The following is a 144179-nucleotide window of genomic DNA, read 5'->3' as shown; positions in this document are numbered from 1 at the left end:
CAGTCATCAGACCAATAACGACATACTCGGCATAAACACGACCTCACACAGAGAGGACAAAAAGGATGTTAGAAATAGCAGAGATGAAAACACTTGAAAAAATTGATGGTAAGACACTATGGGACAGAGCTAGAAGTACAGATATACGACCTAGATGCAAGGTGGAGAAAATCAAGAATTGAGTAAAAAATTAAATAGTAGAATGGAACGATCATATAAGCCGAATGACAACAAATAGAGTAGTAAAGACGGCAAGAGACGGTTCCCCAATAGAAAGCCGATCAGTAGAAATACCACAGAATCAATGGAAAGACAAGTTACTGGAGGCACATTGAAAAACAGACAGAGTCATGTCCACATAAAAAAAAGAAGAAGAAGAAAAGAAGGCATTCCTATAAATCAGGAATCCGAAGTGCTTTTACCCATTACAAAGTGAGATGCAAATACGGCCTTAAAGGAAAGAAAGAACCATCAGTTACCGGAGGCGTGCATCTCCGATATAAATTGACAATCTAAAGGATAATCGAATATGAGGAGGAATTCAATGCCGTATGACAAATACCCAATAGCAGAAGTAAAATAGAACGACACTAAACCAGAGACAATACAAAAAAGTAATTGTACTCGTACCGAAAAGTCATTAATGCAATCATATAAATTGAAAAAAGAAGAAATTTTTAATTATCCTTTAAAGCAGCCAATAATTACCAAATCGTATAAAAAGCAGATTAGTTCCTGGTAGAAAAGTGTCCGACAGGTTCTTCGGTATTATGGACCAGAGAAAAGTTTATGACATCAGGAGAGAAATAGCAAGAGGGTGAAGAATATGAAGGATACAGAAAAACGAAGCCTTTTTTAAAAAAGTATCTTATAATACATGAAGTGGAAGCACAGTGAAAAATCGATGTAACGACGTGACAAAAATAGAAATGATATCCTACCAAAAAGGAGTTACAGAGAAGGTTTGGTATTACAACGAAAACAGAAGGACCAGGCAACATAAAATATGTACATTGAATGTATGGACATGTATGGTATATTTAAAAAAGCTATAAAGGAAAGGTAGATGGGATGACTAAATAAAACAAAAAAGAAAAAAAGCATTCCCCACGAGTGGACCGTAAGAATAAAAAAGCCCTCTTCTAATTAAAACTCCGTTCAGATGAAATATGCTTCACAATTCAAGGTACCGTCGTTTCCATGGCAACAAACCAAAAACCCTTACAACAAGCACCATCCTCCAGGTTCTCATCCTGAACAATTTCAATTCTGACATTCAAAATACTTACACATCAACTGTCATTCAAAACACTGACGTGACATACAACACAAAAATTACTAACACACCACAAAGATACCCCACGCATCTAAATACACACCAAAACTCATCACTCATAGCCACCTGACAATCACAGAGTATTACCACAACTACAAATTTTACACACACACACCTTTAACACCGGTAGCCGTTCAAAATACGAAATCGAACACATCACACAATACATAAACAACTTTATATCACAAAACCCTCATCTCAAGTTAGAGCCCATAAAAATAATTACAGTATTTGAACAGGAGGTTGATAGTCAGTCGGTATGCTCACGTTCATCCCGTTTGTACTGAGTATCCATTAGTATAGATGGATGCCCGATTCAAACAACTAAGGAACTCAGGGAAGCAGCAGTAAGTCTACGCAACGATTACGATTACCTGAACGACGAGTCCTTTAAATAACGTGACGTAACACACTCACACGACACAAAATACACGATAAACCACATCTTAATTAAATTCTGCAGCCAAACCCCATTAATTCTAATCATTCCGGTCAAGAAAAAACTTAAAGTTCTTCCCGGAGCCAAATACCTTACCACCACGAACAGATCCAACCAAAACACCCACCCCATCCCCCACTACAGTCCCAGAAAACATCACATAAACATACCTAAACACACGCATTCGTTTACAATTCTGCAATCAACACAGATTCAACCGATTATTTAAAACTCAAAATCTACCCGGCTCAAAATTTGAGTCCCTTACAGTCAACACTCCCGACAAATCTGCCACACTTACAACCAGATCCAAAATCAATACATATATATATATATATATATATATATATATATATATATATATATATATATATATATATATATATATATTTATATATATATATATTTATATATATATATATATATTTATATATATATATATATTTATATATATATATATATATATATATATATATATATATATATATATATATATATATATATACCCGGTATTTTACGCGTCACGCCCTTCCGGTAGGGATCTATGGAGGAGTATCACCGAGCCGCAAGCCCTTATCTCTTGCCGTACTGCTCCACCATAGGCCGATCAGACACCAGCATATTCTAGTCTAAGTCTAAAATCAATACAGCATTCCTACAAAAACACCTTACATCCCATATCGAAGATGATTACATTACAGTTACATATAACACACAACATGAAACTGCGACACAAACAATACCTACTGAACCTTTACCCTCCCAACTTATAACCAACATACACAAAATGAAATACATACGACTCAAGCTACACAACGATCAACTCAAACAATCGATACGAACTATCCCCTACAGCCATCACACACAGGCAACACAAACACACAAGACAACCCAATAGGACGCATATAAATACCTTATAGAACACATGCGGACCACATCCATACCATATAGAACAAAGGACCGTTTTTCCAACAGAACTTGTACGTAGTTGCCGGCTTGGTCCAACCGGCACCCAAAGGCAAGAAATCCTTTTAACACTACTGCTTTACAGCCACCACTTAGTTCCAGAGAGCAGCAATATGCAAATTGACGTTTACCCAATAAAAAAACCCCACCCTTGAAAAGGCGACAAACCCTAAACAAGGTAAAAACACGTATTCATTCATAGTTTTCATCTCTACGTGTAACAGACCAAACCATTGCAGTGTTTTTTCTTGAATCTTTTTTGAGACTTAAGTCACCTCGGCTCTTTCTCTAATCAAGTCGTTCCTGATCTTGTCCCTTCTAGTCTTACCCAACATCCGCCGTAAGATTTTTATTTCAGAAACCTCCATCTTCTGTTCCTGAGTCTTACTTACAAGCCACGCTTCATCGCCGCACACCAATGCAGGTCTCACCACACTCTTCTATATCTTTTCTTTCAGCCTTTTGACGATCAAAAAGTACCCTGCTCCTTCGCGTCCAGTTAAACCAACCAGCCTGTATCCTGTCGGCAATTTCTCGTAAGAGCCAAGGTATTTAAATTCTTCTATTCGTTGTACTCCTTTTCTCTAAGCAATTCTATACATCCAACAATTCCTCTTTCTAATGGAATCTTCCTGTTTGAGATCAATGTACATTTAAAAAAAGTTGACAGTTTTCCTTGAAGTCTTACTTTCGAACAATGCTTTAGATTGGAACAATCGTTCCAATTGTATTAGAAAAAATACTTTATATCCTATGTTAATAAGTAATATAGCTCCATAGTTTGTACAATACATTTTATCATCACTTTTGTGTATGGGTACTTGCTTTTATTTCTACATTGACAGATCAGCCTCAAATGGGTTAACACTCTGGACTGAATCCTCTATTTTTCAAGTATGTATGAACATTAATAAAAATCATTGTGAAATACTTAAGATGAAGGGAAGAATATCATGGATTATTTTTATATTTACCATAAAATTACTAACAGGAAGGTACTCTCAATCCCAGATATTGAACTTGATATATAGTACCAACATATGCTAGTCATATAACATCAGTTACTAATCAAATGAAAACTATCAAATTAAAGTCAATTTCATGTAATCAAATGCACTATCCTTAAACATAGTCATACAAGGAAACGAAACCCAAAAATATTAACAATATATTACAAATTACTTAAGCGTTAAAAAATAAAAAAATTAAAGAATTGTGACTAGAAATAAGGGAGACATCTATAAAAGAAGCAGAGCAGCATAAGCTCATAGCATGAGAATGTTGCCTCGTACTTTTATACAGCAATTTGTTGTCACAATATTATAGTTTTTTGAAAAATAAACTCCGATTTAAAAATTAAAACGTCAAATAAAATAAAAAAACATATTGAATATAGACCTATCTCCTACGCCGATATATATAATTGAAATTTTGTACACTTAATGTAACTATTGATTTGCTTATTATCCTTATTACTAAACTTATTTACTTTTCACAAACAAACTCTTTAATACCTACAGTTATTACTTATTACTATACAAGTCTAATTCGAAATCTCGTCGAAAATTATTAATAGTCAGTATGTAAAATTTAAATATTTAATGAAAAGTAAAAGATTAGCTACTACCTCTGGGGTTCAAAGAAGAAGCCTTCACGAAGATTGAAGTACTAATAAGACCCCCGAAAATCATGCGTACCCTAGGTAATGATTAATTAATTAATCGCCTAATTTTTCAATCACCTGTTCTATATGATTTTGTCAAATTGGTCCTTTTTAGGACCAACTATTCTAATTATGTCTATAAATATTGCGGGAATATCTAGACATAAAAAAGCTTTACTTTAGTTAATCTTATTAGACATATGCTCTAAATACAAATGTGACGTATTTCTTATGCAGGAAACACATTGAGGAGTGAATTACGCCAAACCTAGGGTTTTTGGTATTAAGCCGATCGCTGAAAACCACATGGTAAATATGGAAGTACTATCTCTGCCGGCAAAGAAACAAAGGAAAACTCCAAGTGCCATTAACAATGGCTTCTCCGGATGATAGACAGCTGTATTCAAACTATGCCGAAATTTAAAGTCTGGATACAAGCCAAAGTTCTTGCCTTGCTTAAACTCCGACGACCACAAAAGCTACCAGCCAATATCTTTATTTTGTCAGCTATTTAGAATATTTTTGCACATAATCCTTAACATAATTTCACCGATAATAGAAGAAAACCTCAATGTTCATGGTCTATTACCAATAGACCAAAGCAGTTATGGACACAGAAGATTATATAAGTCACATATACTAAACCTTATCTAACACAATGAAGACGGGTACAAAATATATCAGGTATCAGGGGTGGTATTTGTAAATCTTAATGCCGCTTACGACACCTTAAATTAGAGGACATTTCTCCAAAAAACATATCACATCCCCTTAGATAATAAACTCACTTGTATTATCCGCATATGCCTACAGAACAGAAGATTTTTAGTATCATGGTATCAAAGGTAACAATAGCAGATGGAGAATGCAGAAGAACGGTCTCGCTTGGAGTAGCGTAATGGCACCTACATTGTATTATATATACAGAAACACTCATCGAGTCATCACATACCGGTTGATACTAGGACATTCATATACGTAGACGTTACCTCTATTATTGCACAATCAAAAACTTTTGTTGCTGAAGTGGAGAAAAATCTAAAGTATATAAAAATACACCACGAATCATTTTAAGCCAGACTTCGAAAAAACTCAGAAGTGCTCCTTCAATTTCCGTAACAGAGACGCTTTCACAAAACTCAAAATTTAATAGTGGAACTTTGAACCTCCTATTAATACCTTAGAGATAGTTTATATTGCACGCCGTTAGTTACGGAACATTGGTCAAAACTAAAAGGCAAACTGAAGACCAGAAATAATATTTTCCGCAAGCTGGTCAGCTAAAAATGGGGCGCACATCCTTTCACCCTTAAAACGTAGACGCTTGCACTCTTTGCTTCTGCTGCCGAGTGTACCACCTCGCCAGTATGGGTAATATCAACACACACTTGACACGTAGATTTAGTTATAAGTTTATGTTTACGTGAACGTTTATATTAAAAATCACATCCATACATAAGCTATACCCTATCGTAGCTATCACCCTATCTTATATTCGAAGACAAGTAGCCAGAGAATGAAAGAAACAAAACCTAGATTCGTAAGATCCACTTCACGGATACCAGCCCATTATATGACGACTTAAATCGAGAAAAAACTGACCAAATCAAAAGATTTGTAAGAAATACCAGAAAAACTTGTCATGTCAAAAAAAGAAGCTGCTCCTCGCCATCTGAATCCTCAAGAGGAACTTCCTTCTGGTAGTTATCTTCCTTATTCTGCCTGGAGGATTTTGTCCGCACCGATAAGCTGTGAGAATGTGGGGTGGTACAAGATTTATTATATCTTCTTAGTTGTCATATGCTAGAAAAAGCTTGCACAGAACATGATCTTCTGCACGCAATTGACTTTGCAATTCAAAGCGCTCTTTTCTAAACGTACAATGTATTTGGACTCAACATGTAGAGTATAGTCAGTAAGCTATTGTTTATAAAGATCATTGCAAATTTGACACTATTCTACTTACATTGATTACTTATTACCCATAAATAGGAGACAGAACATTCAGAAGTGTGCAATATTGGTAAAAATGGTATATTCTTGTTAGATAAATTAACCATTTGTTCTTTTTTGGCATGAACACTACTACCCATTTTAACACAAATATCTGTTTTAGCACTTAAGAATTGTTGTTTTGAGATAACCTTCTATCCAGATATCGTATGTAATACACAAATTAGACCAGAACATAACTAATAAAAAAGCTATATACAAAATATCATAGAACAATGGATGAAATAAAAGCAGTTTTTATTATATATAATAATAAATAATAAAGACAAATAAATTATAAAGACATACTCATGTTAACAAAATACATAACGAAATTTCCGCAAACAAAAAAACCTTTAATTCGGTAATAAAATAATAAAATTATGATAAAAAAATTAAATTTTTAAAAATACAGAGAATATCAACAACATCCGGAAAATATTTTTCAAAATTTAAACTCAATGTTAATAAAGATCTTCAGCGAGATGTTATTTATAAAATAAATTGTAAAGACTGAAATTTAGCATATATAGGACAAGCACATAGTATCTACATAGAAGGGCTGTTGAACACAAAAATCATTACGCAAAAAACAATTCAACACAGCCTTGAGATTTGGACGGAAACAAGGATATAAGACTTAGGCGAAGAAAAAGGACTTTGAGAATAGGTACATGGAACATACAAGGAATTGTAACAAAACAAAATGAAATACTCCCAGAAATCGAAAGACTAAACACAGATATTATAGTCTTGAGTAAAACAAAAAAGGGTCGAGGAGAGAAAATTATAAGGAAATATACCAGAGTCTGCAAAAGGAGTATCTATATTAATAAAATATAATTTTAGAAAACACATACGAGATTACTAGCAAATAAACAAACGAATAATGGAAATTAGTATGAACATTTTTGGACAACCAACAATAATTGTTTGAGTATATGCAATAAATAATGCGACCATAAGGGAAAAGGAAATTTTTTTTCAACCCACTAAAAGATCTGTTAGATAAAGTAAAAGGGAAAAGAACATATTCTTCTGAATGGAGACTTAAATAACCACATAGGAAAGTAAGATGATGATATGGTGGGACAATTCGGAGAAGACAAAATTAGAAATGACAATGGAAGTCGGCTAACTGAAATATGTCAAGAATACAAGTTCGCCATAACCAACACAAGATTTTAGCATAAAAACGTAGTAGAAATCAAAGAATAATTATTGATTTAATCCTTTCTGCATTCAAAGTTAAACATAGGCCTCCCCTAACTTCTTCCAGTTCTGTCGGTTTTAATCCTCTTGCAGCCAATTCCCGGCGATTCTTTTGATGTTATCTGTTTATCATGTAGGTGGTTTACGTCTGCTTTTTCTGCCTGCTCGTGGTCTCCAAACTGTAATTTTCTAGGTCCACCGCCCGTCATTCATTCTGTCCACATGGCCCGTTCAGTTCTAGTTTAGCCATGCTATACGCTCTATAACATCTGTAATGCCTGTCTTTATTTCTTGGTTTCTAACTCTGTTTCTGACTACTCTTTGGGCTACTCTGAGTTTGGTTGCTGTAGCCTGGGTTCAAAAAAGTGTTTTAGCGCCGTAAGTCATGACTGGAAGCACACATTGGTCGAACGTTTCGTACTGGGAGAGAATGTGCTGAGACATAGAAAATACGATAGGGTATAACAGATAAATAAAGGATAGAAAAAAAATATCAGAAGTAATAAAAGAAGTAAGAATATTATACAGATAATTACATCAAAGGAGTGGACAAAGCATTACACAAAATTATTGTAGGAGAATGGACCATAGTATCTCTCACAAGATCCTGTGACAATAATAACAGAGGAAGCCGAAATCACGGAGGATGATAGAACTAAAGCACTAAATAAAGCCAAAGACAATAAAGCACCAGGAATAACGAACATTAAAATGAAACTATTGAAATTTGTAGGCAAAAGGATTATATCATTCATACGAGTGTTGTTTAATGAAATCAAGGCAGGAGAGGAAATTTCAGAGAAGTAGATTCTATTATTACGTCCTCTATTTTTAAAAAAGGCGACAAAAGACCAAATAACTATAGAGTAATTAGTGTAATGCCCCCAATAGCAAGGATTTTTTGCATGGTAATAAAAAAAATAGAATAACACTTGGAGCATTATGGCAAAGAACAATCCAGACTCCGAAAAGCCAGATCATATCTATATAATATATTCATCAGTAAACAAGTGATAGACAACAAAAAGAAAAAAATATTGAAACACATTTTACCTTTTTAGACTTGGAGAAAGCATATGATAGCGTTCTCAGGAAACAACTATAGGAAGCAATGAGAAAAATGCACGTTAGAGAGAAATGGGTGAATATAATATAACAACTATACAAAAAAACAGAGGTGCAAATAAAGTTAGTATAGATTAGGCTTCGAAGAGATGGTTTAGAAAATGCGGAACAATGGGCATACTAGTACAAGAGAATAATATATTCATTCACTACTTATCGCAGATGACCAAGTCATTTTTGCACAAGACAGTAAGTATATGGAATGTATGATAAGGAAATTAAAGGAAGAATATAAGCTATGAGGACTCAAAATAAATATGTGTAAGACCAAATACCTATGTATTGTATCCGAGTTTGCATATTTAAACTTAAGTTTAGAATAAGAGACTATTAAGAATTGTAAAACTTTTAAGTGTTTAGGATCAATAATAAGCAGATATGGTACTTGCATAAAGATATAAAAATTAAATAGCATAGGGAAAACAAGCCATGAAAGCACTCCACAGAATGATATGGAGCAACACCCTAATTAAAGAAAACAAAAAAAGTATCTTTCAGAGCACATTGATGAATATTACCCTATATGCAGCGGAAGTAAGGCCAATGACAACATCAACACGAAATAAAATAAAAACAATTCAACATGACTTTATGAGAAGTCGAACAGATTACCAGAGCCAATAGAATAAGAACAAAGGAAATATGGAACAGATTGGAAGTAGAATGTTCAATTACCAAAAAGTTGGAAAACAGAGTTATGCAGTCGTACGGATATGTACAAAAAATGCCAGAGCACAGGTGGCCAAAAATAATATTGGACTTTTACCCGCCAGAAAAAACACAGAGAGAAAGACCTCTACAGGATGAAAAACATTTAGAGGAAATGATATGAAAAATAGAGACCTTAGAGAAGGTTACTGGGAAAATATAGCACTGTGAAAGACGAAAACAGCAAACTCATAATGGAAAAAGCCTAAGAAAAAGAAAAAGATAACAGAAATATGGCGCTTTATAAGAAGTCAAAGAGTAAAGGTAAAGAAATTAATAGATCCAAAATACATCGAAAACGATTCATGAATTGACTATCAAAAGATGTTACATACAGAAGAACAATAAAGAACGTTAAAACCACAAACACCTGAAATTACCATAAACAAAGAAGTTTTCATAATCAAGCATGAAGTACAAAAAACACTTTAAAAACTAAAGAGCAGAAAGGATGCAGGTAAAGATGAGATACCAAATGAATTGTTGAAATATGGGGGAGCGATAATGACGAATTAATTAACGACATGAATAAACAACAATATATAACACAATAAAATACCAGAAGAATGGAGGGCAAGCAAGCTAATCATATTATCCAAAATGGGTAATAAGAAGCCGACAGGAAACTACAGCAAAGTTTTGAAAAAACGAATAAATCAGCTCATAAGGTTAGCAGACGAGCAACAAGGTTTCCGTACAGAAGGTCGTGTACAGATGCAATTGTAGTCATAAAACAGATTACAGAGAAAGCATTAGAATACAATAGATCCATATTCCTACGGTTGATGGACCTGAAGAAGGCATTTGACAGAGTAAGAACTAAAGACATAATACATCTCTTGTATAATAAAGAAATCCCACTGAATATTATAAAATCAATTAAAAATGTCTATAAAAACAATAAGATGAAATTCTGAAGGAATACGGAAACTAAAGATAAAGGCAAATAAATAAGACAGGCTGACTCACTAAGCCCTATGCTGTTTAGTCTAATCGTGGATAAAGTTATAAAGAGTGTCAATAAAGAAAGAGGATACATAATGAAACTTGGAACAATGAAATTTAAATTCTCTGTACGGCAGACGATGCAATTTTAATAGCCCAAAATAAAGATAGTCTTTAAAGACGGGTTCACAGATTTAATACAAGAGCAGAATAATTTAATGTGCTGATTTTAACTCAGAAAACTAAAACAATATTAATCAGTAAAGAAGCAATAAGATGCAAACTTAAAGTCGATTGAGTAAGCATTTAACAAGTAATGAAAGTAAAGTACCTAACATTGGGGATTACACTGTCCAGCTAGGAAGACGTTTAAAAAGAAGTAAGAGATCAAGTACAAAGAGCAAATAGATTAGCAGGATGCCTAACCAACATATTAGCTGTGCGATGAAATCAAGAATTTATAAGTTCAGTATAAGACCAATAATGACGTATACATCAGAAATAAGACCCAACACAACCAAAGCACAAGGAGTGCTAGAAATAACGGAAATGAAATTACTCAGAAAAATTAAAGGAAATATAATAAGAGACCGAATAAGGAGTGACGAGATCAGAATAAAATGTAATGCACAGGTTACAAAACGAGTGGAGAGTAATTAAAAAAAAAGAAGGCTACACGTGGCAGAAGGAGTATCGGCCGACCGCGCAAGAGATAGAGTGATAATCTCCGTAGAGGCCACCAACCCTCCAATGAACAAGCAAAATTTCTTGTATAAAAAAAGAAGAATAAGAATTATAAGTTGAATATGATAAAATTTGTACTGTTTTTTACCTACCTACCAGATTTGTAAATTATTTACGGAGGTTGCTCTGCAGAAGGTAATAAAATAAAAGATATAAAATAATAAAACATTTTAATAATGAAATATACAAATTCGTCAATAATCTTAGTCAATTAAGAAATTGTTACTATTACAATTTACAATTTACTAATGTTAATCATATTTCTGCTGGCATGCATATTCATTCGCCTGTAGATAATCTTGACTATATTTTTTAACTTGTGAATACTGGCTACATTCTTTATCCAGAATATCAGTCAAACAGTGCACGGCAGGTAAAAATCGCCTAAAAAGTAAACATGAGTTGAATGAAAAGCTTATAATTATACCTGAATAAACACTTGAATTACTCTGGACGAACTCTTTTAAGTTCCATAGAAATCGAATACAAAAAATGTAAACAATTACATTATATTTCACTTATAACCTTGGGACATAGCTTTGTTCGGTCTCTCTTAGGCGTCCAGATTTTCTTCTTTCTTTTTATTTTTTTTACAATTTAAAAAAACTAAATCAAAAAATTAAATTTTTTTTATAAAAAAAGAAAGATATTGACTTTATTAATGGATACACCAAAGCAATTAAAAAAAGCAACTATTTTTTACAGAAAGAGCTCAACTATTACGATGAGAAAAACAAAAAACAATATGGCTTTCTATCTATGAAAATCAGACTTAGTACGAAAAATCAACTGATAAAAAAAATACTCGTTTAGACAGGACAGAATAGAAAAGTCAATTTTTTTTATATATAATATAAATCTGATTAAAAAGAAAGGTTGCAAATATAAGGTACCGATGACCATTGACACGAAATTGTGTTGGGGAACCATGAGGTTCCTTTTGGAAAAGATTTTACATCGGATGCGAAGTGTGAAATTTGCTGAAGTTCTCGTTGAAAATGAGAGCTTTTCAATCTCTACAGTTTAGAGAGGAAGTAAAGACAAAATGTAAAGAAAAGAAAAAGCCTTTTTACAATACAGAACACAAAAAACACAAAAGGCATATAACCTCTATAAACGAATCAGAAGTGAAACAAATACTTTAGTTAGACAAATAAAAAGGAAACACTGGCGGAGCTTCTGGAAACAGATGGAACACGACTTCTACGAAACACAAATATAAATGGGGAATGATCAGGGTACAAAAAAGGAGATAAACAAACTAATAAAAACAAAACACATTCAGAAGGAAACATAAGTAGATTACTTTTGATCCCTATTTGCTGAAGGTGACGATAATGAACCACGAACACCATAGGTGATGAAAAACGAAAAAATAACTATTGAGAAGGAAGAGCTCAAGGAAGTGTTGAGGAAATTAAAAAATAGAAAATCACAAGGAGAGGACAGAATACCGAATGAACTTATAAAGTACTGGACCAGATCTAACCAAACAATTATTAAAACTAATCCAAAAAATAATAGAACAAAACAGAATTTCTCAAGAATAGATCAAACATCCTAAGACCTCTCTTCCACAAGGGACACAAATTGGATACGGAAAATTACAGAGGACTTAGTTTATAAAATACAACACTAAAATTAACAACCAAAGTGATAACTAATAAAATGAATAAAATTATCACACTAGCAGAAGAACAACAAGGATTTAGGTCGGGAAGATCATGCACCGGTGCTGTATTTATAATAAGGAAAGTGCACGAGAAATCATTAGGTTACAACAAACCGGCATATCTATGTTTCATGGACCTTAAGAAGGCATTTGACCGGGTCAAATTAAAGGACGTTATCCACTTACTGTACGTAAGAGAGATGCCTCTAGGAATAATCAAAACAATCAAAAATATCTACCCAGACAACACAATAAAAGTAAAAGTAGAAGAAGAACTAACCTACCCTATTGAAGCTGACAAAGAGATAAGACAGGGAGATTTCCTGAGTCTTCTATTGTTCAACCTGATTATGGATGAAATATTAAAACTGTAAAAATTAAGAAAGGATGCTAAATGGGAGAAAAATACCTAAAAACAATCTGCTATGCAGATGACGCAATACTACTCCCTCAAAGTGAAGACGATTTACAACGCATGCTGCACCAATTTAGTTGTTAAATTTGTTTAAAAATTTAACATGTTAATTTTCCCAAAAAAAGACAAAATGCATGGTTACAACAGCAAGTTTACTAAGATGGAGCTGGAAGGTCAGATAATAGAACAAGTGATGGAGTTTAAATATCTAGGTATTACATTATATAGCTACGGAAAGCTCGAAACTGAAGTGGAAAATCAAGGGTAAATAGAGCAAATAGAGTTGCAGGCTGCCTGAATGAAACATATTGGAAAAATAGAAATATCGGGAAAGAAATGAAGGGCAGAATTTATAAAACAGTCATCAGTCCAATAATGACATACGCGCAAAAACAAGACCTGACACAAAGAGGACAAAAAGGATGTTAGAAACAGCAGGGATGAAAACATGGTAAGACACTATAGGACAGAGCTAGAAGTACATATTATACGACGTAGATGCAATGTGGAGAACATCAAGAATTGGGTAAGAAATAGAAGAATAGAATAAAACGATCATATAAGCGGAATGACAACAAATAGAGTAGTAAAGACGGCAAAAGACGGTTTCCCAATAGGAAGACGATCATCAGAAAGACCACTAAAACGATGGAACGATAACTTACTGGAGACTTACACATTGAAAAACAGACAGAGACATGTCTATATAAAAAGAAGGAGAAGAAGAAGATAAAAAGCCAAGGATTGGTTTATTGTTTAGTATATCCTCAGCTTTTCTACCATGGATATGTTTTCTTTTTACTTTCAATAATTTGTGCAGAACTCCAAAGGTTCTCTGTCCTTTCTTAATCAGCTTTTAAATTTACAGTTGTTTTCCCTTCTAGTTATTAGGTTCTCGAACACCTAAACTTTCCTGAAACAATATTTTCTTCTGTCTTTGTTTGTGTCTGTATTCAGTTGCATGTATCCGTTTGTATTTTGTCACATCTCCATATTTTCCGTTTATTTATTAGAAATCTGTTCTACTGAGTCTTCTCAATTAACTTAAATGCCTCAGTAATTAGTTTCTCGTTTTTAATATTAGTACAGTATCATTAGTATATGTATAAATAATAGCACTACATATCACCAATTGTATATAGCAAACAATTCAGTTTGTTTGCATTTTGCTGCTGTTAAAAAGTACAATTCTCAATGGTTTACTCCCATCTTTTCTGTCAGAGTTCCTTCTATCATCTTCCTATCGTAGGTACTCAATAGCATCTCTTTGACTTACCTTATTATTTTTTTTAGAATTCTAAGTGTATTACACGGTCGCGTCAGATTTCAATACAAAGTTAAACCAAGATTAAAAAGAAAAATTTAGACTTGAACTAGGGTGCGTTTAACTTAAAATCAAATTCTTCTAATAATTCGAAACTTTTCCAAGATATAATTTTACGTTTTTATAGCTTGCTGTTATGCCTTTTTTGCAGTTCCATTATTGTGAAAACTAACAAACTTTCAAGTGGTATGAAGGAGAAAATCTCGGACATTGACGTAAAAATATTACATGTTTAGGTCATAATTTTTAAAATAGAATTAATACTCCTTTATCGATTCGCTAAATCACATAAGAGAGAAATATTATTTGTACAAAGAAAAATTTTCTTTCCAAGAGAAAATTTAATTTTCAGAAAAAGTTTCCTAGAAAACCACAGAGTTTTTACATATTTGACTGAACTTAATTTTATCTTTTAATATATATAAGAAACTCCACCTCCGGTAAGTGCTGAGTGGATTGAGTACCTCATTAAATGCCGGTGCCGGTCCCAAGTCCGGATAAAAGAGGAAGGTTTAGGAGATGGGCTAGCAACTCATCATTTGTCAAAAGAAATAAATGCTAAAAATTTTGACCAAAAACCTCGAAATACAAAGGATGGATCAAAACAAAGACGACTAATGCAACGGAAAAGGAAAATGATATTGGCTACATGGAATGTACAAGGTCTTAGAACCAAACAAACAGAAGTATTCAAAGAATTAGAAGAAAAAATTAGAGGAAAGAAAAATAAATATATGTATTCTCACTGAGACCAAGAAAAAGGAAAAAGGAAATGAAGAGATATGAGAGTATATACATATCTACAGTGGAGTGAGTAAAGGTAACAGAGCTAAGAGAGGAGTCTCTATTTCCATTCAAAAAAATCTTAAAAACAATATTAAATCGTGGACTGAAGTAAATGAACAACTGCTAATACTGGAAATAAAAAAGAATGGGCACAACATCGTAATTGTCGGAGATTATGCCCCAAATGAAGATGCAGATCCAGAAAGTAAAGACGATTTCTACAACAAGATGAATGACATACTCTCTAAAGTTAAAGAAAACTGTGAAATCTTTATACTAAAAGGAAATTTAAACGGCAAAGTAGGGAGAGAAGATAATAACAAAACCGTAGGAAGATATGGGGAACAAATAAACAATGACAACGGAATGCGTGTTAGAGATTTTTGTGAAACAATGTCTCCCAAAATTATGAATGGATTCTTTCAACATAGAGACATCCACAAATTTACATGAATACAACCTACCAGGAATCTGCGCTCGATAATCGACTATGTAATCCAACGTCAAACTTCCCAGCTGAAAAGAACTGACGTAAGGGTATACGGTGGATCAGAATGTGGATCCAAACATCGTTTACTTATGACCAACGTGATAGTTAACTATAGCAAAAACAATAACACTCAGGTACAGAATATAGAAAAGAGACAAGAAGTAACATCCCCTAAGTATAACCTAGAAAGCCTAAAAGAAGATTCAACGAAATTTCTTTACAAATTATGACTGGCCACAAAATTAAAAAATGTGGATCGAGAATATATATCTGCGAAAGAATTATACCAGCAACTTAAAAAATGCATTCATGAGGCTAGAAGTGAAGCTTTGGACTATAAAGACAAACATAAAACAAAAAATTAAGAATGGGGATCGGAGAATATGCAAACGTTAGTAAACCAAAAGAAAACTGATTATTAGAAATGGAAGTCAATAAGAAAGGAGAAAGATTACAAGATATATATAAAAAATTAAATCGATATGTAAAAAGAGAAGTAGTGAAAAGTTAAAATAAGACGTGGGATCGGAGATGTACAGAAGTGAATAGGTATATGGGTAAAACAAGAGTTTTACTCATAGCCTGGAAGGTGATAAAGTCCAGAGGAAATAAAAGGAAAAATCTAACTTACAGTTAATAGATCTGAAACAGTGCAAACACCATTATGAGGTCTTACTGACAGAGGATAGATATAAATTCCAAGAGATCGAAATGGAAGAAATATCCGAACATACACAAGTAATTGAGATAACAACCGGAGAGTTAATCAATGCCTTCAACAGATCGAAAAACGGTAAAGCAGCAGGACCTGGAGACATCCCAATTGAGTTGGTAAAGTATGGGCCAAAAATATTACATGAGATGTTGGTTTAACTATTCAACAAATGCTTAAAAGGACAAAATATCCCTGATGATTGGAATGTTGGATACATCAGCTCAATATTCAAGAAATGGGATAAACGCAAATGCACTAAATATAGGGGAATAACTATTATCAGCCCAGTTGGAAGGTTGTACGATCGAATAATAAAAGAAAGAATAGAATCAGAATACGAAAACATAGAAGAATAAAATGGATTTCGTGCAGGAAGATCGTGGACTGATGGAATATTTATTCGGCAGCAGTTAATCGAAAAACGGAAGGCTAAGAATCTATCTACCCACCTATTGTTTGTATTTAGAGAAGGCATACGATACGGTACCTTTGAAAAAAATGTTTCAAACTGACGAAAGTAGGTCTTAGTAGAGAGTATGTGGATGCTATCGCAAATATATACAATAATGCAAGAAGTGTCGTTAAAGAAGGAAACTTTATATCTGAATCATTTCCAATAACAAAGGGGCTCAAACAAGGATGTTGTCTATCTCCGACCTTATTTAAAATATATATTCAATCATCGCTAGAGCAGTGGAGGAAACAAGTATCCGGAATGGGAATAGACATAGGTGGTGGTAAATGTCTAACAACTTTATTTTTTGCAGATGATCAGGTAGTCGTAGCGAATGATGGGAAAGACATGGACTACATGTTTAGAAAACTAAAGAAAGAATATGAAACATGGGGCCTCAATATGAATATGTCTAAGACAGAGTATCTTAAAATAGGAGATGATGAAGAAGATTCATAGTTAGAAATAAGAAACACTAAAACATGCAATGAATACAAATATCTCGGATCTATAATATCTAAAGAAGGCACTACCAAAAGAGACATCGAAAACAGAACGCAGCAGGGAAAAAAAGCGGTAAATATTCTAAACTCTTTACTATGGTCCAAAGATATTAGACAAGAAACGAAATTAACAATCTATCGAATCTTGGTAGAGCCTATTATGACTTATGGGGCAGAAGTTTGCTAAATCACAAAAAAAGATAGAAAAGGAATAGAAATAGTAGAAATGGGTTTTCCAAGGATAGCGTGTGGTGTATTTAAAAAAGATTACATCAGGAATGAAGATATTAGAAGGAGGACAACTACTATATATTCCAGTGTAGACAGAATTGAAACGAGACAACTAGTGTGGTATGGTCACGTGAAGCCAATGAATGAAGATAGATGGCCAAAGAAAGCTTTAAATTACATACCACGACAAAGAAAAAGAAGGGAAAGGCCTTCAGTTGCGTGGTAAGAAAATATACGGCACATAATGAGAGATAGAACCATCAAAGAAGACGAATGGACGGACAGAAAACGATGGCGGTCGAAATGCCGGAAGCCGCAGAGGCTGTAGGAACCTCACTTATATATAATATATATTAATATATAAGTGAGATATATATATATATATATATATATATATATATATATATATATATATATATATATTTATATATAATATATATATATATATATATATATTTATATATAATATATATATATATATATATATAGTACATATGGAATAAAATCGTGTACAACCTTCGTCGGAAATCCGACGGTCTATATTTAGAGCTTTATATAGACGATATCTTATCACCCTAGCGCAGAGAGATCGCAAATTTTTGTCATAAGTGCTTTCTTCCCCATACTGCAAAACTACCTTCACTTTTATGATTATTTTAAATTTTTGACTTCTCTAGTTTCTAGCTTTGGTTATTCATTAAGCTTCTTGTTGAAATAAGGATAGTAAGACCATTTCTTTTTTTGTAAAAACTAAATTTCCCATTGTCATCTTATTAGGTGGTTTTATTTACTCCTACAGTATTTCTGAATTCTTGGGTGTTGTTTTCTTCTTGTTTTCGCCTCTTAGTAAAGATTTCTTAAACTCTCATTGATATAAAATTCTTTAATTTCATGCAGCTTTCTCTTCATATACTTCCTTTTTGTGCTAGATCTTCCTTATCTTTCTCCTTTTAAGTTTAATCTCCTCAATTTTCCCCATAGTTGTGTTAAGTTTCATAGTAAATCGTGCTTATTGATATTATTTATAATAATTAATGTTAATATTTTTCATAATCTCTAAAATAGCTGCCATTAGGATGGTGTTTATTATCAATAATTTTTAATAAACTTATGTTATTTTATATATTTGTTTTTTTTTTATCTTATTCAAATAATTTAAGCTGCATTTTAATCCTAGCTCTTCCAAGAAATGATCAGTTATACTTGCAGTTCGTCTGTCTGTGGTTCAAAATTTAAAATTTTGTTTTTAAATTGTTTTCTTGTATTAACTTTGTATCAGCTACAAACACCAATTTTAATTAAAAATTACTTAGCAGTTGACTCTTCGAGTTCCACATCAGAAGATTTTTTGTCCCATTTTGGTTGTTACTAACAGTGGATCTTTTTCGAAGTCTATAACTTGGAGGCCATTTTAAAAAATTGTTGGTGTTTGCAACTTTACCTACTTGTTTCAACATGTTGATAATTAATACAGTAGGGTTTTCTAACGTAATTCTTGCTTTGTTTAAAATCTGCGTATTTGTATCTACTAAAGTTAACTCGTTTGTCACCTTTAAAATCATCTTTACTAGTTATCGATATTTAGGTTCTTTTTGACATTCTCCTAAAATATTCTCTAAAATATTTAAATTATTTTCGTGTTTAATTTGTCAGTATAATATAGCCTGCTTTCTAACATGTAGAAATCAACGAAAAACTACTGCATTAAAGGTATCTGGTGACATCTCTAATACAGCTATCATGGCAAATACAGCTAACTTGGAAATACTAATCATGGAATACGGAGGCCAAGATTCAAGCCTCAAGTCGTTACCTAGCGAAACCACTGCGGTAGAACTAGAGGAGTGTCTGTAAGAACTTTAGAGTTGATTATTAAAATATGTACCTGGAATGTAAAGACAATTTATTACCCTCAAAATCTTCATGATAGCATTCAAGAAATATCCAGACTTAAAATAGGTACAATAGGCATAAGCAAAATGAGGTAGCCAAATAGTGGTGCTTGTATTGTTGAAAATCGTATGTATACTAGTCAGGAAATAATGACGGTTAACATATGTATGGAGTTGGAATAATCATGTAACCTCAATTAAGTCATTTCAACTGAATACTACTCCGGTGAAATTAAATATTGATTTGATTAAGTGTATTGCTTTACCAGCGATATACCAGACGAAGGGAAAGAGCAATTCTATGAGTTGTTGATAAATGCACTTAAACAATTATTATGGAAGATTTGAATGCAAAAAATACTAAAGTGAAAATTGGCGATTTTATTTGTGATTTTAGTCTAGGAAAGCAAAATATGAGGAACGAAAAAACTGTTTGTAGAGTAAAAAAAAAATACATTCTTCATCATGTTTCTGTTGTTGGTAATTTTACTTAACGATTTAACGCGGTAACAAAATAGAATAGTAACAAAAAAAATTTATTATGAGAATACTAAAAGGCAATGAAACAAAAAAAAACAGTCGCACGGATTCTTTCAGAAAAGCTTAGTTACATGGAGCACACAGATATTGGAGAAAAATCACTCTTGGATATGTGTGAAAATTTTAACACGATTAGAGAAGAACATCTAATGGAAAAGAAAAAAAAGAGGAAAAGTTGGATGAATGGTACTGCATTCAACAACAACAAAGGAACTTTTTAAGTTTAATGAATGATACATATGCTATTTTAATACGTGTCATAATTTCTTTGGTTTGGTCTACATTTAATGTTATCCATGTTCCTAAGTATTTGTAGGTATCCACACTCTCAATTAGAGTAAATTCAACAATCAATTGAATGTTTGTATTTGCTGATTTAGTCATGATCATGCATTTAACAATCTTTACTGAAATCAAACGTCATCTATCCGTACAGAGACAGAAGAATCCGATGCGAACGTGGTGTCGTACAGGTATGTATAGTATCACTCCGGCTATTTAACATGGGCCCTGAGGAAATCTTTCAAGAAGCAATAGAGGATGTTTAATGATGGAAATAAGAATTAATAGAGAAGATATTCCCATTTCCTAGATATCAAATGTAGGATAGAGAAAGCAGATCTGCATTTCATGATTTTTCAATACCCATAACAATCAGGTTACCACGATGTTATATCTTTCATATACTGTTATACGGAGTTAAGACGTGGACTCTTACATATGAGATGCTACCTGTAAGAAAATTAAGGTTTTCGAAATGTGGCTTTATCGTCGAATCTTTAAAATATTTTATGTCGATGACGTTATATCGAGAAACAGTGAAAAATAGGGATTTCTGCAACTAATTTAACAGGTAAATATCTAATTCAACTAATTTAACAGGTAATCTATAAATGTCCTCAAAGCACTGTAAAAACAGGAAATACTTTCTCAAGGGTATTTACAGTAACGAAAGGCTTGAGACAAGGATGTTGTCTTTCTCCCACGCTATTCAAAATATATATCCAAGAAGCACTGCACCAGTGGAGACAAAAATGTGCGGGAATGGGGTTGAAGCTTAACAACCATCATCTGACAACGCTGTTCTTTGCAGATGATCAAGTACTAATTGCAAGCTGTGAAGAAGATGCAGATTATATGCTTAGAAAGCTCAAAGATGAATACGAAAAATGGGGGATGAGTATGAATATGTCTAAAACAGGATATTATGCGAATAGGCAGTGAAGACAAAGACCCGGATTTGGAAATTAGACAAATAAAAAGGTGCTATGAATACAAATATTTGGGAAGTATTATCTGCAGTAAAGGAACAACGGAACGAGATATAGACTATAGAGTTCAACAAGGCAGGAAGAGTGTTCAAATTCTGAATTCGATACTTTGGTCCAACAAAGCTACTATGAGAACTAAAATGACTATCTACAAAGTAATTGTAGAGCCCATTTTTACATTTGGAGCAGAATGTTGGCAAATGACAGTAAAAGAAAAGAAAAAAGTTGACACGGTTGAAATGGACTACCTGAGAAGAGCTTGCCGTATATCAAGAGTAGAACGTATACCTAATTCTGAAAATAGAAGAAAAACAGATAGATTACGTACAACTTCTGAAAGAATAGAAACTAGACAGTTAATATGGTATGGACACGTAAAGAGGATGGACGACAACAGATGGCCAAAAAGAGCTATGGAATACGATCCAAGTAATAGAAGGAAACGAGAAAGACCAGCCAAGTCTTGGATACAAGGTGTTATGGAAACCATGAAAGATAGAGCCATTGATGAAGACACCTGGAGAGATAGAAAAAGATGGCGATCAAAATGCGGGAAGCGGAAGAAGCTGTAGGATCCCCGCTTATATGTATAAATTAGAAGGAAGATTAGAATAATTTTCTGGCTGAAGAATCTACGTACGTTGGTCAACACAGTAACCACAAATCTTTTCAGCGCAGCAGTATCAAACACAGATGGAAACGGATAGGCACTACAAAAAGAAGACTTTCAAACTGAGCTGCATGACATTGTACATTTCATAAAGCGTTTTGTCACCTTTTATCTATTCTACAAATCAAACTTTTGGTCAAGTGTATAGGTATTTCTTTATTTTTGATAAGATTTAATTAAGTTCGTATATAGATTTTTGTAGTTTAGGTATTTTAGTTAAACCATAGACCTAAAAATCTGCAAAAAAAATCTTAAGGGAATATATACCAAAATTTGTATAAATTTGACCTCGGTAATTGAAAAAAAGCATCGGATGGCAATGGAAATAAATGGGATTGAAATACATGAAAAAGTATATTTAGCGAATTACGCTTAGTAACAATAACCTTGTTTATATTTATTATAATTAAATAAAATATGTAAATACTTACGAACAGAATGTTTCAACGGAGTCGGGAATTATAACGGTATCATTTGTTCTTCTAGAAGTATCTGATAGACATTTTACGTAATTGTACGATATATCAAATTTTTCAAAAACCTTCATACAAGGGGCCAAGTAAACTACAAATATAATAAAAATCTTAAACAACTAGTCATATAGAAGTATATTATTAGATTAAAATTTGATAATCATTTTTATAATGAAAACAACTTTGTGTAGGCTTAATAAAAATTAAATGTTTAAATGGCGAAAAAATTTTAGTAAGCTTTGTCTGCTTATCCGTCTATCGATTCGTCCGTCCGTCCGTCTATACAATAAACTCTTGAGAGAAAAGTCCTAAGTAGTGTCTTAAAACTTATTACATACTCTCCCTTTAATGTAAAGAAATGGGTTTTTACTACTAAATTTGAATGACAGTTTTCCTCCTTATACTGTACCTTCTCTATTTCTTGAAAAAAAAAAGTTTTAGTGTTTTGAATATTAAAACATAAATTCCTCTTAATGTTATGAAAAATACTGTTAAATGTAAGTTCAATAGAATTTATTTTTTTTTTATTTTGATGTTTTTCATAGGATCGAAAACCCGAAAATTTACAAATCCATTTTGGATAATTTTTAAAAATTTTAATAATAAAATTTTATACCATTTTACAAAAAGAAGTTCTTACTTCATTGTAAGTTTTTTTAATTTTAAAGACTTCTACTAAATGTAATTTTGAATAGGAATATTACAGTTTTTTTCTGTAAAACAATTCCTGTGTTTTTCTGTTATTTTTGTTCGTTTTTAGAATATTTTTGTCAAAAAAATTATTTTTCACTTTACTTTAGATGTATATGTATGAAAAGTGTATATAATTCACACAAAAATGCACCCTAGTGTATTGAGACAAATTTACCCCTTTCTCAAAAACACAACCCTGCGGGTTGCACTCTGCAGCTTTTTCATATTTGGAAGTCCATTGGGCATATTATGAAATAATAAAATCCCTTTAACTTTCTAAAGTACATACTCAAAGTAGATACTTCGACAGCGGAGGTCGAGCAGTGCAGACGTGTTCTTTAGTAGGAGCGAGCATAGCAAGGTTTAGTAGTCCTTATTGGGACTAAGGAGCGGAGACACTGCGCGAACCTTGGTGACTTGTGATTATTAAAGCGAAGTGTGGATGCGAAGTTGTTTTTAAATAAACTGTCGAGGAGCTACCTTTATAGGCTTCTGGCAGAGGTTATTTACAACTTAGCGTCAGCGAAGAAACGGGTTTATCGCATGGTGTCGACTGGGATGATACTGTAAGGCTTGTAAGGGAAGACGCAGGGAATGAATTCACATCCCCTGCGTCTGTGAGAAGAGAACAGCAAGTGGATCCCTCCCTGGGAAGACAGGCAGTGAACATCCGTGGAGGTACCTGGGGAGAACCCCAGAAGCTGATGGACAGCGGTCGTCAGCAGAAAAAACATAGTCTTTGTAGCAAACTCGTTAATATCTTTGAACAATAGTTCACCGCCTTACGGCAATTATGAGCGATTTCCCTCCCCGGAGTGTGATAACATGCAGGTGTCATCACAAGAAGCAGAAGAAGATGACAGCCAGTCATCCACCCACTCAGTTGCAAGCTACATAGGGAGATATAATGATTTTTTAAATAAAATTAACCCAACCGGGACCGAAAAAACTGATTCCCACGTATGTACCCCCAATGCGATGAAGACAGCGACGACGGAATATACGTCCAATCAGATGAAGGTGAGGAGACAGCCCCAGCTCCCACGGTAATCTACGAGCGCCCCCTCTCAAACAGCCACGGAAAAGCAGAAAAAAAGGCAAAGAACCCTAGGAGACTCCTCTGACAAAGAGGAAGATGCCAAAAGAACAAGAAAAATGGCGGAACAAGAAAAGTCAAACGAATTAAGTAGGTCAGTCAATGCACTGGCCAAACAAATTAAAGCCATGAAGGAAGAGAGCCGTATCCGCAAAGGGAAAGCAAATAAGCAGATAGAAGACCTTTTAGATTAGCTTAGAGAAGCTAAGCTTTGAAAAGATAATCATAGAATGGGCCGAGAGTTCAAAAAACTAGTCAACCATATTATGACATTGACAGCCACCGACAAAGAAAAACCCTCCGAGCCTGAAAAAATGGATTCAGAGAAAGTAAACATAAGGACATTAAGTCTACAACCCCCGCATATCTACGGAATAGTAGACAAAATAAACAACAAATCATCTGGAAGCAAGGGCAAGCCCCAAGAGCTAAACAAAACCGATGAACCTGCAGACTGGACAAAAGTCCAGAACAAAAAAGAAAAAAACACACAAAGTTTGCACAAAGTGTGCAAACTGCAATGGAGCACACACCGCCATTTACCGTGGGTACTTTGAACTCTCATTGAAAACTTTCATACTGAGTAAAATAACAAAATGTTGGAGTTCTGTGCTATGATCGAGAAGGCGACGCAGATAATGACAGCATTTGGAGAGACCGCCCGAAAATGTTAGTACACCAAACGGAAAATCTACGCATAGGGCCATGGAACTCCGGTGGGATTTTTAAACTGATCAACCTTCTAGACGAAATCACAAACAGATTAGAGCTCGATATCGTAGCACTTTAAGAGACCAAATTAGTAGAAAGAAAAAAGACAAAATTTCCATTCTACGATATCTACAGAACGGATCACAGAGCCAATTCTAAAGGAACTGCTATCATGGTGAAAAAAGGAATACAACTCCAACACATTCCAACACCAGATGGCCTGGACACAATAGAAGCCACGATCATCCGGCTCATGGCCAATAATGAAACACTAAAAATAATATCTGCATATTTCAGACCTAATGATCCAATATTCAACGAAGACTTGAGCCTAATACTGAACTCAGAAGAGCCCACAATAATAGTATAAGCGACCTGAATACGAGATCTCCCAATTTGTTCGACAGGGAGACCAATCGTAATGGAAAACTGCTGTGCGGCTATCTCCAAGAAAGACCCAACACATATGTAATCGGACCAACAGGTCCGACATGTTTTCATGGAATACTTCCCACACATCTCGATATTTCTATCCTACACAACGTGGGTCAACAATACAAAATATATTCGTTAATCGAAGGCGATTCGACGCACAACCGAATCGTCCTGACCCTGTCCAATCGTCCAACCTAACCGTCCAAGACAAGTTGGCCAAACTTCAAAAGAATTGTGAGCAAAAACATCGGTACTATCCCAACAATTAACAATATCACAGAACTCGAAGAAAGCGTAATACATTAGCGAAGAGCTTAAAAACCTAATTAAAGAGAAAAACAGGAAAAGAAGGAGAGCGTACCAAACAGGAACAAAGGAAGAGAAAAGGATTGCAAACTAGCTAGACAGGGAAGTGAAAAACAACTCCAAAACCACAGAAACGAATGCTGTGACTTCTATATCCAAGAGATAATCCAAACAAATCCGCGTCCTGAAAATTCTCTAAAATCCTCCGATAAGACAAAAAACCAATTCCTCCCTTACATGGAGAAAATGGCTTTGTTCACACGAAAGAAGAAAAAGCAAAAGTCATGAAGGACGAGCTAGAAAGGGCCTGTAATAACAATGAACACTCGCACTAAGACCTAGACTTCACTGAAAAGGTAGAAAGAACTGCAAGAAGAATAAAAAAGGGCAGAATAGGCATAATGCATACCTCCCCTGAAGAAATCAAAAAACTTATAAAGTTGACAAATGCAAAGAAAGCCCCAGGACCAGACAACGTAACAAACAGAGTGCTGAAAAATCTACCAGCAAAAGCTATTGTAAGAAATGACATCATGTATGACATCTCTTGCGCTTTCCGACTGTTCATTTTCTGTTTTTGTTCTCCTTGTTCGAATAGGGCAAATTTTTTAGACGTTATTGCAGGATGATATGAATTCCTGATGTTTTTGAACTTTGTCGAACCATGTGAGGTAAAACTAATGCACGTCACAAGTTTTTTTGTTCGAATAACATTTTGATCATAATTCGATCATTGTTAAAATATATTACCTCAGCATTAATTTCACTAATATTGAGCATAGCGAAAAATTCCACCATTCACCAGCGACGAATTTTTCTAGCTACGTTGTGATGCACACAATTTATCTTTTGTGTAAACTCCACTTTTGTGTGATTGTAAAAGTTGATAATAGATGGATTCTTTTTATCTCCTGATTCAAGATCAATAAAGGAATCTTCATGTAGACTTAAAGCCAAAATTACACATTTTTCTTTTTTGTAAACATAATAAATCAAAGTGCACTTATCTTTGAAAACAAAAAACCTACTATTTTTAGCTCTCGTCTTATTTGGGAGGAATTCAGGTGAATTTTTGACTTAATTTTTATTTTAAACGTGCCATCGTAAGAAAGGTTTATGGAATACTGGTGAACCAGTTATTCGCAGTAACATTTCGTCCTGTCTAATTAATAAGTTGGCGAGGTCGCAAAACAACATCCGATGGTGAATTACTTAATCGAAATGGACATTTAGGTTATAATCCTGCATATGTTTTCAAATTATATAAAGTAAACATAAGAATCCACAGAAGTTGAATTATTTATTGCCGACAAATCAAAGAATTAAGTCTTTTCTTTTAAATGTAGTTGTATTAGTTTTTTCGGTCAGCCTTGGGTACACCTTTACTTTTCTAGTACATAGCTACCATACTTTTCCAACGATAACTTTTTTCACATAGTAACAAAAAAAACCACTTTATTGTTACTAGTTAAGTGTTTTTGTTTAAACATCCTAACTCTTCAATTCTAAGCTACGGTAAGATCTCCAGTGTTTTTAAATAGATAATATATGGTAGCTAATTATAATTTCTTCTCTTTTAGCCCTGAAGAAGCCAAATTAATTATCTTTGGCGAAAACGTTCGGCGAAACAATTGATACTCATTAGAGTCTTTCTTTCAGATTTCCCCAATATTTATGATCAATTTTTTGAACTACCTCGTCCAGTACTGTTTCTGTTGATTTTCCTTATTGATAGGCATGCTCTTTGCCATTGAGCTGACGATCCTTCAATGGCTCCTGCTTAGTATATATATCAATCATATGTTCTATTGCCTTTAAGAGCGTAGGCGCAAAATTTCGGGCCAATTCTTTTTAAATGCATTCATTTTTTTCGAATCCTGAGAAAAGTAACAAATATTTTAAAAAAATTTAAACGCAGAATGAAAGATTACATTATTTCTGAGGGCCGAAAGTCCCCTAGAATAAACAAAAAGTTTTTTTAAATGAGATATTTGAAATTAAAAATTACACTCAATTTTCTCTTTTTCTTTTCACCCCTGTAACTTATTAAAATAAACATAATAGAAGTTTTCAGGGACTTTCAGCCCTCAGTAATAATGTATTCTTTCATTCTGCGTTTAAATTTTTCAAAAATACTTATCAGTTTTCTCAGGATTCGAAAAAAATGAATGCATTTAAAAAACATTGGCCCGAAATTTTACGCCTACGCTCTTAACAGTAATACAGGAAATATTCCATCCTTCCCTCGAGATTTAAATGGAGCAAAGTGGTGTATGGCTCACTTTACATTCTTTGGTTTGAACTTTTTGTTTTTGAAACAATAGTTGTTTATCCTGAGGAGTGGCTCTGCAATAAGAGCTCCAACCTTTTCTTTTTAGATTTATTTAAAGTACATTCCTGGTAGAACCTCCTCCAATACTCCCTATTTGCTCTTTTTTGCTTCTTTGTTATATTCTGTAAGAGTTTTTCCGTATGTAACAGTTCCCCAATTCTTTGGCTTTATTCGATAGCCTTCCTACTTTACTTGGTTTTTTAAATTTTCTTCTTCGAAAAGGCGTTTGTCAATTATGCGTCTTAGCTTTAATTGGACTGTTATCCTAATACGATGTGAGAATTGCTTCTCTGATTCCATCATTCAGTCATTGGGTTAAATTTAGACGAAAAAATTGTAGACATATTTAGACAGAAAATTAACATGGTGAAAATTGGCGCGATTAACGTAAATTTATCTAAAACAGGCAGAAATAAAAAAAATAGTTACTTACTTGTTATTATGTTAAGATCATTGTAGCCAACCTCAACCTGTTTTCTTTCCATATTTAAAAGAAAGTCGGGAAAATAGCTTTGTTCCTTCGTCAGACAACTTTTTATTTTCTTTGTAGGTATTACGCTGCATTCTTCAAGATTTTTTAGATAGTTCTCCTTCGTATCCACGTACAATCTTTTCTTTTGAACACATACCTCGAATTCTTCGAATGCTTGCTAAAACAGAGTAGGTACCTATTTAAAACATAAATAACTTATAGTAAAAACTATAATGTATGAAGATTTGTATTATGTTGTGTTATTCTTATTTACAGAAACTTAGACAATAGCAGCTTTTTGTGTTTTACTACTTCTATTTAATAGTTAAAATTCATTTTCTTTGTAGTTTTGTCTTAAACTAGTTTTGTATTATACTTGAATATTTTCAATATTTATTCACCCTATTTTTTCAGTATAACTTGTTACAGTTTCACAGCGTTATACAAATAATCATTGAATATGAAAATGAAATTATTTCTACGTCTTACTTGTAACACCATCTAATTGCGGCAGGTAATAATAAAATTAGCAGAGCTCCACTAGTTACAGGGATTAAACATCATCAGCGCTAACCCTAGCGCACCACCAGTATTTCCCGAATATAACCGTCACCACGCGTGGAAAGTCAGGGTTTGATTTAAACATACTATGTGCTGTCAAAGTTACATTGTTGCTGTTATACATCAAGTACATTTACTTGTATAACATTGTTACACAGTATGATGCAATTGTATGGAATAAATTCATTATTTCAGAAGTAGACGACTTTTAAAAAAATCTTAAAACCAGTAGTTTTAATTTTTGCATGGCCATCAACTGCTATATAAATGTGTTGGACGTCATCAGTGTCGGCGTAATGACGTAATCGACGATTTTTTTAAATACACACTGAGGTCACGCGACAGCTCATTTAAAAGGTCTCCTTATCGCCTTTGCAACGTAATAATTATTTGAATATCTATTTCTACAGGGTCAACCAAAACTGTTGGTTTATTGATACAATTAACTTAAAATATATGTTTACTTAAATGCGATTAAATTACAACAAATGTTCAAATTTACGACCTTTAGCAATAATACAATGTGAAAGATTGGCAATAAATTCTTTACTAACGTTTTCGATGACTTCAGGTGTAATTTGTGCAATTTCCGGTCTGATGCGCTCCTTCAACTGTTCTACATTATTCGGTCGAATTTGATATACTCTGCTCTCTATAACCCCACAAAAAAAAGTCTAACGGAGTTAAATCTGGAGACCTTGGTGGCCATTCGATGGGCCCGCTTGTACCTATCCACCTACCTGGGAAAACGTTATTAAGGTAATTTCGTACCTCAACGCCGTACTGTGGGCAAATTATTTCTATTTGGAAATACCTGATTCTGCTCCTAAAGATATTCTAGATAACGAAAAGCAGTTAAGTTTTCCTCAAAAAAATATGGCCCTACAATTTGATTGTTTGTAATGCCGGCCCAAACATTCACCTTCTCGGGATATTGTGTCCTATACTCTTCTATATAATGTGGATTTTCTTGCCCAGTATCGATACGTGACCGTTCAGCATAATAGACCCATCATCAGAAAAAAGTACCTTTTGTATGAAACCCTGATATCTGTTACATTTTTCCATAACGGTTTCGCAGAATTCGATTCTTTTATCAAAGTCATCTTCTAATAGCTCCTGGGCTAGATGTACTTTGTATGGATGTCACTTCTCCTTTTAACACTCTTACAACATTTGATTGGTGAACATTATTATCTAGTGCGACCTGCCTAGAACTGGTATGCGGATTTTCTTGAACAGTCAGTACAACGTCCAGTTTCATGGCTTTGGATAGTGATTTTCTACCACTTCTGGGAAAATCGTTAACATGGCCCGTTTCTCTATTTTTTTTTAATTTAACTTATTGTTGATTGAGAATGTGAATGTGATTGAGTTATGAATTTACTCACTCTATCTCCATAACCAATCATGATTAAAATCTCGATGCGTTCTGTTTCTGTTAGTTTCATTTTTGTAAATGCTGTTAATAATGTCGGCAAAAAAACTCGAAGAGTAAAAATTTTACGTTTATTATTTGACAGATTTACAGATCATTGACAAATAAAGACGAGTCAATGAAAATATGAATTTAAATATTTTTGAAAAATATTTTTGAAAAATATTTTGAAATACTTACTACAATAGTTAATTTCAAATTATAATGTAGCATTGTTTGTTACCAATGTATTTTGTTTTTTTTTTTTCGGAACCAGCAAAAATCACTTTTTGTTTTATTCCCAGTGGCGTTCCTTAGTGTATTTTAGTTCTGTGGTTTTTTTTAAGTCGTCTGTTTCTGAAATAATGAATTTATTCCATACATTTGCATCATACTGTATACATTTGTTGTGAATTTATATAGTTTTGCTGAACTACTTCATTATATAATTCAGCAAACATTCCAGCGTGTCTGGAAAGAAAAGTATTTATTCGGTGCATTCTGTCAGTAATAACCCATAGTACAGAAACCCTAACAGTCATAAGGACAACAGTGGGTAACTTGCAAACTGCGAAAAGAGAAAATGGAGGGAAGAGTTTTCTCTACGGGACAAAATACCTAATTCTATTATACGCAAAAGATCAGAAGTAGCAGATATTATTGAAAGAATAAGAACAGTAAAAGGAAACTGGGTAGTTAATAATCAGTATGCGAAAATAGTTTCAGAATAGAGACCTGAAACACATGCTAACAGACACAGATGTCGACTCCTAATGAGATAAACAAATTACATAAACAAAATGACTATAAATTTAATTCAAATGGCGCAGAATTGCACTAAGTAAAAAAGCATGCAGGAGACATATTATGTTAAGCAGAAGAATCTAAGGAAAAATAATAAGTCGAAAAAAGACAGGACATAGTAGACATTCATTGCTATGCAATCTGCATGAATAGTTGATCTGTGGTCAATGAACAAGAAGAGAACGCAAAAGGAAGTAGGATACAGAAATAGGATAAAAAAAGCTTTTAAATACACCTTAAAAGTCTTCCGGGTTAAACTGAGTCGATTATCCTTGCGCCTATTTTTCGACATCCTCTTTGATGTCTTGTTTGGGGCTTCTGAGTCCTCAGTCTCCTGAGCCTACAGACACTACTACACTGATCATTAACCAATGCATTACTGGTCCAAAGGTGGGCAGCGTGGAAGTTAGCATGGTGGAGTTAGGAGCTGGTGCAAACATTTCTAACCGTACGCCGTCATCTCTTATATTAAGACAATTCGGCCTTCTTTCAATTTCTATTCCTTCTCGAATAATTCTTAGTTTAGATAAGCGGATGGGGGCTATCGTTCTGGAGATTTCAAAATCAATTTTGTGGCCTCTATGAAGATGGTGTTGACCTAGAGCTGAGACTGAATTGGAATCGGAATCTTTCAAAATATTTTATTCGCCTCTACGGGGATGAATTTTGAGCTTCTCCGTAAAGCTATTTATTTCACTAGACAAAAACTAAATGTCACAAATATCAATATTTTCAATACCTGGTCATCTATTTATTACTTCAATGTACATCGTATACTATGGGAATGTTTTGACCGTGTCAACATACGGACAGCCTTAAACAATGTTTAAAAACCACAACTTTGATACTCACTACAGTGGTTCATAAATTTTCTGACACCCCTATTTCGACAATTGCCACTTAAGTTTTATCAAAAGGTTTCAATTGCTCTGTTACCATCATACCAATTGAAAAAATCATCTGTCAAACTGAAGCAGTCATCTCCAGTTTACCTTCCTAAGATGCTGAAATAACTGGAAAATACATCGCTAGAGTTCTTAGAATCTCAAAGCCTCCTACTCCAAATATTAGCGAATCCGAGAAAAAGCCCTGAAATAACTTCAGTTTAATCAAACTCTAGTAATTTTTCCCGTACATTTTTGTACAAACTTAAATGTGGCGACTGCCCAAAAATTTACATTGGTCAAACAGGTAGAAATTTTAATAAACGAATAGCAGAACATAAAAGGGCTTTCAATAATAGAAAAACAGATTCTACATACGCACTTCACCTTCTAGATCATAATCATTCTTTTAATGACGAATTTAAAATTCTACGCATTCAAAATAAAGGCCATAAGCTATCTTTGTTAGAATCTATGGAAATCAACAAATTAAAAAACACAGACATAATTCTGAATGACCAGCTTGAGACAAACAGTTCTCCCCTCCTCAACCTATTTCATTAGAGACTATAAAGTGTAAACTCATGCCAAAAACAGATCACTTGAGAAAGGCAATCAGCCGAAACAGCTGTAGTGATAAGAATTTAAAATAAATTTTGTGGAAGTTTTGAAAACAAAGTTTTCAGTGTTTTATTGTTATAAAGAATACTGTTAAAAATAATACCTAAAATGAATAATTTTTAAAAACATTTAAGGATAATATTTATAACAAATTTACAATTATTTTAAATAAAAATTATACGTTGTTAGCTTACCCGTAAATCGTCTTCAACATCTACAAATCCATTTTCAACACAATTTGCTATTATTGAAGTTTTCATCTGTTGACTGTAGGTAGTAGTAATTTGTGCAAACGTACTCCTTACCACTCTTTTTAAAGCTAAAATTAAAATATTTAAACTCTTTACTAAAAATACGAAAGGAAAATATTTTAATAATATAGAAATAACAATATTGTATTTATAGTGATATTAAATTATTTAAAATGTTATATTTTCTAATTATATACTCTCTTACCTGAGCGTTTTTCAATGTTTGCTAAATTTTGACTTACGCCTAAAAACAAAAGTACTATATAAGACACTTATTTATATTTAACAAAAGGGTTATAGTTTGATCAATTAAGAAACATATAATAAAGGATAAAAACATATACTATAGTCTGTATTCTAATAATTTCAACGAGGGACTATCTTTTATTAGTCCTTTTAGATCCTCATAATTCGTCATTGACAATAATTGAAAAGTTAAAGCATACATAATTTTTTTAGAACAATCTTTTGGCAGTTGTTTTTCCAGAAATTTGTGTTTGTTTTTCTGAGTTTTTTTTGTTTCGAAAGCTGTCTTTGATGCAGCTGGTTATATAGCAGCGAATCTTTGTCTTTCAGAGTTGATGTGATCACTTTCTTTAATTCCTATTTCATCTACTATGACTTGCAGATTATGCTGACCTGCACATTATTTAAACATTATTGCCACATTTTATTTCTGCTCGTCTTCTTCGAGTGACTCCTACTCTCGAGGATCTGCAACACTTTTGTAAACTCTCTTTTTCTCTTCTGAGTCATCCTCAGCAAATTGTTATTTAAGCTCATGCCTGTATGTTCTCACGTCAGAAATACAATTTGCAATCTTGTCCACGTCTAGCTAAAAAAATCTATTACGTCTTAATGTATGACTAACATCTGAAGTTTTCCGCGTTTAAGTGATTTTTCTTAACTCACGATATCAAAAATAGAGTAAGAGTACACAAGGCATTCTTCTTCACTCAAATTCACTTTCACCTTCTCTCCTAGATTTGTATGGTTTGAGACAATAATAAATTCCTATGAAAGAATGATGATTCTTTTCAGACCAACACTGTACTGTTTTAAAATACTTGTTGCAATTTATAATTCCATCATATGTTACTATGATTCTGTGCTTAAAGACCTTATATTAGATAGTACTAGATTAATAACTAAAAATATTATGATGTTGACAATAATGTTCAGAGCAATACAGTAATATAATGGACCGAATTTTCGAATTGTTGCAAATACAGCCAGTATCTTTTAGTGTTTACAAGACTGATTAACTGTTGTTTTTGATAACTTTTATTTTTAAACAATAATTAAACAAACCAGTTCACCTTAGAGTTCTTCTTCTTCTTTCAGTGCCTATTCGTTCCGAATATTGGCAATCATTCTGGCTATAATTATTTTATTGACTGATGCTTTAAATAGATTCGTTGTTGTTGTGGAGAACCATTTCCTCAGGTTCTTCAACCATGATATTCTCCTTCTCCCAATTCCTCGCTTTCCGAATACTTTACCCTGTAGGATTACCTTCAGTAATCTGTATTTAGTGCTGTTTCTCATTATATGTCCGAGATATTCCAACTTTCTCCTTTTAATGGTATACATCACCTCTCTTTCTTTGCCCACTCTTCGTAATACGGTCTCGTTGGTTATCTTGTCTGTCCATGATATCCTTAGAATTCGCCTGTACAGCCACATCTCGAAGGCTTTAAGTTTTTTCTCCATTGCTTCAGTTAGTGTCCAGGATTCAACTCCGTAATACAATATTGAGAAGATATAACATCGTAGGAGCCTTACTTTTATCTCCAGATTAAGATTGTGGCTTTTAAAGAGTTTGGCCATGTTATTGAATGCACTCCTAGCCTTCTCTATTCTACATTTTATTTCCTGTGAGTGATCCCATTGTTCATTTACTGTTGTTCCAAGATAGGTATACTGTTTTACTCGGTCCACTGGTGTATTATTGATAGGTAGTTGAGCGTCTCTAACTTTATTTTTGCTGATGATCATAAATTTAGTTTTTGAGTTACAAGTTTGTTTTTACAGGGTTATTTTTTTGAGATAACGACTGGCTCAGTGTTTGAAAATATTGTTTCAAATCAAGTTTTATTTTCAATCGAATATAATATTCCAAACAGTGACAATTTACTATCGCCACCTGGGAACGAACTTTAGCCAAATGTTCAATTAGGTAATGACGAAAATATTATTCTACTACCGAAAATTGCAGCAGAAAATTCTACTAGTTTTGTGTAATGTTAATAGAAGAATAAATGTGTAGGGTTACAGAGAGCTATAGTGATGGACAGCAAATAATAAGTAACAGTGATAGCAGCCCTTACGATTTGATAAATCCGATGGTCAAAAATAAAGACCACGACTCTCTAAAGAATAATGGAGAAGACCCAAATGACAAGTATTATGAATCTAATTTTAGCTTGTTGAACGCAGACGCACATTTAGAAAGCAGTTTGAAACAAGATGAGCCTAATCCTAAAAGTAACAAAATAAGTGAGCAGACGTTTAAAGGGACTACTGAAAAAGATTCTGAGTAAAGTGGAGAATCTGGAAAGATTAACTTAAAGAAGAGACAATAAGAGAAATCATAAAATGTCCTACTTGGCGAAACGACAGAGACTAGCGGCTTGTCGCTGCCCTGCTCGAAATAAAAATCTAATATCGTCATTATGTTAAAGAAGAAAAATAAAAATGAAAGCTTTTGGGACAAGAACATTAAGAAAATGATAATAACTACAGGAAAGTCTTACAGAACCAAAACAGAGTCACTTGTGGATAAGAAAACTCTAAAAACTGGCTGTGGTGATAAATTTAGGTTGAAACGTTAAAATTAAATTTAGATGTCCGACAAAAATTTTTAGATGCCTTTTTTAGTCTTCATGATGCCAACTGAAAAAGAGTTTTTGTATCTTAGTCAATGGAAGAAGTACACCCAAAGTATAGCTACAAAAAGGAGAAATCTCATGCAACTAACTACAAGTACCATTATATTGTAGCTGAAAAGAAACTCCAAGTTTACAAAAGTATGTTTACCGATATTTTTATTATTAGTGCAACCTATCTTACTACTATAAAAAAGCAAACTACGTCATCTGGTATAATATTGAAAAATCGAAGAGGAAAATATCAAAACCAGCCACGCTAGATGAATTGACAATAAAAAGTAATTATGACCACATCACTTCATTTTCTAGAATTAAATAGAACTACTGTCGAGGTGATAATAAAAGAATAATTATAACAACTACATTCTGCTTCCCATCAATAGATCCAAAAATATTCGTCTATATACTAAAGACACCGTCCTACCCTCCACGAAATATCTGCCCTACAGGTTCGCCAGTGGGAAGATACTACCTCGAAACTAGATTACAGAGATGGGACTAAGTTCTGGAACAAATATAAAGTCCTAACAAAACAAAAATATTCTCAACCATCACAGCTGTTGATCGATAACCAAATAATCAGCTCCCCGGAGCTAAAATCCGAAGCATTCAAAAATTCACTTTATGAAAATTTTCAGTCCCCAGACAACCCAAACTTTGATCGCTAATTTAAACTCATCACCGAATTCATAGTAAGAACTACTCTTATGCACCAAATCCCAAAACATGATTCGATCATGAACCCTAGTACTGACAGAGAAACGGTGAGTTATTGTCAAATCAGCAAAAATAAGTCTCCTGGACCTGAAAATATCAGTAGAAGATGCCTACAACAACTTCCAGAGAGTAACACCCTGCTTCTTACAAAAACTATTAATGAATGCTTGAAAAATAGCTACTTTTCTACTCCTTGGAAAGTAGCTAACACAATCAAGATACCCAAACAGGGTTACCCTCGTACAAATGTGAAATCATACAGACCAATATCTTTAATCAATACTCTAGGGAAAGTCCTCGAGCTTATCCTCAATGAAAAGCTCAACGACTTTCTCGAAAGCCATAATATCATCCCCAAATTTCAGTATGAATTCCATGCAAACAAATCAACACAAAATGCATTAATTGACTTCACTTTACATTTAACACAGTTACTAAATGACAATTCCATCGCTATCGCCACTTTTCTGGATATACAAAAGGCCTTCGATCAAGTCTGGCATGACGGACTGGTTCGGCGACTAATTGACATCAGGATACCTCTACAATTTATAAAAATTCAATTTCAATTATCAATTATCAACCCCATTCACTCCACGTGCTAAAGTTTTCCAAAGTTCAGTGCTAGCACCCCTATTGTATTTTATATACAACAGTAACATTTTCAATCAAAACATACCAAAAACCTAGCTGTACCTCTATGCAGATGACACTGCCCTCCTCACCAAAGCGAATGGCTATTTTCCAGAGAGAACCCTTAGAATAGTACAAACTCTTTTAAACGGTATCGAAGAATGGTGTAATAAGTGGAGAGTTACTCTAAACGCTGCAAAAACACAAACAATTGTGTTTCTCAGCCTAAAAACATCGTTCGGAATCATTCGCAACAGCGATGATTAATTCCCCCTGTATCTGATGGGACAAAGGCTCGTTACCAGCCTGACAGCTTCCTATTTGGGCGTCCTATTTACTAGGACACTCAACTGGGAACCTGATCTAAAGGCAACTTTAGATAAGGTCAGAAATCGAGCCCGACTCCTAGTACCACTTACAGGGATTTTTGGAAAAACACATACAAAAACTCTTATTTACACTTGTAAGACATTTATTCGACCCGTTATAGAGTATAAGTCTATTTTATATTTCCTTCTTAAAGACTATCAAAAGAAAAATCTGATCGCTGCGGAGCGCAGTATTCTGCGTAGTGCTTGCAGAAAACGTTGGTATTTACCATCCCGTGAAATCCATGATACAGCAAGTGTTACTTTAATCATCGAGAGAATAAAATCTCTCAACAGGAACTTTACTCTCAGACTCATAAACAACCCCCAACACCCAAGACACCCTAAAAAGCTCCTGTTCTTTCCATGGTCACGTAAATTGCCGAAAACCTAAAAACAAAAAACTTCACGTCCTGTTTATTCTAATGCAGACATGCATTGATGAACTTCCGGAGAAATACGCTGACATTCTCGAAGCTACTCCAATAGCTTATAGAACCCACCTTTAACTTCCAATTCCTTTTCCATACCCCGGACAGGGGAAGATTGGTTTTTTGCGGTTTCCCAACCTCACTATTCAACGATACCTGTCCGTCCCTGAGAAAATAGCCGCAACTATTTTTTCACCTGAACTGGCAATTGCTGAAACCGTGTATCGAACTCCGACGAGGCCCGGCCGTTAGCGAAAGCGACCAATAACAGAATTATAATGCAATACACTAGTTCTGAAATTGGTCGCAATCACAAAAACGGCTTGCAGGAACAATGGTCACTAGAGAACACGGTTTTAGCCTCTGCCGACTCAGACTTGCACACATTCAACACTTAAACATATTTACACAAATCACACTCGCACTAATCCAACAATGAAAGGGGTCCTCTTTCTGCTATCGAAGCATCCTCATTACCGGGACCCCCGGCCGAATGCCGGGGGAACCCCCGTTACTTAACACGGGGTCTGTGGTCGGACGGGGAAATTCTAGGTGATTTGACGGAGCCAAGTAACATCGAAATGGTAGCGTCCATCACTCTTGGGTTAAACTCACACACACATTCACACTGGGCAAAATGCGACAAGTCGACTCTCGACAGCTGAGGGCCTCCATTGGAGAGCACGCTCGACTACAAAATTACAGTGCATTGCACTGGTTTTGCGATCGAGTACAAGCTCGAAAATGACACAGAAAAAATAGTAACTAGAGAACCGGCTCTGTCGCATCTAGCTCAAAAAACACACACACTCTCTCTGGAAAGAACATCACAATCCAGACAAGCCTTTCGCCTCTGATTCGAATAGTAACTCTATCTCAACAGCCTCCAAGATGTTCCACCAGAAGAAGAAGAAGAAGAACGCTAACACCCCAGCGGGTTTTCGGACTGTTTTGCTTTGGCTTTTTAATACATTCAACGCAAACCTGAAGAGGATCAAACGATCCTAAACGGGTACCTACAAATTGTTCATTCCTTTTCGAAATAAAGCTATCCTAACCCTATCCCACAAAATGAACATTGACTGACTACCCTCCGCAGTCAAGGTCCAAGAACATCTTGACTCCATCGTCAGATCGTGAAACAGATCGAATATAACTCTAAATTCCACAAAAACAGCTATTCCTATTTAGACATTTTAAAATATCCCGCAAACATCCTACTTAATTATCATAATTTTACCAATATATACGCCAAATGTTTTATTTCCTATTAGAGGAATATAAAATTTTAGTGGATAATTGCTTTGTATTAAAATAGTGTAAACATTTTTTAGATTTTGCCGTAAGATTAACACTTGTTTTACTTGCTGCACATACAGTTGTGTTAAATATACCCCTTAAACTAAATATGTCTTCTGTTAACCAGTAAGACAGTAAGTACTTTTTGTGTTGATTTTTGTTGAACTAGAAGTGAATAACAAGAAAATTTAGTTTGTCCATTTTTATATTTTGTGAGTACATATTGTTACATACCAGTATTTTGAAATATTTCAGTTTACACCTGTTCATTGTTTAGAATAGGTCTAAAAATCTAAAAAGTTGTTCTTAGAATTTTCTTAAAAAATTGTTTAAACAAATCTTTACTACTCATTAAGAGAATAAATTTTGCACTATTTTTATTATTATCATTAACGTAAAAATCATTAATAACAATGTGTACTAAGTTGTAATTTCTGGTTGTAAAATGCTTTTAGAGTTTTGTTAAATGATAACATTAAAATGAGAGAATAACAACAGTATTTTAAGCATTGGTAATATTTTTGTAAAATAATTATTATTGCTTGTGTTCATTAAACCAAACAAATTATTTAATCACTACTCGACTTGACTCAAATAGGTACACTAACCCAATTGGTGTCTGCAAGATGGTTTATAACAGACGGCTTTTAGAAAAAAATACAAATATTAAAAAAAAATTTAAATTTTGAAACATTTTTATAAGTAGGTATGTTTAATATAAGGGTAAATTTTTATCAGGGTATATAATTTTAAATACCAGCTACAAAGCCTTCTCCTTTTTATATGCTTAAATGGTTGTAAATCAAAGCACAAGAATTTAATTTTACTTCCACAAGATAATACCAAGTATGCTTAATACAGAAATAAGGCCCAAAGAGGAATTATAACCAAATAATAATAAGAAAATATAAGACAATACAATATTCATGGGAATTAAAAAAATACAACAAAAATTAAAATACGACAAACAATTAGAATATGACTCCACAATATATTCATTATTTTAAAACTAGTTTTAAAAGTTATATAAACAAATACTAAGACTAGAAATTTCTTTTAACATTTCAGATAGAACCATCGAACTTTAGGTAGCGTTTCACTTTCCAAGGTATAGCTGCTTTGTAGCTGAACGGAGTTGTACGTATTTATTTAATGTTGTTTTAATCAATCTTATTGGTTCCTTCTTCTGATCTAATATGCCTATTCGATTATAATACACATGAAAATATAAACACTAGTATAAAACAAAAAATGTTTAAAGAGAAACCTTATAATTTTTGTACATACCTAGAATTACCAAAAAACACGAAAATATAAAAAACTTCATTTTTATGTTAAACTTTACACAGCTTATTTAGTGTCAAATATTAAAATGAAGAAAATGTTTATTTTTGTGCGTACTTATATTATTAATTTTATGATTGAAATCAATCTAACAATGTTGCCACATAATTCATTTTTCAATAATTATATATATATATATATATATATATATATATATATATATATATAATATATATATATATATATATATATATATATATATATATATATATATATATATATATATATATATATATATTATATAGACAGTTAAAGGTAACCGGGAACGGCCCAATACTAAGAAAGCAATAAAAAAACGGGTGCTTCTAAGTGAGTGTCTTTTATTAAAAATCAAGCTTTCGCCACATAATTTTGGGCTTCGTCAGAACTTGCTGTAATGGAAGAACATTCTTTACAATCATTATAATTAAAGATGTTATTTTTTATTCCAACCTTAATGTGGACACCATCTCTTAGTGTATAGTAAAATCGATATGAAAATACACATAGTTTTAAAACCAAACCAATCACATCTCCCAATTGGAGGAAAAATGTCAAACAAAGCACTTGTTAATTAAGTCATGTGTCGTTTTAACTGTCACTTATCGAAACGTCACCTGTCTTAATCACTTCTTCTTTTTGTTAACATAGAACACTAACATCTTGTGTCTGATGAACGTGCCATCTTCATTCGATGCATGTAATGAGATTTTTGATTGAAAGTTTGCACAATCTTTGAAATTGTTAATCTTTATTCTTGGGAGGGTATCTGCATTTCTGTTTATTTTTCCTGTACGATGTTCTATTTTATTATTGTATTCTTCGAGTTTTAGGCGCCAACGCGCTAATCGGCTTCCGGGATCTTTTATCAAGAAAAGCCATATAAGGGGTCGATGATCGGTTATAAGGGTGAATTTTCGGCCAAAAAGATATGGTCTAAAATGTTTGACTGCCCATGGGATAGCTAATAATTCTTTCTCTATAGTCGAATATTTTGTTTCGGCACCGCATAATGTTTTGGAGGCATAAGCTATGGGTAAATCTTTTCCAATAGGGCCTTGAGATAGAACGGCTCCAATCGCGAATGCACTAGCATCAGTTGTTAGTAAAAATGGTTTCTCAAAATTCGGATATAGAAGTATTGGATCTGATGTTAAAATATTTTTGAGTTCGTTAAAGGCTTCTTTGCATTCAGAATTAAAAATAAAAGGTACGTCTTTCTGAAGTAGTTTCGTAAGTGGTTTAGAAATTTTGGCAAAATTTGGAATAAATCTTCTGTAGTAACCGGCTAAGCCTAAGAATGATATTATTTCTTTGGTGTTCTTTGGTTCCAGGAAGTATTTGATGCAAGATATTTTAGCTGGATTTGTGTTTACACCATTTTCTGTTACAAGGTGGCTCAAATATGCTACTTCTTTTCTTAAAAATTCGCACTTGTCTGGCTGTCTTTTTAAATTTGCTTTTCGTAACCTTTTAAAAACTTCTGTTAATCGTGACATGTGATCATAAATAGTGGGTGAGTAGATAATTATTTCATCCATATACACTAAGCATCTTTCGTTTTGTATTCCTAAGGTTATGTTGTCAATTACTCTTCGGAAAGTAGATGGAGCATTCATTAGTCCGAATGGCATGCGGACAAACTCGTAATGTCCATTTTCGAAGAAAATGCCGTTTTCTGGATGTCTTGTGGCTCGATTTCAATCTGGTTAAATCCCGACGCTAAATCTAGTGTTGTGAAGTATTGGCATCTTTCTAGTTGGTCCAATAGTTCTGATATTTATGGTACAGGATAACGATCTTGTACTGTGAGTTCGTTAAGCTTTCGATAATCAATAACAACTCGCCAATTTTGTTTTCCTGACGCATCTAATTTCTTCGGTACGACCTAGACTGGACTCGTCCAGGCGAGACGCTTTTCTGGATAATTCCTTCTTCTAACATTTTATTAATTTGCGTATTTACCTCTTCCTTATGTATTTGAGGATATCTATATGATCTAGTGAAGATAGGTTTAGCGTTGTTTGTTTCGATTTTGTGCTTGATTTCGTTTGTGAAGGTCAGTTTGTCGCCTTCGACATAAAATATATCTGCATATTCAGTACATATATATCTAGAATTAGTTCTTGTTCTTCGCAATTTAGATGATCAATTCTTAGTTGTTCTTTAATTATTCGTGTTCTATCGACTACGGGTTCTTCAAAATCATTTCCGTTGTAGGATAGGATTGGTTTCGAATTTTTGAAAGGTGCGATTGAAATGTCTGAAAATTCGATTGTCTTTGGCATAGTATTAGCATTTAGAACGAAAGTTGAGAATTCTCCATTTTCGTCTATGAGGTAATCTAACTTTTTCTATTTCTTGAGCTGATAATATGGCATCTGTATTTGATAAGTTGCATTTTAGTCTGCATATTTGTTCGGTCTGGCTGTCAATTATAATTCTGTTTTTCCCTTTTATTCGTTTTCTCTCCGGTCTTTCAAGATTTTTGTCTTGATCTCGGTTTTTTAAGAAAGTGTATTTTTCATTCATAGGGTTCTCGTATTTTAAATTTGATTCCTGTTTAGAATCTGATTTAATTTTTTTAGGTTCGTTTTGTCTTGTTTCTGTAGGATGTGTCGGTGATTTGTCTTTAGGAGGTGTGTTTGTTTCGTGCCCTACTTTGTGAAGGGTGAGAGTTTTAAAATTTTTATGCAACTGTCGGTATTTGAGATCTATTACGCATTCATAATGATTTAGAAAGTCTAGGCCTATTATGCCATCGAGATCAATGTCTAAATTGAAAATAAAGACTTTGTGAGGATTATCGTTGGTGAATGGAATCAGGACAGATTCTGTTATTAACAATTTTAGATCGGTTATACCTTGAATAGTAATGTTTTCCGGAAATCTATTATGATAATTGCGTGCTGTGTTTTCTTTGAAAACTGTGATGTCGATTAGCACCTATGTCGATTAAAAGTTTAAAAGTGTTGGTAGCATCGTTAATGTAATATAAATTTTTGGAACTCATTGTATGAGATGAGGTTACAGAAATGTCTGTTCGGGAAAATTGATATCCGGATGAAAGTTGTTTAAGTTGAGTGCTTGAATTTGTTCTTGGATATTCGTAATATCCGTTGAGTGGTTCGTATGATTGGGAGGATGATTTTGATTCTGAAGTGAAAGAAAATCTTGATAATTTTCTGTGTCGAGTATGTTATTGGTTTCGTAAAAGTTATCAGTTTGTGGATTATTTTCTGTATAATAATCTGTTTCATAAATTTCATAGTTATCGGTATTATAATTATTATCTGTATAGTAATCGTCTGTATAATAGTTAGTCGTCACTTCATTAGGGTATTTGTTTAAAACATGTGCCCTTTGGAAGTTTGGGTTTCTTTGAATAACAGATGGACGATTTTGATTTTGATTTTGAGATGAAAAGTAAGGTCTCTGTTGGTTGAAATTTGGATTGTTGGAGGAATATTTATTCCTATTAGGGTTCTAATTGTTCTGATAGTTGTTAGGTCCATTAATATATTGGTTTTGGTAACCGTGTGGCCCCGAAAAAGTTGTTTGGCTGTACAAAATGTGAAGAGCGGCATTCAGAATTTAGATGACCAATGCTGCCACAATTTGCACATTTTGTAAATTGAGATGAGGGTCTTCTCATTGGTTGAGTTTTTGATCTGGGGATAAATTTGCTATTTAGATACAGGCGTGCATTCAGAACTTGTAAGCGGTTAAAGAAAGTTAGAGCAGATTCGTTAGATAGTTGTCTTAGTCCTTGTAAGCCTTGTATTAAGGAGGTAGAAGATCAGGTCTCTGCTGTCTCCGAAATGTAGATTTAGTAATAGTTTTATTTCTGTATAAAAAAGTGGTTTTCTAGAATTAATAAGCTGTGCAGCTTTAGCTTTGAGTTTATTTTTTACGTGAATCGTTAATAGAACGCGCTGATCGCCTGTGGCCATCTTAATAGCATAGTCGCACGCATCTAAAAATGTAGAAAGAGAAATCGGATCGCCTTTAAATTCTGGGAGAAGGGAAAATATTTCCGAAAGCTTATATGATACGATTTCTTGTTGAGTTCGGGAACGTGTCTTGGGCATTTTTCGAGACATTTTTAAACGAAAATAAAAAATAGAAGTATGGAGAAATATTAAATGTATTAGGGAAAAAATGTGGTGGTGTATAAAGGGCAAAAATGTATCAATAAAAGTTAAAAAACGTTATATAAAGACAAAAATGTATTAATATAAAAATATAAAATAATATATCAATAAAAATGCATCAAATATATCAAATAAAAATATATCAAAAAAAAATATACCAAAAATATAGCAAGTAAAAAAAATATGTCAATAAAATATCAGTATAAAATAGTACAAAAGAAATATGTTAATATCAATAATTCATATAATATTAGATAATCAACTTGTATTTCTTTATATGTATCTTGATTAATTGACTTGCAGTATAGACAATTTCGTAAATTATTATAACAAAATTATTAACGAGATGATTCAAAATCCACTTACATAAAGAAGAACATCGGGACGCCTTGTTCACTCTGCTCAGCTACCAGACGCTTCACTAGGTGTTCCTTTCGTAGATTACAGGAGTGAGTACTTCCGTAGATTCTTTGTTCCGTTAAGGAATGAGAATACGCCGTTGCCAGTGAGTATACACGTGTTCTAGCTACGTTAACAGGATCCTACTGACTGCGCCAATTGTTAGATTACTAATCACGTATTTGACTTAAAAAAAAAGAACTTTATTTGTTACACATTAAATATTAAACAATAGTACAAAATTAAATTAATTTAAAATGACTACAATAACTGGACTGGTCGAAGTTGCAGCTAAGTGTGTTTCCGGCATCTGAAAATGGTAATTTATAGGTTTGGTATGAAGTGCTGAATCGCTAATGGTCTCATGAATATTAGCCAATGGTACGTACAAAAATCTTCTACTGCGTGCCCAGCGGTTTCTATGGGAACGGGATGATGAAATCTGAAGTCGGCAAACTAAAGCTAGTTTAAGGTTAATATTTTCTCATATATATATATATATATATATATATATATATATATATATATATATATATATATATATATATATATATATATATATTAAGTTCTGGAGAAGAACCGTTAGTAATTTGAAACTCGACGTTTCGGCACCCGTTTCGAGTTCGGCTCAATTAGGCTCAATTCGGGTCTCAATTTGCCTACTCCCCTCACTCGTGACGTACCAGTATCTTGTTCTGTAAAAATACAAGAACCGTCAAACGGCACTGAGCTCTAAATTTGCCTACTCCTCGGTGTCCAGTCACTCGAGTCATCAGTACGGTGCAGCCAATTTAGAACAGAAACAAAATATTTGCTACTGTATGATCCTTTTCAAAGTTAATTTGCTCCTGTTAAATAACAAAAGAAACAATAACAATATATATATATATATATATATATATATATATATATATATATTTATATCTATATATATATATATATATATATATATATATATATATATATATATATATATATATATTTATATCTATATATATATATATATATATATATATATATATATATATATATATATATATATATATATTCCTTTTATTTCATAAAAATTATCTCTGGCATTTTCAATTTTGCCATTGTTAACTAAGACAGTGGGTATAGAAAACTGTTGTAGGTAAACTAATGGGCAAAAATAGAGAAAAGCGCTTTTTTTTATGACAACCCTATGAGGTTAATTGCATTTTCATCAAATTAAGTGTTTAGTAGAGATATAAAAATAAGGTGAGGATTACTATATCGATATACAACTCAAACTATAGGAGATAAAACTTAAACAAGAAGATCTTCACTGTGTTCAAATTAATGAAAGAGAAAAAATAGGATTTCGGAAAAAAGGAAACATAAAAAAGAAACTATCTTTACTGATCTGTAAGAATACACTTCTAAATATACCTAACTTGTTTGCAAAATGGCATACAACAAATTAAAATGTTTACCGGTATATAGAAAATTGTTAGCTAAAAATTGGCAACATTGTTCCTAAATTCTTCTTGATACTAATTATTTTGTCTAAAGCATAAGATATTGTTTGTTTGTAGGAAAAAATTAACTAAGAATTCGTTTCTGTAATATTGTGTTTAATATCGATTTAGGGAAACCCAATCTGGATTAGGAAATAATTATATTTTTATTATGGTAGATTTCCTATTATATATAACAAAACACATGCAACAGATTTTATCATTTGATTCTTTTTTAATTATTACGGATATGTTTTTCAAAGTCAATTTATACTTGGGGCTGGAAAAATTGTATTTTCAACTGGTTCCTTTTATTTCACACAAAGTGAACAACTGCTATTTGGAGTTCTATGTATTTGTTGTTCCAAGGTTTAAGTTAAAAGATTCATAGAAAATTACGCGTAGAATTTATGTCCTTTTTTATTGGAGACGATGAGTACAATGCCTCAGCAATTTTTTTCTAAGTTTTCCTTTTTCGTCCACCATCCTTTCATATCCTTACACTGCTCCATACGCACCTTAACCTATACAAAGTAATGCTACAGAACACAGGTTATCTTCTGACCGGCTGATGAGTGGTTGCGCTGATTTCTGTTTTAAGTCCTCTATTGATTCGTGGCGGATTCCTTCTAAACCGGAGTTGATTTTTTTTAAACAAAAGTTACAAGGGCCTAAATCTGATAAATATAGCGGATACTCTACCACTCAGACCTCGGTTTTGATCAAATAATCCTTGACAGTGTACATTGTGCGCCGGCGTGTTGTCGTGAAGGAGGATTCGGGAATTCTCTTTCCAAATTTTGGATATTTTTTGCGAAGTTTTTTTTGGGCTAATCGTTATCCCTTTATAGGTGAAATATTTATTTTATTTTTGATGTTTTTATTGTTATATTATACTAAAAAAACATCAAAAATAAAATAAATATTTCACCTATACATATTCTTGTATGCATAACTGGTTGCATACAATTAAGACAGGTGTGATAGTTTAATAATTAGAAATAAAAATCTACCCAATATGGGCCTCTTGTCTCTTGAAAATAAATACAATATCAAGAACAACCAATACATTTTAATCACATTGTTTTTTCTTTCTGTTCTCTATGTATCAGAGTTAAAACACACTATCAAAAAATGTCATGAAATGAACTAAATTTTACTATCCTGAACAAAAATTTTTAGACTGTATTGTCCATTATTATATTTTATATTTGTGTTGTTAATGTTGAGTGTCAAAGTTTATTTTAAATAATCTTAACGACTATTAAGTTGCACTGACAAATTGTGATATTTTGTAAACATTTACATATTTTTTATCTATATTACAGTGTCTTAATAATAAACAATTCCGAAAAAAAAATAAAACAATTCCGAAAGCTTGACAAAAAGTCAAAAGAGTGTTTCTCTAACATCTCGGCCAACCTTCTGACTGCCGCCCTAATAAACTGGTGGTTTTGTTTATATCGACAGTCACTAATATCCTGTATTTCTTATATATATATATATATATATATATATATATATATATATATATATATATATATATATATATATATGTTACGAGCAATGTCCGAAATTGGACAATCCTAGCATTGTACAAAAAATCTTGTCCACTTCTAGCATTGTACCCCTTTACTGTACAATCTCCGAAATATATAATCGGAGGACAGCGGTCAGTCGGTGGAAAAAAAACAGAGTCGTCTAAGTAGAATTTTCTTATATCTTATGAACTATTTGTTCACTGCCTTACGGCAATATGAGTGATATTCCCCCCCCAGAAAGTGTTGTCACGCAGGTGACAACACAAGAAGAAGAAGAGAATGATTTAGCCGAATCATCAAACCCCTCTGTTGACAGCTCGATCGAGCTATATAATAAATTTATTAAATCGACTAATCCCGCGATCGACGACATAGAAATCGTAATATCTGACGATGACTCCTATCTGCCCGAGTCGGAGGAAGAAAAAAGCGAAATCGACACCGATGACGATATCAATACGATGGACGCCATCGACGAAGAGCCGAGCCCAGCTGCAGAATCGCGCGAAGCCCCACCCCCAACTGTAGTAGAGACACAACCCGCCGTGGACAACGTCTCCAAAAATGAAGCCGAGCCCGAAATCGGCAAGAAAATGAAAAGGCTAAGGCCCAAAGAAGACTCTTTGGAAGACGAAGAAGTAAAGAAAAAGGCCAGAGAAATGGCGGAAAGGGAAAAGGCCAATGAGCTTTTAAGGTCGGTCAATGTACTGACGGAACAGATCAAATCCCTTAAAGAAGAAAGCCGTATCCGCGAGGAAAAGGCAAATAAACAAATCCAAGACCTTCTCGCTCAGATGACTGAGCTGAGAAACAAAAACAAAGAAAAGGACAAGGAGATACAAAAACTTGTACAACATATAATGGCATTAACAGCAGCCAAGGAGAAAGAATAGTCAATAATGGAAATCGACCCGTGGAAAGCCTCCCTCGATAATGACGTTGTAAAGCTAGTGGAACTAGGAATCGGTTCACCTCCCCCCGTAAAGCCATCCGGTAGCAAAGGCAAGCCTAAAGAGCCGGAAAGAATCATAACAACCAAAGAACCTGCAGGTTGGACACAAGTCCAAAACAAAAAAGGAAAAAAGACAGGCACCACTACTGAGAAATCAGACAGTAGTGTGAAAACAAAAATAAGCGTCGCCGAAAAGCAGACGCAGATAATAAATCAGCGGAAAGAAATCGAATTTAACAAGGCTGCGAAAGAGGCTATGAAAGAAGCCAGAAAAAGAAAACTGCCCAAAATAACTTGAGCAAAAATAGCCAAGTTGAAAAAGAAAACGACGTACCAAAAGACTCACCGCAAACAAGCGAGGAGCCTATAGTAAAAGAGCCGAAACCACCGGCGATAATCCTAAAAACTGTAGGAGAACACCAAAAATCCTGCAGAGAGCAGCCAACCAAGGCATAATATCAGTCAATAAGTTTGCACGATCAGGCAGATCGATTGTTATTAACACAAAAACCAGAAAAGATTACCTAGGAATGGTACACATCCTAGAAGAGCACAGTCCAAAAGTAGAATTCATCGCATATCCCATAGATAGCGATAAACTAAAAAGAGTCATTATAAAAGGGCTATCTGCTACTACTAGCACAGTAGCAATTAAAGACGAACTATACAATAAAGGAATAGAAGCAACAAGGGTGATCAATATGATCTCCAAAAAAGCTGATAAAAAAGTACTGCCACATTTCATCGTCACCCTCAAAGAGGAAGACGTTGCAAAAATTAAAAAAATATCTGATATATGCTACATGCGCATCTATGTGGAGGATGAATTCAAAATCACAAAAGACACCCTACAGTGTTATAACTGTCAAGGGTTCTATCACAGCTCAAAGGCTTGCCATTGCGGATCCAGATGTGTAAAATGCGGATAAAACCACATCAGTAACGACTGTGAGAAAAGCCGGGAAACCGACCCCAAATGTGCAAACTGTGGTGAAGCGCACACAGCAAATTATAGAGGATGCTCTAAGGCCCCCAAAAAGAAAACACCTGCCCCAACAAGACCGGTAGGAAGACCCATAAACAGCGCTCCAATCAACAAAGGAGTCAGCTACGCACAGGCAGCGAAAAAATCCGCTGAAACCATCTCAGAATCTCCAGCACAACCACAAGAAGTGTCGGTACAGGACGCAGCTACCCTCATCGCAAACTTCCATACAGAGTATAATAACAAAATGATGGAAATGATGTCCATGATGGACAAAGCAACAAAAATGATGACTGCATTTGGAGAAGCCGTCTGAAAATGTTAGCAAACCAAAACGAAGATCTACGCATTGGGTCATGGAATTCCGGCGGAATATTCAAAAAGATCAACCTTCTGGATGAAATAATAAACAGATTAGAGCTCGATATCGTAGCCCTTCAAGAAACCAAACTAGTGGAAAGGAAAAAAACAAAATTTCCAGGCTACGATATCTATAGAACGGATCATAGAGCATTATCAGGAGGAACAGCTATATTAGTCAAAAGGGGACTCGAACACGAGCACATCCAACACCAGACGGACTGGTGACAATGGAAGCCACAATTATTCGACTTAAGGCCAACAACGAAACACTAAAAATAGTGTCAGCTTACGTTAGACCACATGATCCGATTTTCAACGAAGATTTGAGCCTAATACTGAACTCAGAAGAGCCAACTATAATTATTGGAGACCTAAATGCTAGATCTCCCAATTGGTTTGACAGGACGACCAACCGAAACGGAAGATATCTCTGCAACCATCTCGAGAACAGACCGAACACATATGTCATCGGACCAACAGAACCGACATGTTTCCACGGAGAACTCTCTACGTATCTCGACATTGCAATCTTACACAACGTGGGTCAACAATACGAGATACACTCTCTAAATGAAGGCGATTCGACACATAACCTAATCGTCCTGACCCTGGCACAACAGAATTGAACTATTTGCAGCACCACAACAGAAAGAAAACAAGTTGGCCAAACTTTAGAAGAATCGTGAGCGAGAACATCGGTAACATCCCAACAATTAATAATATTACAGAACTAGAAGACAGTGTAATAAAACTAGAACAAGCAATAAACAATGCTATCGATGCCAGCTCCAAAACCGAAACAATCACAAGACAAAAAGGAAGATTCAGGGATATAAGTATAGAACTTCAAAACCTAATCAAAGAGAAAAACCGGAAAAGAAGAAGAGCCTACCGCACAAGAATGGTAGAAGACAAAAGGATTGCAAATGAGCTAGACAGGGAAGTGAAAAAACAACTTCAAAATCATAGAAATGAAAGCTGGGACTCCTATATCGATGAGCTAAATCCTAACAAATCCGCCTTCTGGAAGTTATCTAAAATCCTTCGAAAGGACAAGAAACCCATACCTCCCCTACACAGAGTAAACGGGATTGTCCATACGGAAATCGACAAAGCCGAAGTCATGAAGGACGAACTAGAAAGGGCGTGTAGAAACAACGAAGACCCCGACGATGACATAGACTTTGAAGAAGAGGTAGAAAGAACAGCGAGAAGACTTAGAAGGAAAAAGGGCAGAATAGGTATTACACATACATCTCCCGAAGAAATAAAGGAACTTATAAAAATGACAAATGCCAAAAAAGCCCCAGGACCCGACAACATCACAAATAGGGCGCTGAAAAATCTACCAACAAAAGCTATTGTTTATATCACTAACATAATAAACAACATGCTAAAACTACGATATTTCCCAGATAGGTGGAAAGAGGCACACGTAATAATGATTGCAAAACCTGGTAAAAACGGCACATTTCCGCAAAATTACAGACCTATCAGCTTATTATCATCTATAAGCAAGATAGCGGAAAGAGTTATACTAAAAAGACTCAATGAAGAATCACAAATGCTAGGAACCATACCAGAGGCTCAATTCGCGTTCAGAAGCGAACACTCCTGTGAATTACAGGTACTACGACTTACAGAATTCATCACCAAAGGATTTAATGAAAAAATGTACACAGCTACAGCTTTTCTGGACGTCAGCAAAGCCTTCGACAGAGTCTGGCACCATGGACTCATCTATAAAATGAATGAATTTGGTTACAGTGAGGCGATGACATGCCTCCTTGCGTCATATCTTGCCAACAGAAGGTTCAGAGTTCGAATAGGGGCAACCCTATCCGAAGTCGGGACCCTGGAGGCGGGTGTGCCTCAGGGAGCGGTGCTGTCGCCGTACCTGTACACCATCTATACGGCCGACACGCCAAAAGAGCCAGGCTCTCTGTTGAATCTTTACGCTGACGACACAGCAATAGCTGTTAGCTGGAGAAACCCGGATCATGCAGCTAATCATCTGCAAAGAGCACTAAACAGATTCCAAAGATGGTGCATAAAATGGAAAATAGCCCTAAATCCAGATAAAACACAGGCTGTAATGTTTAGTCACAGAAGAAGTGTACCAAATCGCGAAATTACAATCGAAAACACCCCAGTAGACTGGACCAACCAGGCTAAATACCTAGGGGTACATCTAGATAAGAAGCTAACGTTCACTGAGCACATCAATCAGCAAATACGCAAAGCCAAAGCGTTGAAAAGTCAGCTCTCAACACTTATTGGAAGGAAAAGTAAACTACGATTTAAAACCAAAATCAGGGTTGCGAATAGTATTATCCTGCCAGTCCTAACATATGCATCCGCTGCGTGGGGACACACCTGTAAAACAAACAGGAAAAAGGTACAGACTACTCAAAATCAAATAGTCAGAGTTGCCCTTAAGATACCAAGGTACGTACCCTTGAGATATGTATATAGAGACTCAGGACAAACAAGAATCCTACGCACGCTAGACGAGAGAGCATATGAAATTTTTAACGGACTAAGAAACCACCCCAGCAGAATGTTAAGAGAGCTGACTAACTACAATGAAAACACAAGGACGGTACACAGAAGACCAAAACAACAGATAGCTCGATATAGGGAGAACCCGAACGAATAAATAAAGAATGAGATGGTTGCAAGAAGAACGAACAAAGAAATGCAGTCAATCAGAAAACACACCAAAAAAAAAACTCTGGCGAGAGGGTACGCTTTTCTTTTTTAGGTTTTTAGGTAATTATAAGTCCAATATACACCGGGGTGTGTGAGAGCATTATACACTTGGGAATGCACACCCCAATACACGCACACAAATAGGATTAAGAAAAAAAGGAAAGAATTGTTGCCCAGGCATTTTATAGTCCCGACGCCACAAGGAAGTCCACAAAAAAAAAACAAAAAACAAACAAAAAAAAAAGTGTTTTCTGATTAAATAACGTAAATTCATATTGATACATTCATACTTTTCATTAAACCATTTAACGTAAATTTACCTTATATAGCAAATATAGAAGGGGCCCGCCAGGCCTTCTATATACCGCTCCGCGGACTAGGCCCTTAAGGCAGATCGAAATGAAAGATCTACTCGCGAAATCCGAGCACTGAGGTCATGTGCGGCATGCATGGGCTTGGTGGCCGGACCCCTCTCGGGTGCTCAGCCGGCGAGGAGAACAAAATTTATTTTGCCAAATCGGCGGCTGAGTGACCGAGCACACACTCTTTTCCGGACATAGAGTCATCAGCTCAGGCTGATGGCTCTATGGTCGGAACACACGCTCTTTTTTCTTTTTTTAGGGACTCAAGTCCCGACGTAAAGCTAGAGTAAAATCAATTGAGTCAGTAAAGTAAATAGGGAGAAAAGCCTAGATGTGGCTACCCCTACAGTTAGGTGGCATAACCACATTCACTAAAAACCAAGGATGTCCTATTACCCAGGGCATCTTAAGTAAATTTCAGATCATAAGCCTCCTCACGTAAGTCACACGATGAGGAGGGGTGGTGGAAAAGCCTGGGGGTCAGATAGGTACCACTTCGACTAGCGAGGTGTGACCGGTTTGATCTTCGGACATGTGGATCCCATTCTTACATTGGTATACACATGTTTCTAGGGGCAGGGTTGATCACTGCGTGTGTGTGTGTGTCGGAGGACTTTGTATAAAAGAATTGCTGTACAATGTTCGAATTTCAATAAGTAGCTATGCGTCAAAGTTTAAGATAATATATCAGATATCGATTCATATCAATTTTTACGATTATTCCCCATTTGTTATTAACGACAAACAAACATCAATTGAGGTTATAAATCCATAATTAACCAGCGTTTTTGACTTTTGGATTCGTAGAATTAAATTATTTTATATTATCATACATCTCTCTTGAAAATCTAAGATGTTTTACAAACATCTTCCCTATATTATAGTGATGTATCTATCTCTTGAAGCTTTGGAATTTTTTACTAACAATATCTCCATTGTAGAACAATTTCTTCTTCGATTCGATTTTTCAATTTTTGATTTGGTGCGTCGCTTGTCAATAATAATCGATTCGAACCGATGAGCGTTTCGACAATTATTTTGATTATTTCGGACATTGTACATTTTGGGGGTACAATGCTAGAAGTGGACAATAATTTGTGTACAATGTTAGGATTGTCCAATTTCGGGCTTTGCTCGTAACATATATATATATATATATATATATATATATATATATATATATATATATATATATATATATATATACCATATATATACCATATATATACATATATATATATATATATATATATATATATATATATATATATATATATATATATATATATGTATATATACATATATATATACATATAAAATGTTTTTGATGGGTTGGAGTCAATAAAAGGGGCTATTGGTTAACTATTTAATATCTCGAGCTTTCAATTGTGTTTACAATTCTTATCAAGAGCTGCTAAAAAAGACAAAATATCTTACAAAGTTGAACTATAAAGAAAAACATTTTTTGTTAACTCACCAAATAAAAATAGTTTCGTTAATAAAAATTGCTGCAAATACATGTCAAAAAGAATTAATACTAAAATGCCCTTATCTAATAAATTCTTCCCTGAAATTTTAATAATTTTGAAAACATTTTCTTAACAAAAAAAAATAATTGAATTTATAAATAGTTTAAAGTAGCAACCAATTACAAATAAGCCTATATTATTGTGATATTTAAAGTCTTGGTGCGCCAAGCAATAATTAGCTAATTAATTTTTTTGATTAATTAAAATTATTTAAATGATATGATTATGACTCTATCACAATTTTTAATTCTTTTATCTCAGGGTTAAATTCGTGCTTCAATATCTATGGTATTACATGTGAAAGGTAAGGTCCAAAGCATACCGGAATAATAAAAAACACATATGATCTAACACTATATATTGAAATAAAAATAATGAAATAATTCACACTCAAAAGTTTTCAATAAACAAATCTCATATAAGGATTCTCAAAATTTTGTTCTCCGTACGTGAACAATCAAAATTATTGGTACAAACAATATTAATTGAAATCTCAAAATCCCAAACTATTCTAACTCTCCTAATCAAAATATTTATATCCTTTCTAAATTACGTGTAAAAATTGTGTTATCAATAAAAGAAAAAACTGCAGAAACAAAAATATCTCTCTCTGATGATGAGTGGTCCAAATCCTTGTTCCTTGTAGACTATATTATCTCCTCTCATCCGCTCCCTATGTAATCAGCAATCTTACACAGATTGTTGCAAGTATGTCGTCCTTAATGATCTCCTTCAAAAGCACAAATCATTCAAAATATGATAGCCTTTCTCCTCTCGATAAACTGAATCTCTCGTTGGCCCGAGTGAAAAATGACTCTTGAAATATCTTCTCTTTACGATAAACTGAATCTCTCGTTGGCCTGAACAGTGACTCTTGGAATATAAGTAGAGAAATATGACTTACAATATTTTGCTGCTTCAGCTTCTGTCAGATACACTAACTCCACAAAAACTCACTAACATTCAACACTACTGCTTGCTACATTTCAGGAACCGCCAGAGAACAATCACTGTTCGTCTTACAGACTTGGAAACCAACTGCTTCTCTCCTCTCTCTCCTCAATCTCCTAAACTTTTTCCTACATACTTATCCCACCTTTTTCAATCTCCGCCAATCAAAACTCGTCACAATTCCCCCATTTTTTCATTTCGATAACAAACAAATTTTTACCTATAATTATAAAATTTCCTAAAACTTATTTACAAATAATATTTTCTATAATTCTTAAAACTAACAATAACCTCTTTCTAAAATCTCTTCTATTTGTCTCTAATCACTGCATTAATGTGGTTCAATTGTCTTTGGATTTCACTTAAAATTATGCGGGTCACTCAAGTATAACAAAGAAATAATTTATGCAAAGCTTACATTTTGTTTAGTACAGGTAATCCAAGAATTTAATAACTTTCCTTCTTAGAAGTGTTTGTTGGATATTATCCTACTTATCTGAATTATTTTAATGTTTTTGAACTTTGAAATATTTTTAAACAAACCAATATTTTTCTTGATTTTACATATCATAACAAATCCCCGCCATTTGATCTGCCGAAAACTCTTTGTTAAATTTTAAAAATGACAAAAGTTTTTTAGGATCAAATTATTTCACTATGTTATTAAAATCTACTTATGATACTGATAAATGTCGTGAATGTTAAAATACCCCGTATATTGCCTGTCTTTATACGGGATTGGATATATTTTCGTTTTAAAATTTTCCAAGTATTTTCCCTTAAAAGAAAGTTCATAATTTTTAGCCACTCGGTTTACTTCATTAACAAGATCTCCATGGTTTCCTAAAATCTTCTCTATTTTCTTTCCCATGTTTTCTCCACAATTTATTTTTCTTTCATCCTCCTTTTGTTCACATGTGTTCACTGTCCATAATACTTCTTCACAAAATTCTGGATTCTCGTCCATCAGTGCCATTTTTTCTTTTGTTTTCTTTTTATCCTTTAATTCCCTTTGGTATTCCGAGCACTATGTTTCTATTCCTTTCATTTCTCTGATGATACCTTCTTTTTCTTCCTGCTTCCATTCTGTTTTATCGTCGGTTGCCAACACTTCTTCTGTACCTTCTATTTCCTGTTTTTCTCTGGTCTCCATCTTCTTTTCCTGCTTTCTTTTCGAACTCTTCTTCTTTTTCTTCCTTCTCTTTTTCGTTTCTGTTAGATCTTGTTCTTGTCCTTTCGGTTTATCCTCTACAGTCATATCGATTTCTTTGCGTTTTTCCTGTGCATTGATCCTTCCAGAATTTGTTTTCCTATCTGTTTGCTTTTCTTCTCCTGTGTTGTCTGGTTCTCCTCTGATTTCCAGTTTATTTTCCGAAAAATTTATGGTGATATCTTTTTTCCTCAATTCATCAATTCCCGCTATCATATCATGATTTAAATCTTCAATCACCACACATTTCATAATATGGAATTTGTTTCCCACTCTTATCTGTACTCCCAAGCCTTCGTTTACTGTCGTCAAATTTTTATTGTTTGCACCCACTAAATCAACCCTAGGAATCTTATACACAAATCTGTCCAAATTTAATTCTTTTACTAGTTTTTTATTGATTAGCGATATCTCCGATCCAGAATCAATCACAATTTTAATCGCTTTATGTTTTATAAATGCATCTAAAAATATTAGATTAGAATTAGAAATTTGTCTTTCGTTTCCTATTGCTACATGATTCATCTCCCTTCTATTTTGTTGTTGGAAGCTCTGGTTATTTCTATCGTCCCTTTGTTCGTTAGTATTCCTATTCGGAGGATTTTGTGCATCTCTATTCCTGTTGTGATTTTCATATGTTCTATGTTGTGTGTCATTCCTGTTATCGTAATTTTGTTGTCTATTGTAATTATTGTAATTTCTCGGCCTATATTCGTTTGTTGATCTGGGATGTCGGTTTCTCTGGTCATAATTTGATGAATACCTTCTTTCCGGTCCATTATATTGGTCATGTTGTCTTCTATTTCTCATTTCTTTTCTTTTCGCTTCTTTTAATTGAAGGAATTGGCACAAACTATCAATATCTTGATAGTTTCTCAAAATCACGTGATCTTCCAACGTTTCCTCAAAATGTCTGCTGATCATTTCTACCAGCTGTTCGGTAGAATATTTGTATTCTAGATATTTTGAATTGTTATATATCTGCAAAGCATATCTTTCTTCAGATATTCCCATTTTTTCGTGAAATTTTCCATTCTGTAGCTCTTGGTTGATTTCTCTCTGTTTATTTTTCCCCCAGAAATAGTTGAGAAATTTATTTTCAAAATCTGTCCAATTTTCAAACTCATCTTCCTTGCTTTCATACCATAACGCTGCTCCTTCTTTCAAATGGTTTCTAATTGTTTCTTTGCAATCGTCAAAATATCTAATATGTTGTAATTTGGTTTTCAAATTTTTAACAAACGGTACTGGGTGTGTTTTCCGAATATCCCCGCCAAACTGTATTTTTATGTCACCCGGACTTTGGATGAGTACTTCTCTCCTGTCTCCCATATCTCGTTGTTTTCTGATATCCTCAATTTGTTTTTCTATTTCTTTCTTGTCTTCTTGTAAAGCCATTTCAAATTTTGTTTCTAACTGTTCTAATTCCTTTTTCTGTACAGTCTTAATATCTTTCATTTTAGTTTCTATTTCTTCTCTCTGCATCTCTAGTTTCCTCTCTGTTTCTTCTCTGACTTTTTCTAAACAGACTTTTACCTCATTTTCATATTTGTCCAAACGCTTTTCCATTTTTCTATCATTTTCTTCTAATTTTTGTTCATAGTTTTCCAAACGCTGCTCTATATTTCTGTTATTTAGTTCTATTGTTTGTTTTGTTTCTTGTTGATTTCTATCCATTTTTAGTGATGTTTCTTGTTGGTTTCTATCAATTTTCTTTGATGTTTCAATTTGGTTTTTCTCTATTGTTTGTGTCTGTATTTGCATCATTGCTAATAATTTTTCCAGCATCCCTGTTTCTTTTCTTTCCTCCATTATTGTGGCATTTCCTTCATTATCCGATCCTTCATCAATAATTGTTTCCTCTTCTATCTTATCCTCTTTCCTTTCTTGCGTTTTACTTTGACTTCTTGTGGTCGACATGTTGTTTCTTTTCGTTACTGTTTTTGTCCCCGCCAAATGTGAAATTTTACAACACTCTATATGTTTCAGAACACGACAATATTTCTTCATCATCATCATATAACGGGGGTCCTACGGCGATTGCCGCTTCCCGCATTTCAGCCTCCATCTTTTCCTATCTCTCCAATCTCCCTCTTCTAAGCCTCTAGATTGCATTGTTTTTGTAATTTCTCTTCTCCAGGAATTTGGTGGTCTTCCCCTTTTCCTTCTTTCTGGCGGAACATACATTAAGGCTTTCTTTGGCCACCGCTCCTCCTCCATTCTCATCACGTGACCATACCATTGTAATTGCCTTCCTTGTATTCTATCTGAAAGAGTATCTCTAATTCCTGTACGGTTTCGTATTTCCTCATTCCTGATTCTTTCCATTCTCGATACTCGACATGACCTTCTAAGATAATCCATTTCCACAACGTCTACTTTATCTCGTTCATTCTTTGTCATCGTCCAACATTCGGCACCATATGTGGTAATTGGTTCTACAATTGCTCTGTATACGCGAAGTTTGGTATGCATCTAATATTTCTTCCCAAATGTATTAAATTTTCACGACAAATATCAAATTAATTTTTTTGATTAATTAAAATTATTTAAATGATATGATTATGACTCTATCACAATTTTTAATTCTTTTATCTCAGGGTTAAATTCGTGCTTCAATATCTATGCTATTACATGTGAAAGGTAAGGTCCAAAGAATACCGGAATAATAAAAAACACATATGATCTAACACTATATATTGAAATAAAAATAATGAAATAATTCACACTCAAAAGTTTTCAATAAACAAATCTCATATAAGGATTCTCAAAATTTTGTTCTCCGTACGTGAACAATCAAAATTAATGGTACAAACAATATTAATTGAAATCTCAAAATCCCAAACTATTCTAACTCTCCTAATCAAAATATTTATATCCTTTCTAAATTACGTGTAAAAATTGTGTTATCAATAAAAGAAAAAAACTGCAGAAACAAAAATATCTCTCTCTGATGATGAGTGGTCCAAATCCTTGTTCCTTGTAGACTATATTATCTCCTCTCATCCGCTCCCTATGTAATCAGCAATCTTACACAGATTGTTGCAAGTATGTCGTCCTTAATGATCTCCTTCAAAAGCACAAATCATTCAAAATATGATAGCCTTTCTCCTCTCGATAAACTGAATCTCTCGTTGGCCCGAGTGAAAAATGACTCTTGGAATATCTTCTCTTTACGATAAACTGAATCTCTCGTTGGCCTGTACAGTGACTCTTGGAATATAAGTAGAGAAATATGACTTACAATATTTTGCTGCTTTAACTTCTGTCAGATACACTAACTCCACAAAAACTCACTAACATTCAACACTACTGCTTGCTACATTTCAGGAACCGCCAGAGAACAATCACTGTTCGTCTTACAGACTTGGAAACCAACTGCTTCTCTCCTCTCTCTCCTCAATCTCCTAAACTTTTTCCTACATACTTATCCCACCTTTTTCAATCTCCGCCAATCAAAACTCGTCACAATTCCCCCATTTTTTCATTTCGATAACAAACAAATTTTTACCTATAATTATAAAATTTCCTAAAACTTATTTACAAATAATATTTTCTATAATTCTTAAAACTAACAATAACCTCTTTCTAAAATCTCTTCCATTTGTCTCTAATCACTGCATTAATGTGGTTCAATTGTTTTTGGATTTCACTTAAAATTATGCGGGTCACTCAAGTATAACAAAGAAATAATTTATGCAAAGCTTACATTTTGTTTAGTACAGGTAATCCAAGAATTTAATAACTTTCCTTCTTAGAAATGTTTGTTGGATATTATCCTACTTATCTGAATTATTTTAATGTTTTTGAACTTTGAAATATTTTTAAACAAACCAATATTTTTCTTGATTTTACATATCCTAACAATATATATATATATATATATATATATATATATATATATATATATATAAGTGGACTCGTAAGTGAATGGGATATTTTCGGTCAATTTGGAGATAAAAAAGACAAGAGTTGTGCTACTTTATCTATTTATTGAAGACGTTTCGCCCACTGTTCAATGGGCATCATCAGTTCATCTAAAAGAGTGTTATTGGCGATACATATAATATGAAAAACAATTAAGTAAATGATCTTACCTTTAAAAGATCTATAGCATTAAGATGTTATTATTGTGAAGAAACATCAAAAATTAATCTAATAAATAAATCAGCAAAAACACAGAAACACAGAACGCCGGAAGATTCCCAATTTAAGTAATTTTATATTAATTTTTTTAATTTAACTTTTGAAAACATTGATTGATTCTAAAATATTAATATTCGTATATATATATATATATATATATATATATATATATATATATATATATATATATATATATATATATATACGAGTATATATTTATATTTACATATATATATATATATATATATATATATATATATATATATAAATATATATATATATATATATATATATATATATATATATGTGTATATATAGGGTGTATATATATATATATATATATATATATATATATATATATATATATATATATATATATATATATATATATATATATATAGGGTCAGGATTCAGGCTGATCATTTCGCTCGCTAAAAAATATTGTATGAAAGTTTAATTATATAATCGAGTAGTCAAAGCTATACTTATTATTTGATTTTTTTTTGTTAAATTTATTATTAGGTTCAACCTGCTGGTTAAATTTAAATTTTGGAGTATTTCAGGGGTAACTTGTGTTTCGTGGTTGGGTGGACGCGTGTGTTAAACTTCCACGGAAACAAAATAAAAATAATAATAATAATATTGAATAAAACGTAGAAAAAACTTAATGATATTTATTTTTGTAAAGCGTAATTAAATCTCGAAGGAAAGGTATTTTTGTATGTATATGCGGACCGATACAAATTGTATCTCAATTATTACTAAACTCAAACTAAAAACATTCTTTGTTTTTAAAAGCCAGACGATAAACTTTTATTATCGGACTGGTCTCTTGTGATGTCATTGCTTACTTCGTATTATATTTCGTTTCCCATAAATGAAAAAATGCAACGTACTCAAAATGTATAATTAAAGTGTCCAGCATATCTGTAGAATAATCAATAAACATATTGAGAAACACATTTCAATTTTTATTTAATTTCTATTTCTTATGTGTAGGTATAACCATTTTTTGCGAAAATGTAAATTTTAATATGAGATCGTTTTATTTGATTTTTAAATACAAAAGTTTAATTAATCTTAATTAGCTTGTCGCTACACTCGTATATAAATATAGTCAGGGATTTATTTAAAATAACTAGGTTAGCTGTACATAAGGAGTGGTGGGTAGAATATAAGAATTGAAGATAATCTGTAAATAATTTATGGTGATCAATAAATTTGTTTATTTATTGGCTAAATATTTTAATCAGTACCCTTCCTTCTGCTTTAACATAATATGCAACAGATACAGTATTGCAATATATCTCGGAGGGTGTGCGTTACCACTTTGCTGGCGCCCACTCATATATTAAAGCAACTTATATATTTTATATTTTCAAACATTCATTCCTTTTTAGTTTACTTGTCATCAGTTTTCATAGTTTACGGCCTCTTTGGGGCATGCAAATTGGCCGAATTCTTCCTTGAGCGCCAAGTTGTCATCCACAAAAAGTGTATAAAGTACGACTGCTAAGTGTGCAAGCAAGACAGAGATTTACATAAAGAATATTGAGTGGCAGAACCAAAATTACAAAGTGAAATACGTGCTCTTGTTTTGAAACTAGAAGGTCAAAATTAATTAAAACAAAAATAGAAACAAATAAAGTTAGTTTGGCATTTTTAGTATTAAAACTTTTAAAAACTGTTATTGTATTGTACATTTTGGATCAAAAAACACATTTTAAAGCAGGTAGCCATCCATTGGTAACTAACGGACTCAGAAACAATTTGTTTATTAAACTGCGTATCTACAATCTACTCACTACATTCTTATTATTAAATAAATTTGTTTACGATGACAGCTTGTTACTAACATGTGCCAATTCACGTTTATTCATTTAACCAGATCTTCTGGCTATTGTGTCTTTAGTATTCTAATCCTTGCTGAAGCAGTGACAAGGGCGTTAATTAGTTCATTGTCGTTATTTAAGTGACTATTCCTGTGTTTAGTTAATTGTTTTTGTATAGTCTCTTTCAGGAACGGTATTCTGAGGTCTTTATGGATAGTTTAGTTGAATACATATCAAAGAGCATCAGCCAAGGACTAGTAATATTTTTGTATTTGAATATTTTGTAAATCCACATAATTCTTTACCTTAGGTACAGGTGGCTGTTAGCATAGTTTTGTATATTATAAGCCTGTTCCCTAGTACTAATTTTAATTTTTGAAAAATAAAACAGTTCATTTGTTTTCTTTTGATATTTAGTTGTTGCTTTTTTGCTTGTTCATTTGAGTTCATTCATGTAACGATATAATTTACCAACTATATTGGGTATCACTTATAGGGAGTTGAAAGTGGGGACTGAGCAATTACTGGGCTGGAGATAGGGTGTGCAAATAAACCAAAACGTTTGCGAACGGCCACTCTTGTTTTGGTTGGAGAGCTGGGTCGTAAGTAAGTGAATAAAGGAGGAACTGGAATAGGTAACTATAAAAAGAGAACTCAAAAAAGACTTACATAGATTTCTTGGGCAACACACACAAGAAGGTTAGTAAACTATTTGAAATGGACGTTGTTTAAAATAATGCTCTTGCTGGATGGAAAGAAAGTCTTTTCTTTCCTAAAAAACTATTAATGGCTGAAAATCTTTTTAAATGAAATAATTCTACAACTCCTAGTTTAGAGAAAAACATTACATATTTATTATTACTGTACATCAATAGTTATTACAAATAATATTAACATAATTGATCAACAAACCTTACAGGTTGAACGACAGTTGTAACAATTTTACAACTAGTTGTAAATATTCAAATAGTTATTAGAAATAAAAATGATCTAAATTTCTCAAAGGAGCTTATATTGAGGTTGACAAATCACAAACGAAAAGTAAATGGTGAGGTTGAGGTTGAATTGTTAAACAAGAAAAACGTTGTTGTGATAACGTCTATTGCAGAAAAACTCAAGGTATTTATAGATAATAAGGCTATTACTAATAATCCTTTGTTTGTAACCCGATCCTACCGCATACATACTTAATAGTAATAAAATACACGACACGGTTCCTCCAGCCGAAAATGGAGACCACTAACACTAACCTCGATCCTGATAAACCTCCTGACCCCCCGCCTGATTTAAGTGGAAAAAAAATTAATAACCAATATAATATATATGATTCCGGTCCTTTCGAAGTATATGTACAGGGAAAAGACAAAAATATAGGGAATTTTCACATCTTAAGTATTGCTAAAACAATATTTAACCTAAACCTACAGCAAATTATTAAATTTAACCGTAAAGGGAAAAACCGGTTAGGTGTTGTTTTTAAAGATTTTAAATCGGCAAATCTATTTGTGAATGATAAGAGATGGGAAAGTTTACAATATGATGTCTTTATCCCAAATCACAATGTCACATGTAAGGGTATAATAAGGAACATATGTAAAGAAATATCTGAAGTAGAAATTAAAAATGCAATCGAAACAAAATTAGTATCCTGTAAAGTAATTGACATAAAAAGACTAAATAGGAGAATTATCGAAGAGGGAAAAGAACAAAACTATGTACCAACAACCACCATATGCGTAACATTTACAGGAAAAGCACTGCCCAGGGAGGTGCTTGTGTATGGATTACCCATGAGGGTTATTCCATATGTCAGCCCAGTCCTAATGTGTGGAAACTGCCTGTCATATGGTCAAAGTAATAATCAATGCAGAGGGAACCCAAAGTGCCAAACTGTGGGAAAAACCAACACGGGGAAGCCTCGATTTGTGAAACATACTGCATACACTGTAAAAATCATGATCATATCTCTAAAGATAAAAAATGTAAAGAATTCCAACGGCAAAAAGAAATAAAAGCCCTAATGTCTTTCTCTAACATCTCATATTATGAAGCAAACATGCAAATACCAAAAAATGAAAACAGGGAATACTCTTTGAACAAAGAGAATTTTCCTGTCTTGCATACAGAATCCAAGCCTAATAATATAATAGATATCACATAAAGAAGAATAGAAGCCATAAAGAATGACACAAGTATACCAAAATATAACCAAATCGTCAAATCTCAACCCACCAAAAGAAGGAAACCAAACATGACAGGATATGACAAAAAACAACATAGTACAAAAGCAACATAAATAATTAATTAATCCGGAGGGAAGATTGAACTGGGCAACAAATTCTCAATCAATGCCATCAACATCAAAAGGTTACAGTGCAAATAAGGAAACTGAACATGGAATCTCCCATGCAATGTCATTACTACCACCACAACATAAAGAGATGGTACTATCTTTTGTAAACAACTTGCTAAGAAACTTATACCCTAACTCATCTAATGTATCACAATATAAAACAATTAAAAGCAGCTCAACAAATAACATAACCTATGAGTTAATGGAAGATGGGACAGTATCTGATGCTTCAGAATATATATATATATACAAGGATTTCCACAGTTTTCACTGTATTCCTTCACTCAACCGTTTTCTCCAATTTTTCCTGTTTAACCAGTCCCCTTCCTGTGCTTCAGAATACTAAGCCCAAAATAAAAATAAAAAATAAAGCTTTCACTCCTTTGACTATAATACAATGGAATATGAGATCATATAATGCTAATGTGGATAACAAAAATAATTATCAAAGAATACAATCCTGACATATTATTGCTAAATGAAACATGGTTAAATAATAACCATATAATCAGATGCAAGGGCTATCAAGTAATTAGAGATGATAGAGATCCTTATTAGGAATGAAGTAGAATTTTATGAAATATCTGTATGTAATAAATTTAATAACAACTCTTAACTGCAAGCAATCTTCCTACCTAAATTCCAAATTAACCTACTTAATGCCTATTTCCCTAATGCAAATACCATATCTACACAAAAATGGATAAAACTGATCCAGGAAATCAACAAACCAGTAATAATAATGGGAGACCTGAACGCCAAGCATGAGGCTTGGGGTAGCCCTTGTAATAATTCCAATGGGAGAAACATCTTTCAAACATTAGATGAGCTGGAACTAGTTTTTTTAAATGATGGTTCATATACCAGAATAGCACCACCTACAAAAAGATCATCAGCTGTGGATCTAACAATAACATCTAAGAATGTTGCTACCAGATCATCATGGCAAATAATTTCTGACCTAGGATTTAGTGATCATTTATCCACAATGTGCAAAATTGGTGTCCAAAACATTACCATCCACATGCCACCAAGGAATAACAGAAACTTCAAAAAAGCTAATTGGAACCAATATACCTCAGTATTAGAGTCATCATTTACATCATTTCCAGGGGAGAACTACCGATCATTTGCAGATCTAATAAATGAAGCTGCACAATTGTCCATCCCATTGTACAAATCAAATGTTAATAAACAGTATCATATCCCATGGTGGGACGAATCTTGCGCTGAAGTCATTAAAGACAGAATTAAGGCAACAAAGCAATTCCAATCAACACCCAACTTACAAAATTATTTAATAGTAAAAAACAAATGTGCTATAGCTAGAAGATTCCTTAAAGAAAAAAGAAAGAATAATTTTAGGAAATTTGCAGAAGGCCTTAATAGAAACTCGCCAATCAAGACAATATGGGATAAAGTTAGGAAAATAGCTGGATATGGTAATAGCCCGATTAACTCCCTTCCTGATCCTAATATGGCACAAGAGATACTGAATTCCTTGGCTCCTCCCAGTATACATTTACATCAACAAAGTATACAAACTAGCAATACAAGTTCCTCTTTTACCTTTAATGAATACAAATTCATAATCAATTCTAAAAAGGAATCTGCTACGGGACTTGACTTAATTTCATACTCTATGATTAGAAATCTACCTCATTCAGGATCATTACTATTATTACAAATTTTTAACAAATGCTTAAGTACAGGGACCATTCCGATTGAATGGAAACAGTCGTTAATAATTCCAATCCTAAAACCTATGAAAGATAAACTCACTGCAACTAACTATAGGCCTATTGCCCTCACCTCTTGTGTAGGTAAAGTTTTAGAATCAATGATCAAAAATAGGTTGGAATGGCGTATAGAAAATAAGGGAATCCTCAGACCATTGCAGCTAGGTTTTAGAAGGGGTAAAGGATGTTTAGAATGTCTATCCTTTTTGACATCTGAAATCCAAAAATCATTTAGTAATAATGAATGTACAATAGGAATATTCTTGGATATCCATTCAGCATATGATAATGTTAATATTGACAAACTGTACTCTACATTAATACATTTGGATATACCACATGATTTAGCTAACCTCATATATGACTTTTTAAAATGCAGAGAACTGTTTGTCAAAGATAACTCTGGGTTAGTACATGGCCCAAATACCACTAGCACTGGACTCACACAAGGATCACCATTAAGTCCAATGCTAGTTAACATATATACCTACTCAATACACGAAGTGTTCCCCAAAAATGCTAAAGTCATACAGTATGCTGACGATTTTGTAATTCTAGTCAAGGGAGTGAATGTTAAAAATATGATATCAAAATTAAACAAATATTTAGTCAATCTTGAAGCCTGGCTGGACAATCATAATTTGAACATCTCTGTGGGCAAATCTAAAGCTATCTTGTTTACAAGGGGTAATACCAAAATAATGCCTGGAAATATCAGTTATAAGAGTCAACATATAGAGTGGGTAGATAAAATTAAATACCTAGGAATGGTTTTACAGAAGAACCTTAAATGGAAGGCACACATTAACCAGCTGGAAGTCAAAATAGGTAAAGCACTGAATGTAATGCGTGCCTTGTGTGGAACATGGTGGGGCAGTGACCCAAAAATATTAAAACTGATTCATGAAGCACTTATCCTAAGTCATTTAAACTATGGGGGTCAATTCCTATCTACGTGCCCTAAATATATATTGAAGAAACTAGATCAGATGCACTACCAAAGTATTCGGATTATCACAGGATGCATGAAGTCAACTCCAATCCAAGCCTTGTTATCAGAGTCTGGAGAACTGCCATTAAAATACAGAAGAGAATGGCTCACCACAAAATTTTTGGTAAAAAACCTAAGCATTAAAAACAACCCTGTCATTCAATCAATCATTGAATTAGAAGCACTTTGTAATATGGACAATAAATACTGGAGAAATAAGGAAAAACCCATATTGATAGCAACTATCAGAAAAATCCAACCTTATTTGCAGAACCTATATTCCAGTAAACTTCTTCCTTGCCATGAATATGACTTGGAACTACAACTTCAACCATTAGGAATTCTGAATGAAAATATTACAAAAAATGAATTCAATCTTATGAATTTTGTGAACTTAGTTAAAAAATTCCATTCATACAAAAAATTCTTTACAGATGGCTCAACGGACACAATGGGAAATGCGGGATTTGGTGTTTTTTCCCCAGATATAAACTATTCATTTTCATCTAAACTACCCAATCATACCCAAATATGTACAGCAGAGGTTACTGCGATCAATCATGCAGTCCAAGTTATACGGGAACAAAATATCACAGAAGCCATTATCTTTTCTGACTCCAAAAGTGCACTACAAAAAATTAAAAAAACAGGGTTTTCTAAAGACACAGAACATATATCGTATTTAACGAAAAGAGGAATTATCCTAGCAAGGAACAATAATATCAAAATCTTACTAGCATGGATCCCAGGACACACTGGTATCACTGGAAACTACAAGGCCGACCAACTTGCCAATATAGGTCGTTCCCTGAATATTCCCATGAATATCAAGCTAGAGTTTTCAAATTTCACACCCTACTTGAAAAGAGAGATTTGGTCTAATTGGGCAGCTGAATGGTACGAAGGATATGGCACAAGCAATTCATTCTATGCCAAAATTAATAAACGAATCCACACACTACCATGGTTCAATAAATTCGCATATATCAGTAGGAGACATTTAACTACAATCATCCGTATGAGAACGGGCCATTGCTCATCCCCTCTTCATCTATTCAGAATTGGAGTCAAAGATGATCCTTATTGCGAATGTGGCCAAGTGGGGGGCTTAAACCATATTTTATTAGAATGTCACTTAAATCAAAACCCACACTTTGACTTGTATGCCGAATTAGCTAAAACTAAACTTCCCACCCCCATAAATATTTGTACAATTCTCACAAATATTAATGAAAATACAATCAACACCTTATGCAACTTTATTTCTACCTTTAATATTAAATTATAAACTATGATATTCCTTCTTTCAGTCCTGGGTGCTTCTACCTTATCCGTTGGTAGCATTTCTGGTGTGTGCAAAGCTTGGACGCTACCCCCGAGCGAGAAAAGTTTATACCTTTGTTGTGTTGTATTACTAATATTTTAGCCTGTGAAGAAAAAAAAACCAGCACAAGTATACATGTAGAATAACCTAAAACAAACAAAGGAAGAATATAAGTGTAGGTAGACACTGATTGCTGAAGCAAGACAAAAAGTGTCTACCCTCGAAGTAAACTGGGTAAATTGTCTAGAACATAGCCCCTAGAATAAGAAGAAGAAGTATATTGAGGTTAACCTTTAAACAAAACAATTCAAATGTATGGTGGTTATGCACCAAATGTCAGAAAAGGATAATACTGACTGTCATGTGTCGAAATGAAATATCAAACCTTTTTGAAATATTAATTTTAATTATTGTTAACTTTATTTAAAAGAAGCCTATTCTGACAATTAGGTAATCTATAAAACTTATAATTTTATGTATTTATAATTGTTTAGTTTGTCATCAAAGCAATTTTTTTTACTAATGAAAAATTGTTTATTTTTACTTTAAATAATTATAATAAAAAGTACCTGGTATCACTGGCTGGTGTATTTCCTTTAAGAAAGTTTTTGGGATTGAAATTGAATTAAAAACACTGCAAACAACACATAATTTTGTCCCACACGAGCTGCAAATAGTCTGAGGTGACCATGTAACATAAAAACGGACAAATCGTGGGAAGTTGAACACTGATTCAGGGTTCGGATTATCCTGGATTACAACAAACTGCAATCTTCAAAACTCGGCCACTCAATTTCTTTTTAAAACCATGTGGACGTCTCAAATGGTTGGAAACGCCGCCTTACAAATCCCTCAGATAGGTAAAAGCACAAACAATTGGTGATTATCTCAACAAAACTGCCAAATAACATTTGAGCACAAATTCACCCCTCAACTTAAAAAAATTGCCGGCTTTGAAGACTACACGCCAAAAGCTATCTCTTCGAAATCCAAATCTCAATTTAAATGTTACTACACTTCACTCTACATTACTGAATTCCCGATAACAAAAAACGAATAACGAAAAACCATTACGAATTTAAAAAAGAAAAATCCGGACTAAACAATGAATTAACCACTTTGGCAATCCATCGTAGAGTGACGTCATACTTTCCCCACCAACCTAAGTGGATATTTATTTGACGCGCAATATTAGGGGGATTTAACATTAATGGAAAGCAATCTGTGTTATCTAAACAAACTGAAAATGCTTATTGTATCAATCTGAGCGATGCAAAATATTGAGAATATTTTTCGGTGTTTTAATACATACAAAGAGAAATCGAAATGCAACATGCCTCACTAGGATCAGTTAGTTAATAATTTTTACTTGAGAAAGTAAGGTATATCTGATCGTAAAAATTATCTGTGTACATATTTTGGTATTTACTTTAATCTTCTACATGTGTGTTACAGTTGAGTTAGTTGTTGGGATATCAGGTTTATAAATTATATACACGTATTTGTATACACGAACTCAATGTGAGTCTATAAAAGAATTCTACGCATGTCCCGAACAAAACATAGAACCAACCTGTCAATTCTGTAAGGGGTTCATACAAAAGACAGGTTATTAAAAAAAGTAAACGGATCATACCGAGTGTAGATAATAATAGAGTGTTACCATATTCTGACAAGTGCTCAAGTAATGTGGAGGAGGAGGATGGTGTAATACGCTGTATTTGGATACTCCTGCATACATCACATGGTAATTGTATTTATCATTGTTTAGTATATTAACAAAGAATATATTAGAGAGATATGACTTTGGTATTAGATTTAACAGGAAGGCATATTTTTCTTAATTTTGAAAAATGAGCTCCGTCTTTCCTCATTAGATTTACTATTCTGTAGCATTGCTGAATGGTAGAGTGTAAAGGCTTCTTTAAAGAACTTTTTCAAATTATTGAGCAGGTATTGAGATATCAGGTAGTTTTCTTCTTTTGTTCTTCTTTGGAGTATTTTTTAAAATATTTTAGACAATACAGGTAGCAGGCTTATAGTCGGTTCCAATTTATCTTTCATTTAGGAATCGTTATTATTTCAGCATACTTGCAATGGGTTGAGAAATAAAAATGATATTTTTTAATTTTCCTAACTTAAGAAGTGGATGTTGACCCTGCCAATTGTCACGGTAAGTTTCTTTGTCGTCTATATTGTCTAGTAGTGTAAAAACATTGTAAACGTTCAGCGTTAACTTGCACTTTTTGTTGTTTCGTTCTGGCCCAACTTACATCAATTTTTATGATTGGAGATACCTATTATAAGAATACTTCTCTTACATTTTTTGGTTACTTTTTATAGAAAGTGATCGTCAGGTGCAAAATTTTATATGCACCTAATAATTAAAATGATTAACTCCACAAATGATTACATTCACAAAATGAAAATTAAAATAGAAAATGCTAGAGAAAATTTCAACAAAATGAGAAGAGTGCTGTGTACAAGGGATTTAAAATTGGAACTAAGAGTTAGGTTGGCGAGGTGCTATGTTTTTTTTACTTTATTTTATGTAATGGAATCTTGGACCTTGAATGCGACATCAATAAAAAAACTGGAATCTTTCGAGCTGTGGGTGTATAGACACGTCACAAACAAAGAGGTTCTGAGAAAGATGAATAAAAAAATAGAAATTTTAAATATAATTAAAACAAGAAAATTGGAATATCTCGGACATATTACACGTGGAGAGAAATACACCTTGCTCCAACTGATTATGCAGGGAAAGATCCAAGGAAGGAGAAGCATAGGGAGGCGTAGAATGTCATGGCTGTGCAACCTGAGAGAGTGGTACGGATGTACATCAAAGGAACTTTTCAGAGCAGCCGTCTCAAAACTCCGAATAACTATGATGATTACCGACCTCCTTCGCGGAGATGGCACTTGAAGAAGAAGAATAATTAAAAAAATTACCTTTAAAGTCTTCAATATCAGCATAAAGTATGTATGTAAGTGTGGTAAAATTCGTGAGGATTTCTTGCATTTTATATTTTTACAAAACTAGTTCTTTGTTGGGCAGGAGTATATTATTGATTGTTGGTTATTGGCCGTTATATATGTAGGGGTTGCCTTTTATACGGCTTTTTGTATAAGCAAAGTAAATTCGTGAACTACATCTTTGATTTCGTTCTATTCCGTAAGTCGTATAGTAACTTTTACATTTAGATTTGAATATTTATTTCCAAAACGTTTTCTAATCTGTCTGGTTAGTACAAAAGCGAGAAATAGGTTCATTATGTATGGTTTCTGTACTTACAGAACAAAGATTTGTCAAGATCGAAGCTGGATTTTATTTCGCAGTTGATAATAGAAATTAGCTTTATAATTGAATGTCAGCTCCGAATAAGGTTGCAAAGTAAACCCTCAATATTTTGTGAATCGGTGTTATTAGCAAAATAAGGTTGTATATTGGTATGCAATTGGTCATACAAAATCACCCGATTTTATTTTTATGTGAGCATTCAAGTAGAGCCGCGGCGAATAAGGTTCTAATATCATTACAAATATTAAACTTGGCGGATGTAGCACGTGCTAACGTAAGTGTAGCACAGAAAAGCAGTTAAATAAATCGCGAAAAAGAAAAATAAGGCTCAGTGAGTGGAACGACAATAAAGAAAAACTCTACGAGACACTGGAAAACAATATGTTTCCAGAAAAGGTGCTTTTGTTCCTGAGAAAGTACCTTCAGTAAACGAAAGTTCGGAAAATTGTATTTATTTCCTGATTGTTAAGTATCGTTATCGTAACAAGTAACTAAATATTTCTATATAAATTAGGTTAACAAGGTTAGTAAAGGCCATTTTTAAACTTTTTAAAATGTTTAAAACTACTGAAGCGTATCAAACTATACATTTTTAAAACGCTTGCACAAAAATGTGTTTAAATTAATAAATTTTAATGAAAAAATAAACTGAAATTTTGTTTGTTGCAACTGTGTTTTGATTCAACGCGGTTTTGTTTTGTTGCAGGCTATAACCTGTCGCTGTAAGTAGGTATATATCTGACAAAATTAACTGGGAACAAAAACATTTTTTTTAACAATTATAAAGTATTAACACTTAGAAGATAAGGATTTTTGTTTTTGACAATGGATTATATACTAATATTGGCGCTTGATTTGATATTCCAATTTTTGTTGTAAAAATTTTTAATTCTGTAAAATCAACTTGGCTTTTAATTCGATAATACAAATCTTAATGTGAGATTTTTCTTAATAAAATAACCAATCGGCTGCTCCATGCCAAAACACAGTAACTGACATAAAATTCGAAACTGCGTTTTTTGCATATATTGTACATACTGTGTTATTGCGCATTTTTAGAGCCGACATATGCAGTATTATCTTGACTGGTTTTGAAGATATGGCTTACTCAAAACACAGTATCTACACTGCTAGTTCCATTTTCCCATGTCAAAACACAGTAAGTGGTTTATTTCGTTTCAAAACACAGTAAATGCCAGTTGCTGTGTTTTGGTATCTGCAATGCCAATGAATTTTATTATTCATTCGGTTTATGCAAATACACAGTATCTATAACAGCAGCAGCTGCGCAGTGAGGTCACACGATGATAGTGTCAACAATGTGGGGGTACGAGTTTCATTTCAGTATCTCGTAGCTTGCAATTAGAGACGTTTGGTGTGTTTTTGAAAGTTTATTGTTTATATTGCGCTATTTAGTATATTTTCTTGCACTGACTAAATTAAGAAGAAGTGTGTTTAGTAATAACTTCGTTTATTTCTGTGACAATTTGTTGGCTGTGGTTATAACTCCGTCACGTAGGTAGTTCCTTACGTTTGCTAATTTAAAACTAAACATTTTTTACAGTAAGCCACAGTGGAAGTCTGTAGTAAAGCGATAAAATTTGAAGTGTTTTTAGTAGTAATAGGGTTGTAGTTTTTACACAACTTTTTTTTTAGCGCTAAAGATGTAGTGGGCAGTGATAATGAGATGACTGAAGATTCCGTTAGCCTAACCAATTTTAGTGACGATAGTATTTTGATCCTGATTTTACAATAAGTGATGTTCACCTTAATAAACAAAGTGTCACTAGCACGAACAGTTCAAGCAATTCTGATTTTGAAGAAGTAGTTGCTACAACAGAAGAAAATCCACTGGATAATATTACAAGGGCTTCAGCAGCTGCTACCACTACTGTTATTGTAGACAGTTTTCCTACTCCGATTAAAAGACGACTTTAGCAAGAGGTAAAATACAAGCGTTTATCTAATCAAAAAAAAGTTGTATGTGATAAAGGAGCACATCCTATGAAACCACCGTGTTCGAAAATGTGTAAAAAAGCATGTAGTTCCGCGTTAATTAACGAAAAACGCTTTAGAATATAAGACGGATATTGGTCCCTACAGTATTTTTTGCGACGTAAATGGTTGGCAAAATGTGTTTAGATAGTACCTGTAAAAAGAAGAACTGCAGCAGCAATCAAAATCATTTTTGTAAAAGGCGAAAGCCGTAAGTTTTTTTTGTCCAAAGACAATAAGAGTATCTCTGTTTGCCGTAAGTTTTTGTTAAATACATTAGGATATTCTACTGATTTTGTGATTACGGAATTGTGTGTCAGCATGAAAAAAGACCCTATGTTATCTGCTGTAAAGGAAAATAGAGGCACTACTGGTAATTACGCAAGAAAGCGTGAACAAGCTATCATTATAGATCATATAAATAAATACAAGCCTTGTGTCAGTCACTACCGACGACACAATGCACCAAGTATTTACCTAGAGAACTAACAATAAAATCTATGTTTGAAGATTTTAAGGGTGAACATCCTAATTACTGTAAATTTGAACTGTACCGACAAACGTTAAAATCAATGCATATTTCCTTGTGTATGCTAAAATCAGATGTCTGTGTAGACTGTGAAACATACAAAATGTCAAAAACAGAAGATGATAGTCAGCCAGTTTTTGCAAATAAAGACGAATGGAATCTTCACAAAACTAAGGCTTTGAAAGCAACAGCAAAATAGCATCAGGATAGTCTTAGTGTCGATAATCCAAACGTAAGAATATACTCAATGGATTTGCAAAAAGGTAGTTTACTTCCTAATATGCCAGCCGTAAAAGACAGCCACTTTTTAAGTCGTCTTGTAGCATTTAATTTGACATTTTGTCCTATAAAACCGAAGTCTTTATGCAAAAGTTATTGGTCTATGTGGCACGGGGGTGTAGGGGGACGTGACGGTCACAATATTGTGGATGCTATTGTTAGAGTTATTGAGGAAGAACGAGATGTAAACGAATTTATTATTTGGACTGATAATTGTACAGGACAAAACAAAAATTGGATCTTGTACACTTCCCTAATTTATTTAATAAATTATGAAACAGGACCAGAACAAATAACTTTACGTTATCTTACAAAGGGACAAACTTATATGACTGCATGGCAACATTGAAAGAAAAATCGCAAAGATTCGTGATTATAACGACTTAAAGGCCGCAGTAAGCTACTCTAGAAGAGGAGTTGTAGTTCTGGATGTAACTGTCTTTCATAAGTGGGAGAAAAAAAAGAGACAAGTTCGAAAAAATAGAAAATGTGAAGACTTTTATGGTTTTCTGTTAACTAATATAGTTAAAGTAAGGTTCAAGCAGGGGTCAAAATGCCTTGAATATAAAAATGATTTTGATCAACTACAATACAACTCAGTGGATTTTTTACAAAAGAAATTCAGTTATGCAAATAAACCTGAAGTTTTATCGGAACGTGCTGTATCGACATCGAAAAAAGAAGATATAATAAAAGTTCTGGTACCTTTGATGCATAAAAATAGATTAGAATTTTGGAATAGCCTAATTACAAACGACACTGTTCCAGACTTAGTCGCAAACAGTGACACTGTACATATCTATGAAAGTATATAGTAGTAATATGATAAACTTGCTTATTCTGTTATTTAAAGGATTTTGTTTGTTTTAACCACCAAAAAGTACATATTGTTCATTTTACTCGCATTTTGTAGATTTAAGTTAGAGATTATAAAATAAAAGTTTTGCAATTTGTAAATCTATTACCAGTTCTCAAATAGGTACCATTTACCTAATAAATTTTTTATTGGATTGTTTCTTTACTATATTGTGCCTTAATTTTGTAGATGCTGTGATTTAAATTATTTTTCATTTTCTCATTTTCTACGCCAAAACCAATTATGTGCCAGATCAAAGGTTAAAACTTAAAATAAATACATTTACAATATAGTAAAAAAATTATATTGTCATCAAATCATTACCCAAAAAAGTTTTGAAATATTTTAATTACTTTTGAACGGAGAAACAAAAACCGCAGCCGCTTTATTTTATACTTTTTTACAAAAAACATATTGTTATATTTAGATTTGCACCATATCTGCTACATGGCACTATTATCTCGATTTTGAATTTTTGGCGCCTAATCCGTTATTACATAACGCGATCCAAGTATCTGAAATAAAAAATATGTGTTTTATGTTCTAAAGTGTAAAAAAATTAATTTTATATTAGTTTTAAAATTAGTTTTGGCGCCATCTATCTGTGAATAGTAGAAATGTATAGATAGAAATCTAGATGCAACTGTTATTTTACAACTATGTCAGTAGGGGGTGGTGTGGGTTTCGTCAAAGCATATTTATTTAAGGTTGTATGAATGAAGCAATTTTTATTTATGTATATTTAAATGAGAAAAGACAACAAAATATAAGTAATTAAAATGGACAAGTTTTGGTAAGAAATAAAAAAATTACACTTTTAATAATATTATAATATATTGTAACTATATTATATTATAACATAGACATATCTACTAAGTCCGTACTTAATTAGCTAGATTTACGGCGTGATATTTTTCTGATTTCAGTTCATCCCTATTTTAAAAGATCTGGCATATAAACCCGGTTTTCCATTCGATAGGAATATTTTTATCATTGTAAAACTTGTGTATAAGCACATGCATTTGTCTAGCTAGGTATTTGTCAGCTAATTTATATATTTCAGAGGGGACGTTGTAAATACCTAGAACCTTGTTATGTTTTCGTATTGCTGATTTGAACTTTTCTATCGTCGGGGGTTCTATCTTTACGGTGACTCCCCCGATATGTTACCTATGCTCGTCTTTTGGGTAGCTGATTATATGCTCTTCTGCATATGTGTATAGATTTTGTTCTTATAAAGTCTGTATCCTTCTCTTACATTGTGTAGACATTTAAACACCTTGCCTATATAGTTGTTTTGAAAATTCCCTCCCATTTTCTGTTTACTACCGTTGTTGTATTTTTTTCTGTCCGGCATATTTTGTTTTCCCTCTGTCTTACTTCTTGATGGATTGTTCTTTGTCTGGATCTTCTTTTCATTTTTTTTTCGTGTGCTTCATTTTTTTCTATATAGTCTCTTCGCATCTTCTTTAACCTATTCTCATTTTGTTTTTTATGTTTTTTTTTACATCTTTATTTTAGCTTATACTAATAGATGGTCAGACCCGCAATGTGCTTATCTTCGACTCTTGTCTGCTTGTTGCGGTTGTTTTTCTATCAAGGTATCAAGACATGATTAATTTTGTAGGAGATTGTTGCTCCAGACATAATATATGTAGCTTTGTGTATAATAAGATGTGGAAAAAAAGTGGACCGCATGATCATTTTCTACTGGCAGAATGAGTAGAGTGTGTCCCAATGGTTTCTAAGGAAAGTTCTACTTTGCCTATTTGCGCATTCATGTCTACTGATACGCTCTTCAAATTATTTCCCGGGGAGCTATCTTATAGATCTTCGACCTCTTCGTAGAACTCTTCTTTTGTTTATATTATGTAAATTCTGTCAGTGTATGTTGATGATTGAGAGGCTAAATAATTTAAATTTCACTGACTAGTGCAGTCTCGTTTAAAATTAGTATTTACACAATTTTATTTTTATTCTTAGCTACATGTTCTCGCATTTACTGCTTTAAAATGGCGTAGGTATTTCTCGCATTTACTGCCCTAATATGACGTATTTCATCTTAATGACAATTATGCACGCTTTTTAGAAATCTTTTTGCTATGTACTATTGTATTCACCTTTGTGTCTGATTCCGTGTACTAGTCATTTTCTGATGTGTCTTTAGTCATGTGTTCCTGATTTATCGAAACGAAGTTTTTATACTGGCGTTGTATTATTTTTTCGATGGTTAAACGTTATTAAACGCAAGTGTCACAAAAGAAGGATCATGAGTCGGAGTCATTGGAATCTTCACGAAGTAGCGGTCTTTACATCAATTCACTACTCTCCACCAATTTGCTTAAATTAAAAAACTCTTAAAGAATTAACCCTGCGTTGGTCGCATGGTGAGCGCGACGCTCACCATTTTACTTTTTTCTTAACATTTTTCACAATTTTACTCACATTGGCAACTGCGCTCATGTAATCCTTCCTACTACTATATTGTGTATAGAATGTTTTACGCAGAATTGTGATCGAGCAACCGTCAGTCTATTCCAAGTATTGATTACCAAGTATTGATATCCAATTTTTGTTGGGTTTTTTTTATGGACTTTGTGTTTTAACTTTAAAATATTATTGTATAATGGATCCTAAAGAAGAGGCCAGACTGTTAAAAATATATGAAGAATTGGAGCAAGAGGATTTGTTACTTGAACAAACGCAAGAGCAAAATTTGGACGATGAAGAAAGCGACATAGATTCAGTAGAAGTCAGTTCTAATTATGAGATAGACTCAGAGTTTTCGGCCGATGATACGACAAATACTATTTTAACGTTTTGGTCTGAAGATAATCCCAAATATATCGGCAGAGACAAAAAAACCATTTGGAAAGTTCACTGTGAGCGAAAAACTAGCCGTATTCGAGAGCCCAATATTATTAGCAAACTACCGGGAGTTAAACATGCGGCAAAGGATGCTAAAACTCCATATGAAAGTTGGAACCTGCTCATAACCGATGATATCAATGAAAAAATTGTGACGTGCACAAATTTGTACCTAGAGAAAATTAGAGACAACTATACACGCGAACGAGATGTTTTAGATACTGACTGTGACGAAATAAAAGCAGTGTTTGGATTGTTGTACATGGCAGGAGTTTTTCAGGCAAAATGCCCCTGAAAAGTTTCTTTTTGTTTCTTTGAGCACTACGTTTTGATAATATTCACACAAGAGCTGAACGCAAATTAATTGATAAGCTAGCTCCAATAAGAAATATATTTGAGAAATTTATAGAAAGATGCCAAGCCTGCTACACGCCTGGTAAGATCTGTACTATTGACGAAATGCTGAAGGGTTTCCGTGGAAGGTGCAGCTTCAGGCAATACATCCCGAGTAAACCAAACAAATACGGGAAAAAAATATTTTCCTTGGCTGAGAGTCGTGTATTTTATACTGTGAAAATGGAGATTTACGCAGAAAAGCAGCCTGATGGTCCATTTTGTATTGACAACAGTCCAGCCAGTGTGGTGAAATGATTGTGTAAACCCATTATGAATTCAGGACGAAATTTAACCTGTGATTACTGGTTCACGTCAGTTCCTTTGGCCAAAGAATTAAAAAAGAAGAAAATAACTTTAGTTGGGACAATTAAAAAAAATAAAACGTGAAATTCCTGAAATATTTGTTGCAACTAAAGAAAGGCCAATTCGTAGCAGTTTATTTGCTTTTGGTCGTGAATGTTTATTAGTTTCGTACGTCCCAAAAAAAAAATAAGAATGTCCTTCTTTTGTCAACCCTCCATGAATATGACGAAATTGACGAGGAAAGTGGTGAAGCTTGCAAACCAGCAGTAGCCCGATTTCAATAGCCATAATCCAATGTGGGGATCTCTAGGAACAAACTCTAAAGGAAAAATCTTGGAAAACTTATAATTTCTAAAAAGTTAAACCTGCTAAACGACGGTCAACCAACCCGATACAATATTCACATGGGTTCCTCATTAGCCATTGATTTATCAATTTGCGATCCTGCATTATCACCAAAGCTTTCATGGGATGTAATACCGTTTTTGTATGGTAGCGATCATTATCCCATTAAAATTTCTATGACAATTAATGACAACAAGATCAGTAAATCCCCGATTCCAAAATGGAACTTGAAAAAAGCAGATTGGTTTTCATTTAAAACCTATATCCAATGCAATTACCGAACATTAGAAGAAACCACAAAAGATCAATCTATCGATGAAATATTAAGTTCATTTACATCACTATTATATACCGCTGCTAACATTTATGTAGGAAAAACAAACATTTTGAAAAGAACTTCTCTTCCATGGTGAAATGCAAATTGTGACCGAGTTATGAAACAATATAAAAATTCTTTTAACAAAATGAAGCGTTGCAAAACTGTAGAAAACATCATCGAATATAAGAGATTACGAGCCCAAGCCAGATATGTTACAAAAACAAGTAGAAGAAAATCTTGACAAGAATGTCTGTCTAGTATTATTAATTCTATGCCTATAGGTACTGTATGGGAAAAGGTTAGAAAAATATCTGGATGGAATAGTTATGAAAAAATTCCGTTCTTTTATGGATACAAGGAAATATTATCATCCGACATTGAAATAGCAGAGTTATTTGCTAAGCAATTCGAAATTAACACTAGTAACAACAACTATTCCAAAGACTTTTTAAACATTAAGATACCTACAGAACAACATTTAGTTGATTTTATTGGCGTGGAAGATAACCCCCTCAACAAACCATTTACAATAGAAGAACTAAATCTACACAAGGATCTGCTATCAGTTCAACACTTTTTTTGATTTCAATAAATGAAATATTAGATAATTTACCAAAACTTGTTCAAGCAAAGATTATATGCTGATGATTTAGTATTATATGCAAAAGGAAAAAATATTTGCACGATACAAAAAAATCTACAATGTACAATAAATCATCTTGAAAATTGGTCAAAAGCTGTGGGAGTACAATTTTCTACTACCAAAACAAAATGTACATTGTTCTCAAAAAATCGACATTCTACAAAGCCAAATCTGCAGATATATGGAAACAGCTTAGAATATGTTGATCATATAAAATGTTTAGGTATGTTTTTTGATAACAAACTCTCTTGGAAAATGCACATTATGTACGTCAAGAAAACTTGCCAAACTGGTCTGAATTTATTGCGAACTCTGTGTAACAACAATTGGGGTTTAGATTTTAAAAGCGCAAGTGACACAGTAGTTTCGTTGATTTTCGCTCCGTAATAAACTTCAAATAATTGGGGAATTACAAGTTAAAAAATTCAACAAAGTTCAAAGAGTTAAAAGTTAAGTGCATACAGGTGATAGTAGTGAATAAAAGAAATACCATCAGACAAGTAAGATATAACCATTTTAAATAATTTTAACAAGTTTTGAGTAAATAAATAATTGCGAGAAATATTAAAAAAAACTGGTTTTGGCGAATGTTTTGAGTCCGAGGGGTCGACCCGCTTAGGCATTCCTACGCGTTTTTTGGTTTCTTGGCAGATAAGAAAGTAATTAGTGCCGACAAAAATTAAATATTAAAATAAAAGCCTCATAAGTTTATTATAAAAATCCAGATCCGGCCTTAGAATAAATTAGTTTAAATTAATTAATATTTAAATGGGAATAAGCCACAATTAAAGGTTAAAATACATTTATTGACGTTTCAATTTCCACTTCGGAAATCGTTCTCAAAATACAAACATTAGTAAATTAGATGTAAATAAAATGCCACAAGAAAATAGCTTCAGAACAAAATTAGTTTAAAGTTAAGATTAGAATTAAATTAAATTAAAATAATAAATATTAATTGTTATTGTATTAAAAAAGTTTAATTAATATAGGAAAATACTATATTGGTGTATATTAATATAGAAAATATATATTAATATAGAAGGTAACAAAATCGAATAAACAGCAAAAGAAATAAACCAGAACACGATAACTCATCCGACGAGGAGGAAGCCTTCAAAAGAAGCAAAGCTACCTTAAGAACACCTCCAAAGGATAACATAAAAAATCGCGAAATGGAAGAACTAAAGAAACTACTAGAAGAAATAAGTAAGGAGATTAAAACGGAGATAAAAGAGCTGAAAACAGAAATGAAGGAAGAAAATAAGGAGATCAGAAGATATATAAATGAAGTTAAAGAAGAGATAAAACTAAATAATGAAGAAATAAAAATCATAAAGCTGGAAATAGAAAGGGTGAAGTAAGAATGGACAAAAGAGAAAGAAGAACTGAAAAGAGAAAACGAACTAACCAAAACCGATAACAAAAAGATAACGGAAGAATTAAATGATCTAAAACACTCATTGGAAAGATTAGACAAAAAAAAAAGAAAGAAGAATATAATCATTAGTGGAGAAATAATAGACTCTGAAGACCCAAGAACATTGAAAGAAGGAATGACTACTATGTTAGAAAATCATCTTGAAGTCAAAACTAATATTAAAAGAGCACAAAAAATAGAAAGCTTTAAGAGATAAAGCAAGAGAAATGAGGGAAAATGGAAAAATGGTCAAAATAGGATACAATAAAATCACAGTAGATAGCAAGGAATGGAGATGGTGCTATAAAGAAGAAAAAGTAGTGGAAATAGAGAGTTCAAAAAACTACCAGAGCAACATAAAAAGAACCAAGGAGAGGTCAAGCAACGAATAGAGAAAGAAGAATTACAAAATAAACCGGACAATGATGATAAATGTTTAGTTTTAAGTAGTAATAGGAATAGGATTAGAAATGTAAATGATAAGTATACCATTAGAAATATGACTTGTGATAGGAATATGGGTATTAGGCATACTGACAGTAGTGATAATATTATAGTTAGGGGGAATATCAAAAATGGGCATAGCATAAGTAATGAAGGTAGGGAAAAATTAAATATTAACATTAGAAATAAAAACGGTAATAAAATAAATAACGGATATAATGTTAATACAAAAACCAGCGAGCATGAAATCAACATTAACACCAATAATGGAGAAGCAGAATACAGTAATAAGGAAATACATCTTAACAAGACAAATCATATAGGAATAGCGATATGGAATGTGACATCTCTGAGCGGCAAGGAAATAGAAGCTGGAAGAAATGGAAAAAATGAACGTACAAATAATGGGAATAAGCGAGACAAAAAAGATAGGGAAAGCACACATCAATATCAATGAGAAATATAGTCTATATTATTCCGGAGTACCACAGGGTCACAGAGCAAAAGAAAGAGTTGGTATAATAGTTAATAAAAGAATAGAATCAAGAATAACAAACTACGAAGCAGTATCATCTAGAATAATCACAGCCCAAATAGAACTAAAAGACAAGATAGGAATAATACAAATATACGGACCAACAGAAGGTAATGAAGAAGAGATAATGATAGAATTCTACAACGAACTCCAAAACGCATTAGACAAATTAAGAGAGACAAGAGAAAAAATAGTAATCTTAGGCGATTGGAATTCAAGAGTAGGTAAGGATATTAACAGGGGATTAGGATGCATTGGACAATATGGGGAAGAAACATTAAATAGAAATGGAATTAGAATGCTGGAATTCTGCCAAACCAATGACCTGATAATAGGAAACACATTCAGTGAACAAACCATTAACGACAAATATATATTTGTGGCTGAAGAGAGAAATGCGAAAAGCTTAATCGACTATATAGTGTATACGAGAAACCTAGAACAAAATATAAAAAACATCTTAACGGAAAAGGAACCCGAACTGTCTACACAACACAGGATGGTCACTGCAAAACTGGAGGATGAAAAAATGGAGGAAGTGGAAAGAAAAGAGTACAAGAAAGTAAATGTAAACAAACTAAAGATACAAAGTGTGCGAGAGTTTTACACGGAGGAAACTAAAAAAAAAATGTGACAAATAGAGCGCTAAAAAGAAACATGGACAATGAAAGAAAGATGGAATACATACAGTGAAGTATTAAAGACAATAGCAACTGAAGTGTGTGGAATCAAAAAATATAATAAACAGTTAAAAAGGACAAGGTGGTGGAATAAAGAAGTGAAGACAGAAATAAAAAATAAGAAAATAGCATGGAAAAAATACCTCGAAACGGGATTAGAAGAAGATAAAGAAAAATACTATAGGCAGAGACGATTGGCAAAAAAGAAAGTCACACAAGCAAAAACAAAAACATGGAAAGAATTTGGAGAAGAACTTCAGGAAGAATATATAACAAATAATAGAAACTTTTGGATGACAATACGACACATAAGGCAGGGAAAACGAAAGGAAATAAACGCAGTAAGAGATACTTCAAACCAAATACAAATAAGCCCAGAACAAATAGCTAGGGTATGGAAAGAATATTATGAGAAAAAATTTGATACCGAAGTAATAAAGGAAGACAATATAATCAATGAAGGAAAAATCTAGTATTAGCATTCATAGACATAAGAGCAGCATTTGACACGATAGAAAGACATATTATAGGGAAATGCTTAAGGAAAATTAACGTAACTAATGCATTGATAAAATTATAGAAAGTACTTACAAAGAGGTAAAAGGAAGGGTACAAATAACAGGGGAAAGATCGGAAGCATTTAATTGGAAGAGAGGTATTAAACAAGGAGATAGTCTCAGCCCTTTGCTATTCATAATAGTAATGAACGAATTGATAAGAAACACTAGAGTCAGAACTAATCAACTACAGACAATAATAGGTTACCGCAGATTACAACCGGTAACAATAGAGTCCTTAATGTATACAGACGACATAGTACTAATAGCAGATTCCGAGAATAAAATGCAGAAACTAATGGATATATGGGTAGAACAAATAGAAGAACTTAAAATGGAGATAAACGAGGAAAAAAGTAAGATAATGATAATCAGCGGCAAAGGAGATAAGGAAGATAATCAAATAAAGATAAAATGTAAAAACTCAGAATTGGAAATAGTAGCAACTTACGAATACCTGGGAAGTATAATAACTAATGATAAAAAAATAGACTGGGAAATAACAAATAGAGCAAAGAAATCAAACAAGTTATATTATGCGTTAGCCCCAATAATGGGAAAAAGAGAACTTGCACGAGAAACAAGAATAAAAATATATAACACCGTGATAGTGATACCGACTGTGCTCTATGCAAGTGAAAACTGGACAATTCTGGAAAAACATAAGAGCAGGATAAACGTAATGGAGATAAGACATCTAAGAAGGATAGTTGGAAAGACAAAATGGGATAGATTAAGCAACGAGACTATTAGGAGAATGGCCAACCAGGAACCGATAATGAACAAAATAGCAAAGAGGCAAATGAACTGGTATGGGCATCTGATGAGGATGCAATCCAATAGAATAACAAGAAAAATGTATGAAGCAAAAAACATTTGAAAAAGAAAAAGAGGCAGACTAAGAAAAAAATGGATACAGAAAGTAGTAGAGGCGGGAAAACTTAAACAAAAATCACTCGAGGAATTGAAAATAATGGCAGGAAACAGCAAAGAATGGAAGAGGTGGGTAAATGGAAATTAAAATAGCTAGCCCAAATCCGACACCCTGTTAGGGTGAAAGGAAGGGGAGAAAGAAAGAAAGAAAGAAAGATTTTAAAAGCCTTATTAATATTTACAAATCATTTATATGATCAAAGATTGATTACGGATCAATAGTTTACGCTTCTGTCAAGAAAACATTACTTGCTCAGCTCGAAACTATACAGAATACAGGATTAAGAATAGCCACAGGAGCTTTTTGTACCAGCCCAATTGAAAGTCTACAATGTTTAACTGGTGAACCACCTTTGAAATTCAGGATAATGTATTTATCGTTAGCTTATGCTTCAAATATTCAATCGATAAAGTCACATCCCGCTCTTCATAACACAATTGGGGACCGTTTTAAAGATATCTATATTAATAAAACTCGAACAGATCCTCCATTCTACAAGAGAATTCGAAGGTTGTTATCCTCTTATAGCATTCAATTTCCATACTTCTTTGATAAGTCGACTACGGCTGAATTTTCACCATGGACAATACCCTCTTTACAATGCGATCTAACCCTTACCAAATACAACAAATTTAAAACTCCTCACAAATTAATAAATCAAAAATCATTTAACAAACTGTCCTGTTTTTCTGATCATTATCACGTCTATACAGATGCATCCAAATCCATTAATGGTGTAGGATCAGCAATCATCACTCCAAATACCACATTGCAATTCAAACTATCACCTATTAGCAGTATTCTCTCTGGAGAACTGTATTCGATTCTACAAGCATTAATTTATATAAACAACCACAACATTTCCAAAACCCTGTTAATTACTGACTCTCTTAGTGCATTACATTCAATAAAATAGCTCTATACCAGTAATCCTATCGTTCATCTAATACAACATCAATTACACCTTATAAACCAGGCAAAACAGCAAATTCGTTTCATCTGAGTTCCATCACACACTGGTTTGGAAGGCAATGAACAAGCGGATCATTACGCTCGTGAAGCAATACAAAATGCATCATCAATAACAGTGAATACAGTGTCTGTGCCGGTTTTTAAATCACTTGTAAAAAAGAAAGTGCTAAGGAACTGCGGGAATAAATGGCAACAAACAAAATCATTTCTAAACACTATTAAGCCTACAACACATTCATGGTGTGAAATAAACATTGACCGCCGGGTATTCGTTAAAATGACTCGATTGCGTATAGGACACAGCAAACTAACTCATGGTTATATTATCGTCAAATCAAATCGCCCTATATGTGATCTTTGTAACTATGATATATCCATACCACATATTTTGGTAGATTGTCCCAAATTTATTAATGAAAGAAACAAACATTCAATACCTCGAAATATCAAGGATGTTTTAGGAGATAATTGTAATCCGAAAAACCTCTTTAATTATCTAAAGCATATTAATATTTTAAACAAATTGTAAATAAGTTTAATTTACTTATATTAATATATAAACAGGTTTTACTTTAGTTACTAATAACACCATATTGTGAAATTAATCTTAACTTAAATATTGTACTACAAACCTACCCACTTAATTGTAATGTACAACTCTACAAATCCTGACTGTTTGTAATTTAATTAATTGTATATTATGTCCTCCCGCTAATAACTCCAAGTAGTTGATGAGGTTAATAAAGAAAAAAACATATTTGTTCATAAATAAAATATGCCTTTTTAGGTTAACCATTTTATTTAACATTTTTTAACAAAAGTTATAATTATAAAATTATATTTTCTTAAAAACTAAACAATATTTTATTTTTCATCAGTCTTCAAGTTTAAATTTTACTCCTAAAAAGATAAAGTTGTATTAGTGCGTATTAAAATTCTTTTGAGAATCTTAATCTTTTCAGAAAATATGTAAGATAAATACTATTTACTGTATAAGTACAATAAAACAAAATACGTAACTGATACTGTAACAGAATTTTAACTATGTTTCCAAAATTCTTTGTTTCTATTTTCAGAATATCTTTTTATTACTCATTAGAATAGCCAGATAGAAATAATCTCTTTAGAGACTACTTCCGTTCATAATCGCGTAATATTTTTCCAGCTTTCGTTGTCGATTGTCGATTAATTGCATAATTCTTTAGCGTTCTGTTTTCCTAAACATTTTGCATTATTATCCGCCACTAAATTTTTCTCGGTATTCTTCTTTTGTTTTTTCTTACCGATATTTCTAGTACCACTGGTTTAATTATTTTATTAATATTATTATTTTGAAATCAATTATAAAATTAAATAAAATTTCTATATTATTGAATTTCGATATATTTAACAAACAAAAAAAAAATAAGTTTTTAATTCATAGACTTTGGAAATACTTTTGTTTTTGGCTACTGTTTAATAATAAACAGGTGTAGAAGGAAATAAATAAAATTCAAATGTGTTCAATACAATTAAATATAATGTTAAAATCCATTGGAAAATTGTTTCACGTAGTAACAAATCACTTATGGCAATGTTCCCTATCTTGAAAAACTAAAACTGTGCAACCCAAATTAAATTAGCTTTAAAAAATAACAGAAATAATTTTAGTTACTGATTAATAAAATCAAATCTTATTTTTATTATTTTTGCTATTAACGGCAAAAAATGCAAAAATTGCGTACGAAATCTGCACTCTTCAACTTAAAACCCATTTAAATTTTTGTCCATAATTCACTTTGATCAAAAGCTCTTAAATTTTTACCGTCAAGTTGATACTAAAAAAGTGTTGATTAACATTTTTGTTCATCCTTATCTCAGATATGTTTTTTGTTTGAAACATTTTTTTCTATGGCGCGCGGCGGGCAGATTCTTGGTAAATATATGTTTTCTGTTGCCCTACCTACGAGGGGCTGTTTTTGAATAGTTTTTTGTGACAAACTTTTTTGTATCTTTTTGGGGTCCCAAAATTGACATTCTTAGTAAAATTGAGCATGTTCGTGTGACTTTGAGAGATTCTGTGGCATTTTCGTCTCCGATCACTGCGACCGGAGTATTATTTCCTCGTACGTTTAGGTTATTATAATACAAATCGTCGCAAGTATCACAATTTGACCAACCATATCTTGATTTCCGTTAGTCCTAGAATATCTAACATTTAACAAGACTATTTTAAAGTATAGAAACTAAGTTTTCTTTTTTATTTAGTAATGTATATAGCTAACGTACAGGAAAAAGTTGTAAGAAATTTAAAAAATAGTTGGCAAACTTCAAAAGCAAAAATCGTTAAAATTATAAAACCGTATCTTGCATAAAGTTAGTCCTAGAAATTTCTTTTACAAATTTATAGAACAATGTTTGCGAAAAAATAATTCTAAATACTTTTACTAAACGTCATTTTAAAGGGGGAAGGATACACTTTTTTCTGTAAAGCCAGGCCTATACCTAACCGCCGTAGAAAAAAGTTGTGGGGCAAAAAAGAAAAATCGGTTGTGTGTCTGTTTTTTCTGCTTCGTTTTTGGAATATATTTTTGTCAAAAAAAAATATTTTTGACTTTAAAAGGCGGCATTTTAATAGAAAATTTAATTTTAAACAACTTTTCTATAGATGTATGCGTACAAAAACTGCATAGAATTCACTCAAATGCACCCTAGTGCATAGGGACAAATTTATCCCTTTATCAAAAATGCACTCCTTTAAGGTAGCACTCCGCAGTTTTTCATATTCGGGGGTTCTTTAACCATCTGAAACAATAAAACCCGTTAAACGTTAAAGACGTTATTACTATTTAAATGGGAATAAGCCACAATTAAAGGTTAAAGTACGTTTATTGACGTTTCAATTTCCACTTCGGAAATCGTTCTCAAAATACAAACATTAGCTTGTAATTTAAAACTAATATTTGTATTTTGAGACCGATTTCCGAAGTGGAAATTGAAATATCAATAAACGTACTTTAACCTTTAATTGTGACTTATTCCCATTTAAATAGTAATTACCTTAAAATGCCACAAGAAAATAGCTTCAGAACAGTTAAAGACGTGGTAATTCTTTGTAGCACTATTTTTTTTAAACATAATCAATAGCCTATTACTTTTATTTACATTCCATGAATATGTTGGACTTTTCTGTAATATTTTGGGATGGTAAGAAGTACGAAAATGAAAAAAAATCACCTTCTATAAATCCAGCATTTCCTCCTGCGTGGAGAATTATTTGTCGTTTCCGTTCCCCACCAGTATGACCTTGCCATATTTTCTTGGCTGCATCCTTTGAGAATATCCATGTTTTGTCTAAATATATAAAAGTTGCCCCTTCTTCTTTAAATTTGGTATGTTTTCTGATAAACTTAATTTTCTTGTCTACAACAAAATTACGCGCTTTTCTTTTACCTTCTTTGTTAAATTTGAAACGTCATGTCATGTTAGATTTGCCATAGTCTCGTTTTTTCCAATGTCAACAAATTTGCTCTGCTTTAATTAAAACACAATTGTATCTAAAGTTACATGATCTTTATTTACACAGATTTGATATATGGTAACTATTACATCATGGTAGTTGTCGTTTTCCGAATAGTTGTTACTATTCTTATTATTATTTTTTAAGCCCTTCTCTCTATTGAGATTGTCGAAAATAGGCCTCTCCTTATTCTCTCCACTTATCTCTGTTGTTTGTAAGACGTTTCCACATTGGTCCTGCAGTTCTTTTAATATCGTCATCATCATCATCATTGGCTTTTACAACTCTTCGTGAGTTTTTGCCGCGTTTACTATTGCCTTCCATTGATTCCGATCCTGTGCTATTATTTCCCATGGCCTTACTTCCATCTTCTCCAGGTCTTCCCTGACTGCGTCTTTCCACCTTTTTCTAGGCCTTCCTGTCGATCTTCTACCATCTGGTCTTTCCCAAAACACATTGCTAATCAGTCTGTCGTCATCACTCCGTACCACGTGGCCTGCCCATCTTAATCTATTGGCTTTTATGTATCTTACGATGTTTCCTTTCCCGAAGAGAGTCTCTATTTCATTGTTGTATCTGCTCCTCCATTCATTTGTCACGCTGTCCCTGCAAGGACCATATATAATTCGCAGGATTTTGCGTTCCCATACTAATAGCTTATTGATTTCTTTCTTTCTCAATGTCCATGTTTCACTTCCATATGTCACTGTTGGTCGTATTATGGTTTTGTACATTTGGATTTTGGCACGCCTTGAGAGAAGCTTTGACCTCATTAGATGTTGAATGGCAAAGAATGATTTATTCCCCGCCAGTATTCGTATTTCAACCTCCCGTTCTCCTGTGTTTTTACTGGTAATTGTTGCTCCTAGGTATTTGAATTCTTTGACCACCTCAAAATTATGATCGTTTATGGGAATGTTTTGTCTTATTCGCTGTCGTTCCTTTTTTGATACGACCATGTATTTAGTTTTTTCTTCGTTTATTTTCAGGCCTACGCTTAGTGTTGCTTCTTCAAAGTTCGATACTATATCCTTAACTTCCAGTGTTGTCTGTGCTACTGCATCTACATCATCTGCAAATGCGAGAATAATCTTTGCTCCTCTGGCAGTTATGTCTGGTTTGACTCTGGTATAGATTTTTCGCATTGCATAGTCCAATGCTAGGTTAAATAGTAATGGGGACAGCGGGTCTCCCTGTCTGAGTCCGGTGCTTATGCCGAAAGCCTTTGAAGTTTTGCCTCCTATTCTAATTTGTGCAAAGGAATTGTTGACACACATTCGCGCAATCATGGTCAGCTTCTTTGGTACGCCTAACTCGATCATTGCACTCCACCGTTTTAAGCGATTTATGGAATCATATGCTTGTTTGAAATCTATGAAGATCTGGTGTACTTCTTTATTATAATAATTTTAATATCGTCGCTCCAGCGTATTTGCGGTGTTTCTCGTGGTCTTTTGGCTTCATATGGCCGACAATTCTTGATTTCTTTATTCCATCGGTCATCCTCAAGACTTTCGTTATGTCTAGCCATTTCCATTTCAGTTTAGCTACCTGTTCGACAGTATCTTTTACTTTTGATCCATTATGAATGTCTTCATTGGTTTTATGGTCTTTGAGTGAGATACCCAGCATCTGTCGTTCTAAAGTTCTCTGAGGTTTTCTGATCTTCTTCATGTTTATTTTAGTGATTGTCCAGGCTGGAGCTCCATATGCGTACAGGTAGGATACAGGAATTGAACATTTCGGTTCGCAGTCTTTAAGTTATATTTTTATTTTTAAGTACGTATGAGAGTCTTCCAAATGCTGTCCATCCCATTTTTAAATGTCTGCTTATTTCGGTAGTCTGATTTTCTTTGCTTTCCCTGATATTTTGACCCAGATATGTATATTCATCTACGTGTTCTATCTCTGTCTCTTGGATGTTTATCATGGGTTTTTCATCTTTGTTTGACATTAGTTTAGTTTTGCTGAAATTCATTTTCAGTCCTTTTTTTTGGGGATTCTGTTTGTATCTTCTCATCATCGTATTCAGTGCATTCCACGTGTCGGCTATTAGTACTACATCATTTGCTTATCGAAGATGGTTCAAGTATCTTCCGTTAATAGGGATTCCCTTATTTTCACAGTCTTTTGACTTAAAGATATCTTCTAGGGCAGCTGTAAATAATTTTGGGGATATTGTGTCTACTGGTCTTACGCCTCGGTTGATTTTTACTGGTCTTGTTTCGTTTCCATTACTCAACGTCACTGTCATTTCAGCTTGTTCGTAAATATTATGTATTAATATTCTGTACCTGGAGTCAATCCGGTTGTTAACTAATGTTTTTATTATTGCCAACAGTTCCACGCTATCAAAAGCTTTTTCAAAATCTATAAATTTTTCTATTTTTTCTATTAGGATTTTCAAAGTACATAGATGGTCACAGGTGCAGTATTATATATATATATATATATATATATATATATATATATATATATATATATATATATATATATATATATATAGGCGAGCCTTTCTCGCATCCTAATATTCATGTTTTTTGTCGAAGTGATCTTCAATTTTTAAATCTCTGGCGGTCATTGCATCTTCGACATCTTTTCTCCATGACCGTCTTGGTCTACCTCGTTTTGTTTTAGTACGCACAGTCCATTTTCCTATCTTTTTTGGCCATCTATTTCAGGCATTCTCTGCAGGTGTCCATACCAGTTGAGTCTATTTTATTTTAGATATAGTTATTTTATTTTAGATCCTAATTTTGATTCGATAATTCTTAAAGGATCACACATGCGTTACTATATAGTCGTTAACGATTTAAAAAGACCATTATTGTTTTTTTGTTTTTTTTGACATAAAGTATTATGGTAGTTACAAATAAGAGTATCTACATCCAAAACACGTCTTGGTATTTTTAGTAAGACAGCAAGCGGACAGATTTTTACAACATTACCAATATACGATCTTTAAAATTTGACACAAAATATTTAACTCGATGAAAACAGATTTCATTTTACCCTAGCTGTACAAGTGTACGCAATACCGGCATTGTTCTAGGTTAAATATAATTTTAATCGTTTCTTGAAATTGAATTATTTTTAAATTTTGGTATGTTTTGATTATCTTCATAAATTTGACGGTATTTATAATTTTTTTGTAATTAGTGTCACCAACTTTTTAGCTATGAAATTTACATCTATCTATGTCCTAGACTTTTGAAGATGTCAATTGTCGCTACCCACCCAAAACATCACCCTAAATATTGGTTTATAGTTAGTCAGTGGAATGGTTGCTTGTTTACTTACCCCAAATAGACTATATATGAAGATTATGCATTCGAGTTAAGGTGAACTAATTGAAATTAAAGGAGGAGTTTAGTCTTTGTGACAAAGAGACTCAAATGAAACTGAAAGGAAAATTCTCTAAAATCTAAAATCCGAGCAATGATGTACGGCAAGGAATACTGAATAATTAAAAAGGTAGAAGAACCATAAGTGCATATTTAAACCATTGTTGAATAGAGTGACAAAAAATGGTATTTATTATTGCGACGTATATTTTATAATGGTACATTTTACTATGGTCTATAATTACATACAATTATTTTTTCCTTGCAACTTTTTTGTTTAAAACTATGAAGAGACACCATTAGTGACTTACAGAAGCGACAAAAAGTTACGTATACGTTGGTCCTCCAACCTTTCTTGATAATTTCTGCTGCAGTTTTATAAAAAAAAATAAAATTAAAAAATCAATTAAGTGGAACATTCACGTTCCAATTTGAACTCCCACTTAGTAGAAATACCAGTTGGATAGTCGGCTCCACTCACGCTATGACCAGCTATTAAACTAGTTCTCCAACTTCAGTCCTAGTCTATTTTAACGGTGGTATACATCTCTCAGCCAAAAAATGTATTAAGTAAAGTCTACGCAAAATATAATCAGGAGGAGGAAAAAGGAAGCAGCATTTTTCTTGTTAGCCTTACCATTTGAAAAGACGGAAAAAAAATATTAGATAAAGAAATTATTCGTTGACCATGTGAACTATTAGGACACAAACTTGCTTAATGTTGTTGATAACGATGATTACTAAAACTAGCGCAGAACTCTAGAGTGGCACTGTTTCCGTACTTCAACATCACATTCAGCAGGTGTTGTTGGGCGGTTTTCCGCACATTGCCGTTCGCGTATAAAGCACAACTAATATCCCATAAACAGAGACTACTTATTTCTGTAGATATCAATAAATTCAGAAGTTCTTTCAGTGTTTATAACGGAAGGCGTGCAGCAGGTACCCAAGGTCAACCGCTGACTGAGGAAAGTTTTGATCCGACTTCCGACTCCATCATCCTTCGAATCATCCCTTTTAATGTTCCGACTCATACAACTAGATTTTCAATAGTCTAGCAAGTTCACTTACGTACCGATATCGAATCCAATTTTGGAGGTTGGACCACAAGTCGGACTAAATATCGGAACGTGAATGCCCCGCTTTAGGGAAAGTATAGATACAGCAACGATTGATAAAAATGGAAGAGCATATATCAAGATGACTAGGGTACAAAGGATCGCTAAATTGCAATTTTCTCAAAGGAATAGGACTATTATATTAGACTGTAGTATGTGGCTATAACTTCTTTAATTTATTCTTTCGGAGATGGATTTAACACATTGTTGAAGGGATACGTTTATTGGTCATGCATCAAAATTACTCGTTACAAAATATTGATGTAGGGCCATCGACCTGGTAGCGAGAAATTTAAAATATGCAATGTATATCTAACAAACAATCATGATTTTAGACACATATTCCTACTTTAGATTTTAGTTTTTAGATTTCGATTGGAAAAGCTCCGGTAACCGTGAAATGTACCGTAAGTAGATTAATAAGTACTGCACATAAACAATGATTTTATAAAAAAAGTAAATATTTAAAATTCCAGATAAGGCACGTGTATGGTTCACAGGAGAAGGAAACCAAAAACTTGAAGATAGATTGTTTGATATATCTGTGAAGCACTTTTATGTTATAATTTCTGGGCTTATAATGATGTAATGATTAATTAACCTAGTTCTGTATACTTAAAAGTTTTAAAATTACCTTGATAAATAGTATTGTGTCCTATAATACTTCTTGTATCATTTTTTACAGGGACACCCACCATCAGTATAGTCTAAAAAAAGAAATTTAACATTGTACGTAAATATATTATAATAAGTAAACACAAAAAAATACATTAGGTGCCTTAAAAAAGGACATTTATTATTCATGTAATTATATTAAATTTGAGTTAAATTATTTGATCTTATATACTAGGATGTTTAAGTTACAACAGGAATTAATAACATGGCAACGTTCCATTCCAAATTTAATTTAACAATATTTAACGGATTGTTACCCAAGTATTTGTAGCATTTGTAAATTTATTGGAATCCCCGCGTATATGTGATAAATTGAAATCCCCATATATATGTTTGAAAAATCAAAGAATATTTTTAATGTTTCTCAGTTCCTATCTTACAGGTTAAAATACGCAAAAAGTATTTTCAAGTCCTTCTTAAGTCGGCTCGAGTTAATATAAACCATTTTAGAGTTGTTTATTATTTAACAGATGTGTACTTCCTAGGTATTTCTTTTATTGTTTTATTCGAACTGTTTGATATTGCGTTTTATAATAAATGATTTGCGTTTCAACCATCGTTTGTTTATTCCAACTTATGCGATCAATTTTTAAAGATGATTTCGTCACTCTCAGTGAAGCCGCTGTCAGAGGCAGTTGGTTTCGGTGTTGGTCCGAATTTTCATCTAATTCGTAATGGTTTTTCCTTATTGTTTTTTTTTCATCGGAATTAGTGAAGTTTTTTAGTACGTAGCAGTTCAATGTGTAGTTACAGAGGTTAGGTTTAAAGAGTCAATCAAAGGGGACAGTTCGTTGCTATGTGATGATATAATTTGTTTAAAATAAGTGGAATTTTACTTTTATGTAATATGTCGAATTTAGAAGAGTAACCACTCGTTTCGATGTTTAAAAGATTTGTGTTAACATATGAAAAGTAAATAAGATGGTTTCCGTTTTCAAGATTTGCATAAGTGCCCCCTTCAACCTCACTCAGTTTGTTCCTGGAGCAGTTTTGTATTGGAATGTGCCAGTTTTAACCTCAAATAGATCTAGTTTTTCTTCGATCGTATCCAGATAGTTCAACCCAGAAATGTTAGTAAGTCCAGTAAATCCCGTTTAATCATCATAAGTTTCAGTGCAAAATTTTATGTGAATTAAAGGTAACATTTTGTGTTTAATTTTTATAGTAAAATAGGCCTCTTCTTTTAAATAACAATAATTGCTTTCATAACAATTTAAATAGGATAATATGTATTTTATATTGTAAATAAAGGTGTGGTTATGCTGTCAATCTATTTGTTCTTTGTCATCAAAATTGAATGTTGACATATAACAGCTAGCTTTAATTTGTTTTATTGAGACATATTTTTTTTTTTTGTTTCTTAAAAAGGTTAAACTTTACGATATTTTCATTTATAAAGATATCCTTAATTTCAATAATCTAAATTGGCCACAGTGATAAATAACCTAGTAACAGTTTTAAAAGATTTTGTAGCAATCCCCATTGTAAACAGATAAGACAATGTAAGTTTTTTTTTGTAATTTTGTATTTTGCAACTATAAATATAGTATATTTTTTTGTGATATTTGTATTTTTGTAACTGTTTGTTTGAGACAAATATAAATGTTTATTTTATTTGTCCGATTATTTTGTTTGTCTTTATTTTAGAAAAATCTCCTAACCTTTTTTTGTGCTTACTTTTTTTAGGAAGGAAGAGCCTTTTTTCTTTTCTCCAGCAAGATTAGGATCCTTCAAAGCGGCGCCCTTATTCTAAATTGCTAGAAGCCCTTCCTTGTTGTCTTATTTGCCCAGTTGTCCAGAAAATTTGTGTAAGTATCCCTTTGTTTCATTTTCTGGTAGTTACCCCAATTCGACCCCTTTGTCATTCACTTACCCACAACCCCAGTTCTCCAGTTAACCCCTGAGTGCCGTCCGCACCAGTATCGATTTATTTTGCTTGCCCTATCTTAACTCAATGTTCTACCCCCATAATCTTACCCTATGGTAAGCAAAATATATTCGTTACATATTTAGTTGCTCAAAACATGTACATCCAGCATCCAGATGTAGCTCGATAGGGTGTTTTTAATATATGCCTTTTATAAAGGAATTTTTAAATAAATTTTTTAAACCAAATTTAATTGTTGAGTTTTAATTCATATAGGTATCTGGATCCTTTTAATAACACACTTTAAATTATTTTTAATGTTTCATTATATCTCAGTGTTATTACTTGAGTTCAGAAATACCTTTATCTTTAACTAGTGCTCAATAAGATACAGGAGTAGAGGGAAATAAATAAAATTCAAATTAATGTGTTCAATACAAGTAAATATAATAATTACTATTTTAATGAAAATAAGCCACAATTGAAGGTTAAAGTAAGTTTATTGACGTTTAAATTTATACCATTAATAATGTTTGTACTCAAACAAACGTCAATAAACTTAATAAACTTACTTTAACCTTTAATTGTGGCATATTTTCATTAAAATAATAATTACTTCAAAACTATACAAGAAAATAGCTTTAGAACAAAATTAAATATAATGGTAAAATTCTTTAGAAAATTCTTACACGCATAGACAAATCAATCCGAATATTCTATCCGAATCCTATCCAATCCGAATATGATCCTATCTTCAAAAATTTGCGCAGCCCAAAATTTAATTAGCATTAATAATCATACTACTTCTTTCCTCCCATTACTTCTTTTTTTTTATTATTTCATCTCAACTGCTTACTAACCTTCTGCCCTTGCAGCCATGCAACGATCAAGTAAAAAAAAACAATTAAGTAAATGCAAGATTTTGGTACACGCTACACACAAGATGCCCCTTAACAAAAAGCGCCTCAGGCAAATTGCCCCTCACGCAAATTGCCCTTAAGGTATATTATCTTTCAGGTAGGTCGAAGAAACAAAAGTCAAGAAACCTAAAATTAAAGTCAAGTACGACGAATGAGGGCTCGATGACCAGTTCTTTCGGATGTTCAGCAGGCAAGGAGAACAATTTTTATGTTGCCAATTAAGCGGCCGAGTGACCAAGCATACACAATTTGGACAGAGAGACACCGACTTAGATCAATGTCTTGATGACCGGAGCACATATTTTGTGAACGCAAGTCACAAGTCATGAAACAGTAACATCAGTCATTCATAGAAAGAAAAGTTCTTCTACAAACCTCTAAAATCAAGTGGCTTAAACATACACAAGTAAAACATAGGATTTATCATTACCCAGGTAATCCAAAATAACGTTCAGTAAAACGCCTTCCTATTCGTTATGTCTTGCAATGGGGAGGAGTGGTTGGTTACAGCTTGGGGTCAGATAGGTACGACTCTATTACGGAATGTTATCGGACTAATCTTCGGACATATGGGTCACACTGATCTATTGGAACACATATATCACTGGGGATGTACAAATGTACAAAAATTTTGTGTTTTTGTGTTCATGTGTAAGAAATTTTCGTTGTGCATGAAATCTCAGGTAAATAAGCAATGGTTTTAGCAGGATGGTAACGAGAGGGATGTTGTAACAAGGTATATAAGCTCTACGGCCTTATTGCATTAACATGTCAAAAATAAAATATAACTCTTGGTGAAACCAACTTTTGATACCTTCCTTACTAATCTAATATGGCACGACTAGTTGCGTTCACTTCGTGTGTACTGAACCGTTTTGTAGAAAAGTATAAATATCTTTCTGAAGATATTGGACAACCTCTACTGTTTGTAAATACGTTTAATATTTATTATGAAAATTGTTTGCAACAGTGCACGTTTTGAATATGTAAATTAATAAATTTTGGCAAATACTCTAAAAAAATGGTAAACTAGAAAATCGACAACAATAGCAAATGATTAAAAACATGTAAAAATATTTGTTATTAATAAATTGATATGAACTTTGTATAAGAAAACAAGCAAAGAAATATTTTTAGCAATACAAAATCTATTCGTTTAAAATTTATAAAATTCTTATTATATGTCTTACCGTTGCTGAGTCTCTTGATCCTGAGTGTTAACAGACGAACAAATTAAACGTTTGATTTTACAAATATTTCCTAATATAATGCCAATCCATACACCTCCTAAGCACCAAAATATGCAATACGAGGAACAATTTTTTAGGTAGTTACAATTAATTGTATTGTTCTGTGGCGTTGAATATTTTTCCAAAGTAATATTCTTCTTGTTCTCTTCCAAGAATTGCACTACAAAATTGTTTTCCTCTTGTGTTGGAAAAACACTGCTTGTATATTCTTCCACAGCTTGAAATGCAAAGTTTTTGTCATCTTTTTGTTCATCATTCTTTTCACTATCTTGTGGATACAAACAAAAGGCAAGTAAAAGGGCCGGGCTCAAATATTTGTGCCATCTAATTTCACTACAGTTCCAAGGGTTATTATTTATTATTAAATAAAAATAATTGCTCACGTTAAGTTTCTGAATAATTTCTGGCTCTAAGTGTGTCATTTTATTGTTTGATATATTAAGAACAAGTGAATTAAATGATTTTAAATTAAAATTAGATATGGACTCTAAGTTATTATATGAAAGATCTAATAAAGTTAAGTTGCCAATACTTGATAATGCCCTAAAATTAAAGCTCTCTATACAGTTATACGACAGATTTAAAACTTCTAAGTAGTCCAGGCTATAAAAAGTTCCTTTTTTTATGTATTTAAGTTTAGTGTGTGTTATAGAAAGGGTATGTACGTATTGATAGTTCTGAAACATTGTTGCATTCAAAGTGGTAATTGAAGAATTGGTTATTGACAAATCAACTATATCCTGTGGTGCAATTGTAATAATCATATTTGAATAAAAATCAGTTTCTTCCATGCCTGCACAGAAAATTTTCGAATTGTTTATGCTACATATTGAGGATTTCGACGGGCTAAAACAAAAAAAAACACGAATTAATTAGATATTTTATGACCTTACACAGTTTTTAGTTTACAATAACTTTCTTGATACATTGTTATAATATTTATACAAATGGAATGTTGTATATTAGGTACGTTTGAAGGAAAAATCCTTACACACATATACAAGGGGGTAAAAGAAAATTACATATGGCGCAGAAGATATAATTTTGAACTATACACAGCATACAATAAACCCAAGGTCATAACATCCATAAAGATCGGACGTCTGCGCTGGATGGGCCATGTTAATCGGATGTTGGAGACTGAAACACCAAAACATATAATGAGGTAAACACCAGTGGAAAGAAGGTCAAAGGAAAGACCCAAACTTCATACATGGAACAAGTGGAACAAGATCTGAAAACACTTAAGATTACCAACTGGAAAAACAAATCTAGGAACATAACAGAATGGCGGAAAATCCTAGAACAAGCCAAGAGCCAAAAAGAGTTGTCGAGCTACTGATGATGATGATGAATATTGTATAACCAATATGACAATGTTAAAAAAAAAGTTTTTCTAATTTTTCTTCTAGTTCGATAAGTTTAGTCAATTATTTTTTAAACATCATTATCATCATTAATGCTTTACGACCCTGTGTGGGTCCTAGCTTCATTAAGAATTTCTATCCAGTCCTCCCTATCTATCCGCCAACCACATTCTGCGCCATTGTTTTTGTTAAATTATACTTGTATTATAGATTATCACAAAATAATAATGTAACAAGTTTTTAATCTACCACAAACTAGTTGTAGAAAACGTTCTAGGGGGCCTGAAAACTGGAAAGTAAAAAAGCAGAAAAAATTAATGTAGGTAATATGAGTCATCTAGTGAGATTTGTAACAAATGTTTTTTTTTAGATATTCATCCAAAAATCTACCAGTGTTTTTAGCATATGGTCACAATAATACACACATCAAAATAATTTAGAGGACACCTATATTAATAGCTTTAAATCAACGTTAAATGAAAATACAAAATAAAATTTGTTTTTAATAATTTTTATTGTTTTGTTAATTATTGTATCAACTTACTATTGTATAAACGATTTAACAAACCTTTAATATGCGTTTCTCGTCTAGATAAAGGTAGAAGTTTTGCAATTGCCAATAATGAAGATACATATTTTAAAACGCGAAATGCAGTGGCGTGCTATGGGGATGATTTAAGCTGGCAGAAGTCAAGAAAACGTTGCTGAGGTTCTCCACAAGAACAAAAGTGTTACGGTGTAAAAAACTGGTGATGTTGGTGAACGTCTTACAGGCCGTACAAGGATAATCAACTAGACTAAAGACCGTCCTAGTAAGTTGCAGTCTTTACGACATCACATTGTTACTGCAAGAGACCCATCAGGTGTTTGAAAGGGGCCAAACGATTAGAAATAGACTGCATGAAGTAGGGTTAAATGTTCAACGACTTGTGAAGTGCCTGTGTTATCCAGAGGAAATCACGCTCATCGACTTCGGAGGACACACGCAAATTTGGTTAGATGTGAATGGGCCCTTACTTTTTCATATTGAGTCCCGATATGGATTTGCACCAGATATAACACGGACAAGAATTTGGAGACGCTCTGGTAATGCTGAACGATTGGCCACCGTGCAGGAGGTTCATAGAGAGCAAGGCCGCAGTATAATGGTATGAAGTGGCATCAATGTTGGCCGAAGAACCAATCTTGTTTATCTGGAACGGTTTCTAAATGCACCTGCGAACGGTTTCTAAAATGTTGATTTAAATACAAGACAGGAACTGTTTGAGGACCTTTCAATGGAGTGGAATAGAGTACCGAAGCAAATCATTGACCATCTGATCATGAGTTTTCCTCGCAAATGTAGGGCAATAATCAACACCCGTAAAACCATATACTATATTAACTTAACCTAAAGACTACTTTGATGGGAGTTGAGGAGCCACAAATTAGTTTTTAATTTTTTTTTTGTTACCATATTTTGACTTATGAAGTTCTCTTTTAATTTTCGTAAAAGTTATTGCGACCATTCTAAGAAAAAATATTTATTTTATATTTGGGACACTTGTTCATACCTATTAAAAATATTTAGAATAAATTATTTAAAAATCCTTCTGTATCTCTTCCTTCTCGCATTTTATTTTGGTCCACTAGATTATTTTGATGTGTGTATTTACCAATGTTCAACATTATCAATGAAAGACTTTATGGCAGTTTATCTATCTTTTTATGTGTTTAAAGTCAAGCTTAAACAAGATGCCCTAATTATGAAATATTGTGCAATTGAAAATGTTCGCAGAAGTAGACCAAAAAACCAAATAAATACACAAAAACAACATACAATCAAATACTTTATACCACAAGAAATCTAATGTAATGAATCTGCAATCAAAGTTTGTATAAATTAAAACGCAATTTTAGAAATTTTGCGAATTACTAAATATAGATTATCGTATGTTATTAATATGTTTGTCAAGTCTTAAGAAACTCTTTAGGAGAACAGAGGCGACGACAGAAAATAAAACTTTTTTAGGCCAAAAAATATTAGACTTTAAATTTATTATATAGTTATATAATATATTTTTTCTCTATCAAATGTATAGAGTAGCACTACTGTAGAGGTAAAACTCGGCAAAGACGATATCTTTCGTGATATTTAAATATGAAAAAGGTATACAAAATGTACCAAGAATCTGTATCAGAAGATGTCGAGCTACATGTAAAGTCCTCATATTTTATAAAAATATTTAATACATACTTTAATATTGGATTTGGTACACTCAAAAAGGATGACATCTTCACCTATATAAGCTTGACAGAAACAATTAAACAAGAATTTGAAGGTGCTAAAAATAAGAGCATATTACAAAGAAACGAGTTCACTCGTTAAAAGCACAAGCTTTTTACATATATCTTAAAGAAACAGATAAAAATGTTATTATTTTCAGTTTTGGTTTTCTGATCAGTCAGCATATTATAGCAGGCAATTTTATAATTACAACTTTTTAATGGTTCAAGAATCATCGAAAGACCAACTGAGTCAACCAAATGTATTCTCATATTATTGGATTGAGGATGCTTGCATAGCAAACAATCCAATGAAGTAAACTCAGCAGTTTACAATAAACTTAATGCGACAAATTTTAGAGATCCAAAGATAATAAGATTGATAACGGATGGATGTGGAGGCCAAAATAAAAATAATATTGTTATTATTATGATTCACCAATGGCTAAGTTATCTGAAACCCTATTGAAAGATAAACTTGATTTAGCAGCCGCAGGTCTTTTAGCACCTTCTGAAGCCATGCCATATTTTATCATTTTGTCAGATAGGCTTGAGCAATCTCTAGTCTAAATTCAAGGTAAGCTGTGTTTGATGTTTACAATTCTTGGATATACATAAAGCATTAACTATAGCAGCATCTAGCAGTCAAGTAAAAATTGACAACCACCACTTTTTTTTAACAATTGAAATCCTGTATCTGGATATCTGCTGGTCCATGAAGTCAGTGCTTCACATAAACCGATTATGTTCAGAGATAAGATAAGGTTTTGATACTTGAAAAAATTTTTTTTAGTTTCGAGAATAGCGTTTGACTTGAGTGGCTGTATTGACGCCATGATAAGTAGATGCTACTGTTACTATGTTATTATTAATCCACTTTACTAATATTATATCTTCTTTGTTGATAACAGACATTATGTCTCCCCTTTTTTTCGATCTCGAAATCATGCTTTTTTTAGGAGACTCGCAACTTGTAGGAATTATATTTTCCCTTATAGTTTCCGTACCATCACAACCCCTTTGTTTCAAGGAAAATAGCAAATTGATTACAGATTTACATCATCCGAAAACTCATCTATCATGCAAAGTAAAGGAACGGTACATTTTACAAAATCGCTTTTGTAAGTAGTGTTTGCCTTTGGATTTTTGTCTTGATATATATCAAAGTTTACCAAATTACCAGAATCAGAGTTCAGGGACCACATTTTACACCCAAATCTGATTTGCTTTCCCCAAATATACTGTTTACATTAATGCTTTCTAAAGTATTTATATATATATATATATATATATATATATTTATATATATATATATATATATATTTATATATATATATATATATATATATATATATATATATATATATATATATATATATAAGATTGTAGCTTCATCGTAATTTAACTTCTATTCAGGTATCCAGTTGTCAATAAAGCAGCGTTTGAAAAGGCTCATGAATGGTAGTAGCGTCGACATTTTGTCACCATGTACAGGCTGAGTGTAGTCTTAAGAAAGATCTTAATAGTCCCTATTACTATATTTGCTATATTCTGCTTTAAAAAATTTCCTGCTCACACTTTCAAAGCCACCTTCAATCCTGGATATTTTTTCTGGCCCAGAGTGGACGATATTTGAAACTAGCACTGATTCAGGTACGTCGATACAAGCTCTGAAAGCACAAGGAGAAAATAATTTAGCTGCTGGTGTCAAATAATAGTTAAATTTCTAGAAATCTCCAAATACTTTTAAGAAACAGTTCTTGCAAACAACAACTCTGTTACCATCAACTTCAATGTGATACTTGACACTAGTTTGTCTAAATTTGTTACTATTTTCTTTCCTTTTTCTTCTTGTTTTAGGTTTATCTAACTTTAATAATGACGCTATGTAACTATACCTCCTGTTATAGTCATTTATCTCCCAATAATCTGCGAAGACCTTCTCACAGATATTGTCCGAAACCTTTTTAGCACATTTGTTCCTACAAAAATCTAATTTTTTTGACTTTCTAGGTTTTACTGGTTTTCCTTTGCTTGTATTGTATTCCATGCCTTGATTCCTTAAAGTATTTCTTTCTTCTCTTACTCTCCTGTTTTCGCCTTTTAATCCTCTCTTTTTTATAGTTCCAGCTTTTCTAAGAGGAACTTGTGCAGGTATTGCTGTAATACAAGTACTGGACGTCTCAACAGAGTTTTCTTTTTTATAAGTACCTTGATTAATTAAATTTACAAAATTATCCGTGTCTTCATCTTATAATGTTAAAACAGTTGGTTCTGTTTGTACATATCTGCTCCAAAATAGTTCAACAGATCAGAATAAAAGTAAAATTTGGAAAGTTGCATTCCCCATCTTTACTATTTCCAGCAGAAAACCATTATTAAGCAAAAGCTTTTAACTGTAGCTCACTACAGTACGTTACTGTTAAAAAAAATAGTCATGTTTTGAACGACCTATTAAAAAAATAACAGAGAGAGCTTTATTAATTTTTTTTGTGTAAAAGTAAAACGGCTAATTATTATCTACAATAGAAATGATGTAATAATCATGTAATGTTTTTGTAATTAAAAGTTAAATAGATCATTGGTAATACGGCCCAATGTCTTCAGCAATATTAAAAATTTAAATAAAACTTACCACAGCTTGGACTTGCTTCTAGCTCAAGTTCATCGTTTTTTAACATGTCCAGTATACGCTGTGCTCTTGATGACATGGTTAAACTTTTAACTAAATTTATTCAACTAGACCAACAAAATAATCACAGAAGGAAACCACAACTTAAATCTTCAAAGCGTTATGCTGTTCATTCAAGTACAAACATGTTTGAAATGACCTAGTCAATGTATGCTACTGATTAGTAAAATAGACAAATCAGCTGTTGAACGGCGCAGCGTACAGTGAGTCAACGTAATAACTTATTAGTGCAGAGTGTGTTAAGTCATGGTTACGAGCAAGATTGTGGGACTTAACACACTTAGTCTTCATGTTTCTTAAATAATGTTTAGTGTAAAGAGTGATATGTCTAAATTTAGTACTTAACACGCTTTACACAATTAGTATTGATTGTTTTTCATTAGTGCAAAAATAACTATCTCAGTTTAGGAATGGAATTGGACTTGACACATTATGCAGATATGTAGATAATAATATTGTATTCTAACATGTAGTTTTTGCATTGACTAATTTCGACCATTTTTGGACTTAACTCTTTTTACGCACAGAGCACAGAAATAACCAACTCGTTTCGATCGAACCAAAAGTCGTGTTGCCACTTCTAAAATGGAGTTGTCTACCTACCATATTATGGTAACGCTAGCCGTTGAAGGGTTAATTAAGAGACATAAAAAGACAAAAACTAGTATTTGACCCGAAGAATGTACCAGTGTATTTAAACAATTTAAAAGAGAAATCAATGTTGAAAAAGATGTACTGTGTGCGATAGAAAAAAATGACAGCAAAACGTTTCCTATTTAATCAATCTCAGCGAGAAAATATATTAGTACAAGATGAAGTAACCTACAGAGTAGAACTCGGTACACTTCTAGGAGTTCTAGGAGTTATAAAAAAAAAGAGTTACATCTGCTAATATTAAACCAGCAGTAATCCAACCCCGATTATTGACTACGCGTCAATTAAAATTAAAGGACGTCATCAACTTGTTAAAAAAACATTACGGGGAAAACTGAAAGTAAGATAAAAGACTATGTTATTTTGAAAATATCATAAACATATCAAATCCTTAAATTTCTGAGAGCAATACTCCAAATGAAAACTGTGCCTTAGAGAATATAGTGAAGAATTTTTAATATAACTTGTAGAAAGTAAAACATTTGTCCATTTACAACTGTCTTTAATTATATTTGATTTGAACATACTCAAAAGTTTGTGGGGATTTAGGGCTGCACACCCCCCTTAAATTTTTCTATGCACTTAGATTTTATTGTTTCTTTTTTATGAAAAATGATTTCAGAACAAGAAAGTAACGTGTCAATTTTTATTACAAAATGTCAAGTAGTTTAGGAGATAATGCCAAAAACAATTTTTATTTTGTAACTTCAAGGGCTGTGTAACTTTTTTTGTGTACACTTTTGTACTAAGGTAAGTTGGATTTAATCAATTTATTTTTGTCTCCGGAATGCGTGATTTAATTTATGACATACCTTTTTGAAACACCCTGTATATTAGTATAGAATTTCTTACTTTTTGCAACTTTTCATTTTTATTTTTACTTTTTTACAAATTATTTTTAAGGTATTTTGACAGAAGTTCTTTTTGTGTATTCAAAGTATGTTCTATTAATATTATTTTTGTAAATAATCATCTTAGTTAGTCATTGCGTTATTAGATATTCCCCTTATGATGTGGTAAAACAAAGTCTTGTTGATTATGTCAAAGTTACCAAGAGGAATATCCCATTTCCAATGTACATTTTACATGAACAAAAGACAGATTCCTCAAAATTTATTAACACTAAAAAATAGAGGAGTGTGCAGTTTTCTTTTTGCATTTCAACCTAAAATTAAGGCTGTTTCATTCACCCACTCAAAAATAAAATAAATTAATAAAAATGTTATTTTGATTTCTACACTAAATTACATTGAAGAGTTTGTTTCGGAAAATTTAGAGGGCAAAGGCCCTGCCAGAATTAATAATAAAATTCTATACTGTGAAAAAGAGCAGATGGATACGCTAGATGAAAGATCCGCAAATTATGGTGTCACAAGAAATAGGCGGACAAGACACTTTTTTACTTTCTACTAAACACAAAAAAACACAACACTACGTTATAAAAAAGATTTCATTTTTAAAATATTCTGGTATGTCTTTGATAGAGAATTACCACAAAATACGTCAAGAGAATCCTCGAATTCGTCGTGAGTATGTAAAGATGTACCAAAGATATATGATAAACCTCAAGCTAAGAAAAAACGAAAAATTTACAGATGTTTGAAACAAGCGCAAAAGATAAAACGACTTTTTTGCATTTGTAAACAGTACTATATTCGGATTTGCCTAGATGATACAAATTTGTTCTGTAACACTTTGATTTTTTGAAGAATTATAGCTTTTATTTTTGTTCCATATTAATGTTATTTTTCTTCCAGTCAATCTTTTTTTGTCCTTCATAAAAATATGTTTTGGTTTTTTATAATAATAGGAAACATTTTGTACGATTTTTTTTAATCAACAGAATTTTCTACTACTGAAAAAATGTATCACTTGGGAAAACATTACTATATAAATTATTTGGAGTGTTTTAGTTTTAAAAAGTACCTATTTTTATCCCACTTATGTTCTATCAAGACAATAAAAATTTTTAATGCCGCTGCAGTATCATCTAACCAAGATAATCCAGTTATACACAACGTATTCGCTGATCCCTTTGGAAATTGTTTTAAAACACCAAATCGAACTGATCACCCCTTTTCTTACCACATACAAACTTGCTTGTAAAAAATAGGTATTTATTTTCTAGATACCTACGATCTTTCCTTCAAACCTTTCCTCCTTGGACAATTTGCCTTCTCTCCACTGATGCCAGCTTATTCCGCCTAAACAAATTAGAAACGCCAGCAAGTTAAATTCATCAAGATTGTCTTAAAATAATAAGCAAATATGGTAAGTAGCTGTTTCAAAGTTCACACCGATGCCCCCAAAAACGAAGACAAAACTGGTGTAGCAATCTACTCATCAGATTACACATCATTTTACAAATTACCTTCATATACAACAACGTTCCCTGCTGTACTGTTTGCGATGCTAAAAGCACTAGTTTTGATAGTTAACAAAAATAAAAAGAGAAATATTATTACAGATTCACTCAGTTCAATAATTGCATATAACCAACTCTACTGCGATCATCGACTAATACTTCTCATTATAAAGGAACTAAAACAAGGACATACAAAAAATATGATTATTGAAGTTAATTTTATCTGAGTACCTGGAATCGTGCTGGAATCTAAGATAACGAGGATAACGAGGTTGTAGAAAATGCATTTACTAACACCAATGCAGAAGAGAATATAAAATCTCTGCACATCGACCTGAAAGCATGTTTAAAAAAAAAAACAATAAAATATGACAGGATACATGGAAGACTTTCCCAACCATATTGTACGAAGTTTTAACCATAATAAAACCCCAAAATTAAAAAATAAAAGAGAACAAGTAACCTTCACTCGCCTCCGGATAGACCATACTCGATCAACACATGACTACTTATTAAAAACTGCTGTAAAACATTGTTTATTTTAACATTAAATATTGCTATTGGAAAAGACAGTGATACAAAAAAAATTCCCCTTCAATCACTGCAAGGTTTTTACTTTGTAAAGATTTGTAGCTTTTTCTAATTATTTATTGTTACTGTTACTATTCTGTTATTAAGTTCCAATTTTGTAACATAATCCATACACGCAAGGTGTGTAACGGAGGTAGTGAGGCGCAACACATGATGCCGTATCCTGTTGGCATCACTTAGCCTATCCTACTCAATTCCTATCTTCACCTCCAAGGCGGTACACGCCGGTAACCTAAGCAACCCCACTGGAGATTGGGTAACCAACCCCCAGTGGAAGGTGGGGTCAGGGCTGACGAAGAAGGGAGTCTTGGTCCTCCGACGAATAGGGGGTTGGGCTGAAGGTTAAGTACAATCTCCTAGAAAAACCATGAGTTATGAACGTTCAAGGAACACGATTTGAGGGTTGCGACATGGAATATTCGTACCTTATATAGATTGGGAGATCTCCAAAATCTCCTAAATGAACTAGACAGATACAAAATAGACATAACTGCCATACAAGAAATGAGGTGGATTGAAAACAATGTAATGGAAAAAAGAAGCCATACGATTTTCTACAGCTGCCATCCTAAAGATCACGTCTTGGGCACATGATTCATAGTAAACAAGAGAGTAAAGCATACTATAAGAGATTTCAGAGCCATTAGTCCAAGAATGTGCATTTTAAGAGTTAAAGGTCGTTTCTTTAACTACAGTCTAATTAATGCGCATGCCCCGACAGAAGAAAAAGAAGAGAAAATTAAAGAAGATTTTTATGACGAATTAGAGTCCACATATCAGTTATGCCCAAAAAATGATATAAAAATAATCTATGGAGATCTAAACGCCAAAGTTGGAAAAGAACAGCAATTCCAACCCACAATATGTAGGCACAGTCTCCATGAGCAATCAAATGACCATGGCAATAGGTTAATAAACCTAGCAAGATAACTTAACATGGTGATTGCCAGCACGTACTTCGCTCGCAAAGATATACACAAAGGTACCTGGAAATCCCCGGATGGACTTACAGTAAATATGATAGATCATGTTATTGTAGACTGGAGACACCAATCGAATATAATAAACGTCCGCATCAGAAGAGGGGCAAATGCGGATTCTGATCACTACCTGGTCGAAAGTAGGGTAAGGGCTAGAATTTCAAACATCAAAAAGAAAAAAGGCTCTAAACATGAACGATACAAGGTAGAAAGACTCAAAGAAACAAACAAAAATAAAGAGTATAAAGAAAAGATAAACAAGAAACTAGAGAACAGAATAACACATGAAAACCTTAATAAAGAGTGGGAAGAATGCAGAGACATCATAAAAGAGGCAGCTACAGAAGTACTAGGCATAAAAGGTAGAGAAAGAAAAACAAGAACGAATGACTGGTTTGACGAAGAATGTCAGATCATCATAGACAAAAAAAACAGAGCATATTTACTGATGCAACAGGGGCACAGAACCCGAAAAGCAGAGGAAGAATATAAACGACTACGCAAAGAAGAAAAGAAAACTCACCGAAGAAAAAAGAGAGAATATATGAACAAAGAACTTCAATAATTAAGTAAATCAACAGAGACAAGAAAATTTTATCAGAGAACAAAAGCAGAAAAGACTTCAAACCGAGAACAACGATGTGTAGAGATAAGGAAGGTAATATATTGACAGAACAGCAAGAGATACTAAGTAGATGGACAGAACATTTTACGGAAAAGTTTGAAGGAGATCGGAAAGAGACGACCCCTAATATACCATTAGACCAAGCAGACAACTAGAAAAGACAACAAAGAAAAGAAAAGAGATTAGAGCAGCACTAGAAAAATTAAAGAACAATAAAGCACCGGGATCGGACCAAATAGCATCGGAGTTTCTAAAGGAAGGAGGAGACGCACTACAAAAAACAATACATGAATTGATAACAAAGATATGGTCGAATAAACAGCTACCAACGGAGTGGAATAGCGGTATTATTGTACCATTTCATAAAAAAGGAAATCAGTTAGAATGTGGAAACTACCGTGGAATCACGTTGCTGAATGCAGCATACAAAATAATGTCCAATTTCATTTATGAAAGACAGAATACACGCTGAAAAAATAGTTCTCAAATACCAAAGTGGCTTCTGTAGACAGAAGTGAACAATAGACTAGATATTTGTTCTGCGACAGATCCTCGAAAAAACAAATGAATATAACATCGACACACATCATCTCTTCATAGACTTTAAAAGCGCATATGACAATATAAACCGAGAATTCTTAATAAAAGCAATGAAAGAATTTAATATACCAACACAACTAATAGAACTGATAAAAGAATCTCTAAAAGTAAAAAGTAGAATCCGGATACAAAATGAATTAACGGAAACAATAGATGTGAAAAAGGGACTACGCCAGGGAGACGGTCTATCATGCATCTTGTTCAACATCGTACTCGAGAAAATACTGAGGGACACAACAGTCAATACACGAGGAACAATCATTAATAAAAGCGTGCAAATACTAGCATTTGCAGATGATGTTGACATAATCGCAAGATCAAGAAGAGAAATGATAGAGGCATACAACCAAATAGAACGAGCTGCACAAAATAGTGGTCTTAAAATCAATCAGACTAAAACAAAATATATGCAGGTAAGTAAAAACGCAGAAATAAGGCAGCCACAAAATATAACAATAGGAAAATACAACATAGAGGGGGTAAAAAACTTTATATACTTGGGATCCCTAGTCACGTCTGATAATAACGTTACGGAGGAAGTGAAGAGGCGAATATTTATTGCAAATAAATGTTACCATGGCTTAATTAGACACCTAAGATCAGATAACGTCGCAAGAAAGATAAAATGCCAAATATATAAAACCCTAATAAGACCGGTACTCACATATGGCTCAGAAACCTGGACACTCACTAAAAGAGAGGAAACGTTGATAGCCACCTTCGAAAGAAAAATCTTGCGACACATATATAAGGGCACAAAAGAAAACGGAATATGGCGAAGACGATACAACTCTGAACTATACAAAATATACCAGGATCCGGATATTATAACATTCATTAAAATAGGACGGCTGCGTTGGATAGGAGATGTAGAAAGAATGGAAGAAGGCGAAATACCAAACAAAATATTCAAACAGATGCCAGTAGGAAAAAGAACAAGAGGAAGACCGAAACTGAGATACTTAGAACAAATAGAAAATGATATAATAACCTTAAAAATAAAAAACTGGAGAAAAAAAGCACGAAACAGATCAGAATGGAGAAGAATCCTGGAACAGGCAAAGACCCAAAAAGGGTTGTCGAGCCAGTGATGATGATGATGAATCCATACACGCTAATAACCATGCGTCGATGATGCGTCATGTAAGAAAAAAAGTAAAAGCTTTCTTTTATATGGGCACCCAGGTTATTAACATACTAAAATGGTTAGTTTAAAATTATCATTCCTTCAATGAAGATAATAAACTTGATGATTTAGCGAAAAAAGTGACATTAATTGCAATTTTTAGAAAATATAAACAGTGTTTGTTTTATGTTATCTTATTGCAAAATAATATTTTATTATGTTAACAACAAAGTTTCGTGTGTTGAACGTTGGAGTTAGAAGCGAAACGAAATCAGGATACCACAGAATACAACAAATTAACTACACATTAAAAAGTGTATATTTAAAAATGATAAAAAGTATATTGTAAATGTATTATGAGAACAAGGATATAAAAAATATAAGATAAATCTTGAAAAATTAAAAATACAATTTTGAGAAACACGGTTATTGGAGATACTGTCATCGAAAAATCCTTGGAAAATCTATGAAAAAAATTTAACCTATTTGAACCTACCGTCCCTTATAAGACCGGAAGGTTTCTTCTAGTACATTACAAGCTTCAACCTTTCAAATGTCGCTGACACATTAGTTTTACAATCCTTAATTATCATATTACCCATTAAATACGATTATGAATCATTTATTAAATAATTTCCAATGTGTTTTTGTGTAGGAGCAATTTAAGCTACTTTTTCCGTCGACCATCCATTTATGATTACTTTTAACACCCTCAAAATCATTGATTACTGGCCCCTATTAATGAATGATTTTCTATTATTGAACGATTTTATTATAGGCAACACAACATACATTGCTTGTATAATAATTTAACCACATTTAACGCTCTGTGATTGGCAGTGACCTGTGGTGTAGGCAATCAAACATATAGGTACCTACCTATTTATATTCCCACTAAAAAATTATTTTAAATGACATAGCCGCTGTAAGTACTGTCTGTCATTGTATGTCATTATTTATCGTTAAGTAAATAAAAATTTAAACTAAGATATTTTTATTTCTGAAAAGTATGGTCGACGGAAAAGTTTTGTAACGAACTCGTGAATTAAAATGGCGATTAACAATCTCGAACATTAACGCACTCGCTTCGCTCGCGCGTTAATATATCTCAATTGTTAATCGCCCTTATTAATCGCCCTTATTAATACACTTGTTGGTTAAATAACTATAAATGCATAAAAGTTGGTAAGCTATTACTGTTTTGTTTATAATTAGTGATGTCGAATCATAATAAAATTTAGAGTTTAGAGACTAAGTAATTATTAAAGAAATATATATATATATATATATATATATATATATATATATATATATATATATATATATATATATATATATATATATATATATATATGTAAGTAGTAGATAGGCTATGTATTTCCTGGCTCATCCCCTAAATCGCATCCCCTAAAATCGCAACCCCCGGTCGTAAGTTCCAAACGGCTTAACGTAGGATGACGTACGAGGGCTCGTTGGAAAGGGGATGAAAAATGGGGTTGAATGCAGTATGTGCCGTGCGCATCGGAGCATGCCAAAAGGTCATTACGTCATATCTTTGTTTCTATTGGTCCGATCGTGACGTACGAGGGCTCGTTGGAACGGGGAGGAGACGGGGACACAAAAAACAAAGATGGCAGCATTGCCAAATGGGCGCTAGAATGTATCTTTGTTGCTATTGGCATGATTTTGACGTATGAGGTGTCAAATGAAAGCGTAGGTGACACAGAAGCCATGTCAACGATTAGTATGAACATTCTTCTTCTTCTTCGTCTTCGTCTTCTTCTTCTTGTCCGTACAGTGCCTAATAGAACGTGACATTCGACGTAGAACGTGACATTCGACGCAGGACGTGACATTCGACGTAGAACGTGAAATGTCACATGAAATTCGACGCACGACGTGACATTCGACGTAGAACGTGAAATGTCACGTGACATTCGACGCAGGACGTGACATTCGATGCAGAACGTGAAATGACGTGACATTCGACGTAGAACGTGACAGTTATGTGACATTCGACGCAGGACGTGACATTCGACGCAGGACGTGACATTCGACATAGAACGTGAAATGACGTGACATTCGATACAGAATGTAACAGGGTATCAAAGAGATCTTATACATAGAATTTTATTAAATTAGACATCACAATGTAATTCATCATTCAAAATCCTTTAATTTGATGGGTCATACGTCGATTTCCGCTTATCCGTTCAAAAGATATATGGTAAGGTGTCATAACGGCCGTTGTAATAACTTGGTCGAACTATAAATGCTTATTTATTGTTATTGACGGTAAAACAAAACCATTGGCATAGAAAAATCTCTTATCGCAGTTTGATCTCTAGCAAACCCTAACTCGCTCAATTTTGCACCAAGTGCTCCGTGCAGTATACCATTAGAAAGGTATTTTCATGTATATTACGAAAATTACCGACCAAGTGCGATACGATCATTATTTATGGCTAAAAACATCATAAAACGAACCAACGTCAAATTCCCAATTCTCTTGTACTAATACAAATTATATCTTTATAAAATTTATCTAGAAACTTGCCATATAAAACGTGACATTCTACGTAGAACATATTCAGTAGTAATGCGTAGGAGAAATATACATATCTTTCATTAAAATATCTTTTATTATTGAGTTACATATAGTACATATATAGTTACTACAAGTTATATATACAACACTGAAAGTTTTTTATTAAAAAAAAGACATAGACATGTACAAGTATTGTTTATTTACATTACATTAGACAATAAGGCATGTAAACAGACAAGCACCTTGATTTATACTAATTTCCAAAAATTGTTAATACAGTTATTTATACAAAAATCCAAACACACACACATCTTCTGACTGAAGAAGTTTTTGTGTAATATTAACCGTATTTTTATAAAACATGTATTATATGGATAAAATTAGTATTAATCAAAGAATTGAAATTATATACAGAAATATATTAAATATGTTAAAAGATAGTGCATTTGTTAGCAAAACCGGATGAAGCCTCGTGATAACGCGGTACCGCATAATTCAAAACACGTAAACAAGTGTGATAACAAATTTTATTTTAATCATTGGAAAAACAAGTACACCGGAAAGAAAACCGCAGTTGCTACATTTTGTAAAATGTATGATGATATCAGCAACCACATTAACAAAATTCTAAATTGATAAAAACGATTCGCTTACCGCAATATCTATTTATTGTATACCATAAAAATTAGTTGAAGAAATAAAAATAAATATATAAATATGAGCATTTCTAGAACACAAGGTGTTGCTTATCAATGAAACGAATCAGTTGATGGTACCGTACGCGCATTAGGTTGACGCAACTTGGGCTCGCGTGGGGCGATATGCTGCTCTGTTCTTTAAAAGACCGAGGAGCGCATACGGTGTCACAGTTCGCATCGCAAACATACAACAACAACAACAAGTTCGCAGTAGTCAATACGGTGTGCAGTGACTTACATATATCTGATAAAGGTAAGCGGTTTTTGTCTTTTGTATATTTCTATGTATTTATTATGTCCTTTTTATCATTGTATTTTATGAGAATTGTACATCTCTCTGTTCGTATTTCATGCAGTATTTATTATGTCCTTTTTATCTATTTGGGTGTTGTAAAACATTTCACGTCTGCTATTTTTTATAAGAAGTATTCTCCGCTATTCGTATTTCGATTTCTTGTAGTATATGGTTCTTCTCTATTGCCGAGTATGTAATGCATCTCTCCATTCACGTTAAGCGGAAAAACTATAGTTTGTTCTATTGTTGTTGTAGATGGATCTATCAAAACTAAATAATTCATCCTTGGTTGCAGAACGTAAGCCAATAAAAAAACTTAAAGATCTGCAAATTGGAGAAAAATTTACCATTCACAGTGCAAAGGTGGTAACAACACAATTTGGGGATACAGTTCTGCTGGATTTGGGCGCTGACGTTGTTTTCTTACCACAGCGGGTAACCAAAGCCTACCAAGCAGCAATAACGGACCTCAACAGCGGAAACTATTCGCTGATATACGAAGGGGAAGTTGATATTGGAAAAAGCAGACTCCTAGCATCCTTTAAGATAGTTGAATAAGGTAAGTGATTTTTTCTTATTGTTTGTCTGTGTGAGTAGCCATAGCCATGCATATAAAACAAGTGATTAAACAGTCTGATGATTTGATGCACATTATTAAAAAGCTTAGTAAAATAATTTTCGATAAATTCACTGAAAGAGATCGTAAAGTTTGGACAAGACGGTTAAATAGTCAAATTTTTAGATGTAGTAAAGTAATTAAAAACAATAGACTATCCGTAGGAACAGTTAGAAAATTGCAAACTTACATAGGACATTTTAAGCATTTTAGACAAATTATTTTAAATTTTAATAATAAGTACGTTGGGTTGGGGCTTAATTCAAAATTGCGCAATAGAGTTAAATGGGAAAATGTCATTTCGTGTTTTGCTAGTCGAATTAAAACTGGAGTTATAGTTAATTTAGTGCATAAGGACTTAACACAGTTCCTAAATGATTGTTATATTATTTTTAGTAGAAAAATTAAAATTATTTTAAAAACAAATAGAATTCTTAAAGTCAATACTACATTTTGCGGCGAATTCATTAAAAAATCGAGTGATACCGAAAGTTTAGATTTAAAATATTTTAACACTAAAAATGCTATTATAGACACATCGACCGATTTACATCTTTGGTTTAGTGAAAATGTTAAGGATAAAATTTTTACAAAGCTGTCTGAATTTGCAGAAAAAGATTCGGGTGCTGCTCTGTCTAAAGTAATCTCATTAGAAGTCAATATTAATAAAGTAGAAATAGGAAACGGTTCATCGTTCATTGACTTGCCAAAAGAGATTAGCAATAAAAAGGCTTGTATTAATGTGCATAACGTTGATCAGGCTTGTTTTTATTGGTCGATTGTTAGCGCTCTGTATCCTGTTAACAAAAATGCTGGACGAGTTTCGAAATATCCACATTATTCTACTGTTTTGCAAACGGATAAATTAGAAAGCCCAATGCCAATAAACCAAATTTCAAAATTCGAAAAATCAAACGCCATATCTGTCAATGTGTTTGCATTAGAATTAAACGTAGTGAAGGACAAACAATTTTATGAAGTAGTACCTGCCAGACTGACACCGCAAAAGATGGAAAAGCATGTTAATTTGCTCCTAATACAAGATAAATATTTTCCAAAATTAAACGATTACGATGCTCCTCCAGAAGATGATGATGATCAGACTGAAATACGCCTTCATTATTGTTGGATTAAAGATTTAGGAAAATTAGTAAAATCGCAATTAAACAAAAACACACGTAAAAAATATATTTGCGATCGTTGTTTAAACTATTTTCACAGCGAAAGCAAACTAGCAGAGCACGAAGAAATGTGTTCAGATGTGAATAAATGCAAAATGACTGTTCCCAAATATGACCATGTGGCTTTTCGCAATTTTACATACAAACAAACAACTCCGTTTATAGTTTATGCTGATTTTGAATGCCAATTACATAATTTTACAGATTCAAATGTCTCATTGAGTAAAACAGCAAAATATCAGAAACATGTACCTTTTAGTGCAGGTTATTATTTGAAATGTGCTTACGATGATAGTTTATCTTATTTTAATAGCTATAGAGGTGAAAATTGCATGGAGTGGTTCGCAAAAGAAATGGCCGAAATTTCCAAATTTGTAAATTCCAAAATAAAGACAATTGTACCTATGGTCGAAAAGCCCAACACAAATATGGCAACTGTTTGCCATATTTGCGAAAAACGCTTTTTGGCTACAGATACAATTGTTGTAGATCACGATCATTTTACGGGACAAGTACGGGGATTTGCGCACCAAGCATGTAATTTGAACTTTAAAAAATTGTTTGTCGTCCCAATCGTATTTCATAATTTTAGTGGCTACGACTCGCATTTTATGATTATAGATCTTTGCAAGCATGGGCACTTGAGCTTACTTCCCATTAATAAAGAAAAATATATTTCATTTACATTACAATCTGACGAACATCAAATTAAATTACGATTTATTGATTCACTTAGATTTATGGGAGCTTCACTTGATGAATTGGCATCTCTTTTAGATATATCAGAAAAGAAGATTTTAAAACGAGAATTTAGTCAAGTAGATAATGATACATTTAATTTGTTAACTTGTAAAGGAGTATTTTGTTACGATTATATTGATAGTTTGGAAAAATTGGATGAAACTTCTTTACCCACAATTAACCATTTTTATAATAAGTTAAATAATGAATACATTAGTGAAGAGAAGTATGCTCATGCCCAAAATGTTTGGCAGAAATTTAATTGTAAAAATTTGGGGGAATACAGCGATTTGTATTTAAAAACAGATATTCTGCTGTTGGCTGATGTGTTTGAGCAGTTTCGACAAAAATGTCGAGACACATATAAATTAGATCCAGCATGGTATTATACTATGCCAGGATACACTTGGGATTGTATGTTGAGATATACACAATGTAAATTAGAATTGCTAAAAGATGTGGATATGATCTTGTTTATGGAAAAAGCCATAAGAGGTGGGATATCTGTTTGTAGCAACAGATATTCGGAGGCCAACAACAAATACATTTCGTCGTATGATCCCACACGGCCCTCTAAGTACATCCTCTATTTAGATGTAAACAATCTGTATGGCTGGGCCATGAGTGAAGCTTTACCAATAGGAGGATTCAAGTGGATCGAAGACGTAACCAAATTTGGTGTTGGTAATCTTCCCGAAGGCCATATAGATATTATGTCAATACAGGATGATGCAAAGGAGGGCTATTTTTTCCAAGTTGACTTGGAGTATCCACGCGAATTACACGACAAACATAAAGATTTTCCATTTGCTGCCGAACACCGCATTCCGCCGGGTTCAAAATTGCCAAAGTTAATACCAACTTTATATCACAAAACCAAATATATTATGCATTATAGAAATCTTAAACAGGCATTAGCCAACGGGTTAATTTTAACAAAAATACATAAAGTTTTGATATTTAATCAATCTGCGTGGTTGCGACCGTATATCGAGTTAAATACAAATTTACGGGCGGCAGCCACCAACAGTTTTGAGAAAAATTTGTTCAAATTAATGAATAATGCTGTGTTCGGCAAGACCATGGAGAACATAAGACGTCATCGTATTGTAAAATTATGTAAAAAATGGCATGGAAGGTACGGAGCCAGAAATCTGATTGCAAGTAGTCGATTTCACAGTCGTACGATCTTTAGCGAAAATTTGGTTGCCATTGAACTAAAGAAAGCAGAGGTATGTTTTAATAAACCCCTGTATATAGGCGCAGCAATCCTCGATATATCCAAATTATGTATGTATGATTTTCACTACAACTTTATGCTTCCAACGATGGGAGAGAAAAACTGTTCATTGCTGTACATGGATACAGATAGCTTTATTTATGAATTGCAATGTTCAGATGCATATAGAGAGGTTTTAAAGGCGCATCCAAGTAAATTCGATACCTCAGACTATGCCGAAAACAACCCATACGAAATAGAAAGGTTAAATAAAAAAATCCCCGGATTAATGAAGGATGAGGCAAATGGGAAAATAATTACACATTTTATTGGATTACGATCAAAAATGTACACATTTAAACTGCAAATAACTGACGAGGAGAGGGAAAAAGAGAGACAGCGTCTAGAAAGAAAACAACTAAACAAAGAGAGAATTGAATGTGACATAGGAAATTTGGGAATAACGAAAAAAGCAAAAGGAGTGAAATATAACGTCGTTCGAAATAAAATTACGTACGAAGACTATGAAAAATGTCTTAAAGAATTCAAAATTCAAACCGCGAGCCAAAGATGTATTCGGTCGTACCAACACTCAGTATTTAGCATCGAGCAATCCAAAACGGCTCTAAGTCCTTATGACGATAAGAGGTACTTAATACCAAAATCATTTAATACGCTTCCGTGGGGACATTATCTTGTTGAATAACATGTATTTGTTGTTGCAGAAAAACAGATAATTGGTGTCAAAATTCGTTTGATCATGTCTTGTTTGATACTACTTGGTTCTTTCAATGTAGATGCACTATGCATAAATAATTATCTTCTTTTAGTATATGGCTACTCATAAGAACAAAAAAAAAAAAGAAAAGATCACTTATCGCAAAGTTTTTGTAAATATAAAAAATAGTATTAATTTTATAATGTAAGTTTTAATAATAAATTTGTGTAATCTTACATTTTTTGGTTTTATTTATGTTAGATTACAAATAAAAGACAACATATTTATATTAATATTATTTATTCAGTTAAATCATTTACAACTTTAATTTTATAATAATATACAAATTCCTTTAAAGCTAAACTTAACAAAGTGTTTGGACAAATATTGCAATATGCTGCGAAGGCTTCAACTGGTCCATGTAAAGAGTCTATAGCACCAAAATTGTTCTTGATGAAAGTTGAAATGTTTATATAGTATTCGTGAAATTGTAAACTCTTTAACAGCACCACTCTATGCGACATCATGCTCTGGTCTGCTTCTATAATTTGGTTGACGTCATCTTCCCACAAATAAAATGCGGCTCCAAATTTCTCGATTGTCAGCAACTTTACATTTTCCATCACCAATTGTCTTAGTTTGCAAAAATCACCACACATAAATTCGATGGGATCATACTCATCTGCATAAGTCGGTAGATCTGCTTGGAAAAAATCACTCATTTTTTCTTTAAACCACTCAATTATGGCTTCCCACTCGAATGTGCTTAAACTGATTCTGTTAAAATTACCATGTTTACACAGAATGATGGATGGTGAAAAATCTCGAGCTGGAGATAGACCAATTTTTATATGGAGAGAGCTCATTGGATATGTAGTTTCCAATAAACAATATACTTCATTTGTGGCTGCTGCTTCAAATTTTGCCAATACTCGATCTAATTCGGCGCCAGGACTAGGCGGTTGACCATCTTCATCGTAGCCAAATTCTATACTAAATTCACTGCTATCATCATCGAAATTAACAGGCTGACTGTCATAACCACTATCTTGAGAGCTCATCATCATCTTCTTGTTTCGAATACCGTTGACGAAATGGGTGTAAACTGAACATCGTAGTTTGTCTTAAATTTATACTTTTGTCATCCCCCACTCCTTGTGGTTAATTGTAAGCCTTTTTTAGAAAAGTGTATGTCTACGCGGCGAATCGAAATATAGATCCTCAAACTATATTCGATTTATTTATCCAGCTGTTGTGTTTGCTATCCATTCCTAACCATTTCACATACATCTTATTGCCTTTTCGTCTGAGTACTTTTTCGACCAGGTATATGTCAGGGTTTGATGTTTTCTGCAATTCTTCTTCGTAAAAACCGCCACTAATCGGCGCACCTTGCATGTCTTCGAGCAAATACGTTATAGGATTTGTTATCTTAACTTGTACAATTTTAAATAATTCAGTAGTCCAATTGGGCGTGTATGCCTTTTCGAAGAAATGTTTTGCCTTTGATACACGTACAATGTCGCCAACTTTAAACTTTCGTGGACCGGCAATCTTTAAATGAGTATAACTTTTGTTTAAAATGGCTTTTTCGTTGGATTTGTTAACCTTAGACGGTTTGTATCCTGTTTTACTGTGTTTTGTGTTGTTGTATTCCTCGGTGATTATGGGTAGAGCATCTAACCATTTGTACGATCCATGTAAACTGAAATACTTGTACAACTTTGCTTTCAACGTTCTAATAACTCTTTCGCAAATAGCAGCTTTTTTGATCGTGTAGGTGCTGTAATGATTAATTTCATGTTTTTTCATTAAATTTTGAAATTTTCTGTTGTAAAATTCGGTTCCGTGATCAGATTGTAAGTTTTTTGGGACTCGTCGAGTATGAGCGAGAATATCCGAAAATGCCCGAGTAATTTCCTCACCAGTCTTCGTTTTTAGAGGACGTGTCCACACAAATTTTGAAAAACAATCAATTACAACTAGTATTAGTTTGTAATTTTTATTTTGATGTGCATAAGGACGCATTTCAGCCAAATCCATTTGCCACAAGTCATCGATTCCTTTGATTATTGTTCGACGACGAGGATAGTTTTTTCGTGCTGGTTTATGCAATTCGTTCACCACCTCTTTCTTTTCTTTAGACATTATTTTTTCATCGCACCTTCCACTACCTTAAGACGTTTGTCTATATCCCATGAATGAACGCTATCTACTATGCTTTTTAATGATTGTTCCACTTGTTTTATCCTCTGTTCCATCTTTATATCGTACATCGTATGCTTTGCAACTGTTTCTGCAGCAGATTTTAGATTGTTCTCCATATCCTTTTTCAGTGTATTCAAATCATCTTGGATTATTTTTTTCAACATATTTATACTGTTCTTCGCATCATTTTTTAGTGTATTCTGGCCATCTTTGATTATTTTTTGTAACTTTTGCTCAAGAGCATCCTCTATATCCTTTTTCGTATTCAAATCATCTTGGATTATTTTTTTTTTCAACATATTTATACTGTTGTCCGTATCATTTTTTAGTGTATTCAGACCATCTTTGATTATTTTTTGTACCTTTTGCTCGAGAGCAGATTTTAGATTGTTCTCCATATCCTTCTTTAGTGTATTCAAATCATCTTGGATTAGTTTGTTCAACATATTTATATTGTTCTCCGTATCCTTTTTTAGAGTATTCAAATCATTTTTCATTATTTCCTGCCACTTTTGTTCGAGAAGGGGAAGTGCGGTGTTATGTATATCATCCAGTTCTTTTCCTAAATCACGTATATCATCTGCAAATAATTTTGTAGCAGTGTCTAGAGTTTCCTCCATTTCCCTTTTAAATGTATTCAGGTCATCTTTGATTCTGGTCTCACACTCGAGAAGTGGAAGTGTGGTTTTACGTATCTCATTGATTTGTTCATCAACGTATTTTTTCGTTGCAGCATCGTCATTGTCTGATGGATCCTTGACATTGCAAATTTTCACATTTTCGGCATTAATATTTCCGTCAGACGTATGTGGAAATGTAACTCGTGCCACCTTTTGGGCATTACTACTACTGTTACGAGAGTGATGACCGAATTTGTCGACACTCATAGTGGAAATGATACTGACATTCCCAGTTACTCTATTATATTAGCTTCTTTTAGTTCATTGATGATTGCTACGATTTCGTTGTCGAGAGATGTGTTGCCGGCGTCTTTCGAAGCCACCAATAGTTTAAGACGTTCAACTAACTCATTTGGATCATCCCAATAAATATACTCCATGGGGGCAGTGTTGTATGTTAAACGAGAGTCATCCAATCCCGTTCCTTTGGCCGTAGATGAAGATGATCGTGTTGTTGTTGTTTTCGTTCTGTGTTCGAGTTCTTTTTTGGATCGAGTTGCATGCTTTTTCATTGCTGCATCAGATGGTTTGAATAGAGGTTTAATAATAGAATGGTATTTTTCTCCACTAGAACCTTTAAGACGTCCTAAGGTATCCAGATGAATCTCTGTGTTTTTCAACAGTGTTTTATACTTTTGTAAATCCTCATCATTATACTGTTCAGGGTTGGCATAAAATAAAAGTTGATATAGACCTGGCGTACCACCTAACCTACGTTCTTCTAAATCACGTTCTCGAATTATTATTATGTCTCCATTGCGTTTGTCAAAGTTTATTCGACGTTTTCCCATTATCCAGCCACTAATAGAATCGTAAAATGGTCCATAGTTTTTATCAATTTTATCGTCTTTTATTAAATATTCTTTTATGTACTTGTGACTTATTGGAGGATATTGATCGATATATTCGTCTGTGGCATCCATCGGAATCTCGATTGGTTCTTGAATAATGTTTTCATTAGGTACCGCTAGATCAGGTGCATCAAGAAATACATCATCATCATCATCACCATTCTTCTCCTCCTCCTCCTCCTCTTCCTTTTTCATTTCTTCTTCTTTTTTAACTTGTTCAAACTTGTTAGTGATAGTATGATGTAACGTTTTTGATGATTGTGCAATATCTTTGAGAGGTTTCGAGAGTGGTTTAAACAGTTTATTTAGGGACTCATCTTGTTCTGTTCGACCTAATTTTAATGCCAAATATTTTTTGCGAATTGATCTAGCCAATTCGGCGACTTTCTTCTTGCGAAGCGCAATGGCAACCGTATCATCTGACATTGTGATGACAACTAAACAATTATCTTACAATTTTATATATTTATCAAATCCTTTGCGATATCGGCCATTATTGAGAGCAAAATCTTTTATAATTACCAGAGTACCATACCTATCACACCAACATTCAGAACAAATTTTTTTAAATTCATCAAATGACATGTCGGGTGATACATGCTCATCAAATACATGCTTTAAATTTATCTCATCTTGCTTGAATAGTACAATCATGTTACAGTTGTCTCTAATTAACTGCTTCGGTATTTTTGAATATGTTTGGCATAAATAAGCGGCATCGATATCTTTATGTCTGCACATGGAATAATACTCGCGAATCTTTTGCTGACCATCGCATGCAACATCGTCAAATAAAAACACAGAGTGAGGTTTAGCTTCGCTGGGACTAATAATTTCTTCGTTGTCTTTAAATGGGTAATATCCTACACCTTTAACTTGCGCTATTACATCTTGCAGTAGTTGGTATTTCGGTTGAAAGAGGGATTTCGAATAAACATAGACATTTTTAAACTTGACGCCATTCGGATTGAATAGAAGAGATAGCATAACATTCGTTTTGCCGCACCCACTTGGACCGCAAATAATCGCTCTGAATGAATTCGGTAGTAATTTACCATGTTTACTGTTGGTTGTTTTTTGGACAATGTCCAAATTATCAATTGGTAGCGTCTGCTCTTGTTGAACGACCTTCATCATGTGGCAAGTGTAGTACATAAGTACGGTAATATATATATTATAGATGTCACCACTTGCATGGCATCAGTCCAATGTTGGTCGTTGAAGGAGGAGGTCTCGTGAACTCTCTAATTAATAAACTTCCAGTTGAACTACATATTCCTGGTTATCAGTATTGTGGACCCGGAACAAAACTAAAAAAACGTCTTGCACGTGGAGATCCAGGAATTAATCCATTAGACGCAGCTTGCAAACGACACGATATCGCTTATTCGCAGCATTCATCTCTCGAAGAACGCCACAAGGCCGATAAAGAATTGGAAGATAGAGCTTGGGAGCGCTTCAAGTCGAAAGACGCTAGCTTTGGTGAAAAAAGTGCTGCTTTAATTGTAACTGGTGGAATGAAAACGAAAAGAAAGTTGGGGATGGGATGCTCTCGTCGTCGTGGAAGACGAGGACGTTACTCTTTCAATCGAGATGTTGTCCCAAAAATTGCAAAGTCCATGAAAAGAGGAGCATCGTTAACAGATACTGCTTTGACGGCTGTACGAATAGCAAAATCCATAATCAAAGGACTTGGTGGTCGTAAAGAAGTTGATGTTCCACGAGTGCTACCACTAAAATCCGGAGGTTTTCTACCCCTCATACCTCTATTTGCAGGCCTTTCCGCTTTGGGGGCTTTAGCGGGGGGTGCAGCTGGGGTGGCGAAGACAGTAGTCGACGCTAAGAATGCTCAAAAGAAATTGGAGGAGGATATTCGCCATAACAGGGCAATGGAACACATCGGTTCGGGTCTGTACCTACGTAAGAAACCGAGCGGTGGATTCGGCTTATATTTGAAAAAAAACTTCCAATAAAGCTACCCAATCGTCCGCTATATGATGTGGAGATTGCACATTATGCGAAGAAGATCCTTAAAATACCACATTTTCGAGGTGTTTTCATGAATGACGCTCTGCCTAGAGACGGTCCTCGACAACGAGAATGTGCAATAGTAAACTTGGATGTGTCCACACATAACGGGACACATTGGGTAGCATATAGAAAGATAAACAGCGACGTAGAGTATTTCGATTCATTTGGTAATTTGAAGCCGACCAAAGAACTTGTTAAGTATCTGGGTGGTGCACGTGCCAACATTTCCTATAATAACCATCAGTATCAAACATACAATCAAATTATTTGTGGACATTTATGCTTAAAGTTTTTATATAATGGAGCCTACTAAAAGTACAGAACTGCTTATGGGCCATATGTTTTACAAAAAATGTTTTACAGAATTCAGTAAAGAAGAACTAAAATGCATACCGCTAGATTATATTAAACGAACTGTACGACCTTACGAATTGTTACAAATATGGCATAAATTGCCTGAAGAATATCGAAGAGAATTTAACCTACAGATACTACTTCCTTGCTTCGTACATTATAACAGACCGGATTGGAGGACTCACTGGGATGGCCCACCTGATTCTCAAGCTTCATGTTATTTTTGTAAACTTGCTTTGGAACAAGTAAAACTATTAAAGTAAATATTGTTGTTTTTTTCTAATATAATAACCTATTAATACATTGACGTGAGTCAGTCATCATGTCGCAGTTGTTGAGAGTAGACAGCACCAATTACATATTCTCATTTCAACCTCCAACACCGATCGTGTTGGATCCGAACAAAGATTATGAGATAGCTCTTCGATTTTTCCATTCCTACAACAGTATACCAAACATTGAAAATAACAAGTTTTATTACTACAATGACAAAAACAAATTGCAACAATTTGATATCCCCGATGGATGTTATGAAATTGCCGATATTGAAGAATACATACAACAGAAATTGGGTGCTGATAATGTGCTTAAACCCGAAACGATATTTAGTCTAAAACCTAACCATAACACGTTGCAGTGTCAAATTTTCAGCAAATATAAGATTTCGTTTAAGCAACCTGACAGTCTTGGTACAGTATTGGGATTTTCTCCTGCAATACTAAATCCAGGACAGACGCATTCTTCAGATCGACCTGTTAGGATTATTAAAGTATCTAGCATACGCTTTGAATGCAACATTAGTACCGGAGCCTTCGATGGTAACAGACCTGCTCACACGATCTACGAATTTGTCATACAATCAAATCCTGGGTACGCAATTGACGAAACTCCACACAATTTGTTGTATTTACCTGTTGTACCGCAACGAGAAATTACCAATATCACAGTGTTGGTTGTCGATCAAGACGGACGACCTGTAAACTTTAGAGGAGAACAGAGCACATTGGTGCTGGAACTTAGATCAAGAAGGAAATGGGATTATTAATAAGACAATCTACTGCCCATAGTACACCATTAGTTGAGCAACCGTCTAAGCGGCAACATCTTACGTCCTTATCTAAGCGACCACATCTTACGTTTGCAAACAAATTATTTTTGCAATCACTTGGTTTTAAACTGAAAACATGACAACTATGTATGGAAAACGATCACGTTCAAACAGCATAATGCCACCAATATTTGATATTTATCGTAAGCCGATGTTTGACGAGTCGATTCGAAAGGCCGAATACCGAACATATGCACCATTCATCAAATCATTCAATTGCAATGACATTGTGGAATTTAGCATCAATCAAGTCGACTCGTTCTTTGCAATGAGCGAAACCTTGTTATGCATTAAAGGATCGCTCGCAATTAACGGAACTGGTGACGTTAAACTAGCAAATAATGTTGGTGCTTTTCTTTTCGATTCGTGTACGTACAGCGAAAGCGCACGGGAGATGGAAACAGTGCGGGATCCTGGTATCGTAAGCGCTGTACGTGCTATGACATGTTATACTCAAGAAGATTCCGGTCATATGGCAATGGCAGGTTGGAATTACCCTAGGGATCCAATTCTACACGCTGCTGATCATTCATTCAACATACAGATGCCTCTTAAGCATGTGTTCAACATTTTCAATGATTATCCTTTGATTACGTGTGGCCGTCAAACAATAAGACTAGTTCGAGCTCGAAACGACAACGATTGCATAATTGTCAAAGAAAAAACTCAAGGCCAAGTTACAACTGTTAAGATTAACATTACCAATATTGAGCTCAGAGTCAAGCACATATTTCCCAATGATGATATTAAATTGGAACTTATGAAATCCATTCAACAAGATCAACCTATAGTTATTCCGTTTAGAAAATGGGAATTGCATGAATTACCAGCACTTACCAAAGGCGCTAGACGTGAAGTTTGGGCTGTAAAAACTAGCAATGCAGTGGAAAGACCCCGTTATGTCATTGTTTTCTTTCAAACCAACAAACGTGACAAGAATTCAGCTGATCCCACCTTATTTGACAATGTCGATATTCAAAGTATCAGATTATCTTTAAATGGAGAATATTGGCCAAACGAGAGAATGCAGTTGGATTTTAGCAAAACTGACTACAATGAGGCCTATTTCAACTATACCGAATTTTATCCTAGCTACATACATTCCCAACAAAAGCGACCTCTACTCGATTTCTCAGCTTTCAAGAATCACGCATTGTTTGTCATCGATTGTTCGAAACAAGAAGAAAGCATGAAAGCATCCACTGTTGACGTAAAACTCGATATTGAAGCGAATAATGGTTTTCCCGAAAATACCAAGGCTTATTGCATTATAATTCATGATTGTGTAATGGAGTACTTCCCTCTCACCGAAATTGTAAAAAGTCTAAATTAGATGCATAAATTGTCAGTAGTGAACGAGCAGTCATCATGAGAGTAGCATTCGTAGACATTCAGGGATTCGATGTGGACGGATGGTTTGTTCCCAAAGAACTTACCATTGAAATAGGTTTTAAACGAAGTCATTACATCTTTTTGCCCCAGAAACCATTTAATGCGCTAAGTAATGGGGATAAGAAGACTGCCTCATACGTGGAGAAAAAACTGCTTGGAATTCGATACTCTGATGGACAAGTAGAATTGTCCAAAATCAATGAAATACTAGAAACCAAGTTGTTGTATGCAGCAGATTACATCTACGTTCGAGGAGAACAAAAAGCAGAATATTTGGATAAGAAACGTCACGTTTTTGGAGTTTTTCCCATTATTATTGATGTTTGCAAGTTTGATGGTACGCCTCGTGCTACTGGAAACGTTGGCCCTACTGCAAACCCATGTCATGCCGCTGGATTATTTTCATGCACCGAAAGAAATGTGGATCGTCTACGTCACTGGTTTGCCAATAACATAATACCATTGTAATTTTTGTATATGTATAAATAAATATATTAGAAATTAAACGCTTTTTTTTTATTTAAAACATCTTTATTGATTGAGTCTTATATTACATGAAGATTCAAATTTTCTTCTTACAATTTCAAAAATAATTTTTAAAATTAAGATAAATACAGATGCTAATATTACACAGGACATTGTAAAGACATTATCTATTTCACTTTTCATATATTCGCTGGTTGTGTTGTTGTTGTTGCTGCTGACACCCGTGGTGTTGTTGTTGTTGTTGCTGACAAACATGGTATTGGTTGAATACGTCTTAATGGATATGTAGCTGGTGGCAGTTTTCTACAGGCCCAGGTGTCTTGCTGCTGCTGCTGCTGTAGATTCAACTCTTCGGGTTTCCACGTTTTGTTGTCAAAATGCAGGTTATCTAATTGTCTTGTAATATGTTTAAAATCCTCATATGATTTAATGTCTTTCTTTAACCAATCAAGTTTTCTTTGAAATTCTATTACTCTATGTATGTACTCGATGGGATTCATAGTACTACTAACTATGTCCTATGTAGAATGTCACATTTTATGTCAAGCAACATCTTGACTAACACATAACTGTCACGTCCTGCGTCGAATGTCACGTTCTACGTCGAATGTCACGTCCTGCGTTGAATGTCACGTGACATTTCACGTTCTACGTCGAATGTCACGTCCTGCGTCAAATGTCACGTCGTTTCACGCGACATTTCACGTTCTGCGTCGAATGTCACGTCCTGCGTCGAATGTCACGTCCTGCGTCGAATGTCATGTCCTGCGTTGAATGTCACGTGACATTTCACGTCCTACGTCGAATGTCACGTCCTGCGTTGAATGTCACGTGACATTTCACGTTCTACGTCGAATGTCACGTCATTTCACGCGACATTTCACGTTCTGCGTCGAATGTCACGTCCTGCGTTGAATGTCACATAGCTGTCACGTTCTACGTCGAATGTCACGTGACATTTCACGTTCTGCGTCGAATGTCACGTCCTGCGTCGAATGTCACGTGACATTTCACGTTCTACGTCGAATGTCACGTCATTTCACGCGACATTTCACGTTCTGCGTCGAATGTCACGTTCTACGTCGGATGTCACGTTCTGCGTTGAATGTCACATAACTGTCACGTTCTACGTCGAATGTCACGTCATTTCACGCGACATTTCACGTTCTACGTCGAATGTCACGTTCTATTAGGCACTGTACGGACAAGAAGAAGAAGACGAAGACGAAGAAGAAGAAGAATGTTCATACTAATCGTTGACATGGCTTCTGTGTCACCTACGCTTTCATTTGACACCTCATACGTCAAAATCATGCCAATAGCAACAAAGATACATTCTAGCGCCCATTTGGCAATGCTGCCATCTTTGTTTTTTGTGTCCCCGTCTCCTCCCCGTTCCAACGAGCCCTCGTACGTCACGATCGGACCAATAGAAACAAAGATATGACGTAATGACCTTTTGGCATGCTCCGATGCGCACGGCACATACTGCATTCAACCCCATTTTTCATCCCCTTTCCAACGAGCCCTCGTACGTCATCCTACGTTAAGCCGTTTGGAACTTACGACCGGGGGTTGCGATTTTAGGGGATGCGATTTAGGGGATGAGCCAGGAAATACATAGCCTATCTACTTATATATAAGAAATTTTTTTCGTCCTTTAGAATATCATACCACGTGATCAAACTATCATGTTCTTTTAAAAGGCTGGTAGGACAATCAGCGTCTATACAGTCTATTGTGTTATGTAACGTATGGTCCTAAAGTTTTGGGAAAAATTTTACCTGGTCTGATTGAGAAGCAAAATGCATTTAACAAAGAAGGCCATGGAATTGAAATGTCATCAGTTATTGACATTTAATAAACAAAGCAGAATATTTTGGTTTGTGCTCTGCAAAATGTCTTATAAAATTGATATTCGTCGAGGTGTTTATAATATGGTTGGGCGAATGCCGAAACGAGATATTGTTAATATTTATCGAGATCAAAACATAAGCAAATCGACAATTTATCGCACAATCAGAGAATGTGAAGAAGAGATACCATGTGTTAACTTGCGTAAAAGTGGCCGACCGCGGATTTTGAACCATATAAGAAAGGCAAGACTGATTGAAGCAGCTAAGAACAAAATTGGGGTCTCACAGCGAAAACTGGCCAGAAGATTTCATGTTGGAAAGACTACAGTATACAGGACCCTATCGAGTAACAATATTATCTACCGGAAAAGAAGGAAAGCTCCAAAATACACAGAGGATCAATTAGAGAGAATTCCGAGATGTTGCCGCGCGTTAAGGCGAGTGCATTTCGTTAAGTTACGCAAGGATCACAAGGGACTGGTACGAAACTAACAACATTACCTTTGTACCGAAAGCAGACAATTCCCCCAACCTACCTCAGGCTCGTCCAGTTGAAGAGTTCTGGGCAATATTATGTCGGAAAGTCTATAATAACGGATGGGAAGCACAAAATCAGGAACAGTTAAGACGCCGCATATATACAAAAATTAGAGAAATTGACGCCGAGGTCGTCCAAAGGATGATGCAACGTGTCAGGGGAATTATTAGGCAAATCGAAAATAATGGTCCCTTGTCTGTCATTTGAATTTTGATTTATAAGGATAGTTAAGTTAAATTGTTGAATTATTTAATAAAAATATAAGATTATTGTGGTCAGAGTTATATGCTTTTGAAATTACTACTTTTTCTTAGTCATTCGTACCGGAAAAAGCTAAGTTAATATCCAGAAATACGAAAATCAGGATTTACAAAACGATTGTGCAACCTTCGGTTATGTATGGCAGCGAAACTTAAGTGTTAAGCCAGAAAAATACATAGAAGTTGGAACCATGAGAAGGAAAGATATTAGATAAGATATATGGAGGGACAAAAGACAATGTCGGCGTTAGGAGAACAACAACAAATAAAGAAGTAATGGGGTTCTACAACCAACCAAGCATCATACAAAAAGTAAAAGCTCAAAGAGCACGTTGGATGGGACATGTTTACAGGATGTCCACAAGCAGACATGCAAAAAAAGTATTAACAGGAGGAGCGGGTGGAACGTGCAGACGAGGAAGTCCAAAAAGGAAGTGGTAAGAAGAGGTTAAAACCGAAGTAAGAAAATTAAGAATACCGAACTGGGGGGAGAAGACGAAAAACAGAGATAAGTGAAAAAATAGTAAAGAAAATAGAAGCCCTCTAGGCCTAAAAGGCTATTATATATACAAGAATAAAAATTAAGATATGCAAAATTTTTTATTTTAAATAGTCAAAAACTTGACATTAATATTAGTTAAGGGCACAATTAAATAAACCCAGATGGTCCAGATAGCTGAATGTGTCTGTATATTTAGGTAAATTGTAGTACCGTCGTAGGTTATGTTGTATGCAGTTAAATTGAACCTTAAATTATAAGTGGATATGCCTAAAATGTATGTATGGAGAGAAAAATTTGGTAGTCTGTAACAGTAAGTTTGGGAAAATGAGGGGTTTTGTTAGTGATGTATGGAATAACTAAATTAAGTTAATGTGTTCAAACACATGTAAATGTACCTAGAAGAAATATAATAAAAGTATGAGCAACCTATCCACAAATACAAGAAAAAATAAAAATAAGCTCAATAACAATAAATATATTGTTTAATAATTTTGACAAATTTCATTTCTACTTCCTTAGAATGTATTTACTATACTCAGGTTATAGTGACAGCAAAAAAGAAAAGTAGTATTACTGAATTGTTACAGATCTTAGTAAAATAGGATAAAATATATAAATGGATACACAATAATGTACTTACCTAGAGAAAAACGCAACTAAAAATAAAATTGGAAGTTTCATCATAATTAAATCGTGAAAAAATCCTCGATATGAAGCAAAACGTTTATATACACTAACAAAATAATATGTTTTGTGCGGTCGTAAAAATCTATCTAATACTAGTATCCTTTTCTTATCTATGTTTACTTTTAAATATCGAAGATGTCGATTTTATGAGGTGTATTTCGAAAAGGTGATTCAAGATCTATATATTACTTCACACCTGCCTAGCCATATACCTTTATGAATAATAATTATTATTAATTTCAATAACTGTCAGCTCTGTCAGTTTTTTGCTATATATTGATAGAGTTTACTTATAGACCAGTGATTAAATACTGATTGGTTGATTAACATACAGAGTAAATTACTGTCAACGAGGCGGAAGTTTATAGCAAAGAATTATAATACAAGATAATTTTTTTTAAATGTGTAGTTTAAAAAAGTTATTTTCTACTAACAAATCAAATCGTAACAAATTTACTCTTACTTTTAAATCGTTGCACAATAGTTTATTGAGACTATCATCTACTGGTGTTCAAAATCTACAGTTTTAAAAAAACTAATATCCAAATTCTCACGGTAAACGTAAATTATTCTTCGAAGACGAAATAACATCAAACCCTACACAGAAACAACAATCTTCGGAATTGGATAATAATCAACCCTTCATAAGCATTCAGTCAGTAAATAAATCAGGTATGTATTATATTTACTAATTATTTATTTACTATATTTACCATTGTATGATTTTCACTCCACTTTCGCCTTTATTGTCATCTACCTTTATAAGGATAAAAGCGGCTTTTATTGCTAATAGACGCATTGGTGTGATTAAAACGTAGGCTACTACCTGCTATATTTAAAGTAAATGACGAGTGTTTACTGTTGGACTAAACTTTTCTTGAGATGTACAAGTACTAATCTCTATATACAAGATTTCTTGAGATATACAAGTCTCTATACAAGTACTAATGGATAGAATATTTTGAGAAATAAATTGTAGTAATTTATTTCAGAAATACACAAAAACACCGATGTCCCACAAATAGCATGTTTACAAAACAATAATACCGATGGTCATAATATTGAGACTCCACCAACCTTGGAAGGAATAGGTTCGTATTTGAATTAGTTATTTTCAATAATATTAATTTGCAAGACACCACTAGTTGATAAAATATAGATAATGGTAGAGATTTTAGAAAAGCGTAGACGATAGACTATAGCAAACATGATCATTACACGGCTCTGAAATGCTCAACTTGCGAGTGTTTTGGGTGCTTCAATTGTATGTACCTTCATAATATTTTATTGTCAGTATTTCTATTATTTATTCTTGTTATATTAGCCCTATTATGAAATATAAATAAAATAGCATCTCTTTTATTTCAGTTGACACTGTCACAGAGTTTCAACGGACTATTGATAGCAATGTAATAACAAACACAATGGAAAATTTAGTCGCCAAAGATGCTGCTTTTGGTCCTACTAATATTAAGGAAAATACAAAACAATCCAAACCACCCAGACTTAACAAAAAGACATATTGTGAATTTTTCTCCGATAATAAGGACCCGTTTTTTACTGATGATTCTAGTTCGTGAAGTGATACATCTACCCGTAATAAGAGACCTAAGAAAAAGATAGTCAAAAAAACACAGAAGGTGAGTAAGGAGTTAGCCAGTAAAACAGATGATATTGACATAGTTGGCGAAAAAGGTAAAAGAACAAAAAGAATAAATTATAGAAAGAATAGAAAGGATCTTAAAAATAGAGGTCAAGAGTATACCCGAGCAGATAGAACAGCACGTTCTAAAAGAGAAATTAAACCTAATCCTTGTATCGGAAAAAATGTGGTAATGGCTGCCAGAATGTACCCGAGGAACAAAGCTTGTCATTGTTTCATCATTTTTGGAGTTTAAGTAGTGCTAGACAACGCGATTGGATTGTAAATATGAACCGACGAAATTCTATCAAGAGAAAACGTTCAAAAGATAGTGGGAAACGTTCTTTTTCGTACGAATATTACATTAATGATAACGAATATAGACAAAGAGTCTGCTAGCAGTTAACATCCTAGATATTACACAAACTTATGTGCATTATATACTAACAAATTTAATTGAGGGATCTGCAAAAGATGATCTAAGAGGTAAAATCATACCTTTTTTTTTGATGAGGGTGAAAATGTTCTAAACACCATACCATTGCTCGGCGTGTATTGGATTCAGGGCAGAGGAAAACATCTGAGCCCATTTCTCCCTATGTAGAGGAGGTCCTGCAAACGGATGCCTTTTTGTTGCCCTGCCTACCAAATAAAACCACCCATTCTTCGTCAAGACACTTAGAAACTTAGAAACTTAGAAATGCCTTGCGCTGCCTGAATTACACTGCCATATACACATATCTACATACATATTCATACATAATATACAATGATAACTAGTTTTAAATGGAGGTGAATTGCCCCAGATCACTCTCATCCTGTCTCAGTTTCTTTCTCTATCATGGACTTTCTCTTCATAATTTTTGTTACTTGGTCTATAAGAAATTCAAAGTTCTCTCTGCTTTCCATTGCGACACGTATCAAGTTGTCAGAGGATATCTCTCCTAGCTTTGTTCGCATTATATGTTGTTCCGACGCAAACACCTTGCACCTAAAGATACAATGCTCCGCATTGTCTTCTACGTTACATATGATACAATTATCATCGCTGGTTTTTCGTATACGATACGTGTAAGACCTGAAAGATCCATGTCCGGTCAGGAACTGCATAAAATTAAAATTTACTCATTTGAACTTACATTTGTACCACTCTATCACATTGGGTATTAGTTTTTTGGTCCATTGTGCCTTGTCTATCTGTGCCTCCCATTCTGCTTGCCATTCTGTTAGTAATTGTTCTCTAATGGTGACTCTGACCTGAGGTAGATGGCCGTCTCGAGAGTTATAGAGCGTCTGCCGTTCTTTAGCTAGGAGGTGAATAGGGAGCGTGCTCGCTATTACCTGTAGTGCCATCGTTGAAGTAGTCCTGTACGCACTTGTAACTTTTAATAGAGGCTTTCGCTGGGCTCTGGTTATCATGTCTCTGTACTTTTTGTAATTTAGTACGTCTGCCCAAATGGGGCTTCCATATAATATAGTCGACTGTACCACTTGCAGGTACATTCTTCGTTTTTGGCTGCTTGGGCCTCCTATATTCGGCATGATTCTTTGTAGGGCTGCCGTTCTTTCTTCCGCCCTCTGGACTACATTTGTCAGGTGTTTTGTGAACCTTAGGCCTGTGTCGATGTATATGCCTAGGTATTTTGCACAATTTGTAGGGATTATAATAATACTACCAATTTAAAAAGTCATCTCGGGTCTTCGTCGTGGTCCTTTTAGTATGACCACTTCCGTTTTGCTTCCTGCTAGTTCGAGATCATTTCTAGCCATCCAGCTGTTGACTTTTCTGAAGCATGTGTTGACTTTATCCTCGATTTTCCAGTTCATGTCAGTCATGACTAGTCTCGCCAGGTCATCTGCGTATACAATAGCTAGAGTATCTCTATCATAGTCTATTTCTAGTACTCCGTTATATAATATATTCCAGAGTGTCGGACCTAATACAGAACCTTGCGGTACGCCGGCTGTTGACTTATGTTCTGTATTTTTTGCCACTGTAACGTATCTATTAGTAAGATACCTTTTAATGATATTGATGAGATATCCTGACACTCGTGTTGATTCCAGTTTTGTTATGATATGTGCCCAGTTGGCAGAGTTGAAGGCATTCTTTACATCAAACATAACCAGTATAGCCCATCTTTTCTTTGTGTTTTTTACAGTATCGGTTAAACTTTTTACCGCGTCTATGGCTGATTTAGCTTTTGTAAATCCGTATTGTCTGTTGGAGATAGTCTCTCTTTTACTTAATTCATCTTCTAGACGATTTTTGACAATATTTTCGTATAGTTTTCCCAGACAATCTAATAAACATATAGGCCTGTACGAATTGGCTTTGTCCGGGTTTTTACCGGGTTTATGTATTAGTGTAAGTTTAGCTAGTTTCTTTAGTATCCAAATTTTTCCATGCTTTTTCCAGTCCCGATCTTTAGATCGCAGTGTTTTCTGGTGATTAGCTCTAAAACTGTGGAAACCTGCTGCATTTTGTGTTGGCGGAAGCTATGATAATTTAAATGTAATTTTGGTCACTGTTTTGGCGAATCGTTTGAATCTCATGCTGTCAGACAATTATCTTTATTTCCACCATATAAGAAGACAAAAAAACGTTCGCTAACGACAGTGGGCAACGATGGCTTTTTCACTGAGAAATAATGCTGTTTCGTCAGCTAACTCAAGATGGTTCTGTAAAATTTTGATGAATTTAAGTTTGCCGATCTTATAATCTCCTGAGGCTATGTCGCATACTGAAAAAGCATGGGGAATGCTTCATAATGCCGTGAGCAAGCCATAAATGTTAATGTTCTCTGCTACGACAGTCACAGAATCGTACGTTTGGAGAGCAGCAAACCTATAACGCATGATGACTATATCTGTGAGAGATAGATTAAATTACCAATTAGACCTTCAAGTGAAGCAGGTTGTGAACAGACCAGATGAAGAAATAAATAAAAAAACTAGAGAATCCAGTCAAACCGAATATAGATGAAGAGTGGCAGCCCATACAGACAGCCATGTCCGAAGCAGCAGAAAAGTGTACAGTAAGAGAGCATATAAAAAGACGGCAAAACTGGTTTAATGAAGAATGTAGGAATATTTTAACAAGAAGAAATAGAGGAAAACTACAAAGAGATAAAGAAAATACCCAAAATGAGATCGAAAACTATGTGGCAAAAAGAAGGGAAGTAAAAAAAAATTGCAGAAAAAACAAAAGAAAATTAGAAACATAGAAAAAGCCTGTAAGCAAAGAGGTTAAAATTTCCACAGTATTGCAGGAACAAAAAAGGCTTACTTCTAAGTGAAACAACAGAAAAATTAAACAGATGAGCGGAATATTTCAAAGATCTATTAAATACAAAGTAACAAGAGGAACTTGAGGGAAATGAGAATTGGAAAGAAGATGCAGAACTAACGTGCGAGGAATTAACTTGAATGAAGTCAAAGAAACAATAAGTGACCTAAAAAATAACAAAAGAGCAGAAGAAAGTGGTATCCCAGCGGAGATTTTTAAGGAAGGTGGCGAAAGATTGAAGGAAAGAATATTTCCTTATTAAACCTACCTATTACCTATAGAATATTATAGAATATTATAAATTAAACGATGCTATATGAGGCCAGAAAAACAATAGAAATACCAGAAAAGCTTATAAGTCTAGTGAAAATAACGCTTAGGAACACGATGAATAGGATAAGAATGTAAGAAAGCTTTTTAAGACAGTTTACAGTGAAAAGAGGTTTAAAAGAAGGGGATCTGCTATTAACGAATTTATTCAACCTAGTAATAAAACAAATCGTAAGAAGATCAAATATAAGCACAAACAGGACTATTTTTAATAGCAGGGAACAGTGCATAGCATACGTGGATGATGTGGTGATACTAGCAAGAAAAAAAACATTTAGAAAAAGTTTTCCATAAATTTAAAAAAGAAGCGAAAAGATACGGATTAATAATAAACCAAACAAAAACGCAATATATGGAAATGAGAGGAGACATAATAAATCATAACAAATATATCAAAATAAAGGGAGCAGAAACTGTCTATAGTTTTGACAAAGTGTCAGAATTTGAATACTTGGGAATAACCATAACGAACATGGCAAAAGAAGAAAAAGAGACACACAAAAAATTATTGAAGGGAAGCAGAGCGATAGGGTCACTAAATGCATTACTGAAAGCAAAAAATGTGTCAAAAACAGCTAAACTACGAGTCTATGAGACAGTAATCAGACCCATAGTGATGTATGCCAGTGGAACGTGGATTATGAACCAGTAAAAAGAAAAGAAAGTGTAGATCTGGGAAAGAAATTTGTTCAGAAAAATCTTCGAAGGAATAAAGGCAGCAGAGAATAATTGGAGAAGACGAACGAATAAATTAATATTGAGGGTGTATGGAAAACCAGAAATTACAGCAAAAATACAAGCCCAAAGAGCTAAATGGCTTGGTTACATTATACGAATGCCAGAGAATCGAAATGTTAAAACTCCCTGCAGGAGAGAGAAATAAGGAAAAAGAAGAGGACGTCAAAAGAAGAAATGGTTAGAAGCAGTCAAGCAAGACTCAGTAGAAATAGGCGTGAGGAATTGGAGAGAAAAAGCAAGCGACCGAAAAAATGGAGGGAAATAACCAAGATTTAGAAGCCAGGGGCCTAATATATATATGGTTTTTTATATTATTCTTTTTAGATAAATAGCGAAACGTCTTCAAATAAATAGATGAAGTAGCCACCTTCTTTGTCTTTTTCTCCACCTTTTGACCGACAAACTCTCCACTCTCCGAGTGATCCTTAATTTATATATGTATATATATATATATATATATATATATATATATATATATATATATATATATACACAAGAAATACTGGATATTAGTGACTGTCGATATAAACAAACAACAAAGTTTATTAGGGCTGCAGTCAAAAAGTTTGGCCGGGATGTTACAGAAACACTCTTTTGACTTTTGGTCTATGTTTCGGAATTGTTTTATTCTTTTTTCAAGACACTGTAATTAGAATAATGTGTAAATATTTACAATACATCACAAATTGTCATTGTAACTTACTAGTCGTTGAGATTATTTTATATAAAGCTATGACACTCAACATTAATAACACACATATAAAATATAACATATAAACTAATGAACAAAATACATTTTAAAATTTAGTTAATGATAGTAAAACTTCGTTAGTGACATCTTTTAATGGTGTGTTTTAACTGATCCATAGAGAACAGAAAAAAAAAACAAAAATAGTATTGTAACGAAATAGCCAATCTCCGATACGTCATAATTCTTAGAAGGAAAGATCTAAAGAACTCAAGATATGGTATTTCAATACCGCCCGTCTTCGATGCGCTTTCGATGAGACGAATTAGAGATGGGACTACTCCAGAATATTCTCGAACATAATACGTTTGGTATATATATGTAACGATGTAGGAGTAGAGTTAGTTAATAAGAGAGTACCGAACTGTAAACTTTAAATAAATATATTTATATAAATTTGAACCGCTCGTTTTATTTAATCTCGCTACAGTTGGTGTCAGGTGTGGGGTAAAAAAAATAAATTCAGCAGTGACTTTTGAAAAAGACTTTTGAACTTTTAAAAAGTATAAGTATTGTTCGTCGGGAACATCCGCGTAGTTCGGTAGTGATATTTGTACGAAAGAACATTTAAAAAGTACGTGTGTGCCCGACCAAAGATGCTGCTAGTACAACTTTCAGTAAAACAGTTGCATGAGCAACTGGAAGAATGCGATGAAAACTGCAGCGGGTCCAAGAAGATACTCCAAGAATGACTGAAGACTCTTCTCAACAAGAATGGAGAAGACCCAGAAACATTCCAGTTCCAGTCAGCAGAAGAAGCAGTTTTAACGAAAATAAAAATGAGCCGCAAATGATTATTGAAGAAACTTCAACAAAAAATGATGATAAATTCGAGAATGTTTCCAAAAGATTCGATGAAACGTCTCAAATGATCGAAGAAACTTCTCAAATTATTAAAGAAACAGCTAGACAAGACGACGAGAAATTCGAAAATATGTCGATTCGACGAAATATGGAATCAAAACAATGAGAAATTTGAAGAAGTCTCAAGAACATTCGATGAGATACAGAAAAATGTAAACGACAAGATAGAAGACGTAGAAGAGAAGATCAAACAGTTAGAGAGCATGATAACCAATACAAAAGTGTTACCACCAATTGATACAGTAGCCTTAGATCCGGTAGTGAAAGAAGAACCACCTAGAGACGAAACGACACATCATATGCGATTCAAATTGCCACCATTTGATGGAAAGTCTTCTTGGTCCATATACCTTAGACAATTTAAAGCTATTGCGACAGCCAATCATTGGACAGAACACGAAAAAGCTATTTTCTTAACTGCTGCTTTATGAGGTGATGATGCGGATATCCTAAGATCGATTCCTAAGGGTCAAGAAAAATGTTACCAGATCTTGTTCACTCGACTAGACAAACGTTACGGCCCATCTACAACAAGTCTATAAAATACAAACAGGAAGTAGAATCCAACGAGCAAGTGAGACTTTGCAAGAATTTGAAGCAGATATTGGTCGTTTAGCGCTGTTGGCCTATCCAGAGGCACCAGACAACATTTTGGAAGAAATTGCTGTAGATGCCTTCGTGAACGGGTTAAGAGAAAGTGAACTAAAGAAAGCTTTACGACTAGCAAGATCGAAAGTTTTAGATGAAGCGCTTGCTATTGCCTTGAAACATGAAACAGCTAGTCAAGCTTCACGGAGCTATCGAGTACGAACCTCTGAAGAGAGCGACGAACAAAACGAGAAACGTCTGGAGGAAATCGTACGGAAAGTAGTTCGTAACATGATGCCGAAGAGACGTGAACCCAGATGTTGGAACGGTAACGACGTAGGTCACATTCGTTGTAAATTGCATGAAAATAATATAACAGTCAGAAAGCTAGAACAGATCGAACAATGGGCTGGAAAAAGGCATTCAAATGCTGAGGCTCAGTCAAGACGGCCATACAGTGTAATCGTAATCATTGTCTTGAATTAGAAGAATGACTTTGCCCCGTGAGACGAACCACCGTCATTAATGATCAATGGCAGCCTCTACAGCTACAAGACGCTCAAGCGGATAATCCATGTATAAAAAGAGTATTGGATTGGATGCGTCGAAGTGAAAGACCTTCTTGGCAAGACATTAGTGCATGTAGTCCCGAAGTCAAGTGTTACTGGAGTCAATGGAATTGCCTAGTGCTAAAAGATGATCTTTTGTATAGAACCTTTGAGAACGATGATGGTACAGAATATAAGCTTCAGTTGATTGTACCTAAAAATAAAGTGTCAGAAGTATTGCGTCAGTTACATGACGGTGCATCAGGTGGACACTTTGGTATTACGAAGACTCTGCAAAAGGTTCTAGAACGGTTCTATTGGGTGAACTGTAAAGACGATGTAAGAAGATGGTGCCGGAAATGTGAACTGTGTGCAACCAGTAATGATCCAGTTTGTAAAAAGAGGGCACCCATAAAACAGTACAATGTTGGTAGTCCTATGGAAAGACTAGTAATTGACATTTCAGGTCCACTTCCAGAGACAAATGAAGGAAATGGACTGAGGCCTATGCGATACCAAATCAAGAAGCTGCTACCGTTGCAGAGGTACTTGTTAAAGAATTCTTTAGCCGATTTGGTGTTCCTTTGGAGATCCACTCTGACCAAGGGCGAAACTTCGAGTCAACCCTTTTCCAAAACGTTTGTAAATTGATTGGTGTCAATAAGACCAGAATGACACCCCTGCATCCTCAATCAGATGGAATGATCGAGAGGATGAACCGAACGATGGGTAAACACCTGTCCAAAGTTGTATCAGAACATCAAAGAGATTGGGACCAGCACATTAATTTATTCCTAATGGCCTACCGCTCGGCCGTGAATGAAACTACAGGCCAGACTCCAACCTGCCTGATGTTAGGTCGTAAAGTTCGTTTGCCCTGCGACCTAGAGTTTGGCTGCAGACCTTCTGAAGAACATGTTGCAAACGAAGATTATGTCGACCGCCTGAAGTTGAATGAATAACATTCATGAACTTGCCCGACAACACATCGAGTTAGCCAGTGACAGAATGAAAGTTTAATATGATTCTCCATGCAAGATTGAAAGCTATGAACTAGGTGATCTTGTTTGGCTTTATAATCCACAGCGTCGTCGAGGCTTGTCTCCTAAACTGCAAAGACAATGGGAAGGTCCGTATGAAATTAAAAAGAGAATAAATGACGTAATATACCGAATTAAGAAGTTGCCGAAAGGTAAACCAAAAGTAGTTCACATAAATCGTCTTGCTCTATATACTTGCTCAAATGAAACAGAAGAAGCACGAACCCTTCAACATGAAATCAAAGATGACCGACGACCAAGCTTTAATGAATTTATG

At 33.6% G+C, this 144179-nt stretch overlaps 3 protein-coding genes across 6 annotated transcripts; 1 reads left to right on the top strand and 2 right to left on the bottom strand.

The window, feature by feature from the left end:
• Positions 1-11283: 11283 nt before the first annotated feature.
• LOC140433397 (uncharacterized) lies at positions 11284-40881 on the bottom strand. The gene is made up of 6 exons (XM_072521410.1): positions 40776-40881; positions 33355-33393; positions 33093-33217; positions 28573-28789; positions 22525-22657; positions 11284-11514 (listed from the first exon to the last, which is right to left on the bottom strand). The coding sequence occupies exons 1-6, from the start codon at positions 40813-40815 to the stop codon at positions 11382-11384; spliced, it is 687 nt and encodes a 228-aa protein (XP_072377511.1). The 5' UTR covers positions 40816-40881; the 3' UTR covers positions 11284-11381.
• Positions 40882-77171: 36290 nt separating this feature from the next.
• LOC140433395 (uncharacterized) lies at positions 77172-134356 on the bottom strand. 4 transcript variants are annotated; one of them, XR_011949953.1, is made up of 4 exons: positions 134069-134355; positions 99822-100727; positions 95804-95876; positions 77172-77307 (listed from the first exon to the last, which is right to left on the bottom strand). XR_011949953.1 is itself a non-coding variant. In XM_072521407.1 (3 exons), the coding sequence occupies exons 1-3, from the start codon at positions 134110-134112 to the stop codon at positions 77286-77288; spliced, it is 972 nt and encodes a 323-aa protein (XP_072377508.1). In that variant the 5' UTR covers positions 134113-134356; the 3' UTR covers positions 77172-77285. The 4 variants fall into 4 exon arrangements, 2 of the variants coding, with proteins under 2 accessions (XP_072377508.1, XP_072377509.1); XR_011949952.1 differs by lacking the exon at positions 77172-77307 and adding an exon at positions 87989-88108; XM_072521407.1 differs by lacking the exon at positions 95804-95876 and having other exon boundaries at positions 134069-134356.
• On the top strand, positions 115932-124419 carry LOC140433076 (uncharacterized). Its single transcript, XM_072521136.1, has 3 exons — positions 115932-116645; positions 116983-120708; positions 124311-124419. Exons 2-3 carry the CDS (start codon positions 117293-117295, stop codon positions 124417-124419), a joined length of 3525 nt encoding a protein of 1174 aa, XP_072377237.1. The 5' UTR covers positions 115932-116645; positions 116983-117292.
• Positions 134357-144179: the final 9823 nt, after the last annotated feature.

The sequence above is a fragment of the Diabrotica undecimpunctata genome, chromosome 2 (assembly GCF_040954645.1).
Source record: "Diabrotica undecimpunctata isolate CICGRU chromosome 2, icDiaUnde3, whole genome shotgun sequence".
NCBI classification, from domain to species: domain Eukaryota; kingdom Metazoa; phylum Arthropoda; class Insecta; order Coleoptera; family Chrysomelidae; genus Diabrotica; species Diabrotica undecimpunctata.
The sequence above is the reverse complement of the archived record's forward strand: the minus strand, read 5'-3'. Positions and strand labels throughout refer to the sequence as shown.

What these genes read in the sequence shown, in the direction of transcription:
- LOC140433397 (XM_072521410.1), bottom strand. Translation starts at nt 40,815, where the DNA reads ATGAAGTTTTTTATATTTTCGTGTTTTTTGGTAATTCTAG. An exon ending in GTGTTTTTTGGTAATTCTAG is followed by an intron (nt 33,394 to 40,775) that starts GTATGTACAAAA and finishes TTTTGTTTTTAG; the next exon opens with GCGTAAGTCAAAATTTAGCA. An exon ending in TGATCTTAACATAATAACAA is followed by an intron (nt 22,658 to 28,572) that starts GTAAGTAACTAT and finishes TTATATTTGTAG; the next exon opens with TTTACTTGGCCCCTTGTATG.
- LOC140433395 (XM_072521407.1), bottom strand. Translation starts at nt 134,112, where the DNA reads ATGATGAAACTTCCAATTTTATTTTTAGTTGCGTTTTTCTCTAG. An exon ending in TTAGTTGCGTTTTTCTCTAG is followed by an intron (nt 100,728 to 134,068) that starts GTAAGTACATTA and finishes TTTTTGTTTTAG; the next exon opens with CCCGTCGAAATCCTCAATAT. An exon ending in GATCAAGAGACTCAGCAACG is followed by an intron (nt 77,308 to 99,821) that starts GTAAGACATATA and finishes TTTTTATTTCAG; the next exon opens with ATACTTGGATCGCGTTATGT.
- LOC140433076 (XM_072521136.1), top strand. Translation starts at nt 117,293, where the DNA reads ATGCATATAAAACAAGTGATTAAACAGTCTGATGATTTGATGCACATT. An exon ending in AACCCATACGAAATAGAAAG is followed by an intron (nt 120,709 to 124,310) that starts GTTAAATAAAAA and finishes AGCTTCTTTTAG; the next exon opens with TTCATTGATGATTGCTACGA.